General features: G+C 40.6%; 6 protein-coding genes across 17 annotated transcripts; 2 read left to right on the top strand and 4 right to left on the bottom strand.

Moving 5' to 3' along the window:
* Positions 1 to 6,410: 6,410 nt before the first annotated feature.
* Positions 6,411 to 15,998, top strand: gpr173 (G protein-coupled receptor 173). Its single transcript, XM_084916379.1, has one exon. It carries the CDS (start codon positions 6,527 to 6,529, stop codon positions 7,709 to 7,711), a length of 1,185 nt encoding a protein of 394 aa, XP_084772505.1. The 5' UTR covers positions 6,411 to 6,526; the 3' UTR covers positions 7,712 to 15,998.
* Positions 15,999 to 18,038: 2,040 nt separating this feature from the next.
* Positions 18,039 to 30,527, bottom strand: LOC146364374 (histone-lysine N-methyltransferase SUV39H1-like). Its single transcript, XM_084916373.1, has 6 exons — positions 30,475 to 30,527; positions 29,640 to 29,785; positions 27,173 to 27,832; positions 21,647 to 21,793; positions 21,294 to 21,423; positions 18,039 to 20,553 (listed from the first exon to the last, which is right to left on the bottom strand). Exons 1-6 carry the CDS (start codon positions 30,491 to 30,493, stop codon positions 20,420 to 20,422), a joined length of 1,236 nt encoding a protein of 411 aa, XP_084772499.1. The 5' UTR covers positions 30,494 to 30,527; the 3' UTR covers positions 18,039 to 20,419.
* Positions 30,528 to 32,391: 1,864 nt separating this feature from the next.
* On the bottom strand, positions 32,392 to 38,649 carry LOC146364373 (organic solute transporter subunit alpha). 2 transcript variants are annotated; one of them, XM_084916875.1, is made up of 8 exons: positions 37,329 to 38,649; positions 37,140 to 37,234; positions 36,310 to 36,461; positions 36,102 to 36,175; positions 35,859 to 36,014; positions 35,426 to 35,537; positions 34,558 to 34,810; positions 32,392 to 34,017 (listed from the first exon to the last, which is right to left on the bottom strand). In XM_084916875.1, the coding sequence occupies exons 2-8, from the start codon at positions 37,204 to 37,206 to the stop codon at positions 33,578 to 33,580; spliced, it is 1,254 nt and encodes a 417-aa protein (XP_084773001.1). In that variant the 5' UTR covers positions 37,207 to 37,234; positions 37,329 to 38,649; the 3' UTR covers positions 32,392 to 33,577. The 2 variants fall into 2 exon arrangements, with proteins under 2 accessions (XP_084773001.1, XP_084773000.1); XM_084916874.1 differs by having other exon boundaries at positions 37,140 to 38,649.
* A 1,726-nt stretch (positions 38,650 to 40,375) lies between these two features.
* On the bottom strand, positions 40,376 to 64,785 carry LOC146364372 (protein-serine O-palmitoleoyltransferase porcupine-like). 3 transcript variants are annotated; one of them, XM_084916871.1, is made up of 14 exons: positions 64,483 to 64,785; positions 63,310 to 63,478; positions 62,627 to 62,763; positions 60,817 to 61,009; positions 54,128 to 54,171; positions 52,554 to 52,735; positions 52,338 to 52,468; positions 50,884 to 51,009; positions 50,240 to 50,340; positions 45,124 to 45,200; positions 44,638 to 44,701; positions 43,406 to 43,491; positions 41,748 to 41,858; positions 40,376 to 40,855 (listed from the first exon to the last, which is right to left on the bottom strand). In XM_084916871.1, coding segments are annotated over exons 2-14 (1,356 nt in total). In that variant the 5' UTR covers positions 63,312 to 63,478; positions 64,483 to 64,785; the 3' UTR covers positions 40,376 to 40,753. The 3 variants fall into 3 exon arrangements, with proteins under 3 accessions (XP_084772997.1, XP_084772998.1, XP_084772999.1); XM_084916872.1 differs by lacking the exon at positions 63,310 to 63,478 and having other exon boundaries at positions 40,377 to 40,855; positions 64,483 to 64,783; XM_084916873.1 differs by lacking the exons at positions 63,310 to 63,478; positions 64,483 to 64,785 and adding an exon at positions 64,357 to 64,476 and having other exon boundaries at positions 40,377 to 40,855.
* A 2,038-nt stretch (positions 64,786 to 66,823) lies between these two features.
* On the top strand, positions 66,824 to 118,866 carry myt1a (myelin transcription factor 1a). 9 transcript variants are annotated; one of them, XM_084916862.1, is made up of 23 exons: positions 66,825 to 67,122; positions 68,334 to 68,420; positions 68,514 to 68,568; positions 69,652 to 69,685; positions 69,859 to 69,927; positions 73,510 to 73,742; positions 76,027 to 77,091; positions 77,166 to 77,285; positions 77,949 to 78,039; positions 78,387 to 78,500; positions 78,584 to 78,801; positions 81,853 to 82,055; positions 82,196 to 82,411; positions 85,615 to 85,763; positions 92,874 to 92,936; positions 101,108 to 101,176; positions 101,430 to 101,492; positions 101,912 to 101,995; positions 102,401 to 102,622; positions 112,516 to 112,607; positions 112,907 to 113,010; positions 117,230 to 117,373; positions 117,768 to 118,866. In XM_084916862.1, exons 3-23 carry the CDS (start codon positions 68,514 to 68,516, stop codon positions 117,909 to 117,911), a joined length of 3,552 nt encoding a protein of 1,183 aa, XP_084772988.1. In that variant the 5' UTR covers positions 66,825 to 67,122; positions 68,334 to 68,420; the 3' UTR covers positions 117,912 to 118,866. The 9 variants fall into 9 exon arrangements, with proteins under 9 accessions (XP_084772996.1, XP_084772992.1, XP_084772993.1 ...); XM_084916864.1 differs by lacking the exon at positions 66,825 to 67,122 and adding an exon at positions 67,163 to 67,620; XM_084916870.1 differs by lacking the exon at positions 68,334 to 68,420 and having other exon boundaries at positions 66,824 to 67,122; positions 69,862 to 69,927; positions 117,771 to 118,866.
* Positions 118,867 to 119,833: 967 nt separating this feature from the next.
* Positions 119,834 to 143,903, bottom strand: asxl1 (ASXL transcriptional regulator 1). The gene is made up of 12 exons (XM_084916876.1): positions 143,544 to 143,903; positions 138,923 to 139,005; positions 138,461 to 138,463; positions 138,140 to 138,257; positions 137,642 to 137,843; positions 136,048 to 136,208; positions 129,767 to 129,851; positions 129,195 to 129,361; positions 128,749 to 128,845; positions 126,018 to 126,123; positions 124,842 to 125,811; positions 119,834 to 124,688 (listed from the first exon to the last, which is right to left on the bottom strand). The coding sequence occupies exons 1-12, from the start codon at positions 143,598 to 143,600 to the stop codon at positions 122,052 to 122,054; spliced, it is 4,686 nt and encodes a 1,561-aa protein (XP_084773002.1). The 5' UTR covers positions 143,601 to 143,903; the 3' UTR covers positions 119,834 to 122,051.
* Between the last annotated feature and the right edge of the window lie 276 nt (positions 143,904 to 144,179).

Raw genomic sequence — 144,179 nt, 5'->3', positions numbered from 1 at the left:
AATACAATGTGCGTGTCAATGGGGGGAAGGGTGCCCTCATCCCCGTGCTTCAGATCGGCCCTGTCCGTGGAACTAACGGGATTAAAATCACTGCGATACCAGGAGGAGTTGCCTGTTTTGGTGCTCATTACCGAAGCTGGGCCCACAGAAGCTGTCCTTTGCATACTGCATTTCCATCTGCCAGTTCACGGCCGGAGATATTTCCATCTACGCTGTAATCCCACGTATGCTCCTGTTTATCATGCCTGGGTACTGACAGGCTGCGGGACACAATGAGGACTGGTCTCCGTGTCATCGCGCAGCCTGGAGCTGTCTGGCCTCAGCACGTTAGCAAGCTAACCAATTTTTTCTAAGCAGAAGCCCTGCATTGCTTCGACATGCTAAAGGATTTCATGAACAACACACGGGAGGTTTCCTCCGACTTGACTGGAATACTGCGCACGGAAGTGCAGCGAGGAATCGTCAAGGTTTCCGACGACCGCAAGAAGCCGAGGATCCACAGGGCGTCTGTTGCTGTCTGACAGCCCCGACCAAACATGGCTTTACGGCTGCTTTTACAGGATATTACTGCCTCAGATTTCTAACATATAAACAGGAGATACGAGTTGACAGCATATGCATCATAAAGTGTTTGAATGGCGGCGTACACACTGTGTGCTGTGAATGGGACTAGGCGCTTACTGGCCACCGGCACAGGTTGTGTGAAAAGCACCGAGATATGACATGCACAAGAAAAAAGAGGAAAGCTGCTTTTGCTTCTTTAAACCTTTTGATTTTTAAAGGTAGTGTGCAACACTTTTTTTAATTCAGATTTGGTCCACCGGCAACGTTACCTATGCTTCTGTTTTTAGGCTAGAAGCCAGGTGCATCACCGTATTTCATGTAGACTGCAACAGACGTCTGGACAAGCAACCCACGGCAGGTAAGGAGCTCAGTATGACTGCCATTTAATATTGCCTACACAAAATGTCACACTTTCTGCTTCTGTGTGCCTGTATATTTATCTGAGTGCAGTAAGCTCTTGCTGGCATCTTTCTAGCATCCTCCTCTAGGCCCAGACAATTGCAGCTTGCTAAGACTGTTGCCCTTTGTCTGCCCCAGCCTCTACAGGGTGAGCACCAAATGAGGGCCTCTGAATGTAGAACAAATCAGAATGTTGAAGCATGCCTCAGAGCAGCATAAATGATGTTGATGATAAATAATACAGGATTTCCAGCAGTTATACAACCTTGATCAGCACTGGGACTGCCAACTTATTTAGTATCATTTGATGTTTGGGCCATTCACAGAACACAGAACAAACTCCTGGGGGCATATAGACAACGCTGTTTCAGGTTTTGAGACATCCACCCTCCTTAAGGCTGGACTGTAGCACCCGGTGGCCCCCATGTCCTCAACAGACCTGTAGACTCCATGTAGGGAAGCCTGATGCTGGGTGCAGCTGTTAGAAACCAACAATGTACATCTCATCCAGTGAGCTTTGTCGCCTCCTCCCACCGATGTAAAGCTAGAGGTACTGGGTTGCTGTTGCTACCCAGTTCCTGACAGTGACTCTGCCCTCCGCCGCCAACCAACTTTCAGCTTCACAAAGCCCCTCCTTTAAGATGCACAGCCTCTCACAGAATTCACCACAGCTCCCAGCCTGTGGCTTAACAGGGCTTCAATTCGTGTTGACAGTGTGCTCTTAGCTCTGTATTTTTGTAAATCCTATCAAATTAACTTCAACATAAATCCTGAAACGTCAGCAAGAGAATTCCTTCGGTAATGTGTGTTTTCCGATGGTTGTCAAATTGCTGTTTTCAGCTGTCATCTCAGTGCTAAATTAGAAACATCCAGTGTACCTACAGTTAAACTCATAAGGAACAGTTATTCCTGCCACCTAGTGAAGCCAGCGATTTGAAACTCTGCTCTAATCCTCTTCTACCAAATAAACAGGGAAGAGCAGCATTGCTTTTTCACTTTTTGATATAGTCTTGAACAAAGCTAAAGTTTGAAGTGTCGGGATGTTTTGTTTTTACAAAGTGGGTTTGGGATTGAATTTGCTAATACAAGTTTAAATGTAGTGTCATCAATGACAGTTAGCCATCCCGAAGCAGAAATAAAATGTGCCGAAATTAAGTCACCACTGTAATGCAGTGCTCTGGTTTCTCTGCATTGAAGAGTTATCATTTAAACCACAAAGTGATGTTTTAGTTTGACATATCCACAAAACTGTGTTTAAGAGTGTTCTGGTCTTCTTTCCGTGTGGTCTTGGTAGCACTGTTCTTTTTGAGAACAAAGCTTTCTTCTTGCAGCCGTGCTATGGATGCCATTCTTGTTCAGTGTTCTTCTCTTACTCTTCTTCTCATCAAACTGAGGTTATTGTACTCGGCCCTGAAAATCTTAGAAATACGATATCTAACAAGATGCTTATTCTGGATGGCATTACCTTGGCCTCCAGTAACATTGTGAGGAATCTTGTGTTACTGGGGAATGTCCTTCAATGTGCCTATTAAACAAATATTTTCTGCTTTCTTCCATTTGTGCAACATCTCTAAAATTTGAAATATCCTGTCTCAGAGTGACGCTGAAAAACTAGTTCATGCATTTATTACTTCTGGGCTGGACTATTGTAATTCGTTATTATCAGGAAGTCCTAAAACTCCCTGTCAAATCATGAATCAAATTTAAAATCCTTTTCATCACATACAGGGTTTTGAATAATCAAAGCCTGTCTTATCTTAAAGATCTCATAGTACTGTATCACCCCAACCCCTGCACTTATGACCACAAGTGCAGGGGTTGGGGTGATACAATATGATATTTAAAATTAGAATGGGAGGCAGAGCCTTCAGCTTTCAGGCTCCTCTTTTGTGAAACCAGCTCCCAGTTTGGATTCAGGAGACCGACACCCTCCATACATACTTCCCAACCTTGAGGCCTCAGAATTAGGGAGACATTCAAAAGGGCTGTTGGATTTCATGTTTATTTATCGGATGAAATAATAAATGTCACCGTTATTATTGTCCAGCCGGAAACAGCGGAGGTGTCCAAATTCAGAGGCTGCGTCCACCTGAGTATTCTGATTCTGATTGTTTCAGGATACATGACCTGCCATTATCCAATGACACATCAGCTTACCTGTATCTTTTTCTCGTTTGTCTTCCTCTTCTTTTCTCTTTTTTCTAAACTGAGGACCTGATGGCTTTGAACTTTTCTTGTCCATCTTCCATTGGTTTTAATTTTGCACTCTAGTATGAACACCCATCCCTCAACCCGAGGATCACCACAACATAATCTAACACACCTACACCTTAGTTCACAGATTCACTTTGTCTAAGGTGCATTTCTGAGATTTCACACAACCCAGGATTCAAATCATGAATACATAATGGGCTTGGATTTACAGCATTATAAGTGAAATGTGCTCTATTTGGAAGCAGCCGGCCCCTCCCCTTTCGACGGGTTGTGTGTGAGACTTTAAATCAACAAACTGTAAATTTTAAATTGTTATTGATCCCTTTACCCCTAGTTCTAAAGTGTATATTTATTTTCTTACTCTTCTTATATATATTGTTTGTTTACTTGCACTGTTGTAACTGGAGCCTCGTCGTCTCGTCTCTCTATATACTGTTCTGTAGCGGAGATGACAATAAAGTTTACTTTGACTTCAGCAGCAAGCAGGTGCACCGAGGGCTCTCACGCTCACTTTTCGTGTATAGAATTTCGAAAAAACATCGGTGCAAATTATAAGTCTGTATTATAATGTCTAGTGTTTTCGTGTTTGTTGGTTTGTTTTTATTTTGTTTTATTTTGCGAGTTGGTTAGTAGATGCTGCTCCAGCCGGTCAGAGAATCCCCCGCCACCCCGCCCTCTCCTCTCTGCGCCGCAAGCAGCAGGCGCACCTCGCAAACGAAGGGCACCCTTACTCCCAGCAAATGGGCAATAGAAAACCTATCGGTGCCTATGCCATTCCCAATATGCGCTGGCTGATGTCGGGGCAGCATGAGTACGAGCATTTTTATTTTTTTTTGCCAATGCCCGTGATGCCGCCCCCCACCACAATGCCGCCCCGGGCAACCGCCCGTGTCGCCCGTATCTAAAACCGCTACTGCTCCCAAGGGATTAATAAAGTTTTATTTAATCTAATCTAATCTAATTACTTTAATCTCAGCCAAATCCATTTACTCACGAACAAATAAAACACTGAAAAAGGCCAAACAATAACATGTTTAAGTTGTTTAAGTGACTTGTATATCATGTTTAACCTGAGCAGCATTGTCATAACCCTTGGGGGTTTGAAAACGATGTGCTGGGAATTTGCTGATTTCCCCGGCTCAGATATCTGAAGTTTACACAGCTACATTCTCGCCTGAAAATATGTTAAAAGTTTATTTTGCAACCCAGAAAGAGTAATAAGAGTAATATTAAAACTAAGTAGCTGCAGTAGTAGTAGCCATTGTTGGAAACTGGAATTGGCTGGGCCACTCTGGGATATGGTTTTTCAGTTTTGTTGTCCGGGTGGAAAATCATGAGAAATTCGGGAGAATGGTGGCTCCAGGAGATTTTCGGGAGGGGCACTGAAATTTGGGATTCTCCCGGAAAATCGGGAGGGTTGGCATGTATGCCTCTATACCGTAACCTTAAGATTATGCTTAAAACCCCCAAAAGTTGATTCTGTTCATCTGGACATAGCGTTTTCAGTGTGAGAAACCTTTCATCACTCATCCAGCCTCAGCTGACTGCAGGTTTCTGCAACCTTACAAAGAGTACATAATGACTGAAAGTAGCACCACTGGCGAACAATGGGCTGTGAGGTCAGTTTCTTTATCAATAATGTGCAAATTGTCATGACCATTGATGAAAGACCACTGATCAATGGCCATGAGTACCATTCAAAGAGAGTTTGGGAATGGCTGCAAAGATGGTCCCCTCTTCTATAGTCACTAGATCACGACCAAACCATGAGAGATGCAGGCTTTTAAACATGAACACTGATAAGGTGGATGGTCTCTCTCCTTTTTAACCCAAGGTCCATGTTTTCCAGCAAGAACCCAGGAACAGTTTTCCACTTTGCCTCTGTCCTTTTGCATAAAGAAGGCAACAGCATTTCTGTAGCCTATTCACATGTGACTTCTTTGCATGGCGAAGCTTTAACCTGCATTTGTGGATACCACAGCAACCTGTGCTCATAGACTGTGATTTCTGGCAGTGTTCCTGAGCACAGTGATGTCCACGATAGAGTGATGTCTGTTTTTAATACAGTGCTGCCCGAGGGTCTGATGATTACAGACATTTGTCCAGATTCTCTGAATCCTTAGACAATATTTTGTTCCGCTTTTTCACTTTTTCATTTTCATTATTATAGTTAGTTTCCTAATTGCAGAAGATAATAACATAAACTTTAAAGGGCTGAACATCACACAGGGTATCAGAAGTATGAAGACACTGTGACGATCAGAGTTAGTATAAGCCTGTACACTGAGTAGGTTTTTTTTTTATTGCTTTTTATTATTTGATCATGTTTCTCTTTAGTGTTTAGTAGTAGATCTTTTTCAGAATTTCAGTGTGGATGTTAAAATATAAATACAGCTTATTCACAGTGTTTAGTTGTCCCTAGTCAAAAATAAAGGTTGTGAAATTTGACCAAACTGATAAAGATATTTCCTGTATATTTTTATTTTAATTCAATTAGTTTTACATGTCCCAATCCAGCTAGCACTGGTTTGTTTCATAACTGTTATTATCGTTTTTAAAATGATTTTTCACACCTTGTTTAATTTTTTGGTTAAATTTTAGGTACATGACACTGAACACAAGTGTCACAGCAAATGGATATTTGCCGCTAAAGTTCAGTAAAAGGAATAAAAGGGACAAAAGAAAGCTGTCACTGCGTCCTTTGTTCCTCAGATCCTCTAAGCTCATACTTGCAAGCATTAGCAATAATTGCAAGGAAAACATCTTTCTTTTTGTGGGATTTCACGTCAATTCTTAAATTAAAAAAATATTTTTTAAAAATTTGACTCTTAAGGGGTCAGGTGAGATTTTACTCCTCAAATTTGGTTGATTATATATGAAATGGCCCAATCGTCATGATTTTCAGTACTCATTTGTAGACTAACACGTGAAAACTCCCGGCGAAGTCATGTTGAACATTTCTGAATTATGTTTTAAGTATGTTTTTGACGTTGCCACCAAAAATGTGGTTTCTGCGTTAGAGAAAAAGAAGCCATGTGTTGTTTTGTCCTTTTAATCTGTGCTAGTAATACATGAGTGACTGAAATGATTTTTCATTTCTGATGAAGAGCCGTCAAACGCCTAATTCTTGATCTCTTCTGGTTGTTTTCAGGACCCGTGTGAGGATTAAGAGGCAAGAGGAGAGGTCACAACATCGAAGGGACTTTGCTCGAAATGGAGCAATGTGTCTTGAGGTGTTCCTGTTCAGTGTAAACTACAAAAAGGAAGCAACCACGAGTACGGAGGAACGATTGGCAGACGAGGGAGGTGGTGGTGGAGTGGTGACTTTGTTGTCTAAAAAAAAGGTGTTATGGGTGGGGGGGCATTTGGGATGGCAAATGGAAATGAGAGCAGTGAAGGGCCTGTGGGGCCAATGGCAGCAGTGGTGGCTACTGCAGAAGGCATGGTAGCAGACAGTTCATCCTCCGTTATCTCTACGTATATTAAACTGGTGCTACTTGGGCTGATCATATGCATTAGTCTGGTGGGGAACTTGGTGGTTTCTCTGCTTGTACTCCGGGACCAGGCTCTGCATAAGGCACCTTACTATTTCCTCCTGGATCTGTGCCTGGCAGACAGCATTCGCTCAGCTATCTGCTTCCCCTTTGTGCTGGTGTCTATAAAAAATGGCTCAGCGTGGACCTACAGCGTGCTGAGCTGCAAGGTGGTAGCCTTCATGGCAGTGCTCTTCTGCTTCCATGCTGCCTTCATGCTCTTCTGCATCAGTGTAACACGCTACATGGCCATTGCACACCACCGTTTTTACTCGAAGCGCATGACGTTCTGGACATGTGTGGCGGTAGTGTGCATGGTATGGACGCTATCTGTGGCAATGGCATTCCCGCCTGTTTTTGATGTGGGCACCTATAAATTCATTCGTGAGGAGGACCAGTGCATTTTTGAGCATCGCTACTTCAAGGCTAATGACACGCTGGGCTTCATGCTAATGCTTGCTGTACTCATTCTAGCCACACATGTCGTCTACATGAAGTTACTTCTCTTTGAGTACAAGCACCGCAAGATGAAGCCAGTCCAGATGGTGCCAGCTATCAGTCAGAATTGGACCTTTCATGGGCCAGGAGCTACAGGCCAAGCAGCTGCTAACTGGATTGCGGGTTTTGGTAGGGGCCCGATGCCACCCACTCTGCTGGGAATACGGCAAAACTTGCACAACCAGAACCGGCGACTCTTAGGCATGGAGGAGTTTAAAGCGGAGAAGCAGCTTGGCAGGATGTTCTATGTGATCACATTACTGTTCCTGGTGCTCTGGTCTCCCTACATAGTAGCTTGCTACTGGAGGGTGTTTGTCAAGGCTTGCACAATACCACACCGGTACCTCTCCACCACTGTGTGGATGAGTTTTGCCCAAGCGGGGGTGAATCCTATCGTCTGCTTCTTCCTTAATAAAGACTTGAAGAAAGGGCTCCTTTCCCACCTACCAGCCTGCTGCAGGACTAAACCTCATCTGCCACGAGAGCCTTACTGTGTCATGTAACTAGAGATGATGAAGAAAAAAAAAATGGGCAGCCTACAGATGTATTGTATATTGTGCTTGAGTTATTGTGGCATTTGATGCAATGGAAGGTATTTTTAAGCAGTGAGTGGCAACTTGTGAGTGTAGTGTTAAAACACTGGAATGGTAAGCATGTATTTCCATCTGTCAACCAATTTTCACTCTAAATTCAACAGCATACATGAGGTCAGATCTTGACTTTCGATAACAGGAGAAACATACATGTAAATAATATGCAGTCACTGGGAAAACCAAGACAGACAAATAAACTAAGCTTAAGATTTAAAAAAAAAAATGCCATTTAGAAAAGTCTTGAATACAAAGGATGTTGGACTTGTGACAAACAGAATCCTAAAGGACGTAATAAATCCGCTTTTAGTCGGAATCTTAATGTCATCATCATACTGGAATAACTGATGATTGTCCAGCAGCAGTGGCTGATGAGAGTAAAAAAGTGCTCAGCTAGATTCAAACCAGCATTCGTGTTGACTCACCAGTTTTATTAGAATGTCAGTTTTAGTTCACAACAACATAAAGTTTCCAGAAATACAAACGCTAGTTCGAGAAAAGATGTGGAAGGTTGTTTAATGCATTTAGCTGGTGTTTACATTGTTGCTGAGTCATATTAATCAAGTATCAACAGGTCATTTATGATCAAATGGAGGTACAGTGGACCCCATAAACACCTTTTAGTGCTCCTGTAGTGGTACGGTACATGGCACAGTTCACAACTGAAACATTTTAGATTGACTTAAAAACATGAATAAATAACAAACTGAGACTGGAGAAACCAAGAATTGTTATCCAATCCTCACAACAAAATGCCGTCACATTATAGGGTGTCGATGTGTTTTCAAGTTTCAGTTTTGTGATTTAACCATCAGTGAGGATGCATAAAGATGACGAGGGTGTGCTGTTGAACACAGATTTTAGCAGGACTTGTAAAAGTCAGAATAAAGGGAGCTGCAGAAACATGCTAACAGAATAAAAACCAAAGTAAAACAGGCACTGCAGAGTAAATGTACCGTAAAGAATTGATGCAGAATCTCAAAGCAGACAGAAGGATTTTCTTTCCTCAAACACACTGTTTGTTTGCTAGTCACTAAAGCAAACCTTCAATCTGTGTTGCCTAAAACATATTCTCGTTGTTGCTCATTAGCTCAACAGAAAATGTGCAGTAGGGGATGCTTTTCAAGCTTTGAACATTTGCAGATAGAACAATTATTTGTTTTTTCATGTTTTGTTTTTTCCTAAGGACAAATCTGAAGTTACATCTGCATCTGTTACTTGAGCAGCTTCACCTTCATTTTAAAGCAGAAAGACAATTAACTTTACCAGGCATAGCAACCCAGGATTTTTAACCCTCAAGCGACCAAGCTATTTCAGTTGGTATTCTAATGACCGAGTGTGCTATCAGGAATACTTTTTTATGATTTTGTTTGTGTATTTCACACTAATACTGTTTCCTTTATCCATGTTAGATATTCTGAAATGCTCTATTGTCATCAAGTATTGTTTTCAACCATTTTTATGCAAAAAAGATTTAAAATACATGTTGTACAAACAAAATGACATTTAAACAGTCCTTGTCTGTTATTTCTTAAAATACATACATGAAATAATTTTTTGGTTTCAGTGATGTTAGAAAAAAAATAATAATATGGAAGTGAAGGATGTTTAAGCTATATGAACTATGTGAATGATGTTTTACAATATAGTAAAATAATTTCAACGCCATAATTCTTGTGATCAGTGACAAATTACAGTGCAGAAGTTGGCATAAGGATATCTATTTATTGTTTGGTTTTAGTTTGAGACAAAATGTGGGGGATTCTTTATGATCTGAATTATTAGCTCATCTGGATAAGTGTCTGCTGTTAGTAGCCAATTTATTGCTCCTAGGTGGGTCTGTCCTGAGAGTACACGCTGAATGGATCTAACCACTTTAGCCTAGTGGCCAGCGTTTCGAGCCGTTGTTTGGTAGTTTCCAGAGGCTCAATTATGGACAGATTTTTTTTACTTCTTATCCATTCAGGACGTGTCTCTCATGACACCCTTCTGCACCTCTGTTGACCAACTTATTGATGCGCTCATTTCTAATCCTGTCCACCCTGCTCACTCTCAGTGAAGATCTGAACATATTCAGCTCTGCCACCTCCAGCTCAGTGCCTCTGTCTCCAAACCACCACAGCAGGCCTCAACAGCATCTTGTAAACTTTCCTTTCACTCTTGCTCCTATCTTATGTCACAAATCACCCCTGACACTCATCTTGGAACATCCTGCCTGCTTTCTCTTCTTCACCTCTCTTTTGCACTCTCTGTTGCTTTGGATGGTTGATGCTAGAAAATAAACTCATCTACCTTAACTACCTCTGCTCTTGTTCACCTTCCCACCCGTCTCACTTTCATTCCTCATACCTGCTCCCCACTGTCACTACAGATCTGCGTTATCTGCAAATATCATACTTCACACAGACTCCTGCCTGAGCTCAGCTGTCAGCCTATCCATCACCACTGCAAACAGGAAGGGGCTCAGTGCAGATCCCTGATGTAATCCCAGCCCCACCTTTATCTGTCACTCCTACTGCACACCTCACCACTATCTCACTGTCCCCATTTCCTGCACCACCCTCACATACTTGTCTACTACTCCTGATTTCCTCACGCAGTACCACAGTTCTGCTTTTGGTACCCCATCATCTGCTTTCTCTGAACAACAAAGACACTCTGAAGCTCCTTCTGACCTTCTCCTGTCTGACTTCTCCATCAACACTCACATTGCATCTGTAGTGCTCTTTCTCAGCATGAAGCCATACTGCTGTTTGCTGATTGTCACCTCCTCTGATGATTTAGCTCTGTCCTAAATCATCATGGTGTGGCCCAAAAGCTTGGTCTCTCTGTAATTACTACGGCTCTGCACTTCACTCTTGTTCTTGAAAATCACTACCAGTACTTCTTCACTCTTCTCTCACTTCTTTCCTCCTCTCTGAGATTCTTTATTCATCAGCTCCTCAAAGTACTCCTTCCATCTTTTCAGCTGACTCTTTTCACTCATTTCGTCATTCCTCTGTGTTGTGTTCCTCACATACAACTCACTATAAACCTTTTTCTTTGCTTTTGCTCTCTCTTTATCGTATGCCTAGGCTCCAATACTCCTGTCTAGTTTTTAAGTCTCCCTGACTATCACACTTTTTATTTGCCAACCTCTTCCTTTGAATAATTTACTGTACTTGCTCTTTGCATCACCAAGTCTCCTTGTCCTCTTTCCTCTGTCCAGAGGTTCCATCAAACACCTCTGCAGTTTCCCTCACCACTTCAGCTGTACTTTTGTAGTTATCACCATTCCACCTGATCTTCTGCACACACAATATATCTACCTTCCTTCTCTTCATCATATCAGTCAACTCTCTCCCATTACCAGTTCTATTCCCTACATTTAGAGTAACAATAATACATTTTATTCATAGGCTCTTGTCAAGACATTCATTGAGACCTTACAAACCATTAAATACCAAAGTCACAGTAGAGTCCCTACTCTCTCCACATTCCTGCCTATCCTTCTTTCCTGCTGCCTCCTAACCTACCTTTCCTCTCTCCTCTTCCTTGCCTTCAGCCAACAGTTTCCACTGGCACTACTTGTTACTTCATATCATTATATTCATTTTGATAGTTACTTTTAATTTTCACAGAACTGCATACAGTCCTGTAAAAGTTTTGGTTACACACACAAACACGCTACCGGTTTAAAGTTGTAGAACACCCTAGTTTTTCCAGGTTTTTATTGAAAATTTTGTGGTTTGATGTCTTTTTGCACACTGAAATGAAATGAATGTAATAACAAAATCAATTTATAGACCAAAATGTATTCTAAACTTTTGACTCATCAAAGTAGCACCTGATATAACAGCTGAACACAGTCATGGCTTCTTTCTACAATAGAAATCGAATATTCTCCCATATCTGTAGCAGAAGTTCCCATAAATGTGGACCTTGTAGGTTGCTTTGCTTTCACTCTTCTGTCCAGTTCATCCAAAACCAGCTCAATGGGGTTTAAGTCTGGAGACTGTGCTGGACACTCCATGTTTTCAAGCTCACCATCTTGTTCTTTGTTCCTGAGGTAGTTCTGGCGTAGTTTGGACTTGTGTTTTGGGTCATTATCTTGCTGTAGGATGAATCCCTGACCAACTAGGTGCATACCAGAGGGTCCTGCATGGTGCTGCAGAATGCTGTGGTTTTGGTTCAGGGAGCCTCTCACTCTGTACAAGTCACCGACCCTGGATCCAGCAAAACAGCCCCAGACCATCACACTTCCTCCTCCATGTTTGACGGTTGATACCACACACTGTGGAACCATCCTTTACCTACTCGACGGTGTACAAAGATCCTGTGTGATGAACCAAAGATTTCAAATGTTGATCCATCAGTCCATAATACCTTCTTCCAGTCTTCAGTAGTCCAATGGTGGTGTTTCATGTCCCAGCCAAGCCTCTTTGTCTTATTCTGACGTCTGGCCTTCTTGCTGCAACTCGTCCTGTCAAACTTGCAGCTCAAAGTCTTCTCTTCACAGTTGAAACTGAGACTTTCTTACTACGACCACTGTTAAGCTGTGCATGAAGCTGTTGTCCTGTCAGCCGCCTATAACACAGCTGTTAACTCTCAGAAACTTGTCCTCTGATTCAGTTGTGTCTTTGGGTCACAGTTTGTTTCTGAGCCTTTGGATGGTGAAGGAAACTGTACTCACTGACACCTTGACTTTCTTTGCGGTTTGCATTGGGGCGATCGTGGCTCAAGAGTTGGCAGTTCGTCTTGTAATTGGAAGGTTGCCGGTTCGAGCCGACTGGATTGACAGTCTCGGTTGTTGTGTCCTTGGGCAAGACACTTCACCTACCGCCTACTGGGGATGGCCAGAGGGGCTGATGGCGCAATATGGCAGCCTCGCTTCTGTCAGTCTGCTCCAGGGCAGCTGTGGCTACAACTGTAGCTTGCCTCCACCAGTGTGTGATTGTGAGAGTGAATGAATAGTGGAATTGTAAGGGCTTTGAGGGTCTCGAAAAGCGCTATATAAATGCAATCCATTATTATTATTATTATTATTATTATTATTATTATTATTATTATTATTATTATTTCTCTGTAGGACAGACCAACATTTATAAGTGTTATGATGGTCTGTCTCTCTTCCATTGTTAATCGCCTTTTTCTCACCATTTGTGTACCATCACACTACTTTCTGCAGTATAATACTGTTCAACTGATGCTCATGAGGGTATGGTACCACAGTGTGTTCCAACACTGCTTATATGCAGACAGAGGGGGTTGGAAGTAATCCAGAAAAGTTGGAACAGCTGTAGGAATTAGTAGCACCAGCTTCAAGGCTTGATCAAGCTCCATTGTTGCAGAACAGCTTTAAATTGTTAATCCATTTTGTGCTCCTGAAAAAGGCCTTTTTGCATAATTCTGAAATGTACATTATTTTTCAGTTTCGGGGAACCTTACCTTTTTTTTTTTTTTAACCTCTGGCAGTTCACCACTTACTTTTGTACCATTTCAAGCTATTCATTGTACTTGAACGACTTGAATTGCAATAAATAACTGGAAAAATTAGGGTGTTCTAAAACTTTTGATCAGTAGTGTATATAAAATCCCACTCACCCTGCGGACCGTCTTTATCCTTCAAGCTAGGGTCTTGTACCAGAACCCTGGGATCTTTAGGGTCCTGCACAGTACATGTGCTGATCCTAGGACTGCGCCCTTCTGAACAGAGACCTCACATCTGTTTCCAGGGATCTGCTGAAGCCATTCCCCCAATTTAGGGATCACTTTCCCAAGTGTTCCAATTACCACAGGGACTGTTCCCTTCACCCTCCACATCTTTTTGAGCTTCTCTCTCAGACATTGGTATTTCTCCAGCTTCCCATGTTCCTTCTTCCTGATGTAGCTATTACTTGGTATAACTATATTTCATTACAGCCATCTTCCTCTTGGTTAGCCATCACCAGTTTATCCATCTATACCTGGAAGTCCCATATGATGTTAGCTCGGTCATTCTCCACCACCCTAGGGTGTGTACCCCATTTTAACCCTGGGACCTTCCAGGCCATGCTTGGCACAGATGTTCCTGTATACTATTCCAGCCACTTGCTTTTGGCGTTCCATGTATGCCCTGCCTGCTAGCATCCTGCACCCTGCTGTTATGTGCAGGATTGTCTCGGAGGTATCTTTGCACAGCCTGCACCTGGGGTCTTTCCTGTTGTGGTAGACATTAGCCTCAATCGATCTTTGTGGAAAATGTAAACATTTTTAGAATGAAAAAAATCACAGTGTGACAAACCGTGAGGCACTAGGTTCGTCAGTTAATCTACTTGGTCACTTGAAGGTTAAAATCGCAATCAGGAGGTAGTAACTCAAAAGTAACATTTTATTCATTATTTCTTATGTTTAAAAATGTAGAACAAAGTCAATATTTTTAGTTGCAATGCTGAGTTATCAAGGACACCCATTTAAACACAGGACACAAAGTCATAGCAAGTTGGCATGCTAAACAAGAACGTTCCTCTCTTCGTGGGGTTTGCATGTTCCTTCTCTGCCTGTCTGGGTTCCCTTGGAGTGCTCTGGCATCTTCCCACGTTTAAACACACGAATGTTAGGTTAATTGAGGATTCTAAATTGCCCACATATAGCATGTGAGAACGATAAAGTGCTTGATGTATATTTAAAAATGTGTCATATGAATGTATGCTATGAATGAAAAGCGCTGTATAAATGTTAGTATCACTAGTCACTTCATATCCCTATTTTCATTTTGACAATGACCTTAAAGCAGCTGAAAAAGATAAAGATACAAACAGTGTCAGCATCCACTTTATATTTATATTGCAAAACTGATTGGATCTAATAGTCATTACAAGAGAGCGTACACTGGAAGACATAGCTATTGCTTTATTTTTGCCTAAATCTAGATAAATCAATTTATGAAGGTGGAAAGAGATCACAGGGCAGAGGTGTTGTCAGTGCATGTCTAAAATCACGGCATGCCGTTAAGCCTGTGAGGGTAAAAAGCGTGTTTGTGGTTAGCCCTTTGTTTCTGTCATGGCATATGGCCTTACTTCCATACAAACACCAAACCAATGCAACTGAGTAGCCAAGAGTATAAAAATGTTTCTTCTTCTGAAGTTATTGAGCAAGGAAAGGGAATACTCTGGGCACTTGCACTTTCCATCAAAAGCTGGAGGAGTCACCAGCAGAAAGTGAGAGCATCAAAAATGAAAAGTGACTTTTCTATTGCAACTTGTTGATACGAGTGAGGTCTAATCTGGTTTGTTGCAGTTTTTCTATGTTCTTCTCCGTTGGAATATCAACCCGTGGAATGAAGGGGAATGATTGCTCTTTCCATTTCCATTTTTGACAAAGCCACAGGAAAGTGTGCATCATGTCTGTTTTTAATTGCCTTGGGCAAATTATCTTTTGTAAATTTACTATGACTTCTGAACTATTTGGTGTGTATTATACTGACAGGTAACTTTGAAATGCAGCGAAAAAGCTCTTGATTATCTTAGTTTTGCTGTGTGTGTGTGTTTATTTCTATCAGCAGGTGTGAATGGGTGTATGTGTAATGTATTGGTTGCATGGATGTAATAGGAAAGTCACAAAGGAAACACATACCGTATGCATAGCACATTTCAGAAATATCACTTCTGCAAATTCTTTCTCAGAACTTCTCTGTTGACCTTTTTGCTGTCACAAAGATATGAATGTGTTTTCAAACCAATGACTTTTAAGTCCTTTTTCAAAACATGTTATTAATTGAATGTTTTTTAGTTTTTGTTTGTTTTTTGTTTGTGTATGTATCTAGGAAAAATCTATGAAGCTTGAGCTCAAGATCAAGCATCCAGTCTTTCCCAGTGCACAAATCTGGCCTTATCCTGAATGTTTAATTATAAAGTAAAGTCATTTTCAACTAGAATTCTAAAATATACACATGGCATCACTTTTACATCAAAAAGGGGTCAAAAGGTTGCTATCTTTGAAAGATGACCCCAAATTATCCTGATTGGTTCTTCTTCATATCTTACAATTAAAATACTTAAAGGCTGTAAAAGGATTTTTCTTCTGACCACCACAAATCATGTGGCACAGTGGTTGGTTTCCCATGTTCTGTATTTAAAAGAGGAAAAATAGGTGATTGAGCCATATGCATGTCTCTGGCAAGTTATGATTTCTGTTGTTGGTTTTGTAATGAGAATAAATTATATACTTGAAACAATGAGAACATGGTTATGATTATGAGTAGTTGGTATCAACACAGTTTGCTCTGATGTGATGATTTCATACTGCGCTCAGCTTTGCTATAGCTGACGAACAGTGATGGTGGTGATCATCGTGGGCAGCACAACTATTCTGACAGTTCATCAAAAACTATAAAAACCAGCAAATATATTTAGTTTCATTTGCTGAGAATTTGTGTTTTAAGCTAACTTCTACACTTTGTTCAGCTAATTGTTTAAAACCTCCAAAAATGTGAGTCCTAATATGAAGTGGTAAAACTCGCCTGTAAGTGATGTAATCATATCCTGTTCCCGAAACTTGGTTTCATCTGCTCAAAGTTTGTCTTTGTTGTTGTTTTTTTGAGAGCTGTGCTTTTACATATTTTCCTGTTCTTTAGTGTAGCCAGTGGTTTCCATCTTGCACTGTGAATTCTAGTAGCTTTGCAGACTTATATAACTTAACTTTAACAAAGGTTAAATTAACTTTTGTTGATCTGTGGAACCAGCACCCCAATACAGGAAGTCTGAATCAGCTCTCTGTTTAAATAGTTTGTTCTCTGATCCTAGGAGTATTATCGAGTAGGCAGCACAGAGCTTGGATGGAGCTGATGGGCAAGGGAACTCGCCCAGTTTATTCTGCCTCTGTCCTCCGGATGTCTACCCCACCTACTCGGATAAAAAAAAAAAAGAAAAAAAAAAAAGAACATAGCGAGTACCCTTGCAGGCCCTGTCTTCTACCAGCCACGCGTGTTCCAGTAACTCCCCTATAGATCAGTGCTTTTTGAATATGACTAGGTTTAATTCAGTGGCCTCAAGGGAACACTAATCAGCCAAGGATGATCACGTGATCGTGTGTGATCATGTCTACACACAAAAAATCCAGACACTAGAATAATTTTCATTACTCAAACTAAATTTCTCATCAATCATATTAATTAGATTTATACTTTTATTATATTTTTGATTAAGAATTAAAGAGACTTTACTATTGGATGGTCAATTTCTGTTTTGAAGAATAATAAAGTAAGTTATCAAATTGGTAAAAAAAAAATGTGTTTCAGTCTGACACACAGGCAACATTATCTGACCTTTAAAAAGTTAACTTTCAAAATAACTGTGTTGCACAATTATCCTGTTCACATATAAAACTGTGTTGGATGGATTTGCTGGTGCATGTTTAGCTGTCCTTGCCACTGTTCCAAAGGATTTTGGATTGTTTTGGGAACTTGCTGATTGTTGTACATGTTTGAACAGAAAATAATAGGCGTGTCAGAGTACCCAGAAGGAACCCGCGCATTCACTGTGAGAACATGAAAACTCCAAACAGAAAGGTCCCAGCCAGAGGCTGGGTTTAAACACAGGACATTCAACGTAAGATAAACCCGTGTTTTATTCACTATAGAACCCACAAAATATATCTTCTTCTTTACATTTTTATTTTAAGAAAAACATTACAACAAAGGTACAAAGTTTCCTATTGTGTAGCATCCCATCTGGAAATATCCATGGACTAAGGAGAGCAGCTGATAATGTTTTGTCTGATGGAGAATTCTAGTTGCCCTAAAGTCCTGCTTTGTCTTCGTTGTATTTTTCATATTGTATTGAATCAAGTGGTATCAATTAGTGAAAGGTATAGACCATAGGCAGGACAGTTCATCAAGTTCAAAATGAGCTAATATGTTTCTTATAATGGTAAATTTTCTCACTCACAATGTTTGATGTAGTTTGTGTTTATTTCTAAACAAAATATGGGTTTATGAAATTTGTAAATCAATGTATTCTTATTTTATTTAAATTTCACCCTGTGCCCTAACTTTAAAACAAAAATTGAGTTGTATGCTGTAAAGTATGGCGTGATCCAATTCTGTGTGCAACTTCACTGGTTTTCACTGGATCAATTAAGATCTACAGAAACTGGTTAAGGTGCACACAGAACTGAATCATGCACAGTTTCAGTTTAAGTTAATGGGATTTTCTCATGCATTTCAAAAAAAAAAATAAGGCTTTTACAACTTAGTCACTCAGAAAATGCATGCAACACTTTTCCCCTTAGTTTCAAATTATACCTTATTAAATTGACTGCTTTAAATGGTATGCATTAGTGAAAAATAATTCTTTAATTTTTTTTTTAAAATTTGTTTTGTTACAGGATGTTAATGAAAGCGCTGCCTGTGCCATAGCAAAAACAGTCTTTAGAATTTGTGTCATTCGACCAGAATAGGCAGAACCGGCGCAATCCCAGGATGTTTTGATTATTTTAGTGGGTGATCCTCCTGAGAACCAGCCTATTTATTTATGTCCTTTGTAATGGACATTTGTTTTGGCCTATATCTTTTGACTTACGTGAGCTACCGTACTAAGTCCTGATGTACTAAATAGAGGACATCCTGGGCATTCCATTGCTATCTCATGTGTTTTGGCTGGCTTCTTCTTTATATTATATATCTGCAATTTTCTGAATATTTATAATTGAGCTATTTGTATAAACTAGAGATATTCCTTCTATTTTGTAACTTTGCAATATATTATTTAATTTAGTTCAGTGTGTTGCTATTCTTATTGCCTTGGAGGAACTGTAACCACATGATTTCTTTAGGACATAATTTATATTCTCATCAAAATATTAATATCCTGGAACAAACCACTCCCATTGGATACAAATGCACCATTTATTAGCACGGCTTTTGTTCTCCATCTATCAGAATGTCACAATGATAAAAACAAGTATTGATAACTAAAACGCTTAAATATCAAAACTGTAAAATAATCAGCTACTGACCATTTATTTAAAACAAAAAAAAGTACACTGAGAGTTACAATACCCCTGGGCTGCCAGAAGAGCAGTTCACTAAAATGCTCTCATGTATACCCAGTACATGAATACTTTATTCAAAATAATGTCTATAAACCAGTTTCCAGGGAATCCGTTTCTTTGGCAGAAAGTAGAGAATTTGCGCTGACATGTGTAAAACCATACAAAGATTCTTTACAATAAAAATAATCAGGCATAAAATAATAAACCATATCCAGAAAACAGACCAGTGTATTGTCCCAACCTTCATCCACCTGTGTAGCTGTTAGTGAAAGAAGCACGGAGCTTCTCGTTCTGTGCACAGGTGCAGATTTAACTTACCTTGTTAATGGGAAGATGTGCACAGCATGCTGTGCTGAAAGCCACCATGTCAGCCTGTGCATAGTGGTGAGACTGATAGAGAAAACACAGCATCATGCTCTCTTTACAAGCATGTGTCCTTTTATCCGATTAAACCATAAATGTCTGAAAGCAGAAAGTAAAGTTTCCTCTACTGTTCTTTCTTATACAGTTCATATTATTTAGACTAGAGGAGGAGAGTTCATGAAGGGAGACTTAAGATAAAGCAGTTGCAAGCAAAACTGCACATATACCTCCACAGCTTCTAGTGCACACATTTAGAACAGTCACAGACACTTTGACAACACATTGCATGCATCTGTTGTTCTAGCTTACTGAAAACCCATCTACCAGCTGTATGCGACTCCATGTTGGCAGGCCATTATTGGTCTTGGCCTAGCAGCAGTGCAAACACAGTAGGATCGAGCCTTATATACTGTACACTGTTGACTCGGCCAACATCTGGAGTGTCAAACACCATGACTGAAATAAACAACATGCATATTAAGAAACAGCATGAGGGAACACGGACATGGCTCAGAACAAACTGCAGTACAGCCAAACCAAACCCAGTTTTGGCTACGGTTGTGTTCCATCTCAATTATTATATATTCACTGTGGTGACTGTTGTCTGAAACCTGTCGTGATTGCATACCTCTTTAGTCAAACAGAACTAAAAACGCAGAATAAATAAATGGTATATCCTAAAGCACTGGAGCCAATGTTTTGATTACCAGCACACGCAAAAGCGTGGAAGTGTAGAGACCATCATAAAGAATACCAGCCGGAGCCTGTCAGCCTAACAGCATTACACTGCAGCCATTTCACAGCTCGTCAACAGTGTGCAGATTCCTAACATTTGTTCCTATAAATAATTTTGACCCAAAGAAAAAAAGACAAAAGAATGATCCAGATTTTAAAAAAATAATAGACCGACTGCTGCTCTTTCTGCCCACCAGACTTGGCCAGTGCCAAGCAGTAATAAACCTGTTGCAGACAGTCACAGAGGAACTTGTACATTTATGAACTAGAATACAAGCTAATCACTTTTTTGTTTCAAATCTATTTTGGAGCTAAAAGAGGACAAAAAAAAAAAATATGTCGCTGTAATTAAGCACTTGTAATACACACACACTTCACAGATTTGAAGCTGGACTGTGGTTTCCATCTTAAGAGTCTGCCTTGTTCATAAATGTAAAAGTGAAGTTGGGATTTCATCTTTCATAATAAAAAAAAAAAAAACCATAACTGTACATTTTTCCCCACAGGTCCTTGTCAGAACAGATATTTTCGACATGAGTCTGATCCACACCGACACTCCACTCGAACCCTCTTCTTTGGAGAGCCAGGAAGCCCAGCTAGACTGAAACTGGAATCCATTTTGGTGCTTTCTGTATCAACTGGATCAACTAGAAAGACACAGAATTCAGGCTGGTTAACTCCCATGTGAAATTAATCAGTTTATATATAAGCACAGTTAAAAACAACACAGGTTGATAAAAGTGCTGCACAAAGGAAAAAGTGAAACAAACACACACAAAGAAATGACAGATTTATCCACATTTAACACACCAAACTCATATACATGAAAAACAACAAGTAAAAAAAAAAAACATGGCTCAGAAACACTGATGCTCTGCTGTGAGCCAGCAGCAGCATATACGTTGATCACACTGATCTCAGAACAATGAGATCAGTGTGATTAACATTTGGGGAGGCTTGGATCCTATTACTGAATGACATGAACCCAAAAGCTACTGCAGATTAAGTACACATTAGTTTCCCCTGGTGGCAGCCACTCCACACCACAAAAACTGAACGGTGCAAGAAAAACAAACTAGTATGAGAGGCTGACCAGGCTTCAGAGACTTCTAGATCATGAATCCTCAATCTGATCAATACAGCCCCCACCCTGAAACCTACAGGATTAAAATGTTCGGGCTCCAGGCACCACAACTCACACTCTATGAGTTCTTATGTAAATTCCAGGAGAGACTAGTGAGCTTAAATATAAACATATTTCACCAGTGGGTGACAGAACTTGATTTATTTAGTTCTGTAGTCTTCTGAGTGCACCTTAAAGTCTGGTTAAGGTCAGTATTTGTGCCAAAATACATATGACTCAAATTTGCTCAGTCAATTTACTTACTTTGCATTTTGTAGTCAAAGGTGAGCTCCTCTCCTGCTCGGATAGCACGTGTTGAAAATAACGCAATTCTCGGAAGCCTTTCGTCGATGTTGTCAATGAACACGTTGTATACCTGCAGGTTAGGGTTACACTGCAAAAGGAACAGAAGGTTTTTCAGGAGCTTTTTGTTCGCACTGACTCTGCTTTCATATTTGAAAAATTGCAGTCTGGTAGTACATGTGTTGCTATGCATGCTGGTCAATATACATCAATATTAAAAGCTTTTGTTTTTAATGAGACATGTTGGAGAAACTGTGGTCATTTACAAATGGTTGAGAATGGACAAAGACAGACACATGTTCATAGGCACTCACGCTGTGGTTGACAAAATGAGAAATGTTTCCTAGGTGAGCTGCATCCACTGTGTACACGTCCTCGACATAGTCCAGGTCAAAGAGGTACGTAGAGCCCTGGCGATCATATATATGACCTCTTCTCTCTGCTTCATCTGTGGTGATAATCTTGTGGAAACAAAACAAAGCCATAAGAAAGAAAAGAAAAAGCAGGAGCAACTGTAACAGGCTGCATGCCTGGTTGATGCATCCGTGCTAAAACTAATTCTGATAAGATTCTTCATATCAATAATCACCTCTAATTGAGTGATTTGTAAATATGAGTGCCATTTCTTACATTTGTAAATCTGTAACATATTGCATTGTTTAAATAGTTTTGTCTTTTACTGTTACTGTCTTGGAGCAACTGTAACCCAGATAATTTCCTTAGGGATTAATAAAGTATTCTGATTCTGAAAACACCATGTCAGTGTAACCACCAGATGACTGTAAAATGAGTACCTGCTAAGAAATAAGAGGAGTTGTTTTTCTTAATAGAAGGCTGTCATTTGCATGAGTGAATAGATATTTAATCAATATCTGTCTCCTGCTGCTGCTCCGTATACAGCACAGTTTTATTTACTGTGCAAATGAGCATAGTTGGATTAAAATCACATATAAACCAATACAATTCTATTTTTCAGTTCAATTTTTATGTATCTAGTGCTAATTGAAGACAACAGTCAACTCAAGTTGTCTGTGATTCAGGCTGTAGTTTTGAGGTGTGGGCTGTAATGTTAACACACAGATTTAGCAGAATCTTTCTGTAATCTAGAATTTCACCAACATTCAAAACTTAACCCAAAACAGGCTCACAGAGTGTTTTGGAAAATTAAAAGAGGTTACTAATATTTTTGCATGGTTTTGAATAATTTTGTACATTCAAACAATTTACAACATTTTGTATCAGCATTAAACTGCCAGCATTACATTTCTTTATGGATAGCATCACTATACACTGTTTAGATAGCAGAATAATTCTGCTAATACATCAGAGGTTATAACTTATAATGTCACAAATTAATTTTTAAATTTGTTTTTTATTTATATTGGCATCTGAATTAACATGATTGGAAACACGTGTGTGTCACATGTTGGACAAAAACGTGAACATGATGCTAAAGCAAAAGTTGTAGCTTCTTTGGAGGAAAAGTAAATAAATAAAAAACTATGTACACAAATGAACTAAAACTTCTGCCACTAGGTGGCAATGTATGACGAGCGGACGTGTACTCCTGTACTAAGAACAAGACATGCTGGATTTGTGATGAAACCAGGGTGGCAGTAGTTGGCAATACTGCTTTATAGCAAGGCAGGGTTCAAACATCTTTAACAAATGAGGATGGTTATGACGTGCTGATCATATACAGCACCCACAGTGGTGTGAAAAAGTGTTTGCCCTCTTCCTAATTTCCAACTTTTTATGTATGTTTGTCACACTTAAATGTTTCAAATCATTAAAAAATGTAAATATTAAACAAAGATAACACAAATAAACACAAAATGCAGTTTCTAAATGAAGGTGTTTAGCGCATTCAGAGGTGGACTTGCTGAATTCATGGTTCCATTTACCACACCCAGTCTTCCAGTTCCTGAAGCAGCAAAATAGCCCCAGACCATCACATTACCACCACCATAATTTACTGTTGGTATGATGTTCTTTTTCTAAAATGCTGGGTTACCTTTACACCAGATGAGTATTTTCCCAAAAGTCTTGATCATCGAGATGTTTTCTGACATGAGATGGGCCTTTATGTTACTTTTTGCTCAGTAGTGGTTTTTGTCTTGTGACTCTGCCATGCAGGCTATTTTTGCCCAGTCTCTTTCTTATGATGGAGTGACGCAAACTGATCTTAACTGAGTCAAGTGAGGCCTGCATTTCTTTAGATGTTGTTCTGAGGCCTTTTGTGACCTCTTGGATGAGTTGCCACTACACTCTTGGGGTAAATTTGGTCAGCTAGCCACTCCTGAGAAGGTTCACCACTGTTGTCGCCATTTGTGGATAATGGCTCTGAGTGTGGTTTGCTGGACTCCCATAGCTTCAGAAATAATTTTATAAACTTTTCTAGACTGAGAGATCTCAATTTGGTTTTCATTTGTTCCTAAATTTCATTGGATCACAGCATGACGTCTGGCTTTTGAGGATCTGCCGGCCTACTCCACTTTGTCAGGCAGGACTTATTAAAGTGATTTCTTGATTGAGAACAGGTGTGGCAGTAATCAGGCCTGGGTGTGGCTAGAGAAAGTAAGCTCAGCTTTCCCAACACCTCCTGAACCCAAGTACAAGTGAATGAATTAATTGTATAAAGCACTTTGAGTGCTCAGAGTAGAAAAGCACTATATAAGAACAAGTCCATTTACCAAGATACTTTAGTAATCTCAAAATTACAACTTTTAGAATAAAATTATGTGAACGTGAATGACAGCTAGTATTTGTGTTCCCATGTCTACTGACTATTTACTATAATTTGGCCTTGATTTGGAATCAATCAACTTGGAATCAGTTGACCAGGGTATGTCCTTCAATGCACATATTAAACGAATATGTAGGACTGCTTTCTTCCATCTGTGCAATATCTCTAAAATTAGAAATATCCTGTCTCAGAGTGACGCTGAAAAACTAGTTCATGCATTTATTACTTCCAGGCTGGACTACTGTAATTCATTATTATCAAAATGTCCTGAAAACTCCCTGAAAAGCCTTCAGTTAATCCAAAATGCTGCAGCAAGAGTACTGACAGGGACTAGAAAGAGAGAGCAGATTTCTCCTGTATTGGCTTCCCTTCATTGGCTCCCTGTTAAATCCAGAATTCAAAATCCTGCTCCTCACATACAAGGTCTTAAATAATCAGGCCCCATCTTATCTTAATGACCTTATAGTACCAGACTGAGTGACTTAGCCTATGAACTGTAAAGTGTTTACAGAGGTCTAAACAGAAGCCACTTTCCCATACACTTCTATAGGACCACAACTATGACTGTCTGATGGCCCTATGCAGGTCTAAGGCACTGTTTTTCTGACCAGAAAGCTAAGTGGATGTTTTATACTGTCTGTTTGGGATCATTGGGACTGATATTGCTACTGCTTTCAATGCTGCTGTTCACCAAAGTCGATCACCTGGCTTTATCTCACCCTACCACAGCATCCTGTTGTCACACCAACCTTCTGCATGTCCTCTCTCATTAAAACAAACAAACAAAAAAAAGAAAACAACCACTGTCTAACCAGGTACTTCCATCTTCAATTTGCAATCCTAATCTACCACTCCACCCTTCCTGCACCCCTTTTCATCCCTTTGGTTAATTGATCCTGGGTCTGGGCGACATGTCATCCTCGATGTACCGCGGGTTTTTCCATGTACGATGGTTAAAATGGGTTTATCGTAACCATTGGAGTATAAGTTGCCATGGAAATATTAAGCTGTATGCACGTAATTCACTGAGGTTTTTGTTTTTTAAATCACATGCTGCAAATGCATCATTAAATCCCCCTCCCAAATGGAAATTTTTTTACCTGGCACACTGCGTATGTATGTTTATATACAGGGAAAAATATGTCAACAGTGGGATTTTCAAACAAGCCAGGGAATGAGACTGTTCTTGGTCAGTCATTTTTATAGTCACTATTTAGACTTTTGAGTTCATACCATTTTTTTATTTTACAATTTTTATAAGCACAAAAGAGCGCCTGTTTAATTTCATTTGTTTTTGTCTCATGAATTATTGGTTGATATCCTGTTTTGTTGCTATGATCTTTTCTTTGTTAAAGGTCTAGTGTTGACCACAGAGATCAAAAGATGAAAGGAGCACTTTAAAGTAAAGAGACTTTAAAGTGATCGCCACAGCGATTCCACTGTGAAACATTAACGGGTAGAAACAGACTGCAGCCTCACTGATCGTCAGTTTGTTACCTGTTGAAGTTCAACTGCTGGCTGCTGGACTGGGGTTAGCATTCACTCAGCTTTAACATCAATCTGGGTTCTTCGCTAGGTTTTTGTTAGAATGCTGTCTGCGCGTGAGTGCAATCTAACCAATAAGCAGAATTGATGATTGACTAACAATTCCAAGGACTTGAACTACTGAACTGGTTCTCTACATGAACCAGTTCTTGACTCCCATCCCTATTTATTATTCCTCGTTCTTAAGAAAAGAAAAAAAAAAGTATTTCCTATCTGATTATGTAATTAAGCACAGAAAAAAGTGCATGGTTTAAAAAGTGCGTGCACCCTTTTTAAACCATGGAGTCCAAGAGTTTCAGTCCACTACAATATTAAAAACAATGACATCCCTTTAAAAAAAAAAAAAAAGTCCTACAATGAAGCCATGGTAGTCTCATCACTGTAATATTCTTAGTAAATGTAGTACTTTAACCTCTATTCAGATGTGCAGCTCATTTGTTCCCAATGCTGAAGGACCATCTCTTAAAAGCTTTGTTCAGCTCTGCTCAGACTGCACAAGCACAGTTTTGATATCAGTGGCTTCAGTAAGGTTTTCTCAGTCTGCCTTTTCTGTTAAATCTATTAAGAAATAGCAAAAACAACTGGAATAATGCATACGTTTCTACTCTTTCATATGATGGCAAAAAGACATGCTGAGAAATCCGACCTGTCAACACAAACCATTTATATCTTACAGATTCCTGAAAGTAGCCGCCCTTTGCCTTATTGACAGCACTGCAAACCCTTCACCTGAAATGATTTCACCTTACAGGTGTGCCTTGTCAGGGTTCATTTGTGGAATTTCTTACACCCTTAATGGGGTTGAGAACATCAGGTGTGTTGTGCAGAAGTCAGGTTGGTGCACAGCTGACAGCCCTATTTGACAACTGTTAGAATTCATATATGGCAAGAACCAATCAGCTAAGTAAATATATATAGGCATATAGATCTATATATCTACAGGTAGATAGATATGGATAGAAAATGCCAAAAGGGGTATGCTTACAAATGCGAAATTGTGTGTGTACCCTGTTTACATATTTTTGTGATGACCAAAAATTGGAAGCTTACTATACTTGTGGGGACCAACAGCCCTTATTGGGACAAAATCACCATCCCCAGGAGTTTGAAGCCATTTTTGAGACTCAAAATGTGGTTTTAGTGTCAGGGTTACAATTAGGTCATGGTCAGGGTTAAGCGGCTAGAGAAAGCCTTATGTCAATTAGATGTCCCCACAAGGACATGAAAACAACTGTGTATGTACGTGTGTGTGCACATACACAATTTCACATTTGTAAGTATACCCCTTTGGGCATTTTCTTAGTATGAAAAGATACCAGTAGTATTCAGATTCTATTTTAGTGCACCACACCTTTCTTTTCATTTGCTTTCTAGCTGCAAGTTACCAGAAACAAGTGCTGTCACTTGTATCATTAAACTTTAAACCGATTCAATTAATGTATCACATCTGTCAAATCATCAAGCAGCTGCTGGCTGCTTTTGTCATGCTCTACACTTCACACTGAAGCATGATACGCCACTTTTAAAAAAATGACTAAACAGGTCTCACCTCCCCAATGTACTCCATGACAAATGTGTTCCTCTTGATGTGCTGCAGTGTGCGGACTCCCCATCCCCGGCCGTTCCCCGTTTTAAAGATACACAGATCGAACTGGATGCCATTCTGCACAACTCTGTTGGGACAGTCAGGCCCACAGCTGCAGCGGGAGTTGCACTCATATATTGGCTGTCCAGGCCGAATCCGGACCTGTCCTCTGTCGTTGTAGGCCATGCGTTGGAGGGAAGCCCCAGGGCAACAGCCATTCACTGGCTCCTCTAAACAGTTTTTGCATTCACAACCCACTGCCATCTCATCTAACACAATGCCCTGACCTACTTTATAGTTGTTGATATAGGTAAAGTTTTTCGGAGGACCCTCTAGGTCCACTTCGTTCATGGCAAAAATGCGCCCTGGATGATTGCGAGTATGATTCAGATGGTCTTCCCAGCGCTGCAGATTCTGGCGAAGTTTGGCTTTTTGGACCAGAAATGAGGAAACTTCTTTATCTAGCTTTTTTGGGATGCAACGTCGCTTGTGGCGCCTCAGCTCCTGGTCCAAGTCAAGATGGAACTGCTTCATCAGTTTGGGACATTTTAGGTTCCTCTTGGGTTCCCAAGTGTTATCTGATTCTGGAAAGCCCTTCCATTTTACAAGGTACAACTCCTCTTCCTGAAACACACACAATAACGTCAGTTTTGGGGGCAATTAGTGGTTCAGCCTAAACTTAATTTATTCTGTTACCATGTATACCAAGGGCAACATCTGTCCCACCTCACAGATGTTCTAAATCTCCACAAAGCAAACGTACAATATTTACAGCATGTCCAAAAGTCTGGAAGCACCCCTCACATTTTTTTTCTCCCAACCAGCCAGAGTTTATTGTAATTTTTTTAAAGTGCTCTTGAGCAGTAGCTCTCCAGTTTTCTGAAGGTGTTTGTCTTTCTGTAGACATGGTTGACTTTTTATTCGTTTTTAGTCCTTATACCCAAATATTTCATTCAGAGGCACCCTGTTACAGAAAGACATTTTCCATTTCTTGAGTTGAATCTATGGAAAAATACCAAAGGTAACACAGTTTGACAGGCATTAGACAATTTAATAGCTATTAGCAACAAGGTCAAAGAGCTATTAGCTGAAAACTTGGCAACTCTCAGCATGATGTGCAGCATCCTTGTTTGAGGAAACTGGACACAAGGAGATTAAACAGGAAGTATCGGCCCTAAAAAAAAAAAAAAAAAAATCTATAGTAGATAGTTTATTATGTGAAAGGCATGTGCTTTAAAATAAATAAATAAAAAGAATAAGGAAGAAAAGGCCCCTTACAGACTGACAGTGTGATGACAGGAAATGTGACATTTTTGGTTCAGAGGAGGTCAGGAGAGCTCCAGCAGTAAGAGTACTTTCAGTCTCATCATTCAACCTCATATGTTAGCACACATTTGAATAAATAACTACACATATTTCCTATTTTCCTCCCAAAATATACAAAAATGAGGGGTGGCTCCGGAGTTTTTGCACAGTACTCCATGTATATAGTGCTTTTCACACTCAGGAATCATAAAATGCTTTACAGAAAAAAAAAATCCTAGACAAAACAACATTAAAAAGGCAGGTAAGGCACAATGAAACCATGAGCATATCGAGTTGAATGTTTTAGCTGAGATTACATTGATTCTAACTATTTGGAGAAGACTAAATGAGTGCCACCTCAAATCCAATTGTGCCTGCTCAAAACTTCCACCGCACATACATGAAAGGTTTTCTTCTAGCAACACCTTAATCTGTTCTGAGACGGGACTGTAAGAGCCAGCTCGTACAGACGCATATGGGTGTATACTTAACTAACAGGGATAAGAAGTGAGAAACATGAGTAATATTGTATATATGCAAGATTGTATTTAATGTGCTCATATACACTAACTAAATAGTAAAATGATACAATGATGCAAAATGATACAAAAATCCAAAAGATTATAGATAAGATATTTAAGGAATTTACACCATAGTGCATGGTTTGTTGCAGTCCAAAGTTACACTGTCTCGTGGTATCTACCTTGTACTATTAGGAACAATGTTTGTTATGCAGCACTTGCTGTATTATAACATCTTTCTTCTAATGTCAGGTTAGACCATTTGCCTTCAAAGTGGAGCAAAGAGGAAAAATGACTCTTATCCATGCCACAATACAATGAATACACACTAGCAGAATGTTTCACTATAAAGTAGATGAATGTAAAATATTTTGTACTTTTAGTACTTGCAATAAAACTCCTTTCAAACATGTCTGTGTGATGTCTAACAGTGAATGCATGCCCTGTCCAACAATTAAACTGGTTGATTTCATTAAAAATACTGCCAAAATATTTACTAGGAATTTATTTTTCTTCGAAAACAAACCCAGAAACCTTCCCTAACTTCACACTAACAAGAGTCTAAGTTGCCAACAATCCATATCATACCTTAGTCGATATCATACCTTAGTCTTCTTGTAGTCACATAGGAATTCAACCTCGTATTCATTGACGTTGGCTCTGCTAACTCCAAGCTCTTGACACTGGAGTTTCTCCATTCGACACATGGCTTCCAGCTCATCCCAGGACATCTTGCAGGGCACGCTGCAATCTAACACACCACACACCTTTAACTGACAGTGCCCAGTCTTTTTCTGACAGTGGAAAGTAAGGAATAAATTCATTTTTAACCTGACTCAGCTTCCTACCGCCAAACACTGCACGGTGACAGCACACACGGTTTACTGCTGGGCTTTGTGCATTTGTGCAAATGGACAGCCAAAGTATAGCTGTGTGAAACAGCGTATGTTTTAAATCAAATGTCATGCCGGTACAGGGGGCCCGAAACTAGAATCCTTTTAAAGAGTTGCATCCACGTTCGTCCAAAGACCCACAATGTGCCATTTAAACATTCCCGAAGCGTTACATGGCGCCTCAAGCTCAGCGCTACCGAGCACCGTGCAATAGCACCGCTAACTCCTCCGCTCACTTCAACACAGCGGCTACGGTCTGCTACCTGGAATACACAGAAAGCTGAGCTTAATCCAAGTTACTGAGTTCACGAGTCGACTATTTGGACAAAAAGACCGCTTTTATTAAACTGCACCCGTACTTCGAACTATTGGCTTTCATAGAATAACCGCGATGTAAAAGCCCAGCGCTTAAGTTAAAACTGCGTGAATCCGAAGGTAGAAAAATGTGCATATTCGAGCTATTTAAAGGACATAGACACAACCAGGTAACCGCAAATATTAACTAGATAGTGTAAAATTAAATGAAATAACAGTCCTTATGTATTACCTTTCAAATTTTCCGCCATGTTTTCCGCACAGCCGCCAAAATAGGATAAGCTACATTGGTCAGAAAGGCCTTACGTCACAGAGATCGTAGCGGCAGCTAATTGGATGAGCGCCCTCTGTGAGCGTTCTGATTGGCTTAGAGAAGTAGTCCGGCGGGCACGCCGGAAGACAACAGATACAGTACAGCCAGTACAATGGATTCACATTTGAGTGAGTCTGCCAGCTGATTTCCTTTTTCTTCTCTCCGGTCCAGACATTCTGTACTTAAGTGTTGAAAAATACTCCAATAAAAGTACAACTTTTATTGGAGTATTCAACTTATTTACTTAAGTAAAAGCGAAAAAGTACATGCTCTGAAATGTACTTAAAGTAAGAAAGTAAAAGTAGGTCCTTGGAAAACGTTTCTACCAACAATTTTTATGCAAAGCTGAACCCTGTGCTATATTAATGTAATAATGTAATCATATTAGTAGATAGGAATACAAACTTTACTTCAGTCTAAATTTTATTTCTAATAAATGCACTCAACTTGAATCAGTTAAGTAGAATATGAGCAGAGAAAAAAAAATGAAAATAAATTGTAGCTCTATTTTCTGTTGTCTACATTATAGAGGGCGTCTTTGCCTTTAAAAGGGAAATGAGTAGGAAAGAGGTCAAAATGGGATTTAGCAGGTGGGGGAGACCCTAAAATCTAATGCCTCAGTGTGGAGAAAATAATCCTAAATAACAAAAATGTCTATGGAGATGTCCAGTAGATTTTCTTAGTGTAAAGGCTGTGATCAATTAACCTGCTGCTCTTTGTGGATGTAAACAACTGAATTCAACCAGATGTCAGCAGATGTTTCATGAGTTGTCCTGGCTGACTTCCATTTTCTACACTGACAGTATTCTGTTTATGCTGTTTTCATACTAGACACTATACAGTTGGTGGAATTCAGTGAATGAGCATCATCAGTTTAACTTCAAATTCACCTCTGCTGGCTTTTATGTAACCTAACTCTGACTGTGAAACCATAGCCACTGTGCACCAGTTACAGTTTTTTTTACTTAAATCCATTACATCACAGTAAACTATCCTGCACAGCATTTTTATCAGCCTTTACATAACACAGTTAATCTACCCTAGTTTGTTTTGCAGCATGTTTTACATTATGAAAAACCATAATAAGACATGTAGAGACCCAATCTGATTTAAAAACACGAGGACTTACATTTATCAAACACCACTGAGCAGTCCTTGCCTTCAAATCTAACTTCTCCTCTTCCTCTCCTGTCCCGTCTTTCTCATCTTTCTCCATCTCTGAGTCAAGTTAGATCTCTTTCTTTTCTCTCCCTGTGAAATACAGCAGCTGGACTTTTAGCTAGCACACAAACAGTGTTCATATCTATGGTCCACAACAGCTAAAAATTTGTTCATATAGTGTCAACAAGGACAGCTAAGAAAACTGATGAATCACACGAGGTGTATTTGTGCACACTTGTTTACACACAGATTTGTGCGTGGATGAAGCCCAATCATCCCGAGCACAGCAGCAAATTGCCAACAGAAGGGCTCCAAAAGAAAAGAATTGTTCTTGCACCGGCCCAGTCAAAGTCCAGGCCTCAGCCTGACTGGAGTGCACTGGGTGTTCAGAGAACGATGCATAAAAGAGTGCTTCAAACCTCAATTAACTGAAGGCACACTATAAAGAAGAGTGGACCGAGGATCCTCCACAATTACGTGAGAGACTGATGACGTTGCACAGAAAACCATTACTTCAAATTATGCCTGCTACAGATGGTTCTAGAGGTCAAGTCAAAGTTAGGAAAACAGCTGTACACACCTGCAAGAATGTGCATCTACTTACTGGTACATTACTAGCTCCTGATGTACCAAATTATTTCCACAGAAAAATATTAAATTTGTTGATAGTTTGAATTGAATTTGGACAGGGCTTTATTGTGGTTATATATCACACATATATACATATATCGTCCTACATGTCACGTTTAATTGTAGACTCAGAGACTCTGTTAATTAAAGATAAAAAACAGAAGCAACAAATCTCTACATATATACACAGTTCTAAAGAGCACGGGTTTGAAGTGCTTTAAAATGCTTCAATTATGTTGTAACATTATATTTATTTCATTCATTTTCCTCAGGTCACAACAATTAGTACATGTGGGATTAATAAGTACAACAATGTAATAATATGTAATAATAATAAGAACAATAGAGAGAACAAAATATATATTAAAGATTTTAGAAGCACATAATCTTTGGCGACCTTTATAAGCCAGCCTGGTTAGTCCAAACCCTAAAACACATGAATAAGAAGTTTCTGGACCACATTTAAAATGAGATGAATATCTCTGCACAGTCTCCTAATTATCCTAAATGAGATAATTATGTGTGTAAGTTTTTGTCTTATTGGTCAACCCCACAAACACCCAAGCCAGTACTAGGGATGGTCATCACTTTTCAGTAGTCTTGAAATTCAAGTGAATAGTTGATGTGCCCTTTTTTTTTTTTCGTCTTAAACATAGGCCTGGTAGGATGTTATGCATTAGTAATGCAGTGTGGTGGTAATGTACCTACGAACTGTTTGCCAGTAACCAATATTCAACAAAATGGAAAAAGCTGCCAACTACTTGGTATCATGCTTAGACAGTACTGCAGAAACAGAACAAGCATGCAATGCCAAAAATGACTAAAATGATCAAAATGTTATGTGTAGAACAAAAGGAAGGGCAGTGCAAAGTGTGCGTAAGGTAAAACTAGCACTTCACAACCATTTGAGAGCAGTTTGGGGTGAGGTGCAATGTTTAAAGAATATCCAATAATATGTTGCAAAATATCATCAAATTAAGGGAATATTTTTTTATTTTTCACCTGATCTTGAATTCAGCCCTCAAAGGCTCGATGATTTCAGTTTGCACTGACTGATGTTATGTCAGTTGTTACATTCTTCAGCAAATTTTAAGTTGAATATTTTGCTCATCAGGATCTGATGTATAATTGAAGTGTTTAGCAGTATATTTTGCTCAAAGTGCCCTTTCCTGGCTAGTTTTTGCATCTTCAGCAGTCAAGCTTAATCTTATGGGCTTTTCTATCCCACTGGTCAAACCACAGTGATATCTTTTGACTCCAGGTCATTTACATTAGCCCTGACAGTAATGTGTGTCAGAGCTACGCCGGGCTCATCCGCACACCTGGGCTCCACTGTCTCTGAACTCCTTGAGTGCTGACCTTTGGCCTTAGGAAAGTGGAAACCATCCAGAGGTGCATGCTCTATCCTGCACAGGCTGTCTTCGCTGTCACTGTCGTAACTGGGACTATATGAGGCGTTGATGAGACATCCACCAGGCCGAACCTCCTCTGATAGCACGCTGGCCTTCTGATGCATCGCCTGAATTTCTTCCGTTTGGACGGCCTTTTCCATTCTCCATACATCAAGCGGCTCCTCCATCTCCATTTCACTCGGCTCCACCTTACGGAATGTGTGGCGGGCATACAGGCCAATGCAAAACATCTCCACAATCACGCTGTAGTGGTAGATCACTAAGATTGGACAAGAAACGCACAATACAGGACTGATTTTAACAGGCAGTGTAGAGTGCTTTGGGTGAAACAACAGTGCTTCCATCTTTGTGAGATAGTGTGAGTTTTCATTCAAAACTATAGCCGATGTAACAATATAACCATGCAATAACCATACTCAAAGAAATCAAACTTTAGTTTTAGCAAAGTGATGACAGATTTTTTTTATATTTCCGGTTTATAGTCTTAAATCTTATTATTTGCTCACATTAGATTGTTGAGCACTTATCTAGTATTAATGAGAACTCAAATCTCAGTTGCACTAGAATTCTGTCTCAGTCAAGGACACATCATGTTAGTGTAAGACCTGTTCTGCATGCTCGTGACCTGTCCAGGGTGTACCCTGCGAAAATAAAATCTAATACTTTTCAAGATAGATTTGTTTGAAAAATGTTGTCTGAGTGTTGTGACTGATCATGTCAAGAATAACTGCAGAATTATTTGAGTAAAACCGGATTGGGAGGCAAAAGACTGGAGGAGTCCAGATGTGCTGTCACTTACACTGAGACCGGGCCAAGACAGAGAAAGGTGGTGTGCAGGGGATAACCTCCAGAGCCCCCATAGTCTCTAAGATGCCACTCTGCAGGCCACACAGGACCAGCACCAGGATGATGCAGATGAACTTGGCTCTCAGTCCATAGCCATGCAACGCACTCTTTGTTGCTTTGTAAAACAATAGGTGGCCATAAAAGGACACGAAAGTTGACACACCTATGATGCTGTTCACATACAGGTTGGGGTCAACTGAACCCACCTGGAAAAAATAAGACGATAATTACACTTTTTATTCTTCAGTCTATCCAGTGCTTTTCAGTTCAGATGAGATGATTTGTTATCTGAAATAGACTGAACATGTAAGACTGGGCTCAAAGCCTCATTGTACTTCAAATGTTAAACATAGTATAACTACAGAGGCAGTCTCTACTTAAAGCTATTTGGAGTGTGAGAGAGCTTCATAGTGTTCAAACCACCTTTATAAAAATGAACAATCAGTGCATACAATGTGCAGTGGTTCTGCAGAAATGTGGATCATATGAGGTTCTCCATGACCTTCCCCCTGTACAGTTTAGAAGCCTTTTTGCAGCCTTTGTCAGTAACCATCTACAACCATTATGACTATTATATATGAACCTAGCTTGAAACAAGTTACTTTCAGAAAGAAAATATTTGCACAAGATTGGGAACTGACACTACTCTGACAGTGTTTTGTCTTTGTTGTGTTAAACCCAGTTGCTGCAACAAATTTCCCAGCTTTGGGACAAATAATGTATATCTTCTATTAAATGAACACCAGCACTGGCTTGAGCTTCTTGAAGTTATCCTTACTGGCAAAATAAGCATAGATCAAAATTTTTTATAAACAACTCACATCACCATAGTCATACTGTTCATCTGTCCACAGCACCAAAGTCACGAAGAACAAGATGCTGCGGACCACAGAGAGCTGCAGGACAGCAGCCATCATCCAGGCCCGGCTGCTGCTGCACACATGAGAAGGGACAAGACTTTCACATAACAGTCTGCTACTGTATCGACCACATTTTACACAACACAGCTAGACCAACACAAAGGATATACATGCAGGAAGTGTGTGCAGTTCTTTACAATATATGTGCAAATTCCCATCCAGGTAACATACACAAGTACTAAAAGCCATTATAGACATTAGTGGCACATGATCTGTTGAGATGCCACCTCTACAATGTCCATGAGATGATACCTGGTGCCTAATAAGACCTTAATCATTTCACTCTACGTGTGGTGGCAGTGTTTTACTCAGATTTGTGGCTGCCGCTGTGTACCTGTTGATGGTCACCATTGGGAGGCAGCAGCAGCAGCAGCAGGGAAAAGGATCTGGAGTTACCTGCTGTCCAGACAACATAGCCAGCATACGCACTTTCCCTCCAAAAAAGTCTGTGATCAGTCCCATGAATTTCAACAAGGTGATAGAGTGATACCTGTGCCAAATACACACATTCGGACAGGATATATACAACCAACCTGTGATCACAGCAAGTCTTTATAGTCCATTCTTGGTAACTTACAGAGAAGCAATGAAACTACACAGAGAAGAGGAACGGGGCACATACAGTGCTATCAGAGATGTGAAGGCAAACACCTAAAGGAAACAGAAAACAGCAGTAAGACTCAGCTGTAGTGCACGCTGGACTGGAGCACATCAGCATGCAATTTCAGCTCAGTTCATAAAAGGAGCTCTGTGTTTGTGTGTGTGTGAGATGAGACTGCAGTTACCGGATACATTCCTAATATCCAAAGGTAGAGAAATTGACGTCTGAATGAGGAAATATTGCGCAAGAAGAAGCCCACCTCTTCCAGAAACACCCCAAGTAAAATGACAGCCAGGCCGGCTGGGATGAGGAAGAGCCACAGCTCATTTTTAATGGCTGAGAAAAAAAAAAAAACAGTACCACACAAAAGCACAAGAGAATTTTTGCAAAAAAGTACACAATACTGCCAGAAACTGGTGAGAAATCAACACACATACACACAAGCTTCCATTTTGATTCCAGTTTCTTATACATCAAGTTCTTTGGATTCTCTCCAGTCAATCATACGTAGTTTATGATAATTAAGTCCTGCGAGAATATTTTTTCCTCTTGCAACTGTGCAAATTATTCAGGATGCATTCTGTCAGTCTTTCAGAATTTTCAGCATTTTTAGAAAATGAATGTTTGTAATGTAACATTTCGTCTATTGAGTAAGGAGACGTGCATAAAATATGAAAATGTACATCGTCTCAGGTGCAGATTTCTTTAACAGATTTCTATAACTATCTATCAATGGCTAAAAATGCTGAATGATTCTAACAAGCAACAACAAAGTTCTTATAATATTTATTAAAGTCTATTTTTTCTCTGTATACACATCAGAAAAGAATACACATCAAACGTTTTTTGAGCATTATAACTAAAATATTAAACTAAAATGCTACAGCTCATGCCAAAAAGAGTTGAATCTGAGATAGTTTATCACTCCATCTCACTTAATGGGCATTAACAAGGGGAGATAATAAATGCAATCCTTAATATTCTGCTACAGTGGAAGTAGAAAATTGTACTTACCAGTAAAAATTTGTGATGACAGAGGGATCTCAGGCCCAATCCAGCTGCAGTTGGCCCTACTTCTCATCCTCTATATAATCCTATTCACCACGCATCTAGAGCAAATACATAGGAAATAGCATAATTTACACCAGTCAGCTACCTCTTTTAATTCGTAGCCAACCAAATATCCCAGCACCAAACTTTTACCTTCCAGAGGCTGTAGTTTTATGTAAAACGACTTCCAGGCCTCTCCTGTCCTTTCCGTGTTGACCCGAACACTTCCTGTCTGACTAAAGATGTTAATCATTGATAGATACAAGTAGGGGACAGGTATGGGATCCAAGTTCATCTTGAACAGCCAACAGTTTATGTGAGAAGAACAAATATTTAAAAATACACCCAATATTTAGTGCAGGTGCCACTAATCAACATTTTTCATAAACTGAGGATCATGTGGCTAAATGTGAAATATGACTACTTTTGTCACTTTTAGCCTAAATATTCTGGCCCAATTTGAACGATCTCTCATGCAGTGATAAAGCTAGTACCTCGACCCCTTTAACAGAAACAGCATACAATAATCACACAGTCAAAACAGCTTGGGCCCACAGTGTCCCAAATCTGTCAGACCAGGAGAAATAACTGCCTCGAGTATATCTGGCAGACTCTTATCAAAACTTGTTTAAATGACGTCCCAGAATATGAACTTACTGTAAATAATTCACAGTGAAAAGTGTTTTACCTAGTAGTTATATATAAAGTTTGTTTAAAAAGTAAGGAAATTTGTATTTGGTCAATTATGTCACTGTTGTAACAATGCTTTTTGGTACCACATTTTTAAGAAAATGCATTTGTGGGTTGAGAAGCAGAGTTGAGTATGTGGGATGTGCCCATTAAAAACTTGCTATATCTTCTGTGCCAATGCCAAACAGCTTAATCCTGCGATTGACTCTTGTCAGAACTCTTGTGTTCCGCAAAACCCAAGTTGCGGTATAATCGTAGTGAGCCTTAGTCCCATCACCAAATTAAAAGCAATGTGCCATATAGTGGGGGATGTTAGGGATGGGCTTCAAAGTGAGGAAGACATGCCAAGAAAACAGTTTCCTCATCCTGTCAGCATCAAAAACCACAAGCAGTTTCCTACTGATTTGCAAGACGATATGGCCGACGGCTCTCCTCACAGACAATCTCTGGTCTCACTGGGCTGCCCGGAGGCCTGCCATGACTGCTCTTCACAGTCAAGCCTGTTTGCACTGGTACCGGCAACATGTGCACTGGAAGCTGGACATGTGGAGGCACATTATGTTCAGTGAGTAAGTCCACATTCTGTGTATAGCAGTTGGATTGTAGGGTCAAAGGGGAGAGATCCAATTGAGAACATTGGATGGATGGCAAGGGAAGTTTACAAAAATGGAAAACAGCTTCATACAGTAGATGCCTTTCGTGCGGCCGTCTTCACCACTTGGAGAAATGCTCCCACTCACCACATGGAAACACTTGCATCAAGCATGCCGCAATGAATTTTTGAAGTGATCGACAATAACGGTGGAGCTGCTCATGGTTATGAGCAGCTCCACCGTTATTGTCGATCACTTCAAAGGTCCAAACATGAACTCGGTTGAGTTCATGTTTGGACCTTTGATTTCTGTTTTGGGTGGTTTAAGGGTTTTTTGGAGGTGTAGTCCTAAACTTTTGATCAGCTGTAAAACAGCCTCTTTCAGCTTAAGCGTTGTTTTCAATAAATTGCATGATCAAAAAATGTTTTGTGTCACTCCCATTTCTTCATGGTGCATGCTGAATTTCTACTTAGAACCTAGTTACGATCCAATCCAAAATATGATTTTTTGCCATTTTTCAAGTGGTCTTAAACTTTTGATCGGGAGTGTATATGGTATAGAAAAGATTTTAACTGAAGCTCCACTGGGGCTGTTTTTCATCTAATATCAACTTCACTAACCCTAGGCAAATTGTTAAAAACAACATTTTGTTTCTAAAAAAGCATCTTGAGAAAACAGCGGCAAAGCTACCAGCAAAAAACACGCAAAAAGTGAAAGTTTTAGTTTAATGTTACTTTGCGACATCAGGACGGGGTTTTAGTTCAGCCTTCACATTACAGTAATGTCATTAGCTGATAGACCAACTGAACAGAGCATAATTAATAATAATTAATCACCAAGGCAAAGGAGATACATGCAACAGCTACCTTTGTTCACCCCAAAGCCTTCCCAGCTCACTTTTCATAAGTATCCAGGCTGGTCAACCTCAGGAACATCAATCAAAACACTTTCTTTCACAATAAAAGCTCTCTACTAAATGAAACAATTCTTGACCATTAGATAGTTTTAAAGGGTGGAATATACTTTTTATGCTAAGGGGATGTTATTTTCACCCTTTGCTTACAATCTGTCATGGGCACAATCAATCTCTAGGAAATAAATGAAAGCTATAATTACAGGTTATATACAGTATTTATACTCCTCATTTTAGAATAATGATGCAAAAAATAAATCAACCAGTTTTTTTTACACCTGAAAAGAGACCACAAACTTTGAAAATTATTGCCATCAGCTTTTGCAGGTGTCAAATGAAAGAGAAAATGTAAGTTTCTGCAGATGCGAGGAGTGGTCAGCAGAGTCCAACAGGATGCATAGGACTTTCCACACCCTTGGAGCAGCTGCCTGCTGCTTGCTGCCTTACTGTTGATTCATAGTAACACCTTTGGTCGTACTGACCACAAAAAGCACAAACGATTCATGAAGCACTTTATTCTACACCATTTTAAGCTTTTTATATCCACCCCACACCAACAACCAATTGAGAATGACCAATTAGTCTAACAAGAATTACTGGATGTGGGAGAAAGCTGAAGTAACTGGAGGTAGTACCTTCAGGATTTACAAATTTTGGACTTTCACAAATTTTACAATTTGTCCTACTGGTAAATTATGGAGATGGTGAAAAAGATAATGGACTCAATGTCCTGTTATCTCTTAAAGATACTGGAAATGATCCTGAATTGTTTGTTATGTCCATCAGGTGACCTGCTTTTGATTGGTAGGGTAAAATGTCAGGTAAAGGTGTGCGTACAGCAGCTCATTTTCAGTTAATTATCTGAACCTCTAGTAGCAGAGAACCTTGTTTTCAGTTAAATGAGTGAGACAAGATCCAAACTATAAATATGTTAAATAAATATACACTTTTTGAAAATTATTGTATTTAGCATTTATTTAAAAATGTATAAAAAACACAAACACAAAAACAACAGCAGTAAAAAAAAAAAAAAGGAAAACATGACAAAAGATTTTAACAAAGCTACATTTCATTTTCTTCACATGATTAGAAGCTGAAATGTATTTGGACCTGCACATGTCAAAGGTCATTCATATGAACGGGCCAGTTTCTACTTTTCATTTTACTAATCCTTTAGAGACCAGTCATTCTTTCAAACAGGCCGGAAAACTTGTTTGGAAACTCATTCACATCTTTGAGAATCACCACAGCGCACACACCGCCATCCCCCTGTGCCAACGTCCTTCCCACTTAAGCATATCTCTGTCTTTCATAATCAGAAAACAGTCTGGTATACACTGAAACAAAGGTGTCTGTCAGCCTTTTCATCGGCCCAGACAACATTATTTAATTAAACAGTAGAATACCCAGGAAGCAAACACAACCCAGTGGCTGGCCCAGTTCAGTTCAGACCACCTCTGGATGGTGTGGATGGCTGTGAAATCCTGAAAACAATAACAAACATGGACGCTGTTAGTCCCTGCACAGCCCAGGGAATCATACACAAGGTACACATGTGCATTAGGAATTTGCATGCTGTCAGCTAAATGTCCACATGCAACCAGAAAAGGTCAAAGGGTCATTCCTTCTCAAATTAAAATGGCCCTGCTGCTCAACTTTCTCCAATGTGCATAAAAAATATCCTTGGTTTGAACAAATAAATGGTAAATGGACTTATGGCTCTTATATAGCGCTTTTCTATTCTGAGCAATCATAGCACTTTACATTCACCCATTCAGAAATTGTCACTATAGTTGTCTTTTGCAATGTGAAGTTTATTATGAGCATTAGTTGGCTTTAATTTTTTCCCATATTTTAACTAGCCAATACACAGACATTTTTAATGGGTGTGTCCCAAATTGCAGATTCTGAGACTAGTAAGAATTTCATGCTTTTATCTTTACGTTTTTCAGATTTTCATGTTCAAAAATTGTCCCTGTGAAAAAATAGCCTGAAAATTGTTTGATTGACCATGGTTTAAAAACTTTTTAAAAAAATATATAATGTATGAAAACTTGACTGCAATCATGTTCAACCATTCACCAGGTTTTTAGGAAAATCAGAGTTGGTTGAATGAAAAATATTCTAAAAAAATGTGCTGATTTGAGACACAATTTTCACCACAGAATTCAGTTTAAAGCAATCAGACCATTAAAAATAATGAACGTTCTGCAAACAATTACAATTATGAGAAATATTCAGTGAGAATATTCAGTGTTATTATTGTATGAAAGCTGTCACTTGCTTTATTTCCAAACCGAGACTGGGTATAAATTTGCACTCTGTCATAATATCTTCAACATATACAGGTGGCGTCGGCCCTCATGGTGCTCTTACCTCTTCTACCTCCTGTTCATCAACTCCTGGGTCAAACATGGAACCTAGGTAAGTGAGATGGAAGATGGCCAGCAAGCTGAAAACCAGGTTCAGCAATATCACCCAATAATCCTATAGACCGCAGAGGAGAGAATAAAAGACAAAAGAAAAAATAGAGACAAAAGTTGCATTTTCTCCCTCAATCTACTCAATATTAAGAAATAACAACTTGCTAACAATGACTGTTAGTGTTCTATTCTATGGTTTTCTATGCATCTTTGCTTTGACTACATTGACAGGATGGAATCGTTCTCATGATAAAAAAAAATGGTGCCAATCAGATGTTTTTCAGGTGTTTTTTAATGGATCAAAATGTGATGGTGCCTTTCTGTTTTCATGGTTTGGGGCGGAGCCTCCACCGTGTTTCACAGCTGACCTCCTTCCTACTTACTGATCACTATTTGAACCAAAAATGTCACATTTGGATTCATCCATTCATCAGTCCTGTTACCACTAATTTTCAGTTTAGTTCTTATGTAACTGTAATCCACGGGCTTTTCATCCCATTTCCCTGGCTGCCTCAGTTTCACTGGGACCATATCCTGAATGGACACACTGCACATAATGCAGAGACGTGGCAAGTTTTTGGGAATCGCCATGCTGGTGCAAAAAAGACTTCCCAAAGTTTCAGCTAACAACAGCAAACAGTTTTTTGAAACAGGCGTTTGGACTAGAAAGGTTGAAGACTCAAAATAATATAAGTACAAAAGTTCTAGAGTCACATGATTGAGAGTAGCTTGTGCAGACTTAGTGGAGGGCTGTGTGCAGGAATGTGGGCGTGAACCAGGGCAAGGTCAAATAACAGTAAGTTCTCACAGACAGTTGCTGCCTGGATATGAAACTAGATGACGGGAAATGAAACAGCTAGTGTGTGAGAAGAAAATATTGAGACAGGCAGGTGAAGCACCCAAAATGCAGGAGGAGGAAAGCGACAAGAGGTTGGGACCAACTTGTGTGCCAACCAGGGAGAGCTAAGTCTAGACCAGGGCCCTCCCCAATGGTTTTCTGACCACTCAGATAGCTGATTTTTTAATATTTAAGTTTGTGTACGGCTAAGTTAGCGCACTCTTCCAGAAGTCGGCTACAGCTAACTGCTTGCAGACTGTGAACTGAAGAGATCCATGTACATGTATGGTTTTGAACTGCTTGAGGCAATAAATCTATAGAATTTGAATTGGACTGGTGCTCTCTTTATCTTTATCTCTCTTTATCCTCGAGAAAAAGAACGTGCAACACAGGCTGCTAGTGACATAGAATTTACATACAAGACAACTTAAAATGAGTCTTCTGTTATGTGGTTCATCTTTTGATTTTGTTGTCTGTTTGTGCTTGAGTGATTCATTAGTCAGTTTCAAATGGCCTAATGACCAAAAAAAGAAAAAGGATTATTTGGAGTTATTCAGTTACTTTATTGCCCTGTTTATCTTTGTTGTTCTGTGTTGTTTAGCTGTGCAGCACTTTGAAGTCACCTTTTTACACTGCACATTTAAACACAACACAGGTTAACCAAACTTTGGCTCTGCATCTATGTCTGTCTGTTTGTGTCTCTGTGTGTGTCTGTGTGTGTGTTTTATTTTTCACTGTCTCCATCTGTTAGCTGAGTAGGGATGAAGCTGTACCTTTTTGTGCTGATGGGTGCAGTCAGAGGCACAAGGCCTAGACAGGATACAGGCACTGAAGATAGAAGCAAGCCTCTTTCTCAGAACTGAGGATGACAAAAATAATCAGTTACATTAAATTAAAAAACTTTAAACATGAAAATGTAAAAAAGGAAAATAGGAGGGGTCCACAAATCTGACTTTCTACCATTAAATGAACACAATAGAGCGACACGACGAGTGCTCCAATTACAGAAAACAAAGCAAAAGAAAAATCAAACATTTCCTCAAACAGCCTTTGGATCACAGCTGTCCCCTGCAACATGCAGCATGAAGATTCCCGGACTACTCTGGATGAGTAAAGACAGATAAACAACTAAATTCACACGAGCTTGTTCCTCAATGTGGATCATTATCTGTCGTTTGGATATACTGAGAAAGCAATGTTAATCAAGACCAAATCATATGCAAAGCATTCTGTAATTTATTCAACCTCCTAAAAACACAGCATAAACTGCAGTATAACTAATGCATGAAGGCCAAGTAGAAGGTTCCACTTCACTCAGAAGTCCATACAGCATGTCAGTGTATCCATCCAAACAAAGGTACACTAAAAACACAAATGCATTCTGTTTGGCCAAAGACTAATGACACTGAGTACGGAAGGTGCAGGATAATAGTTCACATACAGGATAAAAGACATGTTATCCCCTCATGTGGTTAGTTTTCCGAAGTGGAAACACCTGTGCGGTACAGATAGAGGGGGAACTCACAGCTGTCGACGACTTTGCCACAAGTTTTAGTCATGGTCATTATGCATATGAAACACAAGACTTTAGATTACGTGTAAGAAATGCACTGATGCTAAGAACTTTTCTGTAATTAACAGAACATAGCACAGTCTGTGCCCTGTTTATTTAATTCTGTGTTACGTTTCAATATGAAATCAATAATATTTGTTTGTTTTTTTCATCTTTCTTTGAAGAGATCAACTGAATTTACAGAGATCAAAGTCCGTGTCCAGTTTGCACGACAGTGCAATAAAAACATTTTTGTCACTAAAATCTAAGAATGACTGTGACAGATAATTGAGGCAGAACTTTTCAGCCCTGTTGACGATCCTTAATAGAAATCTATTAAGCAGTTCTTCAGTGTTTGTGTGTGACCTGGGTCACAACAGATCACATCATGTGTCACTTGTTCCACTTTCAGCAGCGAATCACTCTTCTGTGTGAGCACAGAGTTATCCATACCATGTTCAACATATGTGATGAATCCAAGTGAAAGCAGAACAGCTCCCAGGTGGAAACTGAGACCCTGGAGAAGATAATACAGTTAGGTTAAGCAGTAAACTAAGTACAACTAGTGATGTTTGGGGTCCACTTGGGGTACCTGTGGTCATTTTTGACAAAGACTTCTATCACCAGTAATTCAACTTTCAGAATATCATTTTAAACAAATACCGTCATATACCAAACACCTCAGTGAAATGTCATAAGGTGGACACTGCCCAAGCCTAGTGACCTGGTTGTTCAGTGAAATGTCACACACAGTGGGTAATAGTGTATGTATTATTGTAGGGTCTGCCTTACAATATAAAGCACCTTGAGGCAACTGTTGTTGTGATTTGGTGCTATATAAATAAGACTGAATTGAATTAACAGTGAAGTTTAAGCATGGATTTAGTATACTGTATAGACTCTGGATACAAGTGTTGAAGTGTGCATCATCTTACTAACATGCAGTAAGGCGCTGGCTGTGTATGTCACCAGGATAGCTGGAAAAGTTCCCAATTTCATGGCGTTTTTAAAGACATCTGAAAAAGATGGAGAACAAACCACAATGAACTCACTGAAAACAACATTATGACAACATGGTGCTCATACAAGATCACCTGCTGCTCCCTTTACGGCTCATCAGAACGGATCATCTGCTTCAAACGATCTCTATCATCATCCTCCTCTGTCATACCAGCCCTCTGCATGTCCTCCTACACGATCCATGAATCTTCTCTAAGGTCTTCCTCTTTTCCTTCTGCCTGGCAGCTCCACCACCACCATCATCATCATCATCATGATCATTTCTTTAACGTATCCACTCGCCCTCTGAACAGGCACTTCCATCTTCAATTCACAAAACACTCCTGACACTCATCTTCATCCACTCCTCCTCCGCTTTGAACGGTTGATCCCAGAATATTAAACTCCTCCACCTTCACTACCTTTGCTCCTTGCACGTTCCAATTTCCATTTCTCTCCCTCTAATTCACACGTGTTTTCTTGCTTCTGTTGACTCCCCTCTTCTCTCCAGCACATACCTCCCCTTGCACGCTACTCTGACTACAGATCAGTGTTATCTGCAAACGTCATATCCACACAGACTCCTGCCTGGGCTCATCTGTCAGCCTGTCCATCACCACTGCAAATAAGAAAGGGCTCAGAGCAGATCCCTGACATAACTGCAGCACCACCTTGACTCCATCTGTCACTACTGCACACCCACACATGTCCAGCACCACCCTCACATACTTTTCTATCACTCCTGACTTCCTCATACAATACCACAGTGCCTCCTTTGGTACAACATGATCTGTGTTCTCTGTACTTCTCCAGTGACACTCTGCTTTATGCCTCTGTAGATACTCTGCACATCACTCATGTTCTTGAACATAATTTCTCAGGTATCCTCTCACTCTCTAAGATTGTGTTTAACAGTCTCCACTATAGGGCTGCCACAAACGATTATTTTGATAGTCGACTAGTCACCGATTATTTTTGCGATTAGTCAACTAATCATATCATGTATCCACTTATTGCACCAGCATGCATCGGCTCTTATATGACTATCATTAGCTTACAGCTTTAAGTGTTTAAGGTGTGTGCTAACTAAAAATAAAGACAAGATGGTAGTTTATTAAATTTTAATGAAATTTGCAGATTGTTTCGGTGGAGTTTATTTAACTCAGCGGTCTACTCCTTGCTATCTAAAATATAACAGGACACTGGAGTATATTCTCGAGCATCTCACACTTCACACAAATCAGTTGTCTGCTTGACGTTTATTCAGCGGTGTAAAAACTAACCTGAGTAGCAAAAAACGGCGGTGGGTTTGAAAACGATTTGCCAGGAGTCCGGTGTTCTCACCGGCTCTAGTGAGCCTTGAACCCCGGCTAGCTATCGAGCTGGTGGGTAACAGACGTCTCCGAAAACGTCGGAGCGCTTTTGAAAATATGTGGCGTCTTGATAAACTGAGCAGATATTTGAAGTTTACACAGATAAATTCTCGCCTGAAAATATGTTAAACGTTTATTTTGTGACCCAGAAAGAATAATAAGAGCAACATTAAAACTAACTAGCTGCTGCCATTGTTGGAAACTGAGCAGGGCCGCGCTACCAGTGTTGCCAACTCCTCAGTAAGGAAAATCGCTATTGGTTGTCCTAAAAGTCGCTAGAAGCCGCTACATGACGTCATCACCTAATTTGCATAATTGGTCATGCTAATCTAATTGTAACCTATGTTGTTGGAGAGAGAAATAACATCGTGGAAGAGACATAAAGTGAGTAAAAAACGTCCTAAATGCATTTAGAGTTTATTTAGAACTACAAATTAAATTTCTTTTAGCAATTATTGGTTTTTTTAATGTCACAATTCCAACCCTGCTCCTCCTTTTTAGCAACTTTTTTTTAGAAAAAAAGTCGCTAAGGGGTCTGAAAACTTGCTAAATATAGCGACAAAGTCGCTAAGTTGGCAACACTGCACGCTACAAATTCTAGGACACAGTTTCTTCTTCTTCGGGGTTTAACGGCAGCTGGCATCCTTGTACATGCAGTGCTGCCATCTTCTGTTTCAGTCTGTTATTACACTCTTAAATCCTACTACTTATTCCTGCGTCTTTTGGGATCTTACAAAGCTTCAAACGAGGCGTCGACTATTAAATTAGTCGTCGACGATTTTGATAGTCAATGTAATCGTGACTAGTCGACTAATCGTGGCAGCCCTACTCCACTATCTCTTAGACATCGCCATACCTCCACAGGTATGTTGTCTGTATTACTGCAGGGTCTTTACCTTACAGTATACAGTGCGCTGAGGTGACTGTTGTTGTGAGCTGGTGCTATGTAAATTGAATTGAACTGAACTGAATCTGGACCAACCACCTTTGCAGTTTTCATGCTCACGAGCTCAATCTCTCTGCCAATCCACAGGTTCTTTTCTCTTTCCTTAGTGTTGAGCCTCATATTCAACCCTCTAGAAACCTTTTCCACCTCAGGGCTCTAGAGTCCGACCAAATTTTTCGATGGTGCCACTAAAAAAATCTTAGGTCACACTGGTCTAGCTGTTCGAGTGGGGGAAAAAAGTCTCCACAACCCTGAAAGTCTCCCTGTGGTCAACAACAGACACACATTATGCCCCTATCGTGGTATAAACCAATCAGAGATAGTCAGGGGCGGGACCTCTCTGATTGGCCTTGGTCCAGATATTCCTGTAGTACTTTGTGTGTAAGTTCAAAAGTGCAGGTGCCAGGTGGATAGAGAGAGGTGAGTAGCTTGAATAAAGTGATAACAATTCATTAAATCTGAATCGACTTTTAAATATAAATGTATTTTGCCAGAAACGCCAGAATCTCAGGTTAAAGCTCTCAAAACTATTTCAACAACCGCCAAACAGCAAATGAGAGCAGGTAAACGGATTCCACACAATGACATAAACACAGAGCGGACCCGACGCATCAGAATCAGCTTTCTCTTTCTGGGCTTTCTCACCCGACGGCCTGTACACGGACACGCCCTCGGGGCTGAAAGCTGACAGCTCACAGATTCTGATATGTCCCGCTTTGTGTTTACGTCTTTTTTGTGCTAGATTCTGAGCTGCAGGTTTTATCTCTCTCCAACCAAAATTCACTGAACCAGCAGCAAAAGAAGATCCAAACTATGCTTCACATTTCATAAATGTCGTCATTAATCTTCTCTTACTTTTGCTGTTTTGCTTCCACCACGATAAAAATCAAACTTCATGCACAGCTCTCTCTCTCTCTCAGTGTACTTCAAGAACAGTTTCCCGTCTCAAATCTCTGTTTTCTGCATTATTCATTCGCTTATTACCCATCAGTCCACTGTTGTTTACAGCGCTGTCGGCCGCTGTCTTCTTCCTTTTTTTTTTTTTTTTTAAACTTAAATGACCTCAGACAAGAAAGCCTAATTTCTGCTGTTCAATACTGAAGAAATTTATACTTTTTAAAATTACGCAAAATTGCAGACTATTTTTAAGTTTATCTGCTATAAAAAGCCAGGCCAGGAAAATCTCCTTCATGTTTTTCTGTGTTTTATCCTCAGTTACTTTGACACAAAGGCATCTGCTGTGATGCTCACACCTCTGATAACGTCTCACATGTATCAGTATTGATAGATGATGAGAATTATAATATTTCTGAGTGTCTGAGGCAAAATTGAATTGTATCAAATCGGGACCTCGTGAATCGTAATCGAATGGATTATAGAAATCAGTGACGATACCCAGCCCTAGTGAGCAGCCTAGGCCTGACAGAAGTGGATGTAGCTGTGGGTAATGAGAAAAGATGATAAGAACTATTGATAACTTTTTTGTTAATGCCTGATCCGTCTGAAATTCATAGCCAGTGCTCTGACACGGAGCCATGAACGCTGAACAAGCACAGTGTATCCAAAAACACATTATATGCTGCGATAAATGCACGGCCCAAGTGTCCCCTCTACCCACTGCCTCTACCCACTGCTGCAGGCAGCAGCAAAACAGGTCGTCAGAGGAGGCCGATGTGATAATTAAATTTAACATTGCCTACAATATCACCAAAGAGTGCCAACGCACTTTAAGCACAAGCACTTTTTCAGTAACTTATCTTTCTTGTAGAAATGTGCTCCAAATAAAGAACTTTGTATTGACAAGATTGTTAATTAATCATTTACAAATCAATATTGTCTGTATGGACAGCAATTTCCCCCCCAAAAGTGCACATGTAAAACTGCTGTGTTAAGCGATGCGGTTGAAAAATTTGGGTGCGCCTAACTTTTGTGCTGGTGGGCATCAAGGTGCACCAGTGCAACCGTGGCAAAAAGTTAGTCTAGAGCCCTGCACCTCTTTTTACTGTACACTACTCCTGTCTATTGTATTCATGTCATTTTTTCTTTGCCAGCTTCTTTAAATACTCTTCTTTCTCATTCCAGCACAAAGTCTCCTTGTCTACTTCCCAGAGGTTCCATCAAAAACCTCCTCTGCAGTTTCCCTCAGGACTCCAGCTGTACTTTCCTAGTCATCTGTAACTCTTCACTAACACTCAGAGCCTGTCTTAATCCTCTTAAACCTAGCCAAGGAGTTAACAGAAACCCAGAGAGATATATTAAGAATAATATGTTGTTACTAAAACCTCTAAACGCTCATCACTCAGTAACAGTGTTAGTTGTTGTCCCTGCAGTAAGAGGCAGGCCTGTGTTCACTGAGCCTGTGAACAACTCCAGTAAGCAACAAGGAGGTTCAAGTTACACCTTTTAATAAAAGCCAGAGTTAAGCTAACTAAGATCTTGTTTGCTGTTATTTCTGTTAATTACATATGGTATCTTTCAAAGAAATTAAAAGACAAACATTGATTTTATATATATAGAAACAAATGTAACAATTGACAATACTCTCTGTACTTGTTTATGGTGCCTCTAGTCGCCAAAGATGGTTCACATTCTACAGTTCTTTCATTGCTGCAATTCCCTTTCAGTGTGTACACACTAGAAGAGCCGTCTGCTTCTGCTTCTGTCAGTTCAACAAATTTTGGCATCCTTAAATTCGACACTCTGGAAAGTTTAACAGACAGAGAAGATTGAGACTTACATGTTTTAAGCCAGCGAGACATGGGGATGTTCCAGCATGTAACCACCATCACCATGGAGCGAGGGATTTCCACACTGAGAGGCTTCACCACTTTCATATCCCTGCACAGCACGCACGCACGCACACACACACACACACACACACACACACACACACACACACACACACACACACACACACAGCTTGTTTTTGTTTTTTTCCACTTTTTAAAAAAATTTTGAATCACAGTCAGATTTCTAATGTGAATCTTCTTGGACTGGCACCAAGTCAGTCTCCGGCAGCATGTCATTCTTTGTGTTGCTACTAGCCTGCCTTGTTATTCCCAGTTGCTTTGTGCAAGACTTTTCTTCCCTTCTTCAGGAATCTTTGTTTGTCCGCTCCAGCTAGAATTGTCTTAGCAACGTTTGGTTCAAGCAATCTGGGGCATTTTGCTGTGCAGAGCCTGTTGCACTATACTGCTATCATATAATAAGCTAGATTGGAAGCCTGCCATTACACCCAATGATGCTCTTCAATTCTGCCTTGTTTTACAGTAGATTATTCTAGAGGGTTGAAAAACTTGACTGTTGATTAAACAATTTCCAGGATGAAGAGAGCAGAGCAGCTGATAGCAGATCAGCTAATCGCAGATCAGCTAATCTTACCATCTTGTGTTGTCTTTATCTTCAGTGAATCCTCCTCCGGCCAGCATGCTGGTACCTTCGCTCAAGTGACCCACAAAGTAGTTACTGAAGTGGAAGGACACTGCATTCTCGTAAGCATGCAGCCACCTATGCAACACACCACAATCAAGTCACATACACACATCATCATTAAATAATCTCTGGCTGGCACACGACAAATAATTACAGCAGATCACGTTAAAGCCAAATAACTCGAGCAATCAGACTTCTAGTGCTAGTTCTCACCCAGCAAGTTATTCATTTCCATAAAACGTCAGAGGTGAACTGATTTCTGACTGGACTACTCATCTGCTGATCTCATATTGCTTCCTCTTACGACACTATGATTGATACACCGGCGTCATTTTTTTTCTTCAAGCATGCAGATAATCTAAACAACTCGTACACCTGAGTCACTGTATGTAAGAGCTCTTTATCAAAGCAATGGGAATAAGACAAACCGGAATTAGCCAGCTGCACAAACAGATATGCAAAAATGTTTTGGATAACAGTGTATTTAGTTCATAACTGTAAAAAAGAAAGACTAGCAATGGAGCACAAATACAATAAAAACAGTATTAAAATAGAATAAAACATAATTATTTAATCCATAGTCTAATCATTTAAGGTTTAGATCATAAATGGGGTTAAAAGTCATACATCACGGATCACATAACAATTACAAATACCGACACACATATCTATCGAGTGTCACAGGATTGTTCTCATGACCAAGATGTTATGATATTTTGACTTACTGTGTGACATTTGTTCCCGTTTATAATCGAAACCTTCTAAGATTAGACTCCTCAGTAAACACTAAACTGGCTGTCTTCTCATCAGAGCTCCTCATCACATTCTGTCCGATATTTTCCTGGGAAAGTATCCCTACTTTGCACCATTCTGTTCATTAAATCGGCCCTATTGAGTTTAATATAAGAAACAGTGCGTCATTTTTTCCCTTTTTATTTTCACAGCTGCCAAATTTCATCTGTCTCTGTTAAACACTTCTATTACATTTGATATGAGTATGATATGCTTGTGTGTCATGCCTTCATTTCAGTGTCTGAAATCACCAGAAGGAAGACTCTCAAGTCATACTAATTAAAACCAGTGCAGATGCATATTAGCTTCTAATCTTCTGTATAACAAACTGAAGATATACTGTTATGTGTGTGAGAAGACAAAGACTACAGTGCCAATTACAAAAAGTGAGAAAAGTATGACACTACACTATGATACCATCATCAGAACATGACTAAATAGTTTCTATACTTGGGAATTTGAACAAATGTTAATACTTGGGGCAAAGCCTTACCTTTCTCAAATGTATCTTGGAAGCAGAGAAAGAAAGACAGACAGTATAGTGTCAAAGCAGTGTAGTTGAACAGTGCTCTGGGTGTAAAAACAGCAACGATTGAATTAAAATCTCTTACTTCTTTGTGACAGAGTTTCCATGGATCGGGATGAACCACGGGAAAAGGTATGGGGCAATACAGGTGGAGATTAGCAAACAGATCTGACTCTTCACTAGACTGCCGCTAGAGGTACGCAGCCACAACCAGCTCTGAAACCCAAATCCATCATTACCATCACAGTGCCATACAAGACTAGAAAGCATGCAGATTAAGGTAGAACTGGCAGTTACTCACAAGTTTTGTGCCTTCAATAGCATTCTTATAACTGGAGAAGCTGATCCAAGGGCCAAAGACGGCAGTACCCACAAAGAAAATATAGCCCAGGAACTCAGTTGGCGAGGGCAGGCTGCTCAGTGCACCTCTGTCCAAGTCAAAGGCCACAGAAATGGCCTTCATGGCCACCACCATCTGAGAGCCTCAAAGAGACACAAAAACAAAGTAATTTGTTACCATTACAGGATACTACATTCACATTTTATGAGGAATCACTTCCTCATAGAAGTCACTATTATAAGCTAACATAGTCTGAATATAATCTTATTAAGAGTAAATCTCAAAGGTTTCTGCTGTGAGGCTTGACCCAACTTTTATACATTATATATGTATATATATGACCAATATACTATAGTTCACAATGGTCGTTTTTCAGTCTATGAGCTGCATCATATATGTGCTATCAAGTCTTTCTAACATGTTGGACTGAGCTTTCATTTGCTGTGTAGGTATTAGGGGCATGAATGCCATGGTAATTTATCAAACTGTTCTTTTTCCAAGGTAGAGTCTAAAGCATACAACTTTAATTACTTTAAAAACAACAACTGGGTGCACAAGTTTTATTATGAATTAATCAGGATTTTCTCTAATCTACACCAGGTTGAAAGTATACATACATCTGCACTAATACTTGGACCTCAACCAGATGCTTTTTCTCATTAACAAGCTTCTGGTTAACTGGTTGATTTCCTGGAATGGACCCTGATTTTAAGCATAGCCACCCAATTTGGTCAGCAGTGGTTTTCACCATGGATGCTATGTTTTTTCCCATTTTTGTTCATATTGCTAAATCAGAAACACCAACCTTAAGTGAGGTCCTGCAAGAGCCTCCTGGAAGAGTCATCGATACAGTCTTGGAGTAATTTTGGTAGGCACTGCACCAATTTCTCTGTGGCTCACTGGAGTCCTAAAGCTTTAGACATGTAACCCTTTCCATACTGACTTTGTTTCTCAGCTGTTTCATTACATCGTAGCAGGAAATATTGCTTTTTGAGATCTTTTATCCTCCTTCACGTTTTCAGACAAGTCCTATTTATTAAATGATGTCTTGACTTAGCAGATGTGGCTGTAATCAGACATTCTGCATTTACTCAGGCTTTGTCTAATATTAAAAATGTGTTTGATGATATGAAACCTAGGGAAAAATGTTTTCACAGCATTTAGCCTGTATCCATTTTAAACCCTGTGGGGACTAGAGGAAGTCATACTTATTCCCCAAATTCTTGTTTTTTTATGTTATTAAAGATCTATGCTATACAGATTCCAACCTGGAAAAGGGAGTTTAAAGAAATAATTTAAAGACATAAATTACCATGATACTCATGCCCATGATGACTGGGTGTAAATATAATAATAAGAAGAAGAAGAATATATTTAATTTGTTGCCATACAAGGTTGCTGTACAGGGAACAAAAGATAAACAGTACAAAGGCTAAAATAAACCTTTAAATGTTTCTCCAAGACACGAAATGAAAATTGCAAAAAAAATTACAGAAGATTAGCTAGGAACAAAAAAAAATTGATGTAATATTTACCTCTTATTTTGTGCCAGGTCACCGTGTCAATTAAATGCAACTCTCTAAAAAGAAGGGGCAGAAAAGTAACATGATAAGCCATCAATGCTGCTCTAGAAGCTGGACAGTGCAGCACTAAAGGAAATGAATTACTAAATTATTATAGGAATTGCAGCTCCTAGATAGACATGTACAACTGCTCTATTTGTCTCTAAGTTTAGGCATGAGAACTCAGACTGCAACTGTACTTTTTCATCATTGACAACTGCTTTAAATAATGATGGTGTATTAAAAACCAAGACTATATTAAGACTATATTTAGCTGGAACACATCCAGTTTACAAGGATATACTTATTAAAATGAAATAAAATCTCACCACAAGGCAAACTTTATCTGCTCTACAATGTTTCAACACATAGATCAATTATTACCTGTGTAGTGTTGTGATCTCTGTAATCGAATATTATGGTGAACAGTACTGAACACTGCACTGAGGTCTAAAAGGACAAGCACAGAGAGGAGTCCACTGTCACGGGCCATGAGAAGATCATTTGCAACCTTCACTAAAGCTGTTTCTGTGCTGTGGTGCATCGAAATGCTGAATTAAAGTCTTCATATAAATCATTCCTCTGTAGATGCTCTCTTAGCTGTTTGACAACTAACCTTTCAACAATGTTTTTAACTAAAGGGAAGGTTAACATGAAAACATTTCCAAACACACTGACCTCAAATGTTTGGTTTTAGCTGGACCCTAAGATAAAACACGGCCTAAGACTGCAAGACTCTTTCTTTTCACAACTCTACTGTAAGAGTGACGTTCACGTTAACATTAGCTGCAGGTTCTTCTTTACAAAAAACAGCACTTGAGCCTTCTCAGCTGTCTGCTTGGTTCTCCTTTTATCGATAGCGAGTCTCCTGGTTTGCACACTTGTTGTAGGTGCACAGAGAAATATGGCTGCTGCAGAAACCAGATCTAGGTTGGTTGACTTGCCTGTACAGGAGTGCACTGTCTGAGTGCACACTTATTATATACAGGCAGGGGTGGGACTTTACTTTGATGGACAGACCATGCAGCCAATCACATTCAAAGACATTATGTGAAAGAAGGAAGGGGGCAGATGTTCAAAAGACAATAAGTGTGTTGGTACAGGCCAGGTACACAGAGAGATTTAAATGCAAGTGTGTTGAGAAAAAATGAAGAAACAAGTGAAAACGTAAAATCTGGATGCATTTCAGTGATAACCTCAAACCTGAGTGTAGAATTTATAAAATTAGGACCTAGCTGAAGTGATACCCACTTTTATTTTCAGCAATTTTCCATTATGAAGGACAAAAAGTTTCAAACTTGTAAAGGACTTAAACCTCGTGTAAACCCAGTAGTAGTAGTAAATGTATAAAATGCGTAAATATAGTGTATAAAAGTAAGGTTTTATGAAAACAGAATAAAAAACTTGCTACCTTGAAAAAGACTAAATTCACAGTTCAGTATTGAATATTACATAAAATAAACTATATAAAAGTGTCTGCAGAAATATGTAGCACAGAGCCATGGCTCAGTGTCTACGTGTCTAAATGAATGTGTGCATGACGCCATTAAAATTCTTAACTTGGTTGATCTGCTGCTCACCACAAACAAGCAGATATTTTTGACTTTTAACTGTATTTTCACAAGTTTCACAGCGTTTCCTACTGACTTGTTATAATTGCTGGCGGTGTCTTGTAAATAGTGTTGGACGTAATCCCATTTTTCAGTAATGCATAGGGATGGAAATAGATAGAAAAACTTAGCAATTCCAGTTCCATAATCACTTATCGATTCTCACTGACTCTGTTTTGAGAGTAACTACCATTACGAAGCATCAATAAAAAAGACATTTGTGCAAACTAATTGCACAGCTGTAGGTAAAAAAAAAAGGTTACTCAAAAAAGTAATTATTTCACATATTAAATAGAACACTTTTATTAAAAGCTTTACTGCAGAACAATCGGCGGTGGATGGAGCAGCTACAAAGTTTGTTTTTCTTCACGTCAGAGTTTGTTAATCAGGTGCTTGGATGAAGGACTCCCGATAGTGTTTCCCAGTAAAGGTTTTAATGGTGATCACAGGAACAGCACTGCTGTTTTGGATTAGAAACACGTTTTGTTTCACTCAACCTGAGCTCAGTAATGGCTCCGTCTCTTTGCTCTTCGTGGTGTGTAAACAGACTCCGGCTCCATGTTTAACTGTGCCAGGAACGTCATCACTGCTACTGTTATGTTATCAGTCTGTTTGCCGAAAACTGCGGGCTGTGTGGGCTCAATGTTGTCAGACTTTTTGTTCACACGCTGCTCCTAAATACATTTCCATTGCAGGTCTATTTTTAGTTGCTAATGTGGGTGAAACACTCGTGTTTACATTGTTAAAGACATCGGCGCTACAGAGCCGTGCATTACACAAAGGAAAGAATTTGTGTCGAGATTTTTTTGTAATCAAAGTGCACCCAGGACAGAAGCAACACATTATGCTGCTAAAACACCTTCAGCTCTTTGCAAGCATCTGCACAAACAGCATGGGTAGCTGAGGAATAGAGCAGGTGATCTACTAATTGGAAGGTTGGTGGTTCCATCCCTGCTCCAGTCTGCATGCCAAAAGATAAGACACTAACCCTCTCCAATGCACTTACGCGTAGAAAAATCTTGTATAAAGTGTAGAGGTAGAGTAGAAAAGCAGTCCATTTATCATGCTAACACAACCTAGCCAAGAACCCAGAGTGATGTTCAAGCTGAGTGAATGCCAACCCCAGCCCAGCCAGCCATGAACTTCACCAGGTAACAAACTGATGATCAGTCAGGTTGCAATCTCTGTTTCTACTGGCTCATTTTTCTAAAGTAGCATCACCGTGCCGATCACTTTAAAATCTTTCGGTGCTGTTGGCTTCCTGTTCATACCCAAATACTGTATCCTCATTAGGATAGGGATTTGTGTTTGTGTGGGTCTGTAGCCCAAGGTGTATACAGTTACATGGTAATTATGCCCATATGGAAAGGATATATATAAATCTTATAAAGTTTGTATCTGTCTTGTGTGAAATTTGTATGAAAAGCATACAGGAGTGAAAACAGATATAAGATCCCTTGAAAAAGTATATAAATGAAACTTGTATGTTTTGGATACTTACTAAAACAATATATGAAAGTAATGAGAAAGTGGCCACTTTCATGAGTAAATCATATAAGCCTTATATGATTCACTATAGCCACATCTTATGCAAGTCTTTTATAAGTTTTTTCTATTTCTTTTCCATATGGGTGTGACATGCATTTCAGGTCATTCTAAAGAGAATTGAGAAATCAATGTAACAAGTAGTGTAGCAAATTACTTTCTCCAACAAGTAATTAAGTAACATACTGTATTACTTTTAAGAACACACTGAGCTCCACATATCAGTTCTTACATTTAAAGTGGGAATGCTCTCCAACCATTCAGAGAGTAATTCAGTTCAATTCAATGTAATTCAATTCTATTTAAAATGTCAATAAAGGGCTATTCTGTTCATACAGCGTCAAATCACAACAACAGTTGCCTCAAGGACCTGAACTTGCATACAGTGGCAAAAGGTGGTTCTACAAAGTATTGACTCAGGGGGCTGAATAATTACGCACACCCCACTTTGCAGTTATTTATTTGTAAAAAATGTTTGGAATCATGTATGATTTTCGTTCCACTTCTCACGTGTACACCACTTTGTATTGGTCTTTCATGTGGAATTCCAATAAAATTGATTCATGTTTGTGGCTGTAATGTGACAAAATGTGGAAAAGTTCAAGGGGGCCGAATACTTTTGCAAGCCACTGTACTTGCTTGTACGTATCTGGGACAGGCATTTTGCTGATGAAATGCTGCTTTGGCAGCACATAGCGCAGCTCCATTAAGTTTTGTGAAGCATTTTTGCAATTTTTAATGCATCAGATTATCAGACATTTTTATTTCTTAGGCCAGGACAGGCTCAGTATTGGGCTTCTTGGCTAGGTTGTGTTAGCATGATAACACAACCTACTATCAGTATTGGGATACTGTACATCCCTGGTCAGGATGAGATTCAGAGTGTGATTAAAACAATCAGTGGGATCATGTACACTTTGAGAGAGGCCAATCAACTCTAATAAAAAAAAAAAAAGTAACATGTTGCATTGACTTTCATTTTCAGCATCTACATGGATGCTAAAAATTGCCCACAATAATTATAAGAAATCTGAGTACAGGCCAGGAGGACCATAGATGACAACAAAATTGTTTTTTGACTTTTTGCATTAGAGTCAGGCTTTTAAAAAAAATCTAACTAAATCTAACTCTGCCTGGGTCTCTGATAAAGCCATCTTATAACATAACAGGGGGTAGCCATTATTTTGTACATATTCTATCAGTGTTTAAGAGTATGGATTAAAAGCAGTTCATCTTGATAACATATGTCCCCTTATTGGTATGTGAAGTCAGAGGACACGCAGGAAGAACACAGCAAGAAAACAATCACCTGGATTATTTTCAGACTATTACATGGAAAAGTTGAGAAAAAAACCCATCTTCAACTGACTGAAATTCTGTACAGCTTGGGCCTGTTTATTTGGATTGAAATGGCTGTATTAGGCTCCATGTAAATGTAATTGCAGGCTCAGCCAGCACTGTGAGATAACAGCTACAATCTTCTTACCTTCTAAAAAATGTTTCATTTCATGCTGTACCACATAGTTCTTCTATTATTACATAATCTTCTTCATTAGTGACATCTTACTGATGCTATTTATTTTGTTACAGAGCTTTGGGCCCCATTACAAAGTTTAAGGTTCAGTCAGGTTAAGGTCTGCATCACTTTGAGATCATTGTCCAACTTGAGCTGTCAGACAGACAGCCTAACATATGACTCTAGAATACTTGAGTATTGTGTGCTCATGTATTATGTTTGGTTTTCTCCAAATGTGACACTGTGCGTTGTGGCCAGACGTCTGCACTTTGGTCTCATCGGCCCAAAAGATGTCGTCGAAGTCTTATGATTTGTTCAGATGCAATTGTACAATCCTAATCCATGCTGCAATGTTCTTTTTAGAGAGAAGAGGATTTTTTCCTGGCAAACCTTCCCAACAAGCCACACTTGTTCAGTATTTCTCTAATTGTACTGTCGAGAACTTTAACAGTTAAGGTGTTTGCACACCAAGTGTGATGAAAAAAAAACCCTGTGAAATCCTGCAGTCCTGAACATGCAGCCTGCAGAGCAGCAGAGTGGTCTGCACTTCCTGAGCACTTCGGGCCTGAGCCTAACTGAATTTTGCTAGGACCGTCCACTCCTGGGAAGACTGTGACACTTGTTAAGAGCACTTGATTGGCATCAACTGACTTAACTTAATTTAATTACTATCTTATTTATCAATTTGTATGGAAGTTCTAACCCTTACTGCTTTCATACTAATTATGAGAACTCGGTTGATTACTTCCAATCCCCTCTGTCTGCATAAAAGCAGTGCTGGAACACACTGTGGTACCATTCCCTCATGAGCATCAGTTGAACAGTATTGTACTGCAGAAGGTAGTGTGATGGTGCAAGAATGGAGAGGAAAAAGGTGATTAACAATGGAAGAGAGACAGACCATCAGACACTGTCGGTCTGTCCTACAGAGAAACTGCAAAGAAAGTCAAGGTGTCAGTGAGTACAGTTTCCTTCACCATCCAAAGGCTCAGAAACAAACTGTGACAGGAAGAGGTCTGCAGACCCAAAGACACAACTGAATCAGAGGCCAAGTTACCAGCTGTGTGATAGGCGGCTGACAGGACAACAGCTTCAAGCACAGCTAATTGTAATCATAGTAAGCAAGTCTCAGTTTCAGCTGTAAAGAGAAGACTTTGAGCTGCAGGTTTGACAGGACGAGTTGCAGCAAGAAAGCCAGACGCCAGAATAAGACAAAGAGGCTTGGCTGGGACATGAAACACCACCATTGGACTACTGAAGACTGGAAGAAGGTATTATGGACTGATGGATCAACATTTGAAATCCTCGGTTCATCACACAGGATCTTTGTGTGTGGCATCAACGGTCAAACATGGAGGAGGAAGTGTGATGGTCTGGGGCTGTTTTACTGGATCCAGGGCCAGTGACTGTACAGAGTGAGAGGCACCCTGAACCAAAACCACAGCATTCTGCAGCACCATGCAGTACCCTCTGGTATGCACCTAGTTGGTCAGGGGTTCATCCTACAGCAAGATAATGACCCAAAACACAAGTCCAAGATGTGCCAGAACTACCTCAGGAACAAAGAACAAGATGGTGAGCTTGAAAACATGGAGTGTCCAGCACAGTCTCCAGACTTAAACCCCACCGAGCTGATTTGGGATGAACTGGACAGAAGAGTTTCCAGCTGTAATTGCTTTTTTGTATTATGCTTTCATTACAGAGTGCAATGAGACATTAAACAGCGTAATATTTAATAAAAAAAAACTGGAAAAAATTAGTGTGTTCTAAAACTTTTGACTGGTATTGTATGTGACACTGGTTTGGAAGGTAAGCAAAACTCTTTGTTATAAAAAATCTTTCAAAATAAGGAGCAGCCAACAGGTTACCGAGCGTTAGCCTCCAGAGGAGTGCCCTACTGTCTACTGCCAGCCTTTTCTCTGTGCAAATGTTTAGAAAACACTGAGGAGCAATTTTCCTGGTACAAAAGTGTTTTTGTCTGCGTTTCTCACCCTGTTAAGATATAGATAAGGACGACACCTGAGACGAAGAGGCCGTGGCTGCTCGAGTGTCGGCAGAGCAGCAGAATGAAGTAACAGAGCGCAGTGAGCAGCAGAATCCACTGCATGTGCTGCTCAAAGAACAGGAAGAGGCCAAACATCCCAGCCAGCGCTGACACTACATGTTTCACAGTAGACACCACACCTGAGGAAGCAAAGCAGGACGCACTTAGAAACGTAATCACAAGTAGCCTGTTGTTGTTGCAGACACTTAGACTGCAGAGCATAATAAAGTTAAACATGGTCCTCGTCCACAAGGTTTTAATTTTTAATATTTTAAAATAATTTTTAATAGCTAGTCTGAGGCTCTAAACAAATCAAAACAGCAATAAGCTTATTTCTGACTAATGCTGAATATATATATGTATCATCTCACTCAATGTTTTTTCTTTACTTCTATTACTTTCGAAATTGTAGATACAAACTGAAGATATCATATATATGAAGCAAGATATATGGAATTATGTAGCAAAAAAAAACCCTGATAAATAAATATGTTTTATATCACAGATTCCTCAAAGTAGCCGCCCTTTGCTTTGTTGACAGCGCTGCAAACCCTCGGCCTTCTCTCAGTGAGCTTCATGATGTCGTCACCTGAAATGGTTTCACTTCACAGGTGTGCCTGTCAGGGTTCATTTGTTGCCTTCTTAATGGGGTTGGGACCATCAGTTGTGTTGTGCAGCAGTCAGGTTGGTACACAGCTGACAGCCCTATTTGACAACTGTTAGAATTCATATTATGGCAAGAACCAATCAGCTAAGTAAAGAGAAACAACAGCCCATCATTACTTTAAGAACGGAAGGTCAGTCAGTCCAGAAAATTGCAAAAATGTTGATTGTGTCCCCAAGTGCAGTTGCAAAAACCACCAAAACTGGCTCACATGAGGACTGTCCCATGAAAGGAAGACCCAGAGTCCCCTCTGCCGCTGAGGATAAATTCATCTGAGTCACCAGTCTCAGAAACCACAAGTTAACAGCAGCTCAGATTAGAGCCCAAATAAAATAAGGGAGTGATGGAGTGCACCAGATGGCCTGACCTAAACCCAGTGGAGATGATTTGGGATAAGATGGGCCGCAGAGTGAAGGCAAAAGGACCAACAAGTGCTCTGCATCCCTGAGAAATCCTTCAAGACTGTTGTTAAACCATTTCAGGAGATGACCTCATGAAGCTCGTGGAGAGAACGTCAAGAGTGTTCAAAGCAGTAATCAAAGCAAAGGGTGGCAAATATCGAGGAATCTAAAATATAAAACATGTTTTAAGTTATTTACACATGTGTTCATTCATAGTTTTGATGCCATCAGTGAGAATCTAAAATGTAAATAGTCATGAAAATAAAGAAAAAAACATTAAAAAGGAAGGTGTGTCAAACTTTTATATGTACACACACACACACACAAACACACAGACACACACTCACACACACACACTCGTGTGAAATAAGTGACTATTCCCCTGTCATTACCCTTAACTGGTTTACTGTATTTACTTGTATGGATGAAGATGTTTACATTGGCACTTGTGTTTTTGTTCCTCCCAGTGTCAAAAAGGCTGGAATATTTAGAAAACTACTTGTCATATGATGATGACATTTTACAGAGAACATGTGAAACATACATGTCCAAACTTTAAACCATAACATTTTCAGCCAAATCACAGGTGGCTGAGCAGAAGATGTTCTGCAGCTCTGACTACCCATTTGCGTCCAGCGATAACTGTAATCAGCAGCTGGGACGTGTGCTCCTGTGCAGCGAGTGAAGCTCACCCAGTGTGAAACAGAGTCTGCAGAGCAGGCAGAGTAGCAACAGCCTCCACACCTGCTGGAGGCCTTGCTGGACTGTAATGAGACCGCAACTCTCAACCAGCTCCTGCCACACCTCCAACCTGCTGGGAATGTCCATCCTGCACACACAGACAGACACAACACTGCAATATCACAATATGTTCACAAAGGTCAAAGAGTCCGAGTGCTGTTTTCAGTGCTTGGCTGTAATGTTTCTGTAGGCTTTACACAAAAACTGCACATGTGCATTAACAAAATGGATGGATGGAGGAAAAAGTAGGTTTTTTGTTTGGTTGGTTTTTTTTTTAACATGATGACTTTTAATCCGATTAGGAAAACATTCTTTCTGTAAGATTAGTCTAATAAATTTGTTGGAGATTTTTCAGTCACTAAATTCGATATTTTTAATGTGGAGCCACCTCAGACAAGGAGAATGTTTGACTGCAGCCAATCTTCCCTAACCAAGCTTTAACAACATCAGGTGACATGGGCAAAGGAAATATTGGCTTGATAAGCCTAGACAGACTTTCTATTTTAGTTTGTAGGATTCGACCAAAAACAGTGATGTCTCTTTGCAACTGTTGGCATTTTTCTATATTATTCATAATATTCTTCTCCTTGGACACTGCTTTATCTTTAGAAATATCCCCAAATATTTCACTTACATTTTTAACGTTTACGTTATACAATGGCTGCAGAGTTAAGATTTCATCCATCCATCCATCCGCTTCCGCTTATCCTTTTCAGGGTCGCGGGGGGCGCTGGAGCCTATCCCAGCTGTCATAGGGCGATAGACGGGGTACACCCTGGACAGGTCGCCAGTCTGTCGCAGGGCTAAAACACAGAGAGACAACCATTCGCACTCACATTCACTCCTGCATTTATCTATATTTAACTGTAACCCTAAAGCTTTAAAACAGTGTTTATAGTTCTTAATGATGCTGAAATTTGATTTGTTTTCTTTTTTAAAATAGTACCATCAGCCAACTGACTTCCCGTTACATTAATCCCGTCTACTTCGCTGTTTGCAATGAAAATACATAACATCTAAAAAAAGAAAAGAAATCTTCTTTCATTTAGTAAATCACTCCAGACAATCAGATCCTAAACGAGTCGTATGCTGTTGTGTATTGTGTATGTCGTCCTCTCAACAAACCTGATTGATTCACAGATTTATTGATGAAAGAGCTCTTTTTAATCTGGCAGCAATCGATACGGCAAGAATTTGATAATCTGCGTTTAACAGTGTAATTGGCCTTTAATTATTTAAAAGGCCAGGTTTAGGAACTTCTCCAGGTTTATGAATTAAAGTAATCAGTCCTGGTTTCGTTGGGAGCTTCTTTCTCTCTGCAAAAAGAAATGTCTCCACACATTAAGCTTCTTAGATCTTTCCAATGAGCCGTGAGCCCATCTGCACATGGAAAAGTATTTAAGACCATCTTGGAGTGAGAAAAAAGAAGTGAGTGAGCTTGATGGCTCAGAATGACACGATGGTTCTGACTTTATCATCCACGAAGGTTACTGACTACTGTGCTTTATGTGACAGTGATGACAATCGGCCGCACGCACTGCAGCCTCGCCAAAAGTTACTCCAAAGCGACCGTTTCATTACTGGATCATCCGAAGGTCCACGGAGACTGCACTAAGAAACTGGCCTACAGGAGCTAGCCGCACACGTCATCCAGCAACAACTAGCTTTCATGTTCACTTACCTCCGTTAGCTCTGCTGCACCAACCTTTCCCACACGTAACAACAATTTGAGGTGGCCTGCAGGTGGCGCTAGCTCTGCTAAATCAATTCCAGCAATCCGGTTCGGAAGGTCAGAGAGCGGGCTCACCTGAACTGTTGAAGCACAGCCAAAGACCCCAGATCCAGGTCCAGATCCAGGTCCAACCAGCTGGCGCACGGAAACAGCTCCTCTACTCTTCTTCGTCTTCCACACTTTTCTACTCATTCCCGTCTTCCAAACCGTTCCTTCACTGCCCCCTGCTGGTTTTACGGCAGCTTCTTCAATGCGTATCCTCCGTTCCTCTCAGCGGCTCTTCCAGTCGAAGACACGTGACCAGAGGAGGCAGCAGGCATTTAACCAAGCTAGGAAGCCTCGGCAGCAGTCTCTCCAGACCACGCAAACAACTAGAGAAATAAGAGCTACAGTCATACGTCTGTGTAAATGTTCAAGTGAAATACAAATGTGTGAAAATGGAGCACAAAGACAACACATTTGTTCTTTCTTCATTTTTTTGAACTGCTGCCCTGTTTGCAACATTATTTAAACCTATTTCATTTCAGCTGAAATAGTTCCAAATATTTCTTTTTGGGTTTTTAATCTCATATGATGTATGAGATCATACTATAAAGTAACCCTGCCATTCCACATTCAAGTATAAAACCGCCGTACTTTCAGTCTGCTTCACTGTGAACAGCAGCTGTTACTAGCTCATCTGTCTGAAATATGCACAATTACAATACTGTGCAAAGGTTTTGAGTCACCTCTCATTTCTTTCCATTTTGCTTTACAGGAGCCAGATATTCAAAAATCAACATTTTCACACCTATGCTTTTTTTATTTGTTTGTTCAATCATTAATTCTGACCTATCAATCATTCCAGCATCAAAAGACACACCTACACCCACTCCTACCCAACATACACACTCGTATACACACATTGACGTAAACAATGGCAGAAAATTATGGGAAATTCAGGAAAGGAATAAATAAGTGTTGTCTACACATAACAGAAAACATAGCAAAGAACCAATCTTCAGTGATATCTTTAGACACTTTGTTTTGGGCAGCTTGTAATGAAAACAAGGAATTTGTCCCCATTTCTTGAGTTAAATCTATGAAAAATGCCAAAGATAACACAATTTGACAGGCACTAATTAATAATTGTATCAACAGGCTTAGCTTGACCATTTTCTTTTTGTTGAACACTTGGCATATCTCAGAACGGTGTGCAGGGAGTCTCTAAAACATCTGAGAAAGCTAGAGTTTTTAAAAACTCTACAGCAGATGAACAGTATCTGAAAGTCAAAAACTGGAAAAGATCCAGCAAAGACCTGACACAGGACCTGAGAGATGCATCCAATCTGCTGTTCACTGAAGACTCATTAGAAGTTGTCTCAGAGGAAAAGTGGCTTTCAAGGCATGGGATACCATCGAGTATCATGGAAGTTTCTCTGTGCAGGCAAAATTGAATTTCAGAGTGCCGAGGGCCGAAGACCTCTCCCTTCAGTCATTTATGAGCAGTCTGTACTCAGTCAGGCACACAGGGCTCTATTCCACATCCTAAGTATGAGCTCTTGGCTTCTGGCAGAAAGTAGAGTCCTAAAATGTGGCTGAATAGCATTAACGTTTCATTTGTCCCTACACCAATCAAGCTTTTACATCAGAGCTTTGTGTAGTACAGGGGTTTTCTGTGGAGTATTGGTTGCTTTTAAGCTGCTTGGTTTGTCATTATAGATCCACTTCTGTTTGGTATTTCTTTAGTCTTTCTTTTAATGTTTATTGGCTCTTTTAAAAAGCAGTTTCTGTGACAGCACTTTACACATTTCTGTAAAATTTGCCTTAGGGGACAATAAAGTATAGTGTACCGTATCAAGAAGCCATTAATAAGAAGGAAACTGATAGAAATGGCAGATGAACTAAAAACCAGAGGCAACAGGACTTATGTAGAGATGAATCAAATTTGATATTTTTATTTAACATGTTGCCATTATGTAAAGATATGGCCCAGAGATGAGCTTTGAATGTTGTTCAAGAACCCTTGAGAACTATTTGTGAAGACACTTACAGAAGTTACAGGAAAGTGTTCCTAAAAGAGAGTTCAGCCTGTGTAAAGATTAAAGGTGGTCAAACACTGAATTTCAAGCTCGTTGGGACTGTGGAAACTGGGGTTTGCTTGTTTGTCTTATTTTATTTTCCCAGGTCTTGATAGATCTTTGCACCTAGTTCATCAGCAATGAATGAAGCAATGAGGTCTGTTTCAAGACTAAGGGAGAACAAAATCTTTGTCTCTGATGTCTGTGAGCTGAGCTCTGCAGCTGACAATGTCCAGCAGAATGCAGTTCTGTCAGAGGAGTGCTGCAGCCTCCGCTGCGCGGGGACTGAGAGGAGCGTGTCGTCTCCCCCCCGGCCTCTCTGCTGGCTCTGGCTCTTTAAATACTGGCTGCCTCCGGCACTTCGCGGCCGGCCGAGGGGGGAGCCCAGCCCCGGTGGGCCGGTTGCAGCTCTCCTGGGCTCCTGCAGGAGGCAGTGCAGCGGGGTTTCTGTCCGTGGTGCTGGAGAGTCGGCCGTCTCTGTCCGGGGTGCTGAACGGCTCGGTTTGCTGCTGCCGCCTCGCAGACTCGGTCCCCTGTGTCCGGCTTGGCTCCGCACCTCTTTCGGGCTCGTAGTCGTTGGAGCGTTACCGGAACGTCCGTCTGCCCGGAGATGTGTCTGCGAGGGGGGAGGGGAGGGCAGTAGTCTGAGCGTAAGGTAAGGCCGAGCTGTGTCTGCGTGACAAAGAGCAGCGTATGCGTGGATGTTGTGAGGCCTCGGCTGCAGACTGTGACGCTGGATTTGGTGCCGAGCGGTGCGGATGAAGCGAGGACGTATTTAGGTTTCCATGTTTTTAACTCGTTTCCTTCCACGGAGAATCATTGGAAATCTGCCTTTTCATCCGATTATTATTATGGGCCGCTCGGCGTTTCCGGCGGTTCTTTGGCGGCCCCAGAAGTGAGAGCCCGAAACGGGAACAGCCCGTCCTCCGCCGGCCGCAGGCCTGGTGGTGCTCAGCCGATCGGCCTGTAGCTCACTCTGTGTTCTCATTTCTCTTTTTGTCAAATGCTGTCAACGTGAAACAAAGCTTTCAGCAGGATGAGGTCACCTGAAACTTTAGTCATCCTGAAATCCCGATCTGTCACGTCTACAGCTGACTGCTGTCGACTGCCTTCTAGGACGTAGCCTGCTTTACTTTGAGCTCCAAAATCACGGGTATTGATCAGAAAGTCCATCTGTTTACTGATGGAATATTTGAATAGTTAGACTGTACGCTCACACAGCATGTCTGCGTTGGATACTGTCAGTGTCAAAACGGGGCTCCCCCCTCACGAAATAATTTAGTCATACTTTTGAACTAATAGATATTTGTATTGTTCTTGCCGTCCAATGATTTTTAACTTTAGCCAAAAAAAGTGGCTCAATCTGCAACAAGACGGTTGAAATAATTCAAGCTCATCTTTCCAAAGCTAAATAGATAGCAGTAAATCATTACGTAAGAAATATATTTATCTACATTTGATTTTGATGTTTTCTGATATGAGAATCAAAATACAGATTTTGGTCAAATTTGTTTGGATGTGGAATTCGCTCACTATATAAACATACAACACACAACAGCAACAGCTAATGTTTGGTGTTCCCAGTGACATGCTACATTGCTGTCTGAGCATGTACAGTATACTAGACCCATGTGCACCCACATATTTCTCCGAAATACACATTTTCTGGTACCTTTGGAAAGATTTTCTTTTAGAAAAGTAGAGTTTTCACATTTCTACCTCCATAAAATTGTGGGATTCACAAGAGAAAGATTAAAGATCTTTAGTTAGAATATAAGCAGCAGCTTAATATAGTGTATAACATAGTTGTCCTACAACACTAGCTGACTGTAAGGTGGTGTTGTGTGTTTTGTGTGTTTTATCCAGCAAAAATGAGTTCAAAGTTCAGACTCTGAGCCCGCGGTGGACCAGTACAGAACCAGTCAACCAGAGAGGACAAGCCTCAGTGACAATGTACCTATCTGTCTGCCTGCCTGTCTGTCTGTCTGACTGTCTGTGCTACACTTCCTCACTTGTGAATGTTACTCATGTCCCTCTGTTACTTAGATGAGTCAAGACACTACAGAGACACGAACACGAACCCGCTCCAAAGGCATCCGGGGTCAGTATATACACACCCACACACACAAATAAAATTTCTAATACATTAAAAAAATGTTGAAATGAACGCTATAGTTTGCATAAAGCTCTTATCATTTTCACCATGACAAAGAGGGTGGAGTACTGAGAAAACACTAACACACTTGCTTACCAGACCTTCCTACTTACAACAGTAGTCAAGACAGCTGTAGCTGTTGTAGATGAAATTCGTTTTTGGAGTGTTGCTTGGACGTGTCTTTACTGTTGTAAATGGACTGATTCTTACATAGCACTTTTCTACTCTCCCGGAGCACTCAAAGCGCTTTATACAACATGTCACATTCACCCATTCATGCCCATTCACACAAGACCTTCTTCTATGCTTTTTAGAAAAAAAGAAGAAGATAACTAGCACATACATTCTCAAGTGAATGCATCAGAGAGCAACTTGGGGTTAGTATCGTGCATGCAGACTGGGGGAGCCAGGGATCAAACCAAAAACCTTCCAATCAGCAAGTGACCTGCTCTACCACCTGAGCTACAGCCACCGCATACCCTGTGGTCTACTCACAGGGTGCAGGCTTCCTATGGATGCTGGCATTGAACTGTGTGCTGATAATAAGCAGATGGTCACTTTTATCTCTTCTTCTTTTATCATTTTCTTGTTTTTCTCATTTGCCTTGGCACACTCCTCAGAGCAGTTCTCAGCACTTACCAAACACACATTTTAACAAAATGCCATGCATGCTGAAGGATAGAACTCTCTCCAAACTATTATCATTTGTGACAAATGCTTGTTGTGCATTAGTATTTTAAATTATCATGTGTCATTAACCTGCATATAATCTTAAATATTGACACCGAAACAAAAAATTGGCATGCTATGTGTAAAAAAATAATAGTACATCTTGTCACTCTGTGGGACAAGATGTCCTCTAATTCTCCAACTTACATTGTAATGGAGAAGATGTCATCTATCTCTTACAGTAAGCAAATCATGTCGACTATAAGCAGAGCTCACAAGATAATAGGCCCAGAGTTTTCACTTCAGTTAAAGCCAAATTATTGTTATATCCGTATCTAACATGTCTTCCTGTTTCATCAGAACTGGTGGCACAAGAAATGAAGCAAGACTTAAGGTAAATGAGTTTATAACTCAGCATAAAAAGTTATAAATTTTATATATGTATATATATATATATATATATATATATATATATATATATATATATATATATATATATATATATATATATATATATATATTGTGTGTGTAAAAAAATTGTATTTCTTTTGACTTGATGTGTGTCAGTAGCAGTTGTCCCACTCCTGGATGTGATGGTAAAGGCCATGTCAGTGGAAGGTACTCACGACACAGGAGGTAAGATTGTTAAATATATATAAGAAATCAGTCAGTCATCATAAAAGACTGCATGTTGCCTAGTACATAGTGTGTATATGAAAGCTTAGGTGTAACAAATCAGTGACAGGCTCTGGTGCCATTTTTTTGGTCCTTACCCCTAGGACATACCGAGCAAAAAAACCCTCTCTCTCAGTCTTGCACGCTCTCCCTCTCTCTCTCTCTCTCTCTCTCTCTCTCTCTCTCTCACACACACACACACACACACACACACACACACACACACACACACACACACACACACACAATGAATACAGTGAATAAATAGAATCATATAGTTATAATACAAAGCATCATTCCGGCTTCTCATCAGCACCATGGACAGCAACCCTAGTCAGAAGTTGGGGAGAACAGGCATATTTATTTAAGCTTATGCTATAAACTCATGCCATCTTCTTCAACTAGGCAACCGTAAACCTAAACCAGGTTTAGCCATGCTGACGTAACTGTACCCTAATGTGTATAACAATGGAAGAAATGAGGAAAACACACTGACCACAGGTCCTCATAGACTGGCTAGACAGGGTTATCATACCAAACAAGCACACTCATTTTAGAAAGCCCTTCTAGGTATGTTACACACACATATTACAGTATGAATGCATACATTCAACAATGCTTCAGTTCTTTACAAAAACACAAACTACATGTCACCAAGTCTTGGAACTCGTATTCTGTCCTTCTTATTTTGAGCTCCACTGTTTTGATTCAACTTGCCAAGCATATTTGATGATATTGCTGCACTGACAAACTATTGTTTTTCACTAACTGTATTACAAACTGTTGCAGAGCTGATGTCAGCAGGTTCATGTGCATTTTCCACAAAATGACAGAGAGCAAGGTGAAAAAGTGCAAGTAAAATCCCAATTTAAAAAAAAAATTGGCACACTGTGTAAGAGGAAAATAAAAGAAGGCGATGATTTGTAGAGCTCATATATTCATATTTTATTCATAATACAATATAGAAAACAAATGTTTAAACGTTACTATTTCATGAAAAATATAACCTCATTTTGAATTTCGATGTCAGCAACGCATCTTAAAAACACTGGAAGAGGACAACAAAAGGCTGGAAAAGTAAGTGGTACTAAAAAAGAAACACCTAGAGGAACATTTTGCAACCAATTAGGTTACTTGGCAACAGGTCAGTAACATTACTTACTGTGAAAACAGCATCTTAGCGAGGCAGTGCTTCTCAGAAGTAAAAATAAGCAAAGTTCATCATTCAGGAAAAAAAATGCAAATTGTGGAAAAATCTTAGAATAACGCCAAAGTGGGCAAAATGGAGGCTCATCCGATCTGTGAAGACTAGCCTTCACAAGATGAGGAACGATTTTAAAAAGCCCCATGTTTTACTTGTTTTACTTAGACAGAGAATCACACACCCACAGAGAAACTCAAACCCTGGGTCTGAGGCCCTGTGACTAGGGATGGGTATCGAAAACCAGTTCTTGTTGAGAACCGGTTCCCACTGTTTCAATTCCTTGGAATTGTTTGCCAGTTTTGCAAACGATTCCCTTATCGATTCCAGTCGCCCCGAATGACGTCACCACGTTGCAGAGCGTCATTTACCTGGCAGGAAACACGGCGCCTAACGCTCAAAAGTTTGATTATACTTTATGAGAACGGATGACAACAGGGCAACTTGCAATACTTGAAAAGTAGATATTTAATTTAAGGGAGGAAACACTACGACTACGCGATCTGCCTTATTACAAAACCTGCCATTACTGTGCGCTGCATTTAGGTGACCATGATGAGAGAGACAGACAGAGTCTGGCTGGCTCAGATGCTGGCAGTTCTCACTGCAGTCTACCGGTAGCGTCTCCTTTCAGGCCAGGATAGACGAATGTCACCGAGCAGTGACTAAGTTTGTGGTAAAAGGCTTGCACCCATTTGCCACAGCAGATGCCCCCGATTTTCAGTAAGTGAATGTGTTTAATTGTAGGCAGGGACATTACTGGATATTCTTGGGTAATTGCTACTGAATAATTTATGTTATACTTTGTTATTGCTACAGAAGAATATTTATTTTATTATTTTACATTTACAATTTTTTTTCCTGGGGACCCTGTGACACCCCATTGAAGAGCCGTAGGCTGTGGATCTCTTAAGATCTCACTGTTGGGTTTGTAAGGCCATGTTACTCCTGAAGATATAGAGAAGATATAAAACAAAGTTCTAAGCTAATCGACCTTAGTGTTCTCCTTTTTTAAAAAGAATCGATAAGAGAATCGATAAAGAATCGAATCGTTAAAGAGTCGAAAATGGAATCGGAATCGTGAAAATCTTATCAATACCCATCCCTACCTGTGACCATTATTTGTATTTTTTCGCAATGTAGCCAGGGTGACAAAAAGCCAGAGCTCTGTCTAGCCAAATATTCTGTCATGTGTTGCTGTGCTGAAGCGAGGTTTTGGCATCAACGTGCAAGATACAGGAGACAGGATGTGAAAGCCTTTAACTTTTATTATTTGTAACCTACAAGGAAGAGAGATAAACAGAGAGCCAGGTCAGACCTGAACCAGGACACGTAAAGGAGAGGACTACACAGGAGAAGCATGAGGGATGATGCAACAAGCAATACAGAGGGTTTAAATACACAAAAGCAAATGGGCAAAGTGGAGACACCTGAAGAGCACAGCTGAACTGAATCTGACTAAATAGACAGGGGAAGCAAAACTGAACATAGTATACTTTCAATTCATTTTTTTTGTCACATTCACAGTATAACATGCAGCGAAATGCTTGTGTCTGAGCTGCGGACAGGCTGCAGACATCGCTCCAAAGGTGTGTGTAGCCTTACCACTATACCAACACAACAAGAGACAAGGAACTATCAAAATAAAACATGAATTAACTGAGCAGGCAACAGATTCATATATAAACTAGACATGGCAACAGGAACACAGATTTGACATAGAAACAGAAAGGTAAACGCTGAAACAAGACTGACTGACTGAGGACTAAACACAGACAAGACAAGGGCACAGGAGAAAAGGGAGGCAAAAATTCAAGGGACTCAAAATATAAACTGAATATACTTGACCTAAAACTAAAACTAACATTTTTAATTAAGAGTTTAGACAAAAATAAAAAAAAACAGGACTATGACAGAATTACTAGAAATATTATGATAAACAAAATTAGAAAGTCTTCACAGAACAAATCCCCAAATAAGTTCACTAAACACAAAACGCTGGGTCAATGACCTGGGAACTATGGCATAAACAAACATTAGCTCAAAACTATCACACTATCAAACATAAAGCGCTAGGGATTAAGCACCTTCTCTAACTTGTATTCACAATTAAAACCGAGTTAGAATTACGAATTAATCTAGCAAGCATGACTTTGGACTGCGAGAGGAAGGAGCAAGGAAAGCCACTAAAAACTATGTTGCTAGTAGTATCTAGACTCTCCAGTGTTGCTCACACACCTCAATATAGTATGTGACAGAACACTAACTACTTGTTAGGTTTCTTTTTCTTCTGTTAACCTGTTAGACATTATACACATCAGTAACCATGTTTCTCTTTTCAGCATACTTGGTTGCCCAATTGTGAAGAAAAGGAAGCTGGAGGAGGCTGAGGCCGGGGAGAACCAGTCCGCTCCCAAGAGAAAGAATCAGTCTGCTAAACAGGCAGCAGATGGAGGGTTGACTGCAGACAGTGACACAGCAGAAGAAGAAGAGGAGGAGCAGAAAGAGAATGAAGGGGATGAAGAAAACAAGGACAAGAAGGCCAAAACAACAAGCAGGCCAGAGTCAATAAAAAGTGAGTAAATCCAAACCAGAGCAGTTGCCTCCTTACCCGCCAAGCAAAACTGGCTCCTGTATACATACTTATTTTAAGTATGTACAGTCAGGGAAAACAATTATTTGAACCCCTGCTGATTTTGTAAGTTTTCCCACTACCAAAGAAATGGTCAGTCTATAATTTCAATGGCAGGTTTATTTGAACAATGAGAGACTTTACTTTATTGATTTATATAGTACTCTTCACAGGATAAAAACCACAAAGTGCTTCACAATAATATAAAACAGATAAACATAAAACAGTACAATCAAATATACAGCACAAATCTAATTAAAAACTAGTCTAAAGATGGAGGGAGAGAATTCCACAACCTTGGGGCCACCGCTCTGGTTTTAAAACGTGTTCGGGGGACTACCAACAGCCTTTGAAATCAATAAAGTAAAGTAAAGTAAAGTAAAGTAAAGTAAGAGACAGAACAATAACCAAAAAATCCAGAAAAACTGGATTTGAAAAAAGTTACAAGTTAATTTGCATCTTCATGAAGGAAATAAATATTTGATCCCTTTGCAAAACGTGGTTTAGTACTTCGTAGCAAAACCTTTTTTGGTAACTGGAGAAGTCAGACGTGTCTTGTAGCTGGCCACAAGTTTTGCACACATCTCAGAGGGGATTTTGTCCCACTCCTCTTTGCAGATCCTCTCCAAGTCATTAATGTTTCACTGCTGATGTTTGGCAACTCTAACCTTCAGCTCCCTCTGCAGATTTTCTGTGGGATTGGAGACTGACTAGGCCACTCCAAGACCTTAATATGCTTCTTCTTGAGCCAATCCTTTGTTGCCTTGGTCATGTGTTTTGGATCATTGTCATGCTGGAATACCCACCCACGACCCATTTTCAATACCCTGGCTAAAGGAAGGTGGTTCTCACCCAAGATTTGATGGTACATGGCCCCATCCATCCTCCCTTTGATGTGATGCAGTTGTTCTGTCCTCTTGGCAGAAAAACACCCTCAAAGCATGTTTCTACCTCCATCTTTGACGGTGGGGATGATGTTCTTGGAGTCATTGACAGCATTCTTCCTCCTCCAAACATGGCAAGTTGAGTTGATGCCAAATAGCTCGGTTTTGGTCTCATTTGACCACAACACCTTCACCAAGTCCTCTTTTGAAACATTGAGATGTTTGGTGACAAACTTCAAAGTTTGAGTAGTTCTGGCCTGATTCCTCACCGTTCTTATTCTCATAAACTCCACGAGGTGAGCTCTTGTGTGGAGCTCCAGACCAAGGGAGACTGGCAGTTATTTTATGATTCTTCCATATGCGAATAATCGCGCCAACTGTTGTCACATTCACACCCAGCTGCTTGGCAATGGTCTTGTAGCCGATTCCAGCCTTGTGTAGGTCCACAATCTTGTCCCTGATATCCATGGAAAACTCTTTGGTCTTGGCCATGATGCAGAGTTTGGAATCTGGATCGATTGATTGCTTCTATGGACAGCTGTCTTTTATACAGGTAACGAGTTGTAAAGGCTCCAAATGTCATCTTGTTACCTGTATAAAATATAAATGGGAGCCAGAAATCTTGCAGATTGATGGGGGATCAAATACTTATTTCCTAGTCAAAAGTTTGGACACACCTTCTCATTGAATGGTTTTTCAGATCTTTTATTGTTGTAATTTGTTATGGAATAATAAACTGTAAAGCCTCTGAAAATGGAGGGGCTGTGCATAAAAGTTCCTAAACAGATAGCGCAAGACCTTTGTTAACATCAATCTCGTTTGTGGTGTACAGAGACAAAATTACAATTTCTGTCACTGTCAACTCTGATGTTACTCTGATGTGGGTGAAGTAGATCTTAAAATGTAATGCCTACTTACATAAAAGTAACATTGTAGACTTTGAAACATATTGATAAAGGTACATGTAGTTGTAATTCCTTACTTCAACCTGAAACTGATCCGAGTTTCCATTTTGTAGTTGAAATATAGACACATTAAAGCATATGTAATCCAGTGTCACAGAAATGAGCTTTGTATAAAAACAAGGACATTAAAAAACATAATCAGTATTTCAGTGACTGTGACGAACAGAACAGTTTCAAGATAGCGGAGAGTGTAGACCAAAGCCAACTTCCTGAACAGTTGACTTTGGTCTACAGTTTGGTTTGCATGCTTCACTTCACTCTTGCTAAACAAATCACATCAAGTCACCTGCAAGATCAGTCACAATGCTTGTTTTTGTGAGATGACACAGACAAAACAATCTGTGGCAATGACATTTATCTGTACTTTGAACTCCACAGCAGAGGCCTCACAGGTGACAAAAGTAACAGCAGTGTGTCCTTCAGCTGACCTTGACATGAACAAACACATCAGTGCAAAGGCTGAGAACAAAACTGTGAGTGAGAAAGCTGGTGAGGAAGTAAAACCTGTGGCACTCACTGATGACCTTCAGCAGGAGGAAACAGAGACAAAGGATGTGAAGGATGCTTGTCTGATGACAAAGAATCAGCCATCTGCGGAACCCGCAGAGCTAACAGGCATTCCTGATCTAAAAGAAACAAAGGAGGCGGAAGAAGCAGAAGAACAGGAAGAAAATGGACAGCAAAAAAGTCCTGAGAATATTGTAGAAGAGAGGGTAATAGAAAGACAAGCGATAAGCCAGAAAAACTCAGATCATCAGTATTCAAGTGGTGATTACGGCCATCTGGCCAAAGAGTCAAAACAGCATAAGAGGGAAGCTGATGAAGAAGAGGTCGAAGAAGAGGAAGAAGAGGAAGAAGAAGAAGAGGAGGATGGAACAGACGGGGAGGTCCTCCAAGAGGTTGACACTCCTTACACTTTGAGTCCACGCACTCAGGGATCTGAAACTGAGGTGTCACTCAGGGAAGAAAAGATCTGTACTCCCATGACTGAGGAAGAAGAGGATGAAGAACAGGAAGGGGAGAGAGAGGGGGAGGATCACAGACAAGAGAAGGAAGACAGTGAGATCCTGGGGGAGGAAGAGGAGGACCAAGACTCCAGTAAAGCCTCTCCAACAACAGTGGTTATAGAGGTCCGCTCTGAGGAGGATGATGATGATGATGATGAAGATGAAGAGGAGGAAGAGGAGGAGGAGGAGGAGGAAGAAGAGGAAGGAGAGGAGCAGGATCGTGTCTCAGAGGGCTCGGGAATAACAGACGACTCAGAGAACTGGGATATGACTCGGGGGAACCTGGGGCTGCTGGAGCAGGCTATTGCTCTGAAGGCGGAGGAAGTGAAGGAAGGCCAGGAGAGCCGGAGCTCCCTGGACTACCAACCATACACATCATCCAGCAAGAGCTCAGAGGCTGCTGCTGTAGCCCGCCGCACCACTCACTACAGCAAAGGTAAGAAACAGCAAAGTCAAATGTGAACGTGTTTGCATAGAAAGTAGGTGTTCATTATCTAAATAAAATTCCAGAAAAAAAGGAAGTCAAGTGTCCAACGCCAGGGTGTGATGGGACGGGTCATGTGACTGGGCTGTATCCCCATCATCGCAGTCTGTCTGGATGTCCTCACAAAGACAGAATCCCTCCAGAGAGTAAGTATAGCTTACCATTAACTTCATCGACCAACATTCAAATGTGTGCACTTTGAATTATCACCATGATTAATAAATACTGACCAATAATGCTAACACACAAACCTGTTTCTAAAAAAGTGTCCCTAATATTGTAGGGTGTTTACCTTGCGATTTAAAGTGCCTTAAGGTGATTGGTGCTATATGACTGGCCAACACTGAATTGACTAGATAATAAAATCACCAAATTCTAGGTAGCATCCTTCAAATTTATATTTAGTAATGTTATTTCGGAATACAATATCATCATAGGTTTTCACAGATGGGTGAATCCCTATCTTTACTTTTGGGGTGCTTTTTTTTCCCTGACCTGTATGTTTGTTTATTAGTTGTGAGGTGTTCCACAGTATTAGACGTCACATCCTCGGCATATTAAGTCAACTATTTTACATAGGCTTTTAACTTTTTTGGAAATCAGGTTGTAATTATTATTATTAACTCTACCAGCTTTACCATTACTCTTACTTCCACTACTGCTGTAAATTCTGCATCTTTGCCTCTTTGCCACTTGTCCTTTTCTAGCTCATACAGGTGTACACGTACATAACTACTGTTACTGCTGTGAAACCACCTAATGCAAGATAAATGCACTGACCTGACTTTGCACTTGCTGTGTGTCTGTAGTCCTGGCCATGCATGAGAACGTCTTGAAGTGTCCTACTCCTGGCTGCACAGGCCAAGGCCATGTTAACAGCAACCGCAACACACATCGCAGGTTAATAAAGCACTCGATACACTCTGAACACTTTTTACAATAGTATATGAAACAGAAATTGATTGTCACTACTTCATAGAAAAGAACTTGTAAAAAGAGGCTTGTATTCTGATGTTTTTTTTAATAGTTTAGTGTTAAAGATCCTAGATCTGAGTGCACACACACACACACACACACACACACACACACACACACACACACACACACACACATTTGCAAAATAATACTGCATAACATTTCATTGTGCTCACACCTGCTTACACTGCTTTCCCAGCAATTCAGTGAGTTTCTATTGATGAGCATTTTATTTCTTTAAATGCAATATCATTGGCATGCCTCCCCATCAGTCTGTCCGGCTGCCCCATTGCCGCAGCTGCTAAGCTGAACAAGAACCAGGACAAACAGGTTCATTTACAGGCTTCAGCCAGTGAACCCTCTTCCAATTCTGACAGAGTGCTCAGGTGAGACATGCAAGAAAAATTTTCAACTAATTGATTCATACAATGTTAAAGTATCAGTACCTAAATCAGGGCTCTTTTTTTAGGCCCATGTGTTTTGTCAAACAGCTGGAGATCCCTCAGTATGGCAGCTACCGGCCCAACACGGTGACCACTACACCTCGAGCAAACCTGGCCAAGGAGCTGGAGAAATACTCCAAGGTGTCTTTTGACTATGCAAGCTTTGATGGTCAGGTTTTTGGAAAACGTACGCTCATTCCAAAGACACCTAGCACTGCTGAAACATCACCCAAAGCCTTCAAAAGTAAGATACAATTTCACTTTGCTTTTATTTTTTAACAACTTACAGGCTTTTTATAACCAATCCAATCCAACTTTATTTATATAGCACTTTAAAAACAACAAAATTGACCAAAGTGCTTTCCAATAATAAAACAGAGACAGCAGTTAAAAAACATACATTAAGCAGACAAAAAATAACTATAAATAACAATAAAATAAATACATAAATGAAAAAGAAGATAAAAATAAATCAGTATATATATTAAATATTAAAACATGAGTAAAATAGACAATAAGATATACAATAAATAAGATTAACAAAATAAAAAGATTAAGAGTGACCAACAGCTGACTAAAGCTGACTACAAGCTGACTCTGGTACGACTCCTAAAAAGCCTTTGAAAAAAAGTGTATTTTTAAAAGTGATTTAAACATTTCAAGTGTTGGGGCCAGCCTAATATGGAGGGGCAGTTTATTCCATAATTTGGGGGCCACAACAGCGAAAGCTCGGTCCCCCCAGTGTTTCAGTCTCGACATGGGGACAGCAAGGAGTGACTGGTCAGTTGATCTGGGAGACCTTTGTGGACTGTATTGGTGTAGAAGGTCTGACAGGTAAGAAGGAGCCAGGCCATTTAAAACTTTAAAAGCAAACAATAAAATTTTTAAATGAATTCTAAAATGGACAGGCAACCAAGTGTAAAGAGGCAAGAACAGGGGTAATGTGCTCACGTTTGCATGTCCCTGTCAACAGGCAAGCTGCAGCATTCTGGACCATTTGCAAGCGTGATAATGAAGCCTGATCAATACCAATATAAAGTCCATTACAATAATCAAGCCGAGTGGTCACAAATACATGTAAAACTCTCTCCAAGTCACAAAAAGAAATAAAAGGTTTTACTTTAAAGAGCTGCCTCAGCTGAAAAAAGCTTTTTCTCACCACTGTATTTACCTGTTTGTCCATTTTAAGAGCTGTGTCAATTTTTACTCCAAGGTATCGTTATGGTTTTAACATAAACTCTCTATGGCACTGTTTGTGAACCGCATTCCCTCTGTGCTTGCAAATTGTTATTTGTTTGGTATCTTCTGATCAATTGCAGTGTTATAATACATCCATATTACAAGTAGATGAAGGCTTAAATGAGATATTTCAAATGACAAAGGCAATATTTATCTCCTTTAGAGATACCAAAGAAAAAAACTTGGTGAATCTGATAAGCATTAAGCACTTTCTTTCACTGTCTTATTCTTGAATATATTTTAGAACCAAGCACTCCTGCAATCTCCAAACAATTTAAACACAGAATAATACAAAAAGAAAAAGATTATGTAGTTAAGGCTGGAAATGATGACCCAAATTAAGGATGCATGTGATGGACCGAGCAGTGAAGGAAAGTCAGGTACAGGTTAAAGTCCAAAAAAGTTTTTTTATTCAACCCCAAAACAAACTCGGTTAAACTATACAGAAAAATCTAAATGTTCGGCCCATAAAAGAGGTCAAAGTAACAAAACTACACAAACACTAACAACAACTGAAACAAACTGACCTACCTAAACAGACAGGTGGAAACTTAAATAGTGGCTGATCAGCCCACAAAAACAAAAAAAGGGATAAAACACACAAAAACCCAACTGAGACTAACATAACAAATTCCATTTCCCCCCCCCATGATCCAGAATTGTGGTATGACCCAATTTGCAGTTCTCCATATAAGCTTGCTCTGCCCCTTTTCCACCTCTTAGCTCATCAACCAAGGGACCCGAGCAGCTGTCACTGAGGTAAAGAAAACAGAAGAAAGATTAAATCATACATACATAACAGTGTAAACTAAAATATCCTCACTTATTTTAAAATACAGTATTATGTGAGTATATAAATGAATTAATTCTAAACCAAAACCAATTCTTTATTACCCTGTAAATGAAATCCTATATCTAAAGGAAGAAAAATGTAAATGTAGTGTTATGTGTAAGCCTCTGTTGTAACATTGATGTTTGGTGGACATTACCACTGTGTGGCTGTAACTGCAGCCATCACAATGCAAGAAATTCAAAAGATACAGAAGGAACAAAAACAGTTGAAAGCCAAGAAAGCACAGAGACTAAATCCAAAGCAGGAAAACAAAAAGCAGTGTTACACACAAGGATCAGCGATATTCTGACAAAGAGGAACACAGGACTAGTTATACACTGAGCCTGAGAAATGACAAACAGCAGGGGAAATGAGATACAGGTGACAGTGAATAAGTAAAAGTAACACATGATACAAAATAAAACTAACCTACAAAGTAAAACATTAAAACAATTAAAAGAAACCAAACACAGAAACAAGAAGACACACACAAAACATGAGAAGAGAGACAGATGGGGAAAAATTCTAATTCTGGTATACATTTACCCTCCTCACATCCATCAAGCACAAGGTAACCTATCAGTTGAACTGTGGGAGGAAGCCGAACTACCTGGAAGATGCCAGGCACAGGGAAAACGTGCAAACTCCACATAAGAAGGCCTCATTTGGTTCCTGGTTTAGACCAGGAGTCTTTTTGCAGCGAGGTGACAGTGCTAACCATTCTATGTGAAATGGTCTTATTCACATTTTTTATACCACCTTTCAAACATAGCTAGGTTCTGCAAAGGGCTTTTATAATGTTTCCCATTCACACTCACATGCTAAAGAGGCACCTGTATCAGAAACAACTTAAGGTGCAGTCCTGAGATTATAGGGGCAGAGAACCACCTGAGTTATATCCAAATGGAATATGTCATTCTACAATTATTCTGATCAATAAATGACATTATACCAAAAAACAATTTTTGTCAGTAACATCTATAAATTTGTATTAATAACTGTATGTTTTTGTACAAAATGTTTTACTTTTTTAAATAATTTATACATAAAAGTTTGTTTGTTTTTTCACTTGCCAAGCTCTGTATAAAATTGTATGAGGTTCTGCTATAACTAAAAGGAAACCTGAACTAGTACTTATGTTGCACTCATATAGTCGTAGAATATGCAGTAATCTCCTCCCAATTTCATGTCTCAAGGAAATCATTTTGTTCCACTTGTACGCAGCTAAATTATTCCCCAAGGCATCCTCCCCCAGTCACAGCATGTCAGGAAGCTTTTCTATGAGCACCTTGTCCTCCAGCGGTTATGACTATAGCCAAGATGCAGAGGCAGCCCACATGGCAGCAACAGCTATCCTCAACCTGTCCACCCGCTGCTGGGAGAGACCAGAGACACTCAGCACCAAGACCAGGGAGCCCTGCACCAAGGTGATGCACAGTGAATTTCATTTAGACGCATGCTTCTTTTTTAAAACTACGGTTTAAAATAGCCTAACAATGAACAGTGTATGAAACTCGTGCTCTTTGAGTTTGCAGTCACTTCATTTGCACACTGTGTCCTCACTTAGGAGGCGGATATTGAGGTGGATGAGAATGGCACCTTGGACCTTAGCATGAAGAAGACCAAGCGGGAGGGAGTACAGTCTCCAGAGCCTTCATCTTCTTTGTCTTCTTCCTCTCAACATGTGGGAGCCACTGCATCTCAGGGCCAAACTCAGCAAGAGTGGGAAGGCCCACTTGACTTCACCAAAATGGGTGGTGTCAAAGAAGAAGACCACGAAGAAGTAAGTACAGATCTACTGTAAATGAGGACAGCTAGAGAAAATGAAAGCGAATCAGAGCTGATTTGTTGGGAACCTACAGTTCTTAATAAATGTATTAGAGCACCTGCAATAAAAACAAGAAAAACACAAATACTTTAGAAATCTGTCAAGATTGAAGTCGTAAATTATTATTAGTGTCATATTAAACCATTAAAAATTTAATTTGGAACGCCAGTAAATATTTTCAATTTGACATCTTAATCAAAAAACAGTAATGTACTTTACTGCTTTTTCTCCTTTCTTGAAAAATAATACATTAGAAAGTTCATTGATAACAGAAATAATTATATTTTAGCTTTAAATTGTTGGTTTGATTAAAGTGATGCACATGGTGGGTTAACCATTACAGAACCATAAAAAATGATTTAGGGAATAAGTAGTACTGTTCAATTAGCCTTACATTGGGTGGTGGTCTAATAAGGTTAAGCACTGTGGCATGGTTTGTGGCTTAGCTGCAGGGGAGCGGTGAAGCTGCCCCACATATCTGTTCTCCATCACCTGGTCATGGCTCCCTACTTCAGTAGGATCCCTGGACCTAAGGGGAGAGGATCACTGAGCTGCAGAGAGAGTGGGCTGTAGAAATTATGCAGCGGACTGTCTTATAAGCTGTTTGCACAAATTTAAAAAAACCTTCACATGCAGGAAGAACTTCCTGCCGGCCTGGGTCCTTGCTACAGTCACTTCTTTTCAGCCAGTGGAGGTGCTAACCCAGATGCTGGCTGACCTGGTAGCTGTGCACCGGGAGCAGGCAGTGGCGCATCGCCATCTCCTAGATAAGCTGCGGGATCATTCCAAGCATGGGACAAGTGTAGCTGAATGTCTGGTTGCTTGGGCTGACTTTCACCTGAACATCACGAATAGGCCATAATGCCGCTGCTCTCTTGCTCTTGACGAAGGCAGTCACACTTTTCTCCTCTCCTCCTCCTCCTCTCCCTTAGCTTCCCTGCTTGGCCTCTTGTGTCCTTGTCTAGTCTCATGTTTTTTGTATTACTTTTCCCTGGAACACTCTCTCACAGAGAGGAATTATGGATTTGATCAACTGGTCCCTGAATGCAATTGACACCCTTTTCTCAACGAGAAGTCTGGGCTCGGGTGAGCCTGAGTGTCCTGGAGGTACTTTCCCTGCTGGATACTTGATGGACGGGTGGCATAACTCGAGGGTCGTGTGCCTGGCGGGACTGTCGATCGAAGACGCTGAAGATATCTATCTATTCGGAACCATGATAACAGGGTTCTTGCTGATCGGAGCTGGCTTGGCCCTGGCTTATCGAAGAATTAAGAAAGCGGAACCGGCTGTTCAAACCCCCACAAGGCTGCCCGCTGGGATTGAAACGATGGGACGAGGCGTGAGTTCTCAAAATGGGCTCATTGAGTGCAGCACGGATAAGATCTTGGAGAAGCTTGCAGCTGCCGTGAACACTCAGAATAAGACCTCTGAGCACAAATTGGATTACACCTTGGAGAAGCACTCAGAATAAGAGTTGTTCGCACTAAAGTAAAAGCCACCATCACTTCATGCGGCTACCACTTTGGCACCAGCTGTGATCTCAAGGCTGGAGCTGAACAAAAACACCCTGATAACAGACGGTGCTTAGACTGTTCCTCCCCTATGCAAGGCCACCTGGGTTGGCTGGAAGACTGTTTACTTAGCCTGGCAGGGCGAAGGACACTGTCTCAGCTGAACTCTGGACACACACACACACACATACACATACACTGATACACACTCATCCCCCCTCCCTTTCCAAACGCCTTCGATGCTTGTCCCCTCCCGGGGAAGATGGCGGTCGACTGGACCAGCGCAGACATGCTGCAGGACCGGATGCGCTGTTTACACCGGCTCTCTATTACCCTTTACCCTCCCCTGTTGCTTGTCTTGTGTTTCTATGGTGTATTGATAGTCATGTGCTTTTTGTATGCACTGAGGTGTTTTGTTTTTTTTCTGTTCTCAAACAGATCTCCCTGTTGGAGCTCAGTCTGGGGGGAGTTCTTTTTTCTCCTCGTATTTCCTCATGTTGTGTATTTACCATTGTTATACCTGTCTGACCTGTCTTTCCCATGTGATGTTTGTGTAATGTATGTATGGTTGGAAGGGTAAGATGGCGCTGGCATGGCTGGCAGCCTTAACCCAATTTCCCTCGGGATGAACAAAGTATGATCAATCAATCAATCAATCAATCAAATTAAATACAGGTGAAAAAATGCATGGAGTAAAGGCTGCAGTTAGCTCGCACCAGACACATCCCTTAATTCTGGGGACAGATTGGCCAGGGTTTATTAACCTTTTGGGGCAGTATGAGGGGATGCATTTACGACCTTTAGCGGTGTGTAGTGTCTGTGCTCACTGGTGATGCGGGTCATCTGATGCTGACTCTGGGGAGGAGGAGATGGCAGGTACTTCACTTGAGGCCCCGCTGCCTCTAGTAATTTACTCCACACACCATTTCCTATTATAACAGTCTTGCGATGACATCCTATGCTCAGCCTTTGACCAAGTGATTAAAATTGATGGATTTATTAAGTGATTCATAACACTCGCACGAAAGAAGAAGCCATGGAAAATGATTTTCCAGGCAGATTATGTGCGCCGATGGCACATGTCCTGCCCGGAGTGTCCGGAGTTGGTTAACCAGCCGGGCCTCCCAAAAGCTCCTTTGTATCCGTTACTGTTAATGGAGGTCCCAGTTGAGCGTATTGGTATGGACCTTATTAGGCCATTTCACCGAAGTACACACAGATTTATATTAGTTCTGTTGGATTATGCACTGCCATATCCCAAAGCAGTGTCACCACCCACTATTTCTGCAGAGAGTGTGGGGCGGGCACTGTTTCAGGTCATCTCCCCAGTCAGCATCCCAAAAGAGATACTGACTGGCCAGGGGCCTCTGTTCATGTCTTGTACACTAAAAGAACTGCACGAAACATGAATTTTAAATTCTTCTTCAGCCACCCCACCAACCCCTCTGTTGTTTACAGTGCAGGAGGTGCCCCAGGCCTCAACGGGATTCCTCCCTTTCGGTTGTTGTTTGGCAGGAAGCCGCGAGAGCATGGAGCAGACTGTCTCCTAAATTGTTTGCACAAATAAAAAAACATTCACATTTGGGAAAAACTGTCTGGCAGCCTGGGTCCTTGCTACAAGCACCTTATGTCTTACCTTGCTTTAGGTGGAGTACACAGCTCCCTCATATACCTCATCTGAAGGTGAGGAAGAGGACCAAGAGAACTTGGAGGACAGGAAATACCCCGGTGAGGTCACCACCACCAGCTTCAAGGTCAAGTTTCAGCCCAAAGACAGCAAAAAAGAGCTTCTTGTGTAAGTCTTTAATATTTTTTACAAACCTTGTGTGATGAAAACCAGCTGTACAATTAAGAGCTGTGGCAGAGAAACAAACCCAGTTGCAAATAATTTTTTTAAATGAATGGCAGTTTGTAAATTGGTCTGTAATGATCTAAAGCAGTGGAATCTCAAGATTGGTTTATAGGAAATTATAGCTAAATGTTTAATACATTTAAGAGGGATTGTGTCAGTAGGGCAGGAAGACGTGTGCATGTGAGAAATTATATCAATGAAATATGTCATGTAAATCAGTGCTCGCAAAGAAATTTTGAAATTTGGGTTGTGGGGGTTCATTTGGGACAGATGGAAAACTTTGTGTATCCTCATATTAAATAAGAAGTGTAAAACTACTGACAAAGGATTAATCAAGGCCTCAGTTTCAAAGGGTTAATAAGCAACTGTAATATTTTTTTGGGTTCTGTTCTGAGTGGAACATCTTTTGTGGAAAAACAAATTTTCTGACCAGGTCAGTAGGCTGGTCAGAAACCTGGCGTCAGCAAGTCAGCAATGTGCGTATTTTGGTTCATTGTCCTGCGGAGAGCAGCCTAAGTGGCCTTCCAGGTGCCAACAGCTAAGCAGATGCTGCTGCACAGAAGAGACAGAACTCTCAGCTTCAGTTGGTGGAAACAGAGGAGGTTGATAGATGTTAAATGTAGAGACACCATAGCCAAAGACGTCACGGTACTGTGTTGTTGATCCAGGATAGCTGCTTGCTCCAGGTGGACAGTGCTTCTAACTCCTGGTTGGCTCGTTTGGTTTTCCTGTTAATGTGCAGATAGACGCCAGAGGAAAGACTAACCTTGGCACCGACAATGGCATAGAACTCTCTCCAAATGCAGGATGTAAACTGGGGTCCCCGATCGAATGCGATGTGTTGAAAGAACCCACAAACTTTTCTCAGTGAGTTGCTAATAATAGACAGCAATGAAGTGACTGTGAAAGTTCCAAACAGGACAGAAGGAGGCAAGATCTCTAACGAGGATGATGAGGGTTTCATCTTTCCCATTACTGTAACTAAGTCATTCACTTTTATTGGAGAGAAGGAGATACATGACTCAGGACACTGGTGATCATCTTCATAATGGGAGGAACATAAAGATAATTTCATCTTATCTACAAAGTCACTGATAAATATATGACGCTCTGTTAAAATAGCCTCTTTCACTGTCTCATTGTTTGATAAACAAACAAACCCGTGGTCTTTCATAGCTGCTCTGCTTTTCAACAGGCATGCTGAAGACCACAAGTTCTATTATTTAGCCAGGGTGAGCAAGAAACAAGAGACAGAAGGTTTCTGTCTCTTGTTTGTCACTTTCTGTCACCTTACTCATTTTTCTTTCTGAAAAATGAGCAAGGTGACAGAAGGTGACACACGAACGGTTGTGGCTGAGGACATGGAGCAGGTCATCTACCAAGCAGAATGTGGGTGGGTCAGTATCCTCAAGTACTGAACTCAAGTTCCTCCCAATGCTCCTGACTCACAACTGGAGGGTGTGTGTGAATGTTAGAGCGGGCACCAAGGTTTGAACATGTGTGTGGTTGGGTGAATGAAGCTTGTAGTAAAAAGCACAAAAGAGTACTCAGAGTAGACAAGTGTTATGGGGGAATTCAAGATGGCGCCGTAGAGTAGACATTGTGGCTGAGTGAGCTCCAGTGGTATTTGTTAATATTTATCTCATATCTTTATATTTGAACGGCGTCAAGTACAGAATTTCCAAAGGGGAGTGTTTTGACATGAACCTGGACAGTTACTTCCTAAAAATCTCGGACAGAAGTACAAAAAAATAATTGAGGAAAACTCCCAGTTATGCTGAAAACGAAGAGGAGCTAGGCACCATACCGGAGATACTGAGCATGTCTGCTAGTCCCGGCTCTATGGAACCAAGTATTGTTCACGCTTTGGATAGAATAACAGATAATCTTACTAAAGTAATTGACTCCAAGATTTCTACTGTTCTCGAAGCTATTAAAGAACAGACCTCACAGCTGCAGGCGATTGCCACCAGAATGAATGAGGCGGAGAAATGGATTGCTGATGTGGAGGACACGGCGACATTATCAGAGGCTAAGCTGGCACAACTCGAGAAACAAATACATGAGATGCTAGAACATAAAGATGAACTTGACAACCGAGGTCGCAGGTGCAACGTACGTATAGTCTGCTTACCTGAAGGCACAGAGGGCCCAGATCCAGTTAAGTTCCTTGAAAAGTGGATCCCGGAGTACCTCCAGATGGACACAAAGGCAGGGAGGCTGAAACTTGACCGAGCACACCGATCCTCAGCACCGAAGCCCGGCGTTGATCAACGTCCCAGGCCACTTATAATGAAGTTTCACAACTATGCAGATAAACAACGCGTGATGGAGGCGGCTCGTCGGCTTGGATCCCACCAATCTAACAAGGACAGCCCCACATGTAAGGAATCTAGGATTTCCTTCTTTAATGATTATTCGGCTGAGGTCGTTCGAAGACGGAAAGCTTTCGATGATGTAAAGGTGCGTACCTTGAGAGTAACGGTGAACGGGACTCAGAGGAGATTTAACACCCCGAAGGAGGCCGTTTCGCTGCTTCATTCACTGGAACAGAGGCAGGAAGACACTACTCCTCAGTAACTTGTCTATCAGTAGGTGACTTATGGTGACTGGTGGTGGTCAGAGGGCCTGGTGGCGCCAGTGTCCGGCAGCCTCGCCTCTGTCAGTGCGCCCCAGGGTGGCTGTGGCTACAATGTAGCTTGCCATCACCAGTGTGTGAATGTGTGTGTGAATGGGTGGATGACTGGACATGTAAAGCGCTTTGGGGTCCTTAGGGACTAGTAAAGCGCTATATAAATACAGGCCAGGCCACTTAAATAATATGGCAAGTAATCAGCTGCATTTGTGTACATGGAATGTAAGAGTGGTCCATAATCCCATTAAAAGGAGAAAAATACTCACCTTTCTGAAAAAAGAACACATTGATATTGCACTTTTGCAAGAAACACATTTATATGATGTAGAACACCTTAAATTACAGCAAGGTGGAATTGGACAGGTATTTTTCTCCTCATTTACCTCAAGAAGTAGAGGGGTGCAATCCTTGTGAGGAAAAGCCCCCCTTTTTCAAATACAGAGTGTGTCAAGGACAGGCATGGAAGGTATGTTATAGTCAAGGGAATATTATTGGGTATGGTTGTTTCTATATTGAATGTTTACTACCCCCCTGCTCATCCGTCTGATTTTATGACCACAGTATTTACAGACTTCGCTGAGATTAACTCTGACATTTCTATAGTGGGGGAAGATTTCAATTGTATACTGAATCCTGTTATTGACAGGCTCCCCCATAAGCCTTTGCCTCTCTCACCACAAGCTAAGGCACTTAATTCTATCTGTGAAGGTTTGAGATTTGTAGATGTATGGAGAATAAAACTAGGATTGATTTATTTATTTTTTTTACCAGGGCTATTATTGCACTTAGTCTTATCGTGTGAAATTGGTAGTATTATAATCTCAGACCATGCCAATGTAATGCTGGATCTCTCTCTCAAAGATATGGTAAACAGAGCAAAATACTGGAGGTTAAATACAACTATTCTAAAGGACCATACATTTATATCTTACTTCAACACTGAGTTTAGATATTTTTTGTACATCAACCTGCAGTCAACAAATGACTCCGCCCTACTGTGGGAAACTATTAAATTATACCAATAAGCGGCAGCAGAAATTGAGGAAGCAGAATCAGTTAATGACAGAACTTAAAACAAAAGAAAGTACTTATGCTGACTCCCCAACTCCTGCCTTACTGCAAGAGATATCTGCAGTCAGATCAACTTTAGATAGCCTTTTTACGCAAGATGAAGAGCTTAACCTTAAGTTTACTAGACAAAGATTTTATGAACATGGAAACAAACCCTGAAAATACTTGGCATATCTTACCAAGAAAAGATCCGAAACACAAGTTATTACAGTTATTTGTGATGCTCAGAATGAGCGCGTATATGATAGTAAAACCATAAATAACATCTTCAAAGAATTTTATTGTAGACTATATACATCTGAACAACCAGTTGACGCACTGGAATTAATGGAGGATTTCTTCTCCAGGCTCAATCTGCCTACCATAGCAACAAAACGACAGACCACCTTTAATGCTCCCATTTCTAGAGGGGAAGTACTAAACGCTATAAAAAACTTTAAAGAACGGAAAAGCCCCAGGACCTGATGGTTTTAGTAGAGAATTTTATAAAGAATTCAGTGAGCTGTTAATAGACCCATTACTTAATATGTTTAGTTATTCCTTCTTGCATAATAGATTACCTCAGACTGTAAGGGAACCTAATATCTCTCTTATTTTGAAGAAGGGGAAGTGTGCAGAGTCTTGTTCCTCTTATAGACCGATAGCTCTTCTAAATGTGGACCAGAAGATACTTTCTAAAATATTAGCTACTTGACTCGAAACTCTCCTGCCTCTAATTATTAAAGAAGAGCAAACAGGCTTTATAAAAGGCCGCAATTCCCGTAACAATGTCAGGCGCCTTCTCAGTCTAATTCAGGCTGCTCAGCAAAGGAACATGGGCGGTTTGGTGCTTTCTCTGGATGCAAGACATCAGTACCGGCTTTACTTAACATTATTGATACATTTAGTCAATTTTCTGGTTATAAAGTAAATTTGACTAAGTCGGAGGCTATGCCAACTGGGAGCCCTAATTCAGTGCCAACTGGACTGTTTTCTTTCCTCTTCAAGAGGTCCCCCACAGGTTTTGTATACTTAGGGATATTTATAACGCCAAAATTTAAACAAATGTATAAAGCAAATTTTGCCCCTCTGTTCGAGAAGGTAAAGCAGGATTTGGAGAGATGGAATTCCCTACCCGCTTCCTGGCTAGGACGTATACCAATGGTTAAGATGAATATTTTGCCTCGACTGTTATATCCTGTTCAAATTATTCCAGTTATAATTTCAAATAGGGTGATGAAGGATCTGAATGGCTGGCTAAGCTCTTTTATATGGAGCAAACGCAGACCAAAACTTAAGATGGCTACACTACAGCTCCCAGGTTCAGTAGGGGGTTTAGATTTACCAAATATTAGAACAGGGGTGGGCAATTCCAGGCCCCGAGGGCTGGTGTCCTGCAGGTTTTAGATCTCACCTTGGGTCAACACACCTGAATCACATGATTAGTTCGTTACCAGGCCTCTGGAGAACTTCAGGACATGTTGAGGACCTAATTTAGCCATTGAAATCAGCTGTGTTGGTTCAAGGACACATCTAAAACCTGCAGGGACACCGGCCCTCGAGGCCTGGAGTTGCCCACCCCTGTATTAGAACATATCAATTGAGTACTCACATGTGCTATATTCATGACTGGGTCACAAATAATTCACACTCTATCTGGTTGGGGATTGAAACCTCTCTTTCAAAGTATCCATTAAGGGACTAACTGTTCTTTAAGAACTTTAAAGATATTAGATCGGGCTGTGATAATCCAATCACACTTAATACACTTAAGGCCTGACGGTCAGTATGTCGAATTGAGGGAAGGTTGAAGTTAACATCTATGTTCACCCCTATTGTGAATAATCTTCACTTTCAACCGGGGATGTTTGATATAGGTTTTAAGGAATGGAAGAACAAAGGAGTTCACAGACTGAGGGACTTATTCTCCGACAATGTGGTTATGCCATTTGACCAAATGGTTGAGAAATATTCTCTCCCCAAACATGACTTTTTCCGTTATTTACAGATAAGGCATTATATCTTGCACAGTACTAACTTCAGTGACAGTCATGAAGTCTCTCATGTTAAGAAATTATTATTTTTAACAGATAAAGAGGTACCTGTGAAGATATTTTCTACGGCTTTATATTCTGTACCTTCAGTGATGTCACAGAGGCTTAAAGGCACATGGGAAAAGGAGTTAGGTATAATAATTGATGATGAATAGTGGAAACATGTCTGGAGTTATGCCAAATCAATCTCAGTTTGTAATCGTACCAAAGCAATACAGTTAAAAATCATACACAGAATGCATATATCCATATTTCGCAGACATCAATATAATCCTACCCTTTCACCCATGTGCATCAAATGCAAGACAGAAATTGGTACCCTAACTCACAGCTTCTGTTCATGTTTGAAATTGCAAGAATATTGGTCTAATGTGTTATCTGAAATGGAGAAGATTTTGGGTTGTAAATTGGAGATGGACCCTTTGTCTCTCATACTGAGTCTCCCCAGCCGGTGGTTAATATCCAAGAATAATAGGAGGTTGTATTGTATTCTCACCTATGCGGTGAGGAAGAATATACTACTCCAATGGATTAATGAAAAAGCACCAACTATTAAAGGTTGGAAAAGAGTAGTGTTGGATCTAGTGCCATTGGAATATCTTACATGTGTACTGCACTCAAAAACAGACCAATTCTTCAAGTTGTAGGAACCATACTTGAATTATGTGGAACCTGATGTCTCTAGTATTATGTTACAAGGATTCTCTTGAGTGTTCAAACTGCAACGTACTACTGGGACCACAGGTATTGTACTGTATTGTATTCTTTATTTACTTTTTAGATGGATCTGAGCTGGTGTTTTGTTTTGTGTTTAGTTCTCAGTCTGTTTGTTTGTTTTTGTTTTTGCTTTGTTTTGGGGTTGTTTATTGCTTTGTGGGGTGTTTTTTTTGGGGGGGGGGTTGTTTGGTGGGGTTTTTTGGGGTTTTTTTTATGGCTCTGAACTGTACACTTTATTATGTTATGTAATTATGTACTATTTGTGAAAATGGAAAAAAAACTAATAAAAAAAAAATATATACATATATATATATATATATATATATATATATATATATATATATATATATATATATATAAAGAAAAGTGTTATAGTTAAGTACCAGTCGATTTATACAGGTGTTTTTGTTGCTTGCTTTATTGCATATGTGATTATGAGTTTCTCTTTTAGAAAGGGAGAGTATTAAAATGAAATGAAATGAAAACATGGGAGCAAAAGACAATGCAAGACACAGGATATGTGCACAAGAAAGCTTTTGTTTTCTGAAAAGTCTGTAGAAGCACTACACTGATCTGTGAATGTGTTCTTGACCCTAGGTGTCCTACTCCAGGCTGTGATGGCAGTGGACACATTACTGGCAATTACGCATCACATCGGAGGTAAGACCTCAAATCTAGCTTAGAAGTAATGTCCAGTGTTTGCTTCTGCTGTTTTCAAAGTGTGATTATAGCAAAAAAAAAAAATCATTCATTTTGGCCTGTAAAAAAAAGAAAGAAAAATCTCATTAGCCTGTCTTTACTAAGTCTGTCAGACAGCAGTCAGAACACTGTTCACCATTACTGACACACAGTTTGGTCAAGTTACTTGAAAATAGTAATTAGTTACTAATTACTTCTCCAAGAAAGTAATCCCATTACTTTACTGATTACTTATTTTCAACAGTAATTATATACTTTATTATTTTATTACTTAGTTTAAAAACATGATACACAATCTGAATAGGTAATAAAGCAATAGACCTTTCAGCCCATTTTTCTGCATAATCCATCATATAAAATTGAATCAAATGGAAAAGCCTCTTTTTAAAAATTGTTTTATTAGTTTTAATCTTTTAACTTTATGCACATTGCATCGAGCAAACATTTTATTATATGTAACTGTCTTTGACTTGAAGAAAATTGTTTAACAGTTAAACCTGTTTTCTGCATATTCAGCATATAAAATAAAATAATGCGTTGCGTTTACACTCACTCTTTCAAATAGATGCAAGTAATGCACAGCAAAAGAAAAAACTCAAATCAAAGATTCAGCAGCACTAAGTCATGCCACTCTTAAATCTACTTTCACCTGTTTAGCAGGAGTGGGACTGGTGGAGGTTTGCCACCGCAGTGGTCATGTCAGTGGGGGGATCCGGGGGTTTCTCTGTGAATTTCACATTCCCGTGGCAGCGTGCTCGGTGCTTGTTCAGATTTGAAGTTTAATTTTACCCTTTTTACGGAATCAAACTCAAAGTAATGTGAGTACTTCCAAGCTTTAAAAGCTGCATGGTCGTACTCTCTCCCGTCCTCCATATTATCCATTGTTGATCTACACACGTCTGTTGCTGCCACGGACATCACATGCTCGTACTTCATTGTCATGAGACACTCTTACAAACAAAATCACGGTTTAGTAATGCAGTAACACAGCGTGTTTACGGGAAAGTAACAGTAATCTAATTTGCAATAGTAATCCCTTTACACGTTACTTGAAAAAAGTAATCGGATTACACTTTACTGCCCATCTCTGCTGACACATTACTTTTATGGCATCCAATCCTGTGACTTTCCTAGTGTGTGTCTATAGCTGTGTTCACTGCAGGAAAAGCAAAGCATTCAAGCTTCTCACACATTATTACCAAAATACTGTATTTACTTATACTGCCCTCTACTTCCAATACCTGGCTGAAGTCAGCAGTCAGACCAAACTCTTCCTCTCCTCAGAATAAGCACAATGACAGGAGGGTTCAGGTTCCCTCTCTATACTTAGACCAGGTGAACTTGGGCAAAACTGAGGAAATATCCACCTGCTGGTTTCTTGTGTGGGCATGTTCTTCCTATTGGCCAGATCTATAAATATCAGCATGAATTGTTGTCTGTATTGCCGTGAGAGCCTTGGAATAAAATCATGACAAGGGTGTACCCTGCCTTCTCATCCTATGACAGCTGGAAAAGACTCTAGCCTCCATTCTCATGTCTTTAAATTGAATAATCACAAGACACATAGAAAATACTCGCTCGTTTTTTTCTTTACTAAACCCAATTTTTTTTACTCTTCATTGACAGAAGCAAAATTCATACAGTGCTTTAAAAGACAATTTCAAGCTGAAGAAGGTGCATCAATCATGAAGAACATTGTTTGCGTTCCCTCAACAGCAACACTCTTACTGTGGACTTACTGATGACATTATTGAACAGCAACAAATTTGCAAACATGCATATCCCAAATCATGCAAGAAGGTGGAATCAAAGAAGTAAACTTTGTCTAAGTAACAAATGAACATGTTCATCTAGGATACAATGAAGTGGTAACAGTGAGTCAGCTCTGAACAGACTTCAGTTAGTCCAGAACAAGGCGGCCAGATTAGTGTTAAAGTGTTCATACTATACAAGTATCGATAAAATGCATGATAAACTTTCTTGGCTTTCTGTACAAGCTGAATTATACGATGGCTTACTTGTATTTTTAAAGAAAGCAATACTGTTAAACACACCATATTTTTTTTCCGCTCAGTTGCAATATCCAGATGAAATACATAATCATAGTACACGATTTTCAACAAACCGCAATTTAGTAACTCCTCGAGTTAAACGCAACTTTTTGAAAAACTCTGTTATATTTAGAGCACCTTTTCAGTGGAATAAGTTGCCTTACGCACTTAGAGAATTGGCTTCTATTCATAATTTTAAAAATCACTTATAAGCCTATTTAGGCAGCTTTTAATTCATTGTAAATACTGTAAGAGGGCAATGTCATTTGTAATGGAAATTTGTGTATTTTGTTTCAGTGTCATTGATATTTATATGCTTATATTTTCTTAATTGTAAACCTTTACTGTGGATATAAGAGCCAAATTATGCGGATATTTGGTATCCACTTTATTGTGTAATATTTTATTTGATTGTATTTGATGGTTTTGGCCCCAGGAAGATTAGCAACCACTGTTGTGGAAGCTAATGGGGTTCCTTATAAATAAACAAAAATAAACAAACCGAAAAGGTTTCCCGTAGTTATATAACAAGTTTTAAGTCAAAATACATTTCAGTCATTGGGAGAATAGTGTGTAAGGCCATCTCATTCCCACAGCTGACATATAGCTTTGGTCCCTCTTTCCTGGTGACTCGCACATTCCATACCAATCTGTCTTTATTGGAGGATACAGTAAGTGATAACGACAACAGGCCAGCTGGTTCTTTTTCATCAATACTTGACAAGCATCACATTTCTTTGTTTAAGGTTGGCTGCTCCGATGTCCACTTCTGTGAGGTTGTAGTGGGAACAGATAATGTTTCTGCCACTTGTCCTAGAATGCGTTAGACCAGTTTTGAACCCTGTGTCACTGATGTTTGGATAATATGGACCTACTTTTTGAGTAAGCAGTGAAGGTGTAAGAATGAAATGATTTGAAACATACCTGGACATTGTACAGCATCTGTGGCACATCCAACATGTGGCCAGTCCACATGAGATCAAATAGTTTGTCATATTCCAGCCACCACAGAATACAACTTTATTGTTATTTTGAAGGCGACTGTTTGTTTGTTTGTTTTTCCTGTGCAAGCGAATGCAGCTTCACTTTAAATGCGTTGGAACAGAGTTTTATGAAAGAAGCTGGCCTTCAAAGTTATCAGCTCACATTAAATAAAACATTTATGAAGAATGTAAACATGAGCTTCTTAGTACTTATTTACTGACGTCAGGTAAAGCCATCTGCTTAGTTTATGGAGAGCAGATAGCTGTGTTTAAGGATTCCAGTTTGAATGAACATTATGAAGCTAAACACACAAAAAAGTACAACAATTGGTCTGATGCAGAGTGGGAACAGACATTTGAATCTTTGCTAGACCTTTTCTCCTTGTCTCTGGACTAAAGCTGCAATGTCTATGACATAGGCCCGATATTCCATCTTTGTACACTGAAACAATTAGAGTGAAAGTGACCACAAATATAGTGATTTTTTTTATAGAAGTGACTGCCTGCTTAGATAGGCCTGGCCTGAAATGGAACAAACCGGCAGGTTTTATGATTGGCTGTCCAAACCAGATCTGAAATTGGTGTTTTTGCATTGTGCTATATACCAGGAGGTGTCACAGTATGCGGCAGCACACTGTATGTATTTGCAAAGAGGACCCAAAATGCAGACACAAAGAATGTGGAAGAAAACTTGAATATTAACAAAAAGCGAGACGTTTAATGAGGCTGTTAAAAGGTACAAACAAAGGGCAAGGCAAACTGAAGCAAAACTAACATTAACCTAAACTGGGTGAACAAAACAAACAACATTAAAAACCTGGACATGAAACTTAGAAACATGGTGTGGAGAACATGACATGAACAACAGACAACCTGACAGAAATACACAGACTAAATACACACAAGGGTGATTAGTGGAAGTGGAAACACATGGGGAAACAGCTGACACTAATCTGACACGAGACAAAGGAAGCAAAGCAGACTACACTGACATAGGACAGAGACTATCAAAATAAAACAGGAAACAAAGTGGAAAGCAGACATGACAATACAACTTCACAACATGGACAAGAAGACAAGAAACATGACAGACTAACACAGAAGACCTAGGTGAAACATAAATAAACTAAAGGCAACCAAAAGATAATCCAATTACTCAACATAATAAAGGAATAACTTAAGAACTCAAAACGTAAACTGAAAACGCTGGGTCAGAGACCCAGGATCGTGACAGGAGGTGTTATTGTAAGTCAGTGCTAGTTTTGTGAAAAGGAAGGCAAGGACATCCTTGAGCTCTCAGGTGCAGAAGGGAAGGCGGACCTTGCTGTTGATGTGAGTGTCCTTCTTATTTCCACCTCAAACACTGAACCTGACTTTAATGCACTTATTCAAACCTAAAACATAATGAGTGAGATTTCTCTCACTGAACAAGAAAAAAAAAAGAACTGAGAAACTGCTGATAAAATAATTACTTCAAACAAAACAGAAATAGCATTTTGTATGAGGTATTTAAAATTTTGGAAAAACAATTATTTTGCTATTCATTGTGGGTGTTTTGATTAAATAGTGATAAAATGTTGGCATTTTCACTATACCTATTTCCAAAAGTGGCTTTGTTCTGCATATCACAGTGAGTTTAACAGTCTTATTGTCTGTGGAAATAAGCTATTGTAAATTCTGGGTGGTGCTGATTTTTTTAATGATGGGGGTATGAGGCGTGTCTCCCAGTGCGGAGGGCATACGTCTTACTGTGTCCTTGAAAATGGTCTCCAGAAAGGCATTAACATCCATCCTTACCATCCATCCTTACCTTGTTCAAGCTGCACCACTGTGGTGCAGCTTGAACAAGATAGGACAGATTTATTTGCTGAAAGGGGAAATAACACAAAACTATACTGGTACATCTATAAACTAACACATAGAGACTCACACAGCCAGGAATGAGAGAGATCGCCACGCTGGACAGAAGAAAACAAAAGGCTTAAATATACAGGGAATTACGAGGGAACAGGAAACTCATGGGGAACACAGCTGGGGCAAATTACACACAATGAGATGGAGCATGTACAGTTAAACATTACACATGAGACAAGGTAGCTTCAAAGTAAGAGAGGCAAGCAAAACATGGCGTAGGAGACTACCAAAGTAAAACAGGAAATAATGGGAACACACTCAGAGAGGTGCAGACAGACAAACAGAGACATGACTGGGGAAACATGGATAACATGACAGGCAGGGGGGAGCAGAATGAAATGAGTGAAGCAAGACACAAAGACTCACAACATAGATAAACACAGACACACAGAGGGCAAAGACACAAGGGGGAATCTAATAATCAAAAGGCTAAACAGAATAACCTAGGTACTGTAGAATAAATCCTTAGAATAACAAATAGGACTTAAATATAAATTAGAATACAAAATAATATCAAAACACAAGAAAACTCAAAATGCTGGGCCAAAAAACCCAGGATCATGACAATAAGTCCAAAATCCAATTTGAGAGTAAGGTGTTCAATCCAGTCAGAGAGAGAGCTGTGGGATGATTGCACTAAAAACTAAAGAGAAGATGATAAGCAGAATCCTGGCTTAACTCATCTTTTTCTCCAAGTGCCATAAGATAGTGTGTAGGGCACATGTATCACATATTATACAACATGCTCTAATCACTTCATCCAAAACAGTCCTGAAGTAATGCCATTGCACCCTGTAGGTGGTAGATAGAAAGCACTTGCATAGAAAAAAGTGCTTGTGTGCATGGGTGACTGAGGCAGGTTGTGTAAAGCACTTTGAGTGCTCAGATAAAGAAGAAAAGTGCTAAATAATGACCTGTCTATTCAACCTCTGACCAGACTCTGATCTGCTTTTATACAATTTTATGAGAGAAAGTGCGAGAAAGAGAGCAATATGCCAGATGATATATACAAGTTTTTAGGATCATATGCTGCAATCCAGATGATGACAGCATGCCCCCTTGAGGCTGTGTAAAGCCACTAGGAATAGACCCACGGGGCTTACATTTCACTACCCTACTAAGGCCCATAGTAGGCTGATCAGGGGTCCAGTTCAAGCATGAAATGCAAACCATATCTTGGTCCAACAGTGCGGGGCCTCAGTGGGACAGCCCATAATGTGGGCTGACTGTGAGCTGCCCACACTAACAAGAGAATGGCCCACAGTGTGTCCCACTGTAGACCTGCAACAGATCTACAGTATGCTCAGATACTGGCCTAATATATTTTACTTGTTGAGCTCTTTTGCAGTATATCAATTAGAGCAAGTATAACTTTAATTTTACTGAGGTTTTAAATCAGTCATCTTCTCTCAGTCTTATATTTCTGACATTGTAATAAAACATGTTCTATCATTTCATGTTTTCATCTATTTTAGAGAAGATATGAAACACCTTTACTTTTGTATTATAAATAATATACCAGCAAATGTGCCCATGAACTGAGGGGCTGTGTGAGCAGGACAAAACCAATGCTTATCACTCATTAAACGGGGTGTGCCCACACATGGTCCACACACAGTTAAGTGCCCACAGAATTCCTTCTGGGGGACACAAATGGGCAAAATTTCACTATGGTGCACACTTGGGCTAGCCTACCCAACCATCATAGTTTTTTAAAACCCATAAAGGGAACCCAAAGGTCAAAATTGTGTGGGCAGGGCAAGTGTGGATTTGCCCAGCCAACACAGTCTCACAGTTCACCCACATCTACCCACTGTGACCCCACACAGGTATGTTTGCTAGGTTCAGGGAAAGCCTTGTTTATGTCAGCAAGACAATACTAAACCACATACTTGGCTACAATCTAGCACCACACTGAAAGTGTTTGAATTGTGAAATGAAAAGTGTCACTAAGTGTAACTTTTAAGAGATTTCTATTTCTTATCTCCTTATTTTGCAAATAACTAAAACTAGTTTTTCTAACAGCTCTCAGCTAAAGACATTTTTTCAAATTGTTTATAGCTTTGGAATTTTATTGTTATTTATTTAGGTTTTACATAGATTCCCATTTTGTGGGTGGGGTCTCGGGGGGGCAGGGGTAGCATGGTACACGCATTGAAAAAGTTTCTTCAGCTGTAATGAAATGGCTCATGTAAAATTTGTATCTTCATTGCTTCAGTGTTTGTTCAGCACATTAGCACAGACAACTGGGACCTCTCACACCTGACCTCACGTAATGAAACAAACTAATACATGTCTGTGTAGGTTCTCAGTCATCCAGGTCATCCTAGTCAAAGGAGCTTGCAAAGAAAAGCGTCTGGACTTCTTTAAGTTGCTTGAAGACGTTTCACCTCTCATCCGAGAAGCTTCTTCAGTTCTAAGTTCCACTGTGAGCGACCATCTTTGAACAGAGGCGGTGGTTTATGACACCAACTGTCTGCCATCTATAATCCAGTTTTGAGTTCCCTCCCCAGACGCCTTAACGCCCACTCACATCCCGGGCCATCTGACCTCAGCAATTCGCATGATAAGGTGGGGCCAGGTTTCACAATGAGCTCACCCGAAACCCTGGCTGATTGGGACCCACACCCATTTTCACACTTTGGTTCAGGCGATTAGAGGATCATCAGGGGGTCCTTTTGTCCCTCTTTGGGGGGATACTCCCACTAGGTTTAAATCTGGGACTCCCCACCATTTGACCTTAGAACTGAAGAAGCTTCTCGGATGAGAGGTGAAACGTCTTCAAGCAACTTAAAGAAGTCCAGACGCTTTTCTTTGCAAGCTCCTTTGAAAACTAATACATGGTTACTATATGTAGAGGATACGCAGTGAAACTTTTGAGGATTTCCCTTCATTTGAACAAACGAGACCTTTCAGATGTTTCAGCAAACAGTAGACTGTTACATTTACAACTTACACCATTCAGAGTAGATGACTCTGGTTATGCCAAAGAACATATTTAGGGGAAGCTAACAATGACACTACTTGAATTTAAAATAATACCATTTCTGTCCTTGCTGTGTATCCTGCTCAATTCTGTCCTGGCTCTGCAGTCTAGTTCAGGTTCTGGCTCTTTCCTTCACTCATACTCAGACATTCTGATCTGTCTGGTGTTCTGACATTCTCTCTCTAACCTATCTTTCAGTCTGTCAGGCTGTCCTCTTGCTGATAAATCACTTCGGACCCTCATGGCTGCCCACACAGCAGAACTAAAGTATGTGTGCTTTCTCCCGTCTCTCACCTCCACAGCTACAGCTCTGTCCTTGCTCTCCTTTTTAAACTAATATAAAATACTAATATTTTTGATATAATACAATATATCAAAAATTGGAAACAAAAAAAAATTGATTCTAAGTAATCTGGTGGAAAAAAATCATTTTTGCCAGCAATGTGCTAATAATTTAAATTTGCAAATTGAGTAAGTGCACGTGTGTGCGTGTGTGTGCGTGTGTGTGTGTTTGTCTCAGGTGTCCAACTCCAGGTTGTGATGGATCAGGCCACATCACTGGAAACTATGCTTCACATCGCAGGTGAGAGTTTGCCTCCCTAATCACATATTCGTTACAGACTACATCAGTTACTCAGTGTATTTATGTCACACTTTGGCAATAATTAAAAAAAAAAAGTCTGTGTGTAGACTTATTTTCTTGGTCCCTACTGCTTACACAGTCCACCAGTCTCACTAAGACAGAAGCTGACATTGAGTGACAAACATTAAGCTAACAGAATATAATGTTCACATAAACTCACTGTAAATGTACTGAGTCCTTGTAAACTGTTAAAATGCGCATTAAACAGAATCAGCTTCACCCATATTAGCTTACATGTTTCAAAATATACAAATGACTTTTTTACTTTTTGAGATCATTCTTTTAAAGAATTTTATTTAGCCTATGTTTAAGCAAAGCTTTGTCTTTTCTGTGTGGTCCACTTTCTTCCTCTGTGCCAGTTTGTCTGGATGCCCCCGAGCCAAGAAAAGTGGAGTCAAATCAACCCCTACCAAGGATGACAAAGAAGATTCTGAGCTGCTCAGGTTTGCAACAATAGCTCATTAGCACCGTGTGTGTGTTTGTTAGATTATAATTTGGTTTACTTTGGCTCAAAAGAAATGTATTATAGATATTAAGTATCAGAAGATGAATTATGATGATTCAGATGAATGATGGAGTTTTAGTTCTTACACCACCTTCAGGGCTGTCACAGGACAGCACACTGACCCTGTGAAGAGGATAATATCTTACTTATTTTAAAACTATGCCTCTATTCTTTCCTGTAGAAAAATGGAAAGGATTTCAATGATGGGACAAATGGGATAAATGACACATTTGTCTACTTTAACCCATTCAGAGGCCATTGTCTAAATTCATGTACCAAATTTAAAATGTCTTGTGTTAGCCTAAGCCAAACAAGCCTGACAGTGTTTTCTGCCTGGCTACAGATGTCCTGTTCCTGGCTGTGATAGCCTGGGCCACATCAGTGGGAAGTACGCCACTCATCGCAGTGCTTATGGATGTCCACTAGCAGCACGCCGGCAGAAGGAAGGTCTTCTAAATGGCACACCCTTCTCTTGGAAGGCCTTCAAGACCGAGGGCCCATCTTGCCCAACACCAGGCTGTGACGGTTCTGGTCATGCTAACGGCAGCTTCTTGACACATCGCAGGTACCCTGAATATCAGTGCATCATTAATAGTGGTTCTAACCAAACTTCTGATTTATTTTGGTTTATGTATATATATATATATATATATATATACACACACACACACACACACACATATACAGCAGATTTCTGTACTTGGACAGGCTGACAGATGAGCTGAAGCAGGAGTCTCTGTGGACCATGTTGTTTGCAGATAACATTTGATGTGATCTGTAGTGACCGTAGGAAGAAGGTGGAGGTATGCTCTGGAGAGAAGAGGAATGAAAGTCAGAAGATAGTCAGACGGTAGCTCAGTGCAAGAACATCAATAAGCGGAGGCTACCATCAAAGCTGCGAGATCCCGAGGCTACAGCACAATGGGAACAACAGTTAACCATAAAAATATGATGAGCTAACTCAGGCAGAGAGCAGTGTAACTGTAGATGATGCATCTACTGGGCTGAGGATGAAGATTGTGGGCAGACTTAATGTAGCCACACAACCAAGAGCACAACTCTCCCGGCTCCCTGAGTCTCATCAGAGGAGATCCTCACAGAGAACAGAGCTCTGCTCACCATCTCTAATACCAGCATCACAGACACCAGTAAGCTCATATATGCCACTGCCACACTTGGATATAAGATTAAAAATGCATGTAGAAAAAGCCCCCCATTAAGAAGAAGGCTAGAAAGCAAACTCAGGGAAGACTAGAAGGATGTTAGTCGGCTAACAGAGGTGCAAAGGGCATCGTAAGAGACAGGTCCTGGACAAATAAGAAATACAACAAGATATCTATAAATAAAGTTCTTGAAACCATCAAAAAAGGCTCACAGCTTTGGCCACTAGGCTGAAGAGATGCATCACAGAAAAGGTGTACTCCCACTGCAAAGAAACAGTAGTACAAGATCAGACCCACACAGAGCTGTGACTGAGCAGTACTGGAGGAATATGTATAAGAAAGGTGTCACACAATATCAATATCATGGACTAAGAGCAGACCAAAGCAACCTCCCAGAACAAGAATCAGTCTTCACAAAGGCCGGCATCCAAAAACTCCAGAAAGAAGAGCTGGAGAGCACCAGGTCCTAACAATGCCTACTGGCTGAAGAAGCTAAAGACATTCATTCAATGATTGCCTGGTGGCACAACTAAATAGGCTGCTAAAAGCAGGTACTCATCTGGACTGACTAACACAGGGCAGAGCAATAGCGATCATGAAGGAGCTCCACAAGGGTATAACACTGTTGAACTACTGGCCATCTGCCTGCTTTTTCACAACATGGTAGCTCCTCTCAAGTATCATAGCAACCAAGCTGAATAAGCACATGAATCATTACATGAACACTGGGCATTGAAAACAACACCAGAGGATCAAATGACCAGCTTCTGTTAAACAGAGCAGTACACCAGGACCCTAAGACCAGGCAGACTAACCTGAGCACCACCTGCATTGACTACAAGAAAGCCTACGACTCCCTCCCACCACCCACAACTGATCTATAGGTTTCTTCCTGTAGAGGGCAGTTTTTCCTTTCCACTGTTTCCAAGTGCTTGCTCATCGTGGGCTTCTGATTGTTTGGGTTTTCTCTGCTTTACTCTACATTGTAAGGTAAAGACTACAATAATACAAAGAATCTTGAGGTAACGGTTGTTATGATTTAGCACTGTATGATTAAAATTTAATTCAATTGAAAATACCAAGATGTACTGTCCCCACTGCTCTTCTGGGGCTACGTCCACACCTACGCGCGTATTTTTGAAACAGAGATTTTCCGTTTTCTTTTTTTTACTTTAAATCCCATCCACACATGCAGTTTTGAAAAATATCTCCATCTACATGTAAATGCAAAAAATAAAGTCAAACGCTGTCAAGAACATGGCAAATCCTAACCGTATAGAAATGTTGGCCAATCAGAAGTCTAGAAGCTTAAACAGGGTAAACAGGGTTTTGTGCCCTCACAAAACCTTAAGTACTTCTGAAAAGTTTTTGTGTTTTTTCTGGAAACACAGCTAATTTTGTGTTACTTTTCAAGCTTCTGTATCATTTCAAATGTTAATAAGTAAAGACAGTATTTTGAATTTTGTCTCACTGGCTCTCTTGGCCAGAGTTTATTCAATTAAGAAAGAAACTGAAAATTTTACATTAGTCTGAGTGATTCATAATCATTAGTCACAGTGCTGTGAAATATGGCTGGTGTAGACTCAAAACTTAGAAATGGACAAAATCCATGCAGAATACATAATTTAATTATGTATTCAAACCCAACGACAGCGTTGGCATCAGGATTTGGGTTGTGAAAGTGTCTGTGCTGAATGTAGAAGCCACGTCCAAAGTTCACTCTGATGCCTCTGTCTTTGTAAATGGAGGGACAGTAACTGTGTTTTGATATGTAAGCGTGTAAAAACTGTAGATTGTAAGATTAACAGCAACAGTATTTTGTCTATATCCACCATTGTTGAAATTCATCTCATGTAAACAATAACGTGGCGCACACCTTTGACATTGCGTGACTAAATCTCAGTTTTCCTCGTCCACATGTAAATGCAAAAAATCTCCACCCTGGCAGGAGTTTTTAAAAATCTCAGTTTTCAGTGATCCAAAATGCTGTTTACGTGTGGACAAAAGGTCCAAACACATAGAAAAAGCTGCGTTAAAAAAAAAAAAAAGAAGAACCATCTACGTGTGGACGTAGCCTGGATAGACTTCAACCTTCTAAGCCAGTTCATTAAGAGTGGATACAGATATTGTTTCAGGAGTGAAATGAGTGGAATAACCCTCAGCCACTCCTGTACATGGATGTCATGAAACTATACACCAGGAGTGAGCAAGACATCAGTTAACTGTAGGTGATCCAAACCAAAGGGATGAAGTTCGCAGAAGGTGCGATAGCATACGTGTAGCACAGCTCCAAGTACATAGATACCCAACAGGCCAATGGGGACCATCATGAAGAAGCAAGAAGGTCAGTCACAGCCAAATATATCTATGCCCAGGATAGAGTCACAGTAAGATCCAAAAAGTAAGAGAGACACATTAAAAACAAGATCAATAGTAGGATTAAGGTTAGAGCTATTAATACATACATACGCTATGCAGATAACACCTAACTTTATCTATCCATCCATAACACACACCAATTATTTAAACTGCAGGAATGTCTTAAAGACATAAAGACCTGGATGGCCTCTAATTTTCTGCTTCTAAATTCAGATGAAACTGAGGTTATTTTATTCAGCCCTAAAATCTTAGAAATACTGTATCTAACCAGATTATTACTCTGGATGGCATTACCTTGGCCTCCAGTAACACTGTGAGGAACCTTGGAGTCATTTTTGACCAGGATATGTCCTTCCATACCCATATTAAACAAATATGTAGGACTGCTTTATTTGTACTATATCTCTAAAATTGGAAATATCCTGTCTCAGAGTGATGCTGAAAAACTAATTCATGCATGTTTTACTTCCAGGCTGGACTACTGTAATTCATTATTATCAGGATGTCCTAAAAACTCCCTGAAAAGCCATCAGTTAATCCAAAATGCTGCAGCAAGAATACTGACAGGGACTAGAAAGAGAGAGCAGATTTATCCTATATTGGCTCCTCTTCATTGGCTCCTCACATACAAGGTCTTAAATAATCAGGCCCCATCTTATCTTAATGACCGTGTAGTACCATATCACCCCATTTAGAGCACTTTGCTCTTGCACTGCAGGCTTACTTGTTGTTCCTAGAGTATTTAAAAGTAAAATCAGAGGCAGAACCTCCTGTCAGTTTTCAGGCCTCTCTTCTGTGGAACCAGCTTTCAATTTCGATTCAGGAGAGACACTATCTCTACTTTGAAGATTAGGCCAAAGCTCTTGCTCATAGATGATTGTTGGGGTTTTCTCTGTTGTATTATTGTAGGGGCTACCTTACAATATAAAGCACCTTGAGGTGAGGCAATCAGAGGCAATAGGTCTTATGAAGTAATGAGTTCAAATTTGGAATTTGAAAAGGTCAGGTGAAATGTATAATAGTAGTTGTTTACAGGGAGTTGTATTTTTTAAAAAAAAAAAAACAAAAAAAACTGGAGCTCTGTCATGGTTTGGTGGTACATTTCAGCCAGTAGGGTTGGAGATCTGGTCTCTTCCAAGTTAGGTATGCCTGGAACATTTCCAAACGGAGGTGCCCAGGCTCTTTTTCACACGCAGAAACAGCTTTCTTCTGAAATCTTTCTGGATGTCTGAGCTCCCTAACCTTCGTCTAAAGCCGAACCCAGCCATCCTACAGAGGAAACTCTTGCAAACAGCCATTACCCAGATTTCATAACCAATGGTAAGGGTTGTGATGTAGAGGGACTGGTAAATTGAATGCTTTGCCTTTCAGTTCAGCTCCCTCTTCACTATGGCAATCCAGTACAATGCTCACATTACAGCTGATGCCACACCAATCTGCCAGTCCAACCTGTACTCCGTTACTCATTACTCATGAATAAGACACTTGAACTCCCTTGATTAAGGAAGCCTCTCACCTCCGACCCAGAGAGACCATTCCACTCTTTTTCTGGCAAAGAACCATGGCCTCAGACTCTTGGGTGTGCTGACTCTCATCCCAGACGTTTCATACTCTGTTGCAAACTGCACCAGTGCATACTGCACTCTTCTCTTCCACACCCTTCTCAACCTGGAAATGCCTTGCAATCCTGTCGATATAAATCAAGAACGTTAGAGACAAGGGGTTGAATCCAACACCTGCTGAAAACATGCTTAGATTTGTTACATTTGTTTGTTAAATTTGACAGCCCCACAATGTCAGTGTCAATGTTGAGATGCGAGGGTGAATCTCATCCAAACATGGTGCTCACACCCATGATTCTACAATTGCCAAAGCCACAACCCTTTTGGTGCTCTGATACTGCTCTACTGCTTCAGAACACCCCTGGTCCCACTGCCGTGACAGGTACAGATGAGCTGGATGCCTCCGAATTGGTCCTGAACATGGCCCATTATGACTTTATTTACCCCACCCTCCCCTGGAATGCAAAAGAAATCCTTTCAGATGTGGGAGTTAAAGATTCGACAGACATGGGCCTCTATCAGTCACTCAGTTTATCATCACTACTTGTTTGGGTTTTCCAGGTATGTCCAGCGGTCTTGGGCACCATCTGACTCAGTTTACTTCGATGTGGTGAACATTTTACAACTCGGTTCACCTTTTCAGCTGAGTGAACAAGAGATATATATATATATATATATATATATATATATATAATATTTTGATTTGATATATGGCCACATATCAGATAATCTAATAACAATGTCCATCATTAACCTAAGGTGCTCTGGTAACAAGTTCAATGTTATGCTTGAACATGGCATTTGTTTTCACCAACCCATGCCTAGCACAGATTTCCAATTCAATTCAATTCAATTTTATTTATATAGCGCCAAATCACAACAAAAGTCGCCTCAAGGCGCTTCATAGATACAGAGAAAAACCCAACAATCATATGACCCCCTATGAGCAAGCACTTTGGCGACAGTGGGAAGGAAAAACTCCCTTTTAACAGGAAGAAACCTCCGGCAGAACCAGGCTCAGGGAGGGGCGGCCATCTGCTGCGACCGGTTGGGGTGAGAGAAGGAAGACAGGATAAAAGACATGCTGTGGAAGAGAGACAGAGGTTAATAACAGATATGATTCAATGCAGAGAGGTCTATTAATACATAGTGAGTGAGAAAGGTGACTGGAAAGGAAAAACTCAATGCATCATGGGAATCCCCCGGCAGCCTACGTCTATTGCAGCATAACCAAGGGAGGATTCAGGGTCACCTGGTCCAGCCCTAACTATATGCTTTAGCAAAAAGGAAAGTTTTAAGCCTAATCTTAAAAGTAGAGATAGTTTCTGTCTCCCGAATCCAAACTGGAAGCTGGTTCCACAGAAGAGGGGCCTGAAAACTGAAGGCTCTGCCTCCCATTCTACTTTTAAATACTCTAGGAACAACAAGTAGGCCTGCAGAGCGAGAGCGAAGTGCTCTAATAGGGTGATATGGTACTACAAGGTCATTAAGATAAGATGGGGCCTGATTATTTAAGACCTCGTATGTGAGGAGCAGGATTTTGAATTCAATTCTGGACTTAACAGGAAGCCAATGAAGGGAAGCCAAAACAGGAGAAATATGCTCTCTCCTTCTAGTCCCTGTCAGTACTCTTGCTGCAGCATTTTGGATTAGCTGAAGGCTTTTCAGTGAGTTTTTTGGACATCCTGATAATAATGAATTACAGTAGTCCAGCCTGGAAGTAATAAATGCATGAACTAGTTTTTCAGCGTCACTCTGAGACAGGATATTTCTAATTTTAGAGATGTTGCGCAAATGGAAGAAAGCAGTCTTACATATTTGTTTAATATGTGCGTTGAAGGACATGTCCTGGTCAAAAATGACTCCAAGGTTCCTCACAGCGTTACTGGAGGCCAAGGTAATGCCATCCAGAGTAAGAATCTGGTTAGATACCATATTTCTAAGATTTTCAGGGCCGAGTACAATAACCTCAGTTTTATCTGAATTTAGAAGCAGAAAGTTAGCGGCCATCCAGGTCTTTATGTCTTTAAGACATTCCTGCAGTTTAACTAATTGGTGTGTGTTATCTGGCTTCATGGACAGATAGAGCTGGGTGTCATCTGCATAGCAGTGAAAATGTATGCTATGTCTTCTAATGATGCTGCCTAAGGGAAGCATGTATAATGTAAACAGAATTGGTCCTAGCACTGAACCCTGTGGAACTCCATAATTAACCTCAGTGTGTGAAGAGGACTCTCCATTTACATGCACAAATTGGAGTCTATTAGATAGATATGATACAAACCACTGCAGTGCAGTACCTGTAATACCTACAGCATGTTCTAATCGCTCTAATAGGATATTATGGTCAACAGTATCGAACGCTGCACTGAGGTCTAGCAGGACAAGCACAGAGATGAGTCCACTGTCAGAGGCCATAAGAAGATCATTTGTAACCTTCACTAAAGCTGTTTCTGTGCTGTGATGAGCTCTGAAACCTGACTGAAACTCTTCAAATAAACCATTCCTCTGCAGATGATCTGTTAGCTGTTTGACAACTACTCTTTCAAGGATTTTTGATATGAAAGGAAGGTTGGAGATTGGCCTATAATTAGCTAAGACTGCTGGGTCTAGAGATGGCTTTTTGAGTAAAGGTTTAACTACAGCCAGCTTGAAGGCCTGTGGTACATAGCCGATTATTAGAGATAGGTTGATCATATTTAAGATCGAAGAATTAATTAATGGCAGGACTTCTTTGAGCAGTTTTGTAGGAATGGGGTCTAAAAGACACGTTGATGGTTTGGAGGAAGTAATTATTGAAGTTAACTCAGAAAGATCAATTGGAGAAAAAGAGTCTAACTTAACATCAATGGTACTAAGAGTAGCTGTAGATAATATTACATCTGTGGGATGATTACTGGTAATTTTTTCTCTAATGATAAAAATTTTATTTGTGAAGAAGTTCATGAAGTCATTACTAGTTAACGTTAAAGGGATGGTTGGCTCAACAGAGCTCTGACTGTTTGTCAGCCTGACTACAGTGCTGAAGAGAAACCTGGGGTTGTTCTTATTTTCTTCAATCAGTGATGAATAGTAAGATGTTCTGGCTTTGCGGAGGGCTTTCTTATAAAGCAGCAAACTATTTCTCCAGGCTAAATGATGATCCTCTAAATTTGTGACACGCCATTTCCTCTCCAGATTACGAGTCATCTGCTTTAGGGTACATGTTTGAGAATTATACCACGGAGTCAGGTACTTCTGATTAGAGACCTTAGTTTTCACTGGAGCTACAGTATCCAGAGTCGTACGTAGTGAGGAGGTGAAATTATTAACAAGATAATCGACCTCTGTTGGGGTAGCGTTCAGATAGCTGCTCTGCTCTGTGTTGGTACAGGGCATTGAAGATGATAACAGTGGGTGGATTATATTCTTAAACTTAGTTACAGCGCTTTCAGAAAGACGTCTACTGTGATAAAATCTACTCTCCACCGCTGTGTAATCAATTATTGTAAATGTAAATGTTATCAGGAAATGATCAGACAGGAGAGGGTTTTCAGGAAACACTGTTAAATGTTCAGTTTCTATGCCATATGTTAAAACAAGATCTAGAGTGTGATTAAAGTGGTGGGTGGGTTCTTTTACATTTTGAGAGAAGCCAATTGAGTCTAATAACAGACTAAATGCCATGTTGAGGCTGTCATTTTTAGCATCTACATGGATGTTAAAATCACCCACAATAATTATTTTATTTGAGCTCAGAACTAAATTAGATATAAAGTCTGAGAAATCAGACAGAAACTCTGTGTAAGGCCCAGGTGGACGATAGATGATAACAAGTAAGACTGGTTTCTGAGTTTCACAGCTGGGGTGGACAATGTTAAGCATCAGGCTTTCAAATGAATTAAAAGTCTGTCTTGGTCTTTCATTAATTAATAGGCTGGTGTGAAAAATTGCTGCCACACCTCTGTTGGGGTAGCGTTCAGATTGCTGCCCTCGGCCTGTGCTTCGAGGTTTCTGGTAGTTAGAATGACTCGGGGGTGTTGATTCATTTAAACTAACATAATCATCCTGCTGCAACCAGGTTTCTGTAAGGCAGAGTAAATCAATTTGTTGATCAATTATTAAGTCATGTACTAACAGAGACTTGGAGGAGCGAGACCTAATATTTAATAATCCACATTTCACTGTTTTACTCTTTGGTTCAGATGTGGATACTGTACTGTTCTTTCTTTGTAATTGTTTATGTTTAAGTTGTTTGTTGCTGGTTTTTAGTTTGTTTTTTGTCTTTTTGGAAGCTGACACAGTCTCTATGGAGATGGGTTTTTGGGGGGGTAGCAGGAGGAGAGAAGCTGCAGAGAGGCGTGTAAGACTGCAACTCTGCTTCCTGGTCCCAACTCTGGATAGTCATATTTTGGGGGGTTTAATAAATTTGTCCATATTTCTAGAAATGAGAGCTGCTCCATCCAAAGTGGGATGGATGCCGTCTCTCCTAACAAGACCAGGTTTCCTCCAGAAGGTTTGCCAATTATCTATGAAGCCCACATCGTTTCTGGGACACCACTCAGACAGCCAGCAATTTAAGGAGAACATGCGGCTAAACATGTCACTCCTGGTCTGATTGGGGAGGGGACCAGAGAAAACTACAGAGTCCGACATTGTTTTAGCAAAGTTGCACATCGATTCAATATTGATTTTAGTGACCTCCGATTGGCGTAACCGGGTGTCATTACTGCCGACGTGAATTATGATTTTACTGAATTTACGTTTACCCTTAGCCAGCAGTTTTAAATTTCCTTCAATGTCGCCTGCTCTGGCCCCAATAACAAAACACCACTGGATTAGATCAAGCTGTTTCTCTCAATCATCCCTCACCAGGTAACTCCAACGAGACTTCATTGTGGGCACTGAAGTCTCTATAGAGAAACATTGCACCCAACCACAGTGCTTGCACCCATGGGTGGTGGATCCACAGGGCGGCAAAACTATGTTATTTTTGTGTGCTGTGCCCGAACAGGCCCCATGGACCCAGGGCTGGATCCAATGGTGGGCCACAATTTAAGGTTAACCAGACCCAAGAACTCAGTTCCATGAGGGTTTTTTGAATTGTTCTTTGACAAATAATAAAGGTGGCCATGCAAAATATTTACAATAAAGCTCATTTGAAATGTACAAATTCTATTTTTGCTGTATTTTCATGTATGTTTGTACATTTAAATAAAAACCTATTTTCCATTTTCCTGGCAAAATCTGAAAAAATGAGGGGTTGCTCAAGACGTGTGTGTGTGTGTGTGTGTCCCTTCTCATCCATGTGTCCACTATTTCAGCCTTGTGTGAGAATGTAAGAGCTCTTGATCCTCATCAGCTGCTTCTCTCAGTCTGTCAGGTTGTCCCAGAGCATCAGCCAACAAGAAAAGAGCCAAGTTCCCTGGAGATGAGTATATCACTGCAAAGTTCAGAGCCAGTGATGGTAAGAAACCGTGATGTTTCCTCTCTGCTCAAAATTATGCCTGTGTTACATTTGTTTTTGCTCCTATACTTCCCAATGAGAGTTACATTTTATTTATATAGCACTAAAGCAAAACAACAGTTGCCCCAAGGTACTTTATATTGTAAAACCACTACCATAACAGAGAGAAAACCCCAACAATCAGATTACAATCAGATAGTTTAAATGCTGAGTGTAATCCAAATAACAGGCTACCAAAGCAGGACTATTAGTTGTCTTCACATTCATTTTGCTAATAGTGAATTTTTGATCTTGCTCAGTGCTGGACAATGATGAAGATATCAAGCAGCTCAATAAGGAAATCAACGAGCTGAATGAGTCCAACTCAGAGATGGAGGCCGACATGATAAACCTGCACACTCAGGTGAGTGCAGCTTTTCAGTCACTGCACAGCCAGCAGGACCCCATGTTCTATTCCAGATATTGCCATGTGACATTACACCCAGATATGGTGTATTGGTCAGTCTTCCTACGCAGCTACCAACACTGGTAAAACATTCAACTCCATAACAACCAAGGAAACATCATAATTTATACAGTCCAAGTTCTTAAAAAGTTGAGCCACCGTGTAAAACATTAAAAAAAAAGTGAATATCTGCAAATTTTACAGACCCGAACACAGAAAGCATATCAGATGTTTAAGCTGAGACATTTTACTATGTAAAGGCTGGAAAAGCAGTTATTACTAAAAAAAAAAAAAAAAAAAAGAAAGAAAGAAAAGAACAGCTGGAGGAACATTTTGCACTTAATTTGAATAGTTGGCCACAGGTTGGTAACATGACTGTGTGTATTCAGAGCATCTTAGAGACAGAGTGTCGCCTTGTGCAAAAATCTGTTTTCAATTATGAAACAATTCCAGAATAATGTTCCTCTGTGTAAAATTGCAAATCTTTCAATATGTCATTATCTATATGTGAAAGACTCTGACCCACACAGCATTCTGTAACTGTTTGGTTAGTTTTTATTTAACGTTTCTGGCACACACAATGCTTTCCGTTCGCCCAGGTGTTACCACAGTACTGTGTCCGGAGCTCTGAACAAGCCGAACAGAAGTGTGATGAATTGGTACAAACTGTACGGAGTGGAGAATACTGTCTTTTCCTTGGATTCTGCAGACAAGGGAATCTGCCAGTACCTCTTGGTTAAATCCAGTGTCATGAAAAATAACACTGGCCTGCCTAAGCAGTCCAGGAGCTCGTCAACCCAGGACATGGGGTAGGCATCAAGCCATGACACTTTGTTCCCCTTGCAGTAATAGACACAGAACCGTATAGACCCATCTTTCTTCACAACCAGAACTATGGGCCTACAACAAGCACTGTGCAACTGTTCTGTCACTCCCATTTTCAGCCTTTCAGCCAATTCTTTCTGAACAATTTGTCGCTTATGTTCAGGCAACCTGTAGGGCTGTAAATGCACCATCACGCCAGGCTGCGTTTCAAAATGGTGCTCTATGAGAGTCATACAGCTAGGCAGCAGGGAGAACAATCTGCAAAGCACTGTTGCGATGCTGCAACATCCATTTTCTGGGACTATGTGAGATGGTTATCACAATGGAGGGAGGCGGGAATGGTGGAATTTGGTACCTCCGGCTCCAACTCATCTCTCTCTTTTACCAGGCTCACCAGAGAATCAGTTTCAGCCTCTCTTCACGCTTTAAGGAGGTTGAGGTGACAAGTTTGAGTGGCACCTCCCCTGTTCGACCGTATCACTTTATAGTCAACGTCCCCCACTCGCCGTGTGACCATGAAGGGTCCTTGCCACTTGGCGAGTAATTTCAAGCGAGAAGAAGGAAGCAAAACAAGCACTTTATCTCCAGGTGAAAATTTGCCAAAGTCTAGCCTGTCTGTTGTACTGGCACTGCTGCCGCCCTGGGCCTGGTGCAAATTCTCTCAAAATGATCACCCCAAAGTATGCAGCTTTGCTCACAAGTCCATGACATACTGAATCTCATTTTTAGCGGGACTCAGACCTTCCTCCCAGTTTTATTTGATTAGGTTGAGCAGCCCTGTAGCTTCCTGCAGAACAGTAACTCGAAGGGAGAAAATTCCATGGAGGCCTACAATCAACAGAGGGTCTAACCAGCGATCCCAACTATGTTCATTCTCATGAATGAACTTACAAATCATGGATTTTACAGACTGAAATGACCTGAAACAGCAGCACCTGCACCACTCTCTTTGCAGTGGCACTACTTCTGGGTATCACGTTGCATAAACCACTAGAACTAAGACAAAGTGATAACTGCATCCAGTGAAATGGCCAGATCCATGCCAACAGGCTCAAACGGGACCTTCATTTATGGCAGTGGGCGCAAAGACACTCCACTGTGCGAGTGTCACAACTCACTCAATAAAGACTTGACTCCTTACGAGGATGCTGTATGTCCCTCAGGGACCGGGGAGGGTGCCGGAGCCCCAGTGATGCGGAACACCTGTCCCACCTCAATCAGCAGACACTCCCACTTCAGGTGTCCTGGCTGCACTCACTCCCAGCACTCCTGCCCTGGCACCCGTGCCATGGCTCAGAAACAGTGCCATTCGCTTCAGGACCCTCGGGGACAGAAAAAATGTTTTTTTTCCCCAGTACTCAGTGCCAGCTATGACGCCGTTTAAAATGCAGAAGGTTGCAGGGCCCTCCCATGGCTCGCTCATCCAATTATTTTCAACTCCTGTCACAAAGTCAAAGAAGAAGTGCAGACCACCCTAATTCATCACCTTGCTGCCAAGTGATTTCTTATGTTTATCTGTTCTGTGCCAATCCTTGTCACAGTTTTTACTTGTATACTAATCCCACTATGCATTTTGATGTCTTTAAAGCATAATCAAGCAAACAAGCGACAGAATGCTTTGGAGACCTTAACTTTTATCAAAATACAGTTTTGCTAATGTCCACTACACTGCCAACCTTGAAATCTTGACAAGGCTTTGTTTGTTTTTTTTTAATGAATCCATGCAGAATTCACTTATATGACCGTTGGGAAAACAATGGAATGTCTTGCCTTATCAAGACTTCTTTTTTCCGAGAGGTACATTTACCAAAGCCTGCGTTGTTACTTCTGTCCTATTTTGGTTTATGAGTAATGTTGGTGAATGAGCTGAATACTACACTAGTTCACTCTGTTGTGTATATGGGTGTCCAGGTATTTGTATTCCTCCACCACATCACATTGGAGCATAGAGTGTGTTATACTTTTGTCACGATAATACACACTGTAGCCGATTTGTATCTACAGGTATCAGAAAGAAGCCATAACCAAGGTACGTGGATTATTTCTTTTTATAACTTCAGGACATTACAGGTCTGCTAGTTACGTGACATACAATGCTGTTATGTCACACCCTCTGGTGTTCTAAATTCATGTAAGACTTCCAGAGTACTCTGATGACACTGAGAAGGGCATCTCCAGTTTAATAGTAAATGTTACATGGACTGATTCTTACATAGCGCTTTTCTACTCTCCCAGAGTACTCAAAGCGCTTTATACAACATGACACATTCACCCATTCACACTCATTTACACAAGCATGCTTACTAACTACCATTCACACACATTCTCGCTCCGATGAATGCAATTTTAATTAGAGCAACTTCGGGTTGATATCTTGCCCAAGGATATTTGGCGTGCAGAGTAAGGGGAGCCAGGGATCAAAACACCAACCTTCCGATCAGCAGATGGCCTGCTCTCCCTCCTGAGCTACAGCCACCCCATTTTCTGTTCTTTAAATTACTTATTGACATCATAGTTCAGAAAACGTCCAAACAAACACATGGCATCTCTAAATTCCATCTCTTTTGTTTAGTTAACATGTGAGTACATATATATACATAAAGGTCTAATTCCAAACTGCATATCAGGTTTTTACACATGCATGTTGAAAGGGCAAAAATATTCTTGAGGCGCTGTTAATAATATTATTAAAATTGAGGGTTATTATACAGTGGCATTACTTTAAATGGAGCAAAACTGTATTTTGATAAAAGTTAAGGTCACCAGAGCATTCTGTTGTTTGTTTGCTTGATTATGCTTTAAAGACATCAAAATGCATAGTGGGATTAGTATACAAGTAAAAACTGTGACAAGGATTGGTACAGAACAGATAAACATAAGCAGTCACTTAGCAGGTGATGAATTTGTGCTGTTTGCACTACTTCTTCTTTGATTGGGTGACAGGAGTTGAAAATAATTGGATGAGAGAACCATGGGGAGGTCCTTGCATAATTTCAAGAAAACTGCGTTTTAAACGCCGTCACAGCTCACACTGAGCACCAGAAAAATGTCTTTGAACACCACTTTTCCCGGCACCCACAAAACAGGCATTCGCAAGAATGACTTCCAGGCTCGCCGGCCTATGGCAGCGGACCCAGTTTCACTGTCTGTAAACACATTTCCATCCGTTCAACCAACAAAGAAGCTATGAATATGCTCTGAATAACATATGGGTTTATGAGATCTGCCAGTCATTACATTCTGTTTTCATTTCTATTTTACAAGCATCCCAGTAGTTTTGGAATTGGGTTTGTAGTTGTCGAGCTGTTGGTGGTGCTACTTCAAGAATGTGTTGCGTCCTTCTCTGCTTTAGATTTCTTCTATGGAGAAGAACCTGAAGAGCATGGAGGAGGAGAATAAACAGATAGAAGAAAGGAATGAGGCCTTGTTCCTGGAGCTATCTGGCCTTAGTCAGGCTTTGATCCGGAGCCTAGCCAACATCAGCCTGCCTACCATGGTAAGCATTGCTGCTTTTTAAGAAAAGAGACCTGAGCATCTTCCTCATTTCAGCAGCTTTAAACATTTCACTTGAAATTCAACTTGGGTTCAACCCCTTGAAGACTTTAGTCTGAAAAGATTTATAGAGTAAGATCAAATAGCCTTTCTTTCATTTTTTCCAAATTAGCATTTTTACCCAAATCAAATGCGATGAATGTTTTTTACAGCATAGCTTCATAGTACAACAGAACAGTCAACCTAAAGCAGCTGATAACTTAAACCCCATGCAAGTGTCTCTCTCAAAGAAAACTAATGATAGCATACATTTAAGAGATAAAACATGTGAGTAGTATTGTGTACTAGCACTGTTTTGGGTGTTACACCTTTTATTCTCTTGACGTGCGTGTCTTTAGCAGGAGCCACTATCAGAGCAGAACTTTGACAGCTATGTGGACACCCTGACCCACATGTTTACCAACAAAGACTGCTACCAGAACCCCGAGAACCGGGCTCTGCTAGAGTCCATCAATCAGGCAGTAAAGGGCATCGAGGTGTAAGAGAAACTGGAGGACGACAGGTGGCAGGGCATCACGGTGACGCCACCAATCTTTTTTTTCCAAACCCTTTAGATACTCTGTGTCATGAGTTTTTCTCATTGGAGTTTTGTCCTCTGTTCTTTGCATTTGTTTTCTGTTTGCATGTTGCTTTATAAAGGTGTGAGCGTGAACAGATGTGTGGATGTAAAGCGTGTCAAGCCACACTGAAAGCAAACTGTTGCCATAAGCAACGGCACCTCAAGGCATACACAGACAGGCACAGAGAGTACAGAACAAAGGAGTGCAGTATCCCGCCTGAGCTGAGCAGATTCTTAGTTAGTGAACATTTCCCATCTCCACTCAGTAATGTTGATAGTATTCTATATGAGCATAGTGATGTTGCACTTCCAGGACTAGTTTGTAGATTCATTGTTACTATTGCTGTGTATCTATTTAAGTCGACTGCAAATGTTGGTTTAATAACTTATTTATTCATGTCTGCGGTAATATTTTTATGTTGACTATTTATTATTCATTATTGATTTTATTTTATTTCAAAGTGCTACCTGAGAAGATTTTAACCGGAAACTAAGAGAAGGGAGTCATTTCCTCTGCACCGCTTAACAAAGAGGAAATATTTTAAGATATCAACTATGAATTGTTTTATATATCTTATTATTTATTTAAAACACTGGGATCTTTTTAAGTGCAAATATTTTGTAACAGAAAGTTTTTTAATAATTTTCTAAAAAATCTTTTGTGCTTCTGTTTATATGAGTTTTCTTTTTTCCACAAGCTATTTTGAGTACATTGCAATACACTGGGAAAATTGAGCTGCACATATTTCAGTATTTATCTGGTAATGATGAACAAAGTGATGGTGAATATTTATTTTGTACTGTCTATGTGTTAATGATGGCTGTGTATGGATTAGTCTTTATGTTTGCTCTTGAAATAAAGGTCAACCCAAAATGAATATGGACTGGACTGAGTGTATGCTTCCAGGTCTTTTAGCAGTAAAACAGTCTTTTACTGCTAAAACCTCTTAAAGGTTCTGGAAAACCACAATCAGTGTTAGAACTGACTGTGTGGTCAAGGTTTTGTGTAATTCTAGTATATGTCTGTGAAGGTTCCCAGTCATCCAAGTCATTGTACTCTAAGGAACTTTGAAAGAAAAGCGTCTGGACTTTTTACTTGCTTGAAGCTGTTTCAGCTCTCATCCAAGAAGCTTCTTCAGTTCTAAGGTCAAATGGTGGAGAGTCTCAGATTTAAGCTCTATGGGAGTGTACCCCAAGAGGGACATGGACCCCCTATTGATCCTCTATAGCGAAGAACGCTCAGACCTCTACATTGGAGAGGCCAAACATCCATTTCATAAATGCATGACACAACATAGAAGAGCCACCTTGATGGGACAAGACTTGGCAGTCCATCTGCATCTAAAGGACAAAGGCCACTCTTTCAAGAATGCCAATGTTCATATTTTGGACAGAGAAAACAGGTGGTGTGAAAGAAGCCATCTATGTCCACTGTGAACAACTACCTTTGAAGCGGGGGCAGATTACAACAGTTTGCCATCTATCTCTCGTCTGATTAGGTAGAGGATCAATAGGGGGGTCCATGAGGCTCTTGGGGACACTCCCATAGGGCTTAAATCTGGTACTCTCCACCATTTGACCCTAGAACTGAAGAAGCTTCTTGGACGAGAGGTGAAACATCTTCAAGCAACTTAAAAGTCCAGACACTTTTCTTTCCAAGCTCCTTGACTAATTCTAGTATACTTCCAATATTGTATTCAGTTCAGTTTATTTTTATTCATACATTATCACTTCACAACAACCGTCACCTCAGGGTGCTTTATACTATATACAATATAAGAGAGATACCCCAACAATCGGAAAAACTTCCATGAGCAGCACTTTGTAACAATGGGAAGGAATAACTGTGTTTTCTGTTGTTGTTTTATTTGAACATGAACAGACTTTCTGCAGAACCAGACTCAAAGAGGGGCAGCCTGTCACTACTTTGGTGGGTTAAGAGAAAAACAAAAGGAAAGAGATGCAAGACCAAAACACAAGGGGAGAGAGGAGACAAACATTAATGACGTGTGGTAGTGACATATATAACCATCAGGATTAAATAGAGGTGAAAGGAGAAGAAATGTTCAGCGCAACAAGGAAAGTCCACCACAGTGCCTGTGCATATAGCATAACCAAGTGACTTTCAAAGTAGCGAGGGTTTCAGCCAAAACCAAACTGGGAGCCTGGTAGCTGAAGGTTCTGCCTCACATTCTACTTTTAGAAATTTGAGGAAGCAAGTGCTCTGTCGGGGTAATACAGTACTAAAAGGTCTTTAAGATATCAGGTTTCATCATATCCTACGAAAGAAGGATTTTAAATTTTATTCTAGATACAAAAACCTGACCCCATGCGATCACAAGCTAGTGTCCTCCTATTGGTCCCAATCCTCAGGTAAATTGCATCAGGAACACTATCTGGAATAAAATCCAAATCAAACATACAGATCCATCTGATATAAATTTTATTTATATAGCACCAAATCACAACAACAGTTGCCTTGCGGTGCTTTATATTGTAAGATAGAGACCTTACAATAACAATACTAGAGAAAACAACAATCAAATGGCCCCCTGTAAGAAAGCACTTGTCAACAGTGCGATGAAAAAAAACTCCCCTTTAAACAGGAAAAAAATCTTTTAGAGAACCAGGCTCAGGGAGGGGCAACCATTTGCTGTGACTGGTAGGGAGTGCAGGACGGAAGACAGGACAAAGACACACAGTGAAAGAGAGCCAGAGATTAATAATAACTAATAATTCAATGCAGAGTGGTGTACAAAGACATGGTGAGTGAAGAAAAAACACTCAGTACATGATGGGAAACCCCAGCAGCCACAGCACAATTACGGGAGGATTCAGGGTCACCTACTGCAGCCTTAACTACATGCTATAGTCTGTTTCATTAGATATAATGCTTCCAGGTCTTTGACTTTGAAAGATGCCTTGAACAAGTGTCCAGGATTGTGTGGATAATGTGCATAGCAAAGAAAACATATGCACTGTTCTCTCATAACATTTCTAATAACACTACCTTAGGGGCCATGTACAGTGCAGAAAGTACATTATACAGATCCCAGCACAGAACGGTGTAGAAACCCATCACCAACTCTGGAGTATGAAGCAGACTCCTTGGTTATCCTTTAGCTACTGAAATGTGTGTATAGCTGTTTATACTGGTACAGTCTGACTGATTTATCCGTTTCTGTGCCTACAATTTATTTTAACGCGAAAAAAAAAATACAAAAATGAATACAAATTCTGTCTCATATCACCAATCAGCTCTGACACTTCAGGGCACAGGGTCCCATTTCATGCTGGCAGCAGATCCTTAGGGTGCAGTTGGTTGCATCCGGTCTCTGGCTTGTTCCGGCACATCCCGTGGATACCCTGAAATCATTGTGTTCTTCCAGCCAGTCCTGTGCTGCTCCTGCCACGTGGCAGGAGCAGTATTTTAACACAATCCCCATTGCTGGTAAAAACTCTGAAAGTTATCAAGGATTCAAATTTTAACAGCACATAACGTTCACTTTATTTGTTCTTGGTAATTAACTGTAACTACAAACTAGAACTCAACGGAATCATAAAATGAGTCAAAAAAAACAAACTGGTGATACAATGTCATTTACTCATTTTAATGGTTAAAAAAATACTTCTTTGCGCAGAGACAACAGTAATTCCCCGTTGACTGACAAACGGGACCAAAAAAAATGATGGCCACCAAATGATAACAGGTGGCGCAAGATAAGATGAGGTAAATGTTTTTGAGGAGAAAAAAAAAGGCACAATTTACAATCAATCATGCCCCAATGCACAATAATAATAATAATAATGATAATAATAATAATAATTAATAATAATAACAACAACAACAACAATAACAACAATAATAATCAGTACAGCTCAAACAAAAACAGGAAATCTGCAACAATACAGACCAGTCATATTTTACAAGGCAAATGTTGACCATCTGGCTTCTCCTGTGTTCTCTACCATACTTAGGTTTCTGGCAACACTCTGAAAGCTGCGGCCCTGCTGCTCACACTATACAAACAGCAGTTCTACAGTGCACTGAAACTTCAGCATACTATCTGACCACCAGACATGACACACAGAGTTTGGAGGGCCCGATGCAATCATCATGGCAGAAGGCACCACAGCCTTGGCACATGATCATGGCTTTGAGGCGGCACGAGCACTTGAGTGCCACTTCCTCTGCCGTACTGTCAGTAAAGGCCTGAATGCTGAGGGTAGTCTGGCTGGGACCCAAGCGGGGGTGCAGCTGCAGCACACTGTCTGCCATGCTCCGGGAGAAACTGCTGTTGTCCATCACTGAAACATTGGCTGTGTAGCTTACCCCTCCAACTCCTCCACCCTGCTTGGGGAGCTTCCCATAAAGATGGAAGGGAAGGGAGGGAGCGGAGGGTGAGGGAGAACAGGAGGAAGAGGGAGAGCCAGAGGAGTAGGGAGCTTTGCTGTGATCTTTCTTTGCCATCCTGGCCAAAGTAAACTCCATGTTGATGAGTCCTTCTATTGCCCCGCCGCTTAGATAGCCATCGACAGAGTTCCCAGGTTCCTTTTTGGTAACACTTAAGGGTACACTGAGTGAGGATTTAGCAATAGCTTGACAAGAGGGTCGTGCACCAACTTCGTTCTTTACAGTGGGTGCAGGAGACGGGGGTTGTTGCAGACAGTGAGGAAGCTGAGATTGTGGGGGACGCCAGTTAATCTTAATACAAGGTATCACCTCTGTTGGGCAGGGGTCTGCGTGAGGAGGAGAGGGTCCATTGCACATGGTCCGATGGGCTGACTGAGGCCTGTCTGGAGTGGCTCCCTGGGAAGGCTGCTGACCATGAGACTCTTTGATAACTGCAGACTCCACAGCAGACCCAGACATGAGGTCTTGCTTACTTCTGGAGGACAATAAACCGCTGGAGGAGGGTGGCAGAGGGGTGATGACTGGAACAGCTCCAGGGGCCTGGGAGGACTGATACTGCGGTACAGCTGGGGCTTCCATCAGACAGGAAACTGGGCGGGATGTTGGGGACTTATGGATCTGGACTGGAGTAGTCAGCTCTGGGCTTGAAGATTTGGCTGAAACCTCAGGCCTGTTACGAGTCCCTGGGGTTCTTGCTGCTGGTGGCCTGGGCAGGGTTCCTGGTAATCTGCTAATCTCCAGTCTGTTGGCAGAGTGTAAAGGTAGAACTTTTTCCAGAGGCAGGCTGCCCTGAAGTAACTGAGTGACCAAAGGGTTGTTGGCCTCCACACTGGACACAAGTCTGACTGAACTGGCCAGTCTTTTGGAGGCAGATGCAGCATTTGAGTGAGTGGCAGGAGACTTTAAAGCTCCACGACACTCCTCTTCAGAGCTCAGTCTGGAGTCTCTACAGTCATCTCCAGACTCAGTTTTAACAACAGTTGTGTCCCTTAGCCCTTGTGGCAGGGGTGCAGACAGAGCATTAGAGTCTTGTGAATGGATACGTCTGTGTTGTGGCTGAGTCATGCTGCTGGGGAAGCAAGGCTGAATGACCGTCTGGCCGTGGCGGCTAGTCATGTGGGTCTGGATGACCGGTTGTTGGTTCTGAGGAGGGCTACAAATCACCAGCTGGCCATTTCTCTGAGTGTTCAATTGAGGACACCATTCGTGGCCAGGCTGCTGCTGCTCTTCCTCCTGGCTTTCATTCTCACAGTCTGAAGCGGTTTCTGTTGAGTCGCTATATGTGCCAGCCTCATCTTTCTCAGCACTAGAGGAATCCACATGTTGGGGTGAAGATCCATCTGATCGCTGTCTCTCAATGGCTGTATGGGAGAATGCCTCCTGGGGGTCAACATGGTGAGAACCATGCTGGATAACACTACCCAATCCAGCCTCCTTCCCTTGCTCCTGGTCCTTGGCATGACAAGAACTGGCCAGCGTCTGAATAACATCCACACCCTGAGCCCCAAACCTCGGAAGGGAATCTGGGATAGAGGTTTGTGCTAATGAAGGTTTTTCACAACCAACAGTTGCGCTCTCTGTAGGGGCACTGCCACCAGTTTCAACTACCTGGCTTTCTCTGGCAGACTGCATGGCTGGTGACTCAGACACATCAGGCTCTGAAGAAAGTGAGGCAGCCCCATCTGTGAGTCCGTTGGAGGAGCTCTGGATACTAGCTGTGGTTGCTTCAATTAACTCTCCATCTGCCCCCCCAACTGGTTCCGCTTGCTGAGGACTTGGCGTCTGTGGGGGCTCCAAGGACATGGAGGTTGAGGTAGTGGACAATGAAGGGGAAGGCTCAGATGTAGGCTCTACATTAAGAAGCTGTAGTTGTGTTCCAGACGAATTAGTGCCTGAAGACGATCCCTGCTCTTCCATCCCACTACTTCCCCTTGTTTCATTTCCATTTTCACTTTCTTCTTCTCCACCTCCTCCTCCTCCTCCTCCTCCGGGCTCGATAGGTCCTGGATGCTCTCGCGATCGTCTTCCATTGCTGCTATCCGGTAGCCCAGCACCAGGCCGCAGCCTGACCCTGGCCGGGCTTGTCCCGTCGGCAGAGGCTGCAACAGCAGCAGCGGCCTCGCGCTGGGCACGGGCTTGTTGTGCACGGGCTTTGATGTCCGCCAAGGTGCGCGCACCCCCTGTCCCCGACCGGCGCGAGCCTTCGCCGGGCGGCACGATCCGGGGACAGATCTGGTAGGTGGGGTGCCCTTTGACCCAGGGAGGTTTGATTCTGGACAGTTGAATCTGAGAAACAAACACAGGGACAGCAAGTCAAAATTTATCTGATAACAAGCAGCTATCCATTCATCTATATAGACTACTTGTCTTTGTGCACCAAGAACTGTGTGTGACAGAAAGTAATCCTGGACCTTTCTGGATTATTTCACTAACACTTACCCGGATAGGTGGCACCTTGGGTTCTTCTGTTGTCGGCTGCGGCTTTTCTGAACACACACTGTCAATTGTGGTACGAAAGGACTGACGGTCGTCAAGCCGTGGCCTCTTTTCGGGGAAGCTAGAAAAGGCTTCAGTCTCATCTGGCCTTCTCTTCTGTTCTTTCAGCTGGGTGCTGGGCAGAGGGGTGGCAGCTGGACTAACAGATGGGCTGCTCTCACGGCTGCTGGTGGCAGTTCCTCCTGTGATGGAGGTGATCACAGAAGCGGTATCGTCCAGGGGATCTGCAGCAACTGCAGCACTTGAGGAGGCTGAGGAGGATGAAGAAGAGTCCAGGACTCCAACAAATGTCCCCTGTCTATCAGAAGGTGAAGATGGTGAAGAAACAGGTGAAGAGGCAGATGAAGAGGAGGAGGACGAGGACGAGGATGGAGAAGTGGTGGAAGCCAACACAGGTGCACTCTCTTCGGGGAGCAAGCGAGCAGCGACTTCATGCTCTTCATTAGCGCTGGTTGAAGCTGGGCTGGGGCTGGGGCTGGGAGTTGGAACAGGTGTGGGGGGTGGCAATGTGACTGGCTCTGGAATGGGAGAAGGCTTTGGCTCTGTAAAACCACTCTCATCTGGGAGCTCCACCCCACAGTCGGTCTGCAGCACTACCTCTCCCTGAACCACTGTGTTTTCGGACATGGGAGAGCCAACAGAAACTGCTGAAATATCCACAGCTGCATTGGCCTCAGCTGCTTCTGCAGACTGCAGGGATGGAGTGGTCTTGCAGATCGTTCTGCGAGCCCTCCGGCGCAGGTCAGCTCGCGTACGTCTCCTCATCCTACCATCTCGCCTCCGCCGACCTACGCTGCGTCTTTTGGGGGCACCGGTTGCCACCACAGTCACATCACTGTCTAGCACACTAGCTGCAACTTCGCTGGCTTCACTCATGGTAAGCTTTAGTGACTCTTCTTGTGTTAGGCCAGACCTACAAGTACACAGCAACACAATTTAGCACACAGTGAATACCAGACTGAACATGACATGTAAGCTATTGTAGGCTGATGTCTCAATTACATGTAACAGTATGGGCAGAAATATAAACATTTTCAGTTAAAAGGATACTACATGTCTAGCAATAATACTGAAACGTGAGCAATACATTAAATTTAGATGAAATGATTTGGCTCTTACTTTTGCCCATGATACTCTTCAAAAAACTTCTCCTTCCACACTTCTACCTTCTTCTCTTTCTCCATTTCCTGTCGGAAACGCACTTGCATCTCATGGGTGAACTCACCTAAACAGATCAAACACGTCAAGGATTTAGCATTTTTAGTCAAAACGGTGTTAGTAGTCATAGGAATGCTTCAGAAAATCTCAACTTTCTTTTAACCATGGACTTCAATAGACCTATTCACTAAAGTCATGCTTGAGGGAATTTTTATGCACATAAAATGACCTCAATTAGTGAAAAGTGATTTGCAGATTTTCACGGGCATTTAAATACCGTATAAACTGCTAGGTAGTTAATTTTCTATCTCTAATTTTGTATATTCACACGGTGGGGGAAATAATGATCTGATCCCCCGCTGAATTTGTAAGTTTGCTCATGTCTGAAGAAATGAACAGTCTCTAATTTTTATGGTAGTTTCATTTAAATGGAGAGAGACAGAATATGAACTAAACACCAACTGATTTGCATGTCTTCAGTGAAATAAGAAAGTGTGTGAATGTTAGATCCAAAATGCTCAGGCACAGAAAAAGTATTTTATGAACGGGTGAATGAGGTATGTTGTATAAAGCAATTTCAGTGCTCAGGTACAGTAAGGAGAAAAAAAAAGCATTATATGAAGAGTCAATCCATGTACAGTTCTCATCCCAGGGCAACTGATGGCCATTTTATACTTTTTCCATTTCCTACTTTTTCCATTTCCAAATAATCTCATCAACAGTTGCCACCTTCTCACCAAGCCTTCTGATGATCTTATAGTCCATTCCAGCCATGTGCAGGTTTACAGTCTTGTCCCTGACATCCTTTGACAGCTTTTTGGTCTTGGCCATGGTGGTGGAGAATGGAGGAAATTTATATACATCATGAGTTGTCATCGGGAGTATCTGTAATTGAGCATACCCCCAATCTGTGTGAACCAGAATTCTGGCTGGGGTTGTAGGTAAAATTGTAGTCAAATACTTCTTTCAATCAGTGACACGCAAATCAGTTTCTAACTTATATATAATGTTCTCTTTCTGGATTTTTGATTCATATTGTCTCTCTCTCGATTACAGCTACCATATAAATCAAGAACTTTTCATTTCTTTGTAGGAGAGCAAACTTCTAAATTTATTTGAAAGCTTTATTGACTGAATTTGTAAGGGTGAACATGTGCACAGGCGGTTTGATAATAGACTTGTGCTGGCTTTGACGAGTACGAGTATGACTGTAATTACAGTACTAAACACTAGGGCTGGGCCATATCATACTGTTCACAGTAATGCCGGTATAATTTTGGGCAACGATAGAAAAATGAAATATCGCGATAGAATATGGGTAAAACGCACATGCGCAGTGCCTTTGTTTTCATACGCACACGTCGGAAAAAGCATGGCGGTGAAAGCAGATCGTTGAATGAAACGGATGAACCAGAATTGGTTTGTAAAAATGCTGCAACTTCAGTGGTGTGGAACTGGTTTAGCTTTCGTCCGTCAGATACACAACAAAGCACTATTTTTGGTAGAGCATGCTAGCGGGCTGTCGTTATTACCATGTTTTTTGGAAAATACGGCACACTTAAAATCAATCCTTTCATTTTTCTGAAAATCGTGCCCCTTATAATCCCGTGTGCCTTATGTAGGAACTCGGGTTGTGTTTACTGACCTCGAAACAATTTTATGTGGTACACGGCGCTCGAAAATCTGTCAAATGTTTTAGTACGACTTTGCTAAGCTACGAACCCGCACCGCTTGATGGATTGTCGGAGCATTGCGGCTATCGTAGTCAGGAGCCTGGCGGAGTGATACGTACTGTGCTTCAACATAATATTACCGTATTGTGTGTATAACCTCTTTTTAAGTTTTGTGGATATTATGCATGGTTATGCTGAGGATATGTCGGCCAATTTCCACTGGAAATGCCTTTTGGTTAAACTGTCAGCAAGGAATTTGCATTTGCACTGTTAAATTTTTATATAACTTTAATTCACATAAAACACCTGCTTATTTAAGTGAAAATACATTGATGTTTGTTTGGGTTTTTTTGCACTAATAAAGTTGTGGAGTTGTAAAGTATTTTGTCTAGTGTCAGTTATATCGTCAGTTATATCGTCATCGCAAATTTTCAAATGTATATCGTGATAAATATTTTTGGTCATATCGCCCTGCTCTACTAAACACCATTGAAAAAGAAAAATGCTTCTTTCATTCCACCTAGGTTCATGATCTTGGTGCTGTCGTTTTTGAGCTTGCTGTGTCAGAAGAGATGCTGCACCATAAATTGCAACTATGATAAAATCATCTTCAGTGCGATCAACCTTTTTCATTCAGATAAATAGATGCTGCTTGGGTTAAAAACGTTTTGCATGATTTCCTAAATACATTTTTACAGTCTGAAAACTATATTGAAATAAATTCATTGAAGATCTTTTATCCTCTTTTCACAGTCACTAAGAAGTCTCTATTTCTTTCATACTAAATTGAAGAAGAAACTACGTGTGAGTGAGGATTCCTTTTAGACAGGAAGTTGTGGAATTGCAATAGGTGGAAACACGGCCACTGGAGCAAACAGCAGATGGCCAAACAACTTGCCTAACAATCTTGTTTTACTGGCTCTGAGGCATTGGGCCATTGGTTATGTCAAACCCTATTGAAGAACAGTGATGAAGTCAGTAAAGCATGGCAATCTGTCTATGAATGACCAGAAACTTACCATCACCCAGCCTCTCTTTCCAGCTCTGGGAGGCGTGGGTAAAAAATTCATTGTTAAGAGCTGAACTGCTCAGTCTGGCCATGCCATCAGGTCCAATCTACAACCAGAGACAAAATGACGTGAGACAACAAGTCAAGTGATGAGTACACAGTTGAGTGTTTGGTGCCCTAAGTACACATATAAAATAACGGTATAAGGAATTTAAAATTTCATTATTCCAAGAATACAAAAAGTCTGTAGCAGAGCAGGCACACCGCTGCGCACTACTGAAATTACTGCTGTACATCTAAAATCTACAAGCTCAAAATTCTCTTTTTTTCTTCCTCCCTGCAGTAAGTGTTAAAAATATCAGTTTAATTCGTTTCTCATTTGCCCTGTGCTAGATATTGGCACATATAATATTACAGTAAACATAAACTGGAATAAAGAATAGAAAGACCGCTTACTTGTCGGTCCACCTCAGGCAGCAGCTGCAGCAGCTGCTGTTGTGAGTGTACCGGGAAAGCTAAGAATGTCCGCGTATTGATGAGAGCTCTGATGTTGGTGTTGACCAGGATGGAGCCTGGCGTTTCAAAGTCTACATCCACCCCTCCCCGACTCCGCTTCATGGGACCTATTCATGACAAACCCCCCAGAAAACTTTTAACTCAAGATGATGTAGACAGATGCTGTAGTTCAGCTGCAAAGCAACAAAGTCATGCACTGCTCATAAACACTGTTCAGAGCACAAGCTTCCAGGTACCAGCCCTGGTGCGTAACAACAAATCAACAAGTTTAAAAATATGACTCTTCATGCATAAATTTATGACCGGTACACTGGTACAATCCAGCATATGATGGCTGGTGAATCAAACCTTGAATTTTTTTCAGTATGTTTTACATGATTCTGTTGGCAATGAGTATGAATTTCAATAACACTGATATCTCTTGGATCAGGATGGCCAACAGTCTGTATTCCAACTTTTGCAATAGGTGTTTTTCTTGATTCTGTGTGAGAGAATTCAAGAGAGGCTCTTACCTGAGGGGACATGCTCTCCATTCACCTTAAGAGGGGTGAGGACGACGCGAGGCATCATAACAGCTTTCTTCCTCTGCCTTCCTGACTGTAGAAAACAAACGGCAGACATATGCAGAAGTGCTGTTACTAAGGGAATAATGTAACTGTTCGCTTGTACCTGACTACTTAGTAAGTCACATTTGATTTAGTTTGGCTTATTAAAGCCCACTTTCTCATCTAATGTTTTTTCTTTATGTTCATGACTATTTACTAAGGTTGGGCGATTAGACTAATTTATCGACCATTGACAATAGGCTGAGCCTTTCACCGATCGTTTTTACAAGAGCGGTTTATTTATTTCTCCATGAGTAAGTTGGCTAATAATGTTGGTGGAAGCCAAGAGAAGCAGTTAACGGAAAAAATAAATAATAATACTCAAACTCATAACAGAAAGAAAGAAAGGCAGTAGCCTATGGTAAGAAAAAAAACATTTTATTTAAATAAAAAAAACAAAAAAAAAAAACACCCCACACAATGATGGGGAGGGAACCATGTTTACATGCCGTTCCAGTATTTATCTGTCTTACACACTCGACCAAACAACAGATAAAAAATTAATTGCTCTGTCCATCAAAAAGTCACCTGCATGAATATGTTGCCTATCCTCGGTTAATGGACTGACGATTGTCGGTTGGAAAAATTTCACATATCGCACTGCATATTCTCACTGAAGGCATCAAGATTATGAATGAACACATATGGAATTATGTAGTAAACAAAAAAAGACGTTCCAGTCTGCTACTGGAGCTCTGTTTGGCATTTATCTGGGCTCTAATCTGAGCTGTTGTTAACTTGTGATTTCTGAGGCTGGTGACTCGGATGAATTTTAATCCTCAGCAGCAGAGGTGACTCTGGGTCTTCCTTTCATGGGACAGTCCTGATGTGAGCCAGTTTCATCATAACGCTTGATGGTTTTTTCAACTGCGGATTCAAGGTCTTAGAAATTCAAACAATGAACCCTGACAAGGCACACCTGTGAAGTGAAACCATTTCAGGTGACTACATCATGAAGCTCACGGAGAGAAGGCAGAGGGTTTGCAGCGCTGTCAACAAAGCAAAGGGCGGCTACTTTGAGGAACCTTTGCTACATAACTCCATATATCTTGCTTCATGTATTTGATGTCTCCAGTATGTGTTTTCAATGTAGCAAGGAGAAGTAAAGAAAAACCATTAAATGAGAACGTGTGTCCAAACTTTTGACTGGTATGTTTCCTTGTCTAAATGGAGAATTCTTGAAATGTTTCATTTTATAGCTAATCGTTGATGTAGGACTGTTCTAAAAGCTGAGTGAAAAGCCTTCAAGAGATTCAGTCGCAGCAGTGAGGCGGACTATAGCTCTGGCACATTACATCAGTTCTATCGGCTCCCTGCTAAACGCAGAATTAAATACAAACTCTGATGATATAAATATAATCTGTCATCTCAAAAAACTAAATGGTCAAGTTTGATCATAGCCCTCATAGTACCGCATCACCCCAAAAGAGCATTTCGTTCTCAGACTGCTGAGAAAACTGGTGTTGTGAACTATAGAAATAAAACTAAAATTAAAATAAAACTAACCTCAATTAACACAGTAAGAACTATGCTCAACAGCAGGGCTGCCACAATTAGTCGACTAGTCACGATTACGTCGAATATTAAAATCGTCAACGACTAATTTCATAATCGACGCGTCGTTTGAAGCTTTGTAAGATCCCAAAAGACGCAGGAATAAGTAGTAGGATTTAAGAGTGTAATAACGGACTGAAACAGAAGATGGCAGCACTGCATGTCCAGGGATACCAGCTGCCGTTAAACCCCAAATAAGAAGAAGCAGTAGTGTCTGGTTTCATAGCTGTGTCCAAATTCAGCGGCAGCATCCTTCAGAGGCCGCATTTGTAGGCCAATTACGTTACAGGGATGCGGCGAAGCATGTCAAAATTCGAAGACAGAAATATCTGCTCGGTTTATCAAGACATCACATATTTGTAAAAGTGCTCCGATGTTTTCAGAGACGTCTGTTACCCACCAGCTCGATAGCTAGAAGGTTCAAGGCTCACTAGAGCTGGCGAGAACAGCGAACTCCTGGCACATCATTTTCAAACCCCCCGCAGTCTTTCGCTACTCAGGTTAAACATGATATATAAGAACTGATTAAACAGAAGTGTGAGATGGTCGCGAGTTTACTCCAGAGTCCTGTTATATTCCTTGCTATCGCTATTTTCTTCAATCCTTGATACTGTTGCCCCCATTAAGATGAAGCGCCCTAGAACCTACTCTCAGTGTTGGCTTAATGACACTACGCGCGCCTTACATCGCGTGTGTCGGTGCGCTGAGAGAAGGTGGAAAAAAGATAAACTTCAGGTTTCCCATGACATGCTACGGACTAGCCGCTTAAAATTCCAAAGTGCTGCTAAAACGGCCAAAGCGTTCTTCTTGTCCAAAATCATCCTGGCCAATGACCATAACCCCCGTACCTTATTTAAAAATTTTAACTCTGTGGTTAACCCTTCCCCGGACATGCCTTTAATTTATTCTCAGGCTCTTTGTGAGCGATTTCAAATTCACTTTTTAGAAAAGGTCTCATCTCTTAAGTCCTCCCTTCCCTCTGCTTTATATCCTCTCCCCATTCCTGAGTGCATTTCAACTTTCCACCAGTTTGAGCCTGTGTCACTTTTGACTCTTAAGCGGCTAGTTGCTCAAATGAATAACACAAATACTGTGCTTGACATTCTTCCATTTCGTTTAGCTAAGGACTGTTTTGATGTAATCGGACCTAGTATCCTATTTCTTACGAACTTTTCCTTGCTCTCAGGCTGTGTTCCTTTGGCCTTTAAGCATGCTGTAGTCCACCCGATTCTTAAAAAAAAAAAAACTCTGACTGTTATGACCTTTCAAACTACAGACCGATCTCTAAGCTTTCGTTCTTGTCCAAGATCCTGGAGAGACTAGTTCTCTCCCAGCTCCAGGCGTACTTGGACACGAACAATATTGCTGAGAAATTTCAATCTGCCTTTAAGCCATTGCATAGCACTGAAACAGCGTTGGTTAGAGTTCTTAATGATATTCTTGTAATCACTGATACTGGACGCTCTATGGTCCTAGTTTTACTGGACCTCTCTTCGGCCTTTGATATGGTGGACCATAACATTTTATTACTAAGACTTGAGCACACTGTGGGTATTAGAGGCACTGTCCTCGAGTGGTTTAAATCATACCTCGCTGATAGATCCTTATCAGTTCACTTAGGCACCTTCTCCTCTTCCTCCGCTCCGGTCTGTTGTGGTGTGCCTCAAGGATCAGTTTTAGGCCCTATTCTCTTCTCATTGTATTTGCTCCCTCTAGGCGCAATCTTTGAAAAATACAATATCGCCTTCCACTGTTAAGCCGATGACATACAGATCTATTTTGAACTTGCTGACGACCTAGCTGTGTCCCTGCACTACTTTCAAGAATGCATGCAGGAGGTCAAAGAATGGTTCCTGAGTAATTCCCTCGTTTTAAATGATAAGAAGACTGAGATTGTGGTGTTCAACAGTAAAATCCCTCGTGCCCAACTTTGTGCTGCCCTGGGTTCCTTTGCTAGCTTTTCTTGTGACTATGTGACTATGTCAGTAACTTGGGTGTACTGCTGGATAGCTCGCTCAAACTCGATAAGCAAGTGTCTGCTGTAGTGAGATCTAGCTTCCACCAACTGCGCCTTATCTCTAAGGCTAGGCATTATGTTCCGCATGAGGACCTGGAGAGGCTTATTCACGCTTTTGTGACCTCCAGGTTGGATTATTGTAACTCTTTGTACTACGGTCTTCCCTCTTCTCTTCTTCTTAGACTGCAAACAGTCCAAAATGCAGCAGCCTGCCTTTTGACTGGTACCAGGAAATTTTGCCATATTACTCCTGTCCTAGCTAGCTTGCATTGGCTCCCCATAAAGTACCGTATTCAATTTAAAATATTACTCCTTACTTTCAAAACTATTAATAAATTAGCGCCAAGTTATCTTAGTGAACTTCTCAAACCACATACTCCTGCTAGAACACTCAGATCTGCCACTCAACTACTTCTGACCCAACCCAGATCTCGGCTGAAGTCCCGGGGTGACCGTGCGTTTGCTCTGGCTGCCCCGGTACTGTGGAATACCCTTCCTCTCGACCTCCGCGCATCTGATTCCATTGCACTGTTCAAATCACGATTAAAAACCCACTTATTCAATCTTGCCTTTCCCTCTAGTTAATATTTCTTTAATGATTTTATATCATGCACTTTTATGCTCATTTAAATTCTTGTTTGCTCTGTACCTGTTGCTTTCCTATGTATCAGTGACAGTTATCTGCTTGCATACTTAGTACTTGCTTTGGTCCTATTTCTATTATCCTCCTCCTATTCTCTATCTTACTTGTTAAGCACCTTGGCATACCCTTGGTTTTTAACTGTGCTTTATAAATAAAGTTTATTATTATTATTATTATTATTATTATTATTATTATATTTTACATAGAAAGAACAGACGGCCGAGTTTATTAAACTCCACCGAGACAATCTGCAAATTTCATTAAAACTTTAATAAACTATCATCTTGTCTTTATTTTTAGTTAGCACATAGCTTACAGCTTGAAGTGTTTAAGGTAATGATAGTCATATAAGAGCAGACGCATGCTGGTGCAATAAGCTGTGTGTTTAACGCCCAATGGATGCATGATCTGATTACCGTAATTGTCGGGCTATAAGCCGCTACTTTTTGCACAAGCTTTGAACCCTGCGGCTTTTAGTCAGGTGCGGCTTTTCTATGGATTGTCCATGATTTTTGTCATATCGTAAGATATGACCAGACACACAGTATCGGGGTTCAAGAGTGGTATGTTGGTCACATGTCCATCCGCCAGGCAACATAGTGCCGTACAAGTAGCGCGAAAAACAAACTTCAAAGTAGCGCTACGCGTTCAGCAGGAGGCGTGGATGATGAGCGGCGATAAACTTGCGAAAAGCAAGTTATGCTCAACTCCACCGGTGGAATCTGACAGCGTGGAAAAGTGTGAAAACATCCATGATCACCAACGAATTTCGAAGGGCTGGACTGCTGCATGATGGAAAGGAGGACACCGCCACGGCCCTTCTGAGGGTGTTCGACTCTGACACTGACAACAAGGATTTCTTTGGTTTTGAAAGTGACAACGAAGGAGAGAAGCGGAGAGTGGATGACGAAGCCATCCTGAGCCTGTTCGTATCCGACACTGGAGAAGAGGACTTTGGTGGTTTTAGTGCGCAGGAAGAAGAGAAGGATGGTGGTGAATGACTGACTTTTCTTCTTGTTAAAGCCGTGTCGCTGCACCTGAGCCTAAAAGGTAGTCCGAATCTATTTTTCTGGTGTGCTGTAGGTTATTGTTATGTACTACATTTGTTACTCATTTATGAAGCACAGTACATGTTTCGTACTTGTAATTACCGCTACTTGTACATATACCTAAAAAGTTATGCAAATATGTACCCATAACTTGTTTTTCAAAATATTAATAAAAGGGGTGTGTCTCCAAACAGCCATCTCTTTCCTGACAATTCCCTTTGTGCATATTCTCTTACATATGATAAGTCAACATTGAAACACCTGCGGCTTTTAGTCAGGTGCGGCTAATGTATGTACAAAACAGGATTTTCCCCTGATTTTAGCTTGTGCGGCTAATATTCAGGTGCGCTTTGTAGTCCGGGAAATACGGTAGTTGACTAATCACAAAAATAATCGGTGACTAGTCAACTATCAAAATAATCGTTTGTGGCAGCCCTACTCAACAGTTTTAAATGTTTTTAATTTTTTGCAAAATAAGCCAAACGGTAAAAGGAGCATTTCCTATATAGTGCTTTTCTATTCTAGCTGAGCACTCTTCACACAACATGCTTCACACCAACTTTTTCTAGCCAACATTTACACTCTTCATTCAACTCTCTTGATAGTACCTTGGGGTTAGTACCTTGCTCAAGGCTTTGGATTTGGTATGCAGACTGGAATCACACCACCAGGCTTTTGTTTAGTAGATCAACTGGTCTACCTTCTTAGCTAAATTATATACATTACTTTTAATTCTGCTATATAAAAAATGATTCTGAAATGACTGAATGAAGTGTTGCATATCTATGTTACACATAATTAGGCAGCAGCACAGTATAAGTACCGTACAGCATGACATTGCAGACTGCTTAAAATGTGTGACTACTAAACACATCACATTTCTTTTTAGACATGGAGCCACAAATAGTGTCATGCAGGGCCCTACCTGTCTTGAGCGGCTCAGTCTGGTCTGCGCGTGCTGGGTCTGCTGTGTGTCAGTGCGACCCTGCTGTCCTGCTGACCTGCTGAGGCGAGTCTGAGGCTGGCTGCTGGGAGCCTGTAGCTCCACGGAGCAGGAAGCGCTGGATGAACTCTCATCAACCGAAGCTTCAAGCCAAAGAAAAATAATCACTATTCCACATGTTTGCAAACAGCAGATACACTTAACATTTACAAGGTGGGCGTGCAGCCGCAAGTAGCAAAGAACTTAAATTTTTTACATCTTAACTAAGACGATGAAATGGCTTCTACCCAAACTCAAGCTTATTTGTGGCTTCTACCCAATATTGACAAATTTGACCTTAATCTCTATTAATGACACCATTATTGTTTTCAGTCTAGTAAAATGGTTACTTTAAAATAAATAAAGTACATAAAAGCCTCTTTGTACAGTTCTGTCAACAGATCTTGTGGTTTTGACTCTTGTGCACATTTATAAATGAATCAAGTCGACCCACATGCGGTTCTCTGGGAAGTGTTATTGCACTGAGCCTCAAAGGGGAGTCTCATTTCATTTACATTTCTCAGCTTTGATTACAAAATATCAGAAACAATGAGACTGAGTAACAGAAATGTCTGTTTCAAATAGTTTGAATGCCCCAGGAAAACAAACAGAGGACAGGCACTGCATCACAGAGTAATACTGACCAGGAGATAAGACAGAAAAAAGAAAAAAAAGAAAAGAAAAGAACTGTAACTACACATTTAATCCCTGACAGATCTTAATATATAACAGTGCATGTCAGTGTTTTTACATGATAAATGTGTAAAATTATTTAAGTTCTGGTAGCCCACTGCCCAGACTCCCCCATATTTATAAAACAAAGTTTTTATTGATTGATGGAAAACAAAAAATTTTCTCCCAAATAAAGGAATTTTCTACAGTAAACAGTGAAAAACAGGAACTTTTACATAATTTTATTGTTTATCTATTACTTAACTATTTTAGTATAGTATGTATGTAGTATGGCGTATGGCTTTGGGGAAGGTCTCTATCAAGAGGAAAGGCTGTAAAACCTATGAAAATACAATTAAAACTGCCCTCCTTCATATTTTCCAAAGCCATCCAGATTAGTCTTTGCCGGGCCCATTCTGGCCCCCGGGGCCTCATGTTTGAAACTGCTGCTCTAAGGCCATCGGTATTGAGGGAGAGGGCGGGGGGCTTGTGTTTACTGCTGGCTGCTGCATAACAGGGGCCAAGGAATCAAGTCATCTTCATGATTTACATGGTCTGGAGTGACAGACACTTTTTATCTGTAAGGCCACATCAGACTCGGACATCCTAATTAATTCAATGTAACGAACACATCCGAGAATATAAATGTGCTAAATTGGTACGTCTTACTGATATGCAGTTCAGTATACAGGACACTATCCTGCCATCATTTACTGTTTACCTTTTGTTTTAGCTCTCTGACTAGCAAAGCACCACTGCTGAGGTGGAGCTGCAAACAACTAGACTAACAGAATGACTCCATAGCAGACAAAGGGATGTGGTATGCACACTAAGAGGTGACCAGCACACGGCTTAATGATGTTACCATCATTGTCCACACTGGCAGCAGCAGTAGTCTCAGTGGAGTCGCAGCTCTCCTGTTCAGTGGCCTCAGTGGGACCAACTGGGGCCACGGCTGAGCCTGCTGCCGGGGTGCTGCTGCTGGAAGCTGGGGGTGTCGTACCCCCAGCCGGCTCTGATGGTGTCTCTGACTCCGAGGTTGCCTTTGTCCACTGGGGAGCGTTTTTCTACAGAGCAAAAGAGTGCAGAGTAGGCGATGCCCTTCTTAATAACAGTATTCTCCGCAGGCATAATGTACACTGTCAAATCCAACAGTGCAAAGAAGAATTTTAAACAATCAAAACATCAGGTGTTTAAGAGAAAAGTGGAGCACTTCAGGAGCTACTGGTACAAATATTTAGTAATAAGTCAGTGAGCAAGTACTTTTGTAGCAAAGATTCACCACTGTGAATATAACGAACACAAGCTGAGAGTTGCATCAGAATTTGGGAGAATATTATTTTGGGAATTGTTGATTCAGTACCTTGAGAGTAAAAAGACTCATTCGTCCAGGTAGCTTGAAGAAGATACTGTTCTTGACTCGATCCCCTCTCACTTGGGAATGCAGCATGGTGACCAGGCAGGCCAAAGGAGCTGTACCACTGTACACATGTACACACACACACACACACACACACACGCACGAACACACCCACACACTTCCAGTTACAGCAGCTTCGTACTTCATGGCAAACAATCGAAAACTTGGTGTGCCACCATGACCATGCCGTTTCATGAACACCCAATTGTAAAAATGTGCATATCAATATGTAACATATATAATAATATGTATTGACCAACATACCTTCTGTTTAGATCAGCAGCAGGCCAAACCGTCCATGTAAAGAGGGGGAAAAAAAAAACTTAATTTATAAACACAGTGACATTTCAGCTAATACGTGATCAGTTCATTTCCTGCTAAAAACAGAATAAGAGCATTAAAAATATATAAATGCATCATTCAACTAAAAGGTTAAAATTCTGTGAATTTGTAAACCACAATGTTTCAGAAAAAACTACTACTACAACTTCAGCACCACATATAGTTTGTCATCTATCAATCAGTACTTCATCTAAGATTACACTACTACTTATAAATATGGCTTTTTCAATCAGGATAAATAATGGACAAATAGTTGTCACTGTACTTTATCATAGATCCTCATCTGTTATTCTCAGGTGAGTGTGTGCATACATTTGCAGCCTGCTATTATTATTATCAGCTTGCAAATTTTTGTGTGTGTGCATGAGTGTGCGTGTTTCTGACCTCATCTCCTTCAGGCCCTTGGTCTGGATGACATGCAGAATTTGTTTAGGAGTCATGGGTGCATCTGAAAAGTTTTCTAAAACCTGTAAAAGATTTTAAGAAAACAAACTGTCAAACACTCCACTAAGAAAATACCTCAATACAAGGTTAGCATTATTATATGGTCTTCGCCTTACAATATAAAAGGTTTTGAGGTGACTGTTGCTGTGATTTGGCATTATATAAATAAAATTATAGATTCATTTTATGTTGTATAACAGCACAAAATTAAATTCAGATTTAGTCCGTCATGCTGCAAAACAAAACAGGTAAAGTAACACAAAAAGACATTTTGGGTGCAATTTACATTAGATATAAATATCTTTATCACACAGACACACACGTATGTAAGGATGTAAAGTTTTATAGCAAGTACGCTCATTTCTGAGCTTTTCAATGATCAGGGTGCAAATGTACAAAGACTACCGAGGAATCTAAAGCTGTTCACTCAAATTAAACTTGTGTAAAGTCAAGAGCAACAGCCTAAGAAGTGAGGTAATTAGCTTTGACGTAATGCGTTAAACGTAGCTGAACTGAGGAGAAAGAGTCCAGGGTGTGGAGAACTAATCCAAGCAAATAAAGAAGGAAACCCAGAGTCAAATAGTTTTAGGTCTAAGCAGCAAAGCTGTGGAGATGAAGCTGCAGACTGAGGCGGAGCAGCGTGGACACTGACAAAATGGCCACGCTTAGATGTTTTAGCATTAAAGGAGGATAGCACACGAAAGTGGTTATGTTGTACTAGAGAATGAGAGATTTCCTGTATTGAGCGTGCAATTCTGTCATGTAGCCTTCATGTTGCTAGGATGTTGGTCAATTTGTAGTTATTCTTTCAGAATTATTCAAAACTAAAGATTTAAGTAGACCAGTTAAATCACAGCTGACCGTGAGGCTTATGAGAAAATAAATTCTTGAAAAAGGGAATAAATGATGAGCTCCAAACGATCACCTAAAAGTCTAGACTTCCTCCACACACAGCACCTGTGCCCTCCAGAAACTTAGACGAATCCTCATTTGACTCTGAAAATGTGATCAATTCAGAAATTTGACCAAGATGACGCACGTAGTGAACATTTTCTATATGAAAAACATGCATCAGAGACTTATCACAGAAAACAGTAACATATTAATTCTTATAAAGGTTTTAAATTTAAATGCACTGACACAACTAGACAGCTGGGCTGTCTTTGGGTTTTTAGAAAGGGAAAAAACAAAAATGAAATCACAAGACTAATGTGTTGAGTAATTAATCAAAATACTGACAATTGATCTTTGTTTTAGTTTGTTTTATATACACCCATAACTTTTTGCTTCTGTCTATTACATGCACCAAAAACATGTTTCCAGCTTCCAGTAAGTAGAAATGAAACGACACTCTAAAAAATATATTGCTTGGAAAACTAAAGTTTCCTGAAAAGTTGTATAATTTCGATTAACAAAAAGATGTTGCCCATCAAACTCTTAGAGAATAACACAATGGTCAGTTCAGAGCTTTATTTTTCCCCTTTGTAAATCTGATGAATTGAAATGAAACAATTAGTATCTGTTTAGAGTATTTCTCATCTTAAATTGCAGATTTTCTGCAAATCCCATTCTAATATTCTGAGTGTGCAGAATATCTGTGATTGTCTGGCAGATCCTCACCAATGTTCAGGCCAGGCTTCAGTGTTCTTTAAGTATTTAATGGTGGATCTTTATTTTTCAAAGCTACAAAGCTAACAGTGATTGAGAGAATCGTTGCGATGATTCTACACTGCCTCTCCTGCTGACTGCTTTGGGGAGGTGAATACACTGGGTGTGGGGCACTACCACGACTGGTCTCTAATCTCAGTCTTCTTACCGTCCAGAACTTGACTTGGCTTATAAACTCGCCACAAGTTTGCAAGTCCTAAATATCAGATACTGGAAATCCACAGTTAGAAATAGAGCAGGGCGCTATAACCAAAAATATTTATCACGATATACATTTGAAAATATATAATTGACACTAGACAAATTACTTTGCAACTCCACAACTTTATTAGCGCAAAAAAAACCCATCAATGTATTTTCACTTGAACAAGCAGCTGTTTTTTTATGTGCATTAAAGTTATATAAAAATTTAACAGCGCAAATGCAAAATCCTTGCTGACAGTTTAACCAAAAGGCATTTCCAGTGGAAACTGGCCGACATATCCTCAGCATAACCATGCATAATATCCACAAAACTTAAAAAGAAGTTATACACACACAATACGGTAATATTATGTTGAAGCACAGTACGTAACACTTTGCGAGGCTCCTGCCTACGATAGCCGCAATGCTCCGACAATCCATCAAGCGGTGCGGGTTCATAGCTTAGCAAAGTCGTACTAAAACATTTGACAGATTTTCGAGCGCCGTGTACGACATAAAATCGTTTCAAGGTCAGTAAAAACAACCAGAATTCATACATAAGGCGCACGGGATTATAAGGGCCCTGTTGATTTTCAGAAAAATGAAAGGATTGATTTTAAGTGTGCCGTATTTTCCAAAAAACATGGTAATAATGAAGGCCCGCTAGCATGCTCTACCAAAAATAGTGCTTTGTTGTGTATCTGACGGACGAAAGCCAAACCAGTTCCACACCACTGAAGTTGCAGCATTTTTACAAACCAATTCTGGTTCATCTGTTTCATTCAACGATCTGCTTTCGCCCTCCTCATTCTCCGTCGCCGACATGCCACAAACATTGTGTGGCACAACACAGGTTGTGATGTGAAAATCTTCATCAGACACAGGCGAGACAAGCAATGAAAACATGTGCACCCCCCCCCAAAAAAAAAAAAACGAAGCCAATGAAATCCAGCTATCCATAAAATGTGCCTGCACATGTCAATCACTGCCACACCGCACAGCTTCAAGTTTCCTCAACTAGTCTGGACAAGGAACCCTGAAGGACAGATGAAAAAGATAAGAGACCATCAAAACAAAAAGCACATTGCTGAGTGCCTTGTGATTTGTTGTTTAGAAACACCTCAGCAGCAGTTATGTGAACCAAGAACAAATCAGAGTACTGCAGCATTGTTTCTCCACAAACTGCAGTATAACTAATGCATGATGGCCAAGAAAACACTGCAATGGTTTTGAATGATCCAACATCAACTCAGATGTCCGTAAAAGTGTACAGTATGACAGCATATCTACAAAGATCCACTAAAATGCCAAACGCTATAAACACTAAGTAACAAAGGCTTCAGGTTTAGCATAATGGGCTAAACAACTTGCTTGCTGCTGCACAGAGGCAAATATCCTAGAGGAAGACCAAACTGCCCATTTTCACAGTTTTCATATCTGAAAAGGATTATTTCCTGATGAAGAGTGTGAACATTTCTCATACTTTTACCTGAGAAAATATGTTTAAACATGTAGTCAACAGTGTGAGGTTTTTGCATACACTTCTGACTACTTTAATCCAGCTAGTAAATCAAACCTGTCCACTGAGTCCCACAATCTAAACTTCTGAAAAAGACTCCTTTAGACAGGCACTATCAACACACCGATCTGAACACTGATCTGTTCCTGACATTTCAGTTTCCAGTACTGGTGAAATGGACATGAGTATTGAGGGCGCTGTTTCTAATGTTTTGCCCACCACATGTTATGTTCCGGCTTTGAGGAGTAAAGAAGAAGGCCTAGTTTGCCAAAACACAGCTAGCGAAGCCATTTACCTTAGCCGGTCTGAGCTTCACCCCAAATCTACAATCATGAATCTGCCTTATCTGCCATGCGACCAGTTTCACAGCTGTGTATTCCCATTGTTTCATGTGCACTTATTACATGTACCATAACCAACCCAACCCAGATCCTGCTAGTGCCTAACGTGTAATTTGTAGCTATATAATGGGACTAATATTTGGTTTCTGTCCGATGTTGTTGCTGCTCGTTGTAGCGTTTAGCCTGCTGTACCGGACGGCTTGTCTTTACACAAGACAACATTCAGCACTAACGCGGATTCCCATTAAAGCTGAGTTAGTGATTAACCTTAGCTGTTAGCTTAGCTAACGTTAGCGTGCATTATCGTCAACAACATTCACGGCATTGAACCAAATGTGCACTACATTAACGTGCACATTTGGGTTTAACAGATTCAGTGATATGGAGGTACATCGGGTAGTAAACCTGCATTAGAGCTTGCCTAGCTTTTCTTCTTCTTCTTTATTTTATTTTATTTTAGTTTTTTACTCAAGTTGCTGGAATGGTAATAAGCGTAAAGCTAGCAAACTAGCTCCCTAGCAAACAAAGAGCTCAAAACAGGAGACGTGCACGATAGCATGCTAGCCAGCGTTAGCATACTGCGTCACGTAGCTTTTTGTGTCAATAGCAGAAAGAAACGGGAAAAGATGGAAAATGTAGCTACGTTCTTCCATATATATTAAACACAACCCTTCTGGCTGTATTTAGGTTGTTAGGGTAACGCCACAGTGCCAATAGCTAGCTGGTACTACAGCAGAAACCAGGCTGTAGTCGTGAGCAGAATAACGAAACCCACACATCTAGACCCATCAATTCACATTAAACCACACATATTTTGCATGTAGCTGAATACATTAAAAAATGAGATTACCATGCGAGCAGCCTCAGCCCAGGTCCGCTCCTTCTTTCTCTTTTGTTTGTCCTTCATTTCCTCTGCGCTGGTGTTTGCGGCTAGTCGCTGTGTGTCTACAAAGCAACCTCAAAATATGATGGCGGTTTAGTTGTTTAGCAAAAATGCTAACTACGCTATGGGATAAATGTGCAGATGCCAGTCAAGAGCTTCCTTTTAGCTCGGCTCAACGCTGCGGTGTCTGCGAGTCTCTCAGAATCGCTACTCGGTCTTAATTAGCTCAACATACATCGTCTTTCTAGCGTAGAAGCCGTGTGGACCAAAGGGATGACTGTGCTGCTGCAGGACAAGCCTCTCTGGAATGCAACAACCAGGTCAAAGGTCAAACCGTCCGCAGGAATGCAACAAAACAAGCCCTGCCCTCCGCTTTCATATCCTGCAATTAACCACATTTTGCATGCAAACTATCTGATATTTTCAGAGTTAAGCTCGCACGTAGTAATGGAGCTCATATGAACAGAATAATCTTTAATTCAGGGTGAATTGATAACCTTTCATCATTAATTCAATATGGTTTCAGTTATTTATTTCAGTTAAAATGTGTCTGCAAATAACAGATAACTCCGGCCAAATGAATACACATCGGAATCAAGACAA

The sequence above is a fragment of the Perissodus microlepis genome, chromosome 20 (assembly GCF_051167445.1).
Source record: "Perissodus microlepis isolate ML-2025 ecotype Zambia chromosome 20, ASM5116744v1, whole genome shotgun sequence".
Classification (NCBI taxonomy): Eukaryota; Metazoa; Chordata; class Actinopteri; order Cichliformes; family Cichlidae; genus Perissodus; species Perissodus microlepis.
This window is presented reverse-complemented; position numbering and strand designations above follow the sequence as displayed.

Excerpts from the sequence above, each read along its gene's own strand:
- gpr173 (XM_084916379.1), top strand. The coding sequence starts at position 6,527 with ATGGGTGGGGGGGCATTTGGGATGGCAAATGGAAATGAGAGCAGTGAA.
- LOC146364374 (XM_084916373.1), bottom strand. Across the intron at positions 27,833-29,639 it reads GTGACTACAAGAAGACTAAG|GAAGAGGAGTTGTACCTTGT; the intron begins GTATGATATCGA and ends TGTGTGTTTCAG. Across the intron at positions 20,554-21,293 it reads CTTTGACTACAAAATGCAAA|TTGATCCAGTTGATACAGAA; the intron begins GTAAGTAAATTG and ends GTGTCTTTCTAG.
- LOC146364373 (XM_084916874.1), bottom strand. The coding sequence starts at position 37,206 with ATGAGAAGTAGGGCCAACTGCAGCTGGATTGGGCCTGAGATCCCTCTG. Across the intron at positions 36,462-37,139 it reads GTCATCACAAATTTTTACTG|CCATTAAAAATGAGCTGTGG; the intron begins GTAAGTACAATT and ends TTTTTTTCTCAG. Across the intron at positions 34,018-34,557 it reads TGTCTTGGCCCGGTCTCAGT|TGATCTACCACTACAGCGTG; the intron begins GTAAGTGACAGC and ends GTCCAATCTTAG.
- LOC146364372 (XM_084916871.1), bottom strand. Across the intron at positions 45,201-50,239 it reads GTCTCGCTGGCTTAAAACAT|ATGTCTTTAAAAACGCCATG; the intron begins GTAAGTCTCAAT and ends CATCTTTTTCAG. Across the intron at positions 41,859-43,405 it reads GCACCCATCAGCACAAAAAG|GATTATTGGGTGATATTGCT; the intron begins GTACAGCTTCAT and ends TGCGGTCTATAG.
- myt1a (XM_084916861.1), top strand. The coding sequence starts at position 68,514 with ATGAGTCAAGACACTACAGAGACACGAACACGAACCCGCTCCAAAGGC. Across the intron at positions 77,286-77,948 it reads AGACAGAATCCCTCCAGAGA|TCCTGGCCATGCATGAGAAC; the intron begins GTAAGTATAGCT and ends GTGTGTCTGTAG. Across the intron at positions 82,412-85,614 it reads AAGAAGAAGACCACGAAGAA|GTGGAGTACACAGCTCCCTC; the intron begins GTAAGTACAGAT and ends ACCTTGCTTTAG.
- asxl1 (XM_084916876.1), bottom strand. The coding sequence starts at position 143,600 with ATGAAGGACAAACAAAAGAGAAAGAAGGAGCGGACCTGGGCTGAGGCT. Across the intron at positions 139,006-143,543 it reads GGGCTGAGGCTGCTCGCATG|GTTTTAGAAAACTTTTCAGA; the intron begins GTAATCTCATTT and ends AATCTTTTACAG. Across the intron at positions 124,689-124,841 it reads CCAAGGTGCCACCTATCCGG|ATTCAACTGTCCAGAATCAA; the intron begins GTAAGTGTTAGT and ends TTTGTTTCTCAG.